The sequence below is a fragment of the Haliotis rufescens genome, unplaced genomic scaffold (genome assembly GCF_023055435.1).
Source record: "Haliotis rufescens isolate VD_foot unplaced genomic scaffold, xgHalRufe1.0.p SCAF_9, whole genome shotgun sequence".
Taxonomy (NCBI): Eukaryota; Metazoa; Mollusca; class Gastropoda; order Lepetellida; family Haliotidae; genus Haliotis; species Haliotis rufescens.
In genome coordinates this window covers 15872179-16016357 of record NW_025964383.1, presented here as the reverse complement: position 1 = coordinate 16016357, position 144179 = coordinate 15872179, and the positions used below count along the sequence as shown (strand labels likewise).

General features: G+C 39.9%; 5 protein-coding genes across 21 annotated transcripts in view; 2 read left to right on the top strand and 3 right to left on the bottom strand.

Annotated features, from left to right (window-relative positions):
• The first annotated feature begins 4039 nt into the window (after positions 1–4039).
• Positions 4040–19843, top strand: LOC124122017 (mucin-5AC-like). 4 transcript variants are annotated; one of them, XM_046485174.2, is made up of 22 exons: positions 4042–4444; positions 8061–8135; positions 8658–8758; positions 9682–9727; positions 10274–10380; positions 11016–11067; positions 11310–11416; positions 11755–11806; positions 12140–12246; positions 12834–12885; positions 13219–13325; positions 13913–13964; positions 14298–14404; positions 14992–15043; positions 15377–15483; positions 16071–16122; positions 16456–16562; positions 17150–17201; positions 17528–17634; positions 17942–17990; positions 18857–18957; positions 19742–19843. In XM_046485174.2, the coding sequence occupies exons 1-22, from the start codon at positions 4078–4080 to the stop codon at positions 19745–19747; spliced, it is 1965 nt and encodes a 654-aa protein (XP_046341130.2). In that variant the 5' UTR covers positions 4042–4077; the 3' UTR covers positions 19748–19843. The 4 variants fall into 4 exon arrangements, with proteins under 4 accessions (XP_048247447.1, XP_046341130.2, XP_046341131.2 ...); XM_048391490.1 differs by lacking the exons at positions 16456–16562; positions 17150–17201 and having other exon boundaries at positions 4040–4444; XM_046485175.2 differs by lacking the exons at positions 11016–11067; positions 11310–11416.
• A 33430-nt stretch (positions 19844–53273) lies between these two features.
• LOC124122012 (histidine-rich glycoprotein-like) lies at positions 53274–58136 on the top strand. The gene is made up of 2 exons (XM_046485160.2): positions 53274–53722; positions 58039–58136. Exons 1-2 carry the CDS (start codon positions 53274–53276, stop codon positions 58070–58072), a joined length of 483 nt encoding a protein of 160 aa, XP_046341116.2. The 3' UTR covers positions 58073–58136.
• A 6789-nt stretch (positions 58137–64925) lies between these two features.
• LOC124122009 lies at positions 64926–72723 on the bottom strand. 2 transcript variants are annotated; one of them, XM_046485156.2, is made up of 7 exons: positions 72456–72723; positions 69600–69637; positions 69010–69130; positions 68080–68842; positions 67689–67819; positions 66364–66477; positions 64926–65485 (listed from the first exon to the last, which is right to left on the bottom strand). In XM_046485156.2, exons 2-7 carry the CDS (start codon positions 69612–69614, stop codon positions 65424–65426), a joined length of 1206 nt encoding a protein of 401 aa, XP_046341112.2. In that variant the 5' UTR covers positions 69615–69637; positions 72456–72723; the 3' UTR covers positions 64926–65423. The 2 variants fall into 2 exon arrangements, with proteins under 2 accessions (XP_046341112.2, XP_046341113.2); XM_046485157.2 differs by lacking the exon at positions 69600–69637 and having other exon boundaries at positions 72456–72722.
• Positions 72724–77428: 4705 nt separating this feature from the next.
• Positions 77429–126269, bottom strand: LOC124122016. 13 transcript variants are annotated; one of them, XM_048390957.1, is made up of 27 exons: positions 126136–126269; positions 96824–96926; positions 94920–96216; positions 93498–93536; positions 92559–92679; positions 91301–92075; positions 90997–91127; positions 90728–90774; positions 90008–90050; positions 89813–89895; positions 89090–89156; positions 88360–88463; positions 88165–88228; positions 87911–87963; positions 87518–87566; positions 87152–87261; positions 86562–86643; positions 86206–86255; positions 86000–86042; positions 84770–84855; positions 84400–84454; positions 83635–83696; positions 82937–82982; positions 82502–82611; positions 80144–80207; positions 79780–79842; positions 77429–79236 (listed from the first exon to the last, which is right to left on the bottom strand). In XM_048390957.1, the coding sequence occupies exons 4-27, from the start codon at positions 93510–93512 to the stop codon at positions 78545–78547; spliced, it is 3015 nt and encodes a 1004-aa protein (XP_048246914.1). In that variant the 5' UTR covers positions 93513–93536; positions 94920–96216; positions 96824–96926; positions 126136–126269; the 3' UTR covers positions 77429–78544. The 13 variants fall into 13 exon arrangements, with proteins under 13 accessions (XP_048246914.1, XP_048246913.1, XP_048246916.1 ...); XM_048390956.1 differs by having other exon boundaries at positions 94920–96202; XM_048390959.1 differs by lacking the exon at positions 126136–126269 and adding an exon at positions 101246–101287 and having other exon boundaries at positions 94920–96202.
• A 12401-nt stretch (positions 126270–138670) lies between these two features.
• The window catches only part of LOC125377452 (angiopoietin-related protein 2-like), a 14564-nt gene continuing 9055 nt past the window's right edge, over positions 138671–144179 (bottom strand). The window contains exons 3-4 of the mRNA XM_048390962.1: positions 141997–142096; positions 138671–139798 (exon numbers count right to left, since the gene is read on the bottom strand). Of these exons, the coding sequence (XP_048246919.1) occupies positions 139131–139798; positions 141997–142096 (768 nt within the window). The 3' untranslated portion in view covers positions 138671–139130. The remainder of the gene's footprint in view (positions 139799–141996; positions 142097–144179) is intronic.

The window sequence follows — 144179 nt, the reverse complement described above, 5'->3', positions numbered from 1 at the left end:
TTAATCGCTTATATTTACCAATCATTATGGGATGACGTGGTTTGATTAACGTTGGGGCTCTTCTTGATATAATTCTTTTGTGCACTTTTGCACACATTTATTTGCCTGATGATTCTCTTGTGAAGCATGTCAAGACTCATGACGAAAACAAGGCATTCCACAGTTTTCTAAAACGAGCCAAGGATGTGGGACAAAATCTCAATGTCGGTGTTGATTTTGTTGATGGTTCTCTACTGCCGGACGGTACAGAAATGAGTGTCAACCAAGCGAAGTGCCATATCAAATCGGCCCAGACTCAGTTTTTCAAGGAGAGGCTTTCTGAACGACCACTGCATCGGGTTATGCGAAGTGTGTTGAGAAGATCCTTCGCTTGGATGAAGTCGTCTGGCCTGAAAAGCGAAACAGAAGGATTTCTGTCTGCTGCTCAGGACCAGTCACTCCCAACTCGAAACCGTTAATGTGTGATTTTGCATCAAAATGTGAATATGAAATGTAGATTATGCAATAATTTTAATGAGACTGTCCAACACATAGTGAGTGGATGCCCAGCTTTGGCACATACACAGTATCTTAAGCGACATGATGAGGTGGCTTGATCATTTTATTACCGTCTTCGCCATGCTTGTGGTTTTGACACAGAGGTCCATCCATGGTACGAAACTGAATATGTAGAGGGCGTCATAGAAAATGATAAATACAAAGCACTTTGGAATAGGCCCGTATACAGCCTCAGACATATCCAGGCCAGCAAACCTGATCTTGTCCTTTTTGATAAATACAGTGAATTCATTTGTATCATTGAATTTTCTGTCTGATTGAGGAAAAACTTGGCAAATATGCAGACCTCGCTTTCGAAATGTCACGCTTGCATCCCTAGTACCAAGTTGTCCGACTCCCCATTGTTCTCGGTGCCTTATGGTTTGGTACCTCCCAATCTGCTGACTGACATCGGAAGAGTACCCGGGTTTGCTACCAGGAATACAGCCCTTCTGACAATCTGGTTAATGCACAAGCTCCAGTGTTGGGGGGTCTTCACATTCTCCGAAAGGTTCTGGGTGGGTTTGACTAGGCAGCGCTTCCTTGGAGAAGTCTCATTCACTGTAGAGGGGGCAAGGGCCCTGAGCTGATGATGAGCATAACCAGCCTGATTCTGCCAGGATCACCCAAACCCTCTTTACTGCATTTTTTATTTTAATCTGTAAATAATAATAACAACAACAACAACAACAACAACAATAATAATAATCGTCCATATTCGAATCCTCAAATGGTTTGCTTGAACCAACGACGTTAAAAGTAAGGCACTGCTTGCGGCATATCGCATATGTCCTAGGGTGTTCTAAAACGCATTTCTAGCCGATCATGTTCGAATCATCAAAGGATCTGCTTATACCAACGCCGTCAAAAGTTTTGCTTTCCGACATCGACTATGTTCGAATCCTCAAATGGTTTGCTTTTAACAACGCCGTCGAAAGTAAGGTACCGAAACAATTGGCAATTGGGAAATGAAGAACCAAGTCAGTGAGTCTGACCACACAATCACGTTAACCGCCTCTTAGACAAGCATAGTTACCTCTTAAGACAAGCATGGGTTGCTGAAGATTAATTGTAACCCTGACCTTCAAGGGTAGTATACATAATACAGAAGATATTTGCAACAATACTGTGTATTGCGCTCGCGTCTATGCAAAGCAAGTGAATTGGGGTTAATCGTGGATTTCTAGGGCGCTTCCTTCAGTATTTGCACTCGCATTTGGTTTCTATATAACCAAATATAAACACCAAGCAGTGTTACTTTTAACATGCAACTAAGAACAAAAAATGAGGTATATATAGCAAAATAACTTGATGAAACTTTCAAAAGGTTCTGTGAAGAACCTAACAAGATATGATGTTGAAAATATAATTGATTAGAAAAAAATATATCCAAATCCAAATCCAATATGGCCACAACTAAAAAAAGATATTTAAGACCTTTTGTTATTTGACAGTGTAATATATTTTTAAACAATGACTGTAACAGTATTATTTTCTGACCCGTGAAGATCCGGGGTAGAATAGATCCTAAGCAACCCCTACTTGGCAAAATGGTTGTCGTGGGTACGATAATGAACAAAAAAAGAGCCTAGAAAAAACAACTAACCCATAACAGTTTATCCGTGAGACAAAATATCTCATCTTATTTTAATGACCTGATAGACAATTCGTATAAATTATAGCATCTAGCCTTGCAGTCGTTTTACTAAAAGTTGTCTAAAGGGCACAACATGCATGGAAGCGGACATAATGTTGGTTAACTGTCCATACTTGAACGATTAGACACATAGGTGCTTGAACTTTAACTATAGGACAAGAAAGATCATTTGATTCTGTGTTTATTGGGGGCACGGGTGGCCCAGTCGTCTAAGGCGCCTCGATTCTCTGTGCAGGGTTGCGTCCCTTAGGCACGCCAGAAACCTATGATTTTGGGTTCGAATCCCGGTTCGCCCCGATTATGTTTCTAGGTTTGTCAGCACCATACCCGTGCTCGTGGGTTTCACCGAAGTGGTAAACGTCTGAGGCCTGCATCACTTCGGGCTTTCCTCCCACATTAAGCTGACACGCCGTGATATAACTGGAATACTGTTAAAAGCGGCGTTAAACCAAACTCCCTCACTCACTCAGTGTGTTTATGACTCCACTCCCCCCCCCCCCCCCCTACCCAAAACACACATATCCCCCCCCCCCCACACACACACATACACACACACACACACACAGACACACACATACAATCGTTGTGAAAACAGTAAATGACCACACAAGATCAATGAATAATCAACCAGTAATATTGAAACATACATGTTTATGTCTACATTGAAGAGAGATATCACAATGGGTCAAACATGTTGCAGCATTATTGGCACACCTGCGATGTTCTTGAACTACCGGTTGTGAATAGACCCGTGAAGATCCGGGGTAGAATATGTCGTCAGCAACACATGCTTGCTGCAAAAGGCGACTTGTTTGTCGTAAGAAGCGACTAACGGGATCGGGTGGTCAGGCTCGCTGACTTGTTTGATGCATGTCATCGATCCTAATAGCGTGGATCGATGCTCATGATATAAATCGCTTGACTGTCTGGTCCAGACTCGATTATTTACACACCGCCGTCTTATAGCTGGAATATTGCTGAGTGCGGCGTTAAACAACAAACAAACAAAAATCAAGCGTGACTACGAACTGCAATTGCTTCAACTGGACCTTTTACTGGTGCTTCCATTATGGTGCCACTGTCAACAAAAAACCTTCCGCCACTACTATTACATACGCATGGCACAACACGACTGGCTATAGAAATATCTGCGGTTACTAAAATCTGAAAATAATACAGTTCGAGCAGAACGAACAAAAGAGCGTATTTCATGTTTTAGGGACGTCAGAGACCTTGCAATTTTGTGTTTTTCTATTGATGATTGCGGTGACGTCTTCTCGGTGTGACTAATATTAGACAAGCAAAAAAACAAAAACATTTGAGCTATATTATACAGCAGAATACCGACTGTCTTGGGAGCAACCGGTAGGGCACGACCCATGGGCGGATACAGAGGTGGGGCTGCGGGGGGTGCGCGACCCTTACTCTTTTGCCAACACCTAATGTCACCACTAATTTTCAGTGATCAATTCAGACAATTTTCGCCGCTATTTTGCCTTTTAAGTCCAAAGGATTTTGTTTAAGTCGAAAATTGGTTATTCTCTGCTGTTGACGTTTAATATTGAACGAAATAACTATTTGTGAATATATTTTACCAAAGTCGATCTAAAAACAACTTTATAATAAAACATATAATTGCCTCACATCCCCATCCCCAAACGTTACCGTCACACTGATATTATCCCCACTCCCTATCATCCTTAGGATATAGCTACTTATCTCTTTAGCATTTAATGCAATGATTATCTTTATGGCTTCAAGGGGAGTGTTCACGTGGAACAAAAAAGCTTACGATAAAGAGTGAATTCCCCTTGGGTACAATATAAATACGAGTCGAGCTAGTATGGTATGTAGCATTGCCAGTGACTTCAGACAAGACAAGGATGTTGAGCCTTGGCCTTTGGCTGACTATCCTAGCCTTCCCCATTGTGGGGGCACAAGTTCTTACCGCACCTGAACTCAGAGCTGCTATCATCAGCAACTGTGATGCGATTGAAACGGCTTCTTCGAGCATATGTCTAAATGATACTCTAATCACGACATGTTCCAACTTTTTCGTCATGGCCGAAATCTGCAGGTGGACACGTTGTAACTTTATTCCAGGCTACCCCGACTTTGCCTTGCTCGAAGTTGTAGAGGCTCGTGACTTGGCCGCTTATCAACTACTAGTCGACCAATGCGCCGGGGATACTACTCCATTGTGTGTGTATGCACGACAAATACTTGCCCTGGCACAAAGACAAAATACAGGTATGTTCTATTATCTATTATTCTATTACTTACAATATAAAGCGTCGACGTTAGAGAATAATCTTCTCTTGAATATACACCGAAAACTGATTCCATTGGGCGTAAAATTATACGAATGGATCACTGAAAGTCAATGATGACACCAGGTGTTCGCGAAAAGGGAAAGAAGGACATTGTCCTGCCCTCCCTATAGAATTCGCGACTCTGACAATCTGCATAAAAAGGTGCCTGTTGCTTGAAAATGGAAATGATATACGCTCTTCACTTTCGAAGAACAATCATTCTCAAAATTACATTTACTCCTAACACAAGGATCCGCTTGTGCAGTTAGGAATCCCCTCGTTGAGGTTTCGGGCTTGTTAGGCCTTGTTGTAAGCTGTTTGTTTGCTGTTTAACTCCGTACTCAGCACTTTTTAGCTTTTTTATCTGTAAATGATGCACCAGACAATCCAGTGATTGAGCACAGATCCACGCAATTGGGATACCATGACATGCATCGATTGAGGGATCCTGACCACCCGATCCCGTTAGTCGCTTCTTACTACAAGTTGTGGTTGCTGAAGACATATTGTAACCCGGATGGGTCAGGTGTCATGTTTGGTTACTTGGTTGCTTGTGTGTCATGGCACCCTGACGGCGACGGTCGAGGGTAATAATACCACACATAGGCAAGAGAATAAATAATCAGTCTAGGGTATCCACCGAAACAGATCCCATTTGGCGTAAATGGTAAAATAACTATGAACGGTATATGAATGGACCACTGAAAATCAGTGATGACACCAGGTGTTCGTGAAAAGGTTAACATGACCTGCCCCACCGGTAGCACTCGCCTCTCACACAATGCCGCACGGCAGTACTCCTGCCAAGTGACGGCCGCCTCTAAACAAACCGAACAATCAAGTGACTGATGAACAAGAAAATCCAGTGATCCAGTGAAAATTTAAACACGCAAACAGAGAACTATAATTAAAGTAAAAGATCTGTCCCTAGTTGAAACAGGCAGCGCTAGTTAAGATTTGAGAAAATAAGAGATGTGTAATGTGTCACACGACACGTTGCACCATATGGATTGGAACTTGGTTGATATGCCATCTTGAACCATATGGGAAATATAAAACGTCAACGCCAGAGAATAACTTGTCTCGATTATACACAGAACCAGATTCCCTTGCGCATAAAAGGCTAAATAGCGGTGAAAATGATGTGAATGGATAACTGAAAAGTGATGAAACCAGAATTTCGCGAAAGGTGTCCATCTGACCTACAGTCCTGAAAGTGTCTTCTCATTTAGAAAGTTATTTTCTCCACAATACTCACGGTGCAGAAAAGGAGACGTATAGATCCTTGCAGTCGTAGTACATGCTGAAACTTCGTTGTCGTTATTGTTTTTGGGTGTGCTAATTGTACTTCATATATTTTAGGAGCTTTATTTGACACGTCCATATAGTTTTTTTAAACTTCACCTTTGATATTTATCTTACTGTTTGACATGGCATGATTCATTTTATGAATGTGTAACTTGCTGTTGCCAAATGGATGATATATACTGAACAACAAAAGTTCCTGTGACATTGAATAAGATTTAATGCAAAGTTATGTTTTTTACCAAATCTAAAACAATTTCGGTTTGCAACAGATAAAAGACTCTTGTAAGTGTTCAAATGGTTTAATTTTTCATAAAAAAACATGAACATGCCAAAATGTCAATTTACAAATCAAAAGCGCGTGTGTCCACCTCTGGTTGCGATGCAAGCAACACATCTTCGTCTCATGGAATGGACCAGGCGTCGCACAAAGTCCTGGATTGTGTGTGTGGAACACGTGGTTGACGTCGAAGGCGCCAATCCATCTCATCCCACATGTGCTCGATTAGTGAGAGATCAGAGGAGCGAGCCGGCCAGGGGATGACATTCACGTTGTATTGTTGAAGAGAATCCTAAACAAGTCGAGCAATATGAGGCCGGGCGTTGTCATGTTGAAAGGTAATGCCTGGGCCATGACGACGCAAAAACGGTAGAACAACAGGGCTGAGGATCTCGTCGCGATGATTTCCCTCAACCACTATCAAACGGGTCCTCTGTCTTGCTGTAATCCCACCCAATACCATAACGCTGTCGCCCCCGAACCGACACAATGGTTGACGTAACGTTCACCTCGACGTCGGTACACTCGAATCCGTCCATCGCTGTGGCTGAGGTGATGGCCGTCCAGCGTAGACGCTGTATGCACCATGGTGACGTGCTTGACGGTGGTTTCCTGTCAAAATCGGGCGTCTGGCGGGTCTTCTGGCGATAATCCCTGCACATCTGAGGCGACGACGTACGGTTTGGGAAGTGTAACGCTGACGCCCCCGAACCGATCTTCTTCCATGACACAATGATTGACGTAACGTTCACCTCGACGTCGGTACACTCGAATCCGTCCATCGCTGTGGCTGAGGTGAAAACGAGACTCGTCAGTGAATAGAACTTGTCCCCACTGCATTGCCGTCCAGCGTAGACGCTGTCTGCACCACTGTAGACGTGCTTAATAGCTTCACGGTGGTTTCCTGTCAAAATTGGACGTGAGGCGGGTCTTCTGGTGACAATCCCTGCACATCTGAGGCGACGACGTACGGTTTGTGAGGATATAACGCTGCCGCCCTCGATCCGATCTTCTTCCATGACACAATGATTGACGTAACGTTCACCTCGACGTCGGTACACTCGAATCCGTCCATCGCTGTGGCTGAGGTGAAAACGAGACTCGTCAGTGAATAAAACTTGCCCCAAATGCATGGCCGCCCAGCATAGACGCTGTCTGCACCACTGTAGACGTGCTTGACGGTTGTTTCATGTCAAAATGGGACGTCTGGCTGGCCTTCTGGCGACAATCCCTCCACATCTGAGGCGACGACGTACGGTTTGTGAAGATATTCGTCAAAGGCCGGGGATGCTTCTTCCAGCCAGTGTTGGATTTCGTAGGTGTGTTGTTCGAATCCAGTTATCTTGTTGATGATTGGTTACGCGTGGCCTGCCACTCCGAGGATGGTCTCTGACTGCATTCGTCTGATGCCAACGTTGCCATAAACACCAAATGGTGTTTCTGTGGACGTTAAATTGTCTTGCAACATCACGTTGACTCGATCCTGCTTCAAGCATACCAATGGCTCGCAGACGCTCATTTTCGGACAGGCGTGGCATTTCGTAATGTTGAATAATTGCGTACTTTTGTTGTTTTTCTGAGTGGTTGTTGTCAGCATGATGCTCAACAATGCATGTGGAATCCCGTTAACGCACACGTTTTTATATCCATTCTTGGGTAGTGAAATGCATGGGGCTTGCATCAAAGTCAAGTTTTGCATGGAATGCATGCTTTTCTGTAGCAGTTGCGTTTTTGTGACTTGATTCTATACATGTACTACAATATTGAAAACCAAATTTTACTTGTTTGAAAAATACACTAAAATATTGGTGTTACAGGAACTTTTGTTGTTGAGTATAAGTAGTTGCTTTTCCCTCGCTCGAGGGTTTGCATTTCTCGGAGTCGTGTTTTAACGCTTACATAACGTTTGGAAATTGCTGTTCATACTTCTACTGTCAATTTCTTACCCCACTTACTCACCCTTTTTCAGGATCAACGGCTGCCCCGGTCACAACTACCATGGCCACCACAACGACTACGATCGCAGCGACCACAAGCCTAGGCAGTAAATATTCATTTTGTACATATTGCCTGAAAGTATAATGGTTCATCAACAAATGTATATGTCTGACTGAAAATGTATGGATGTAGACTTGCGCCCTAGCTGAGGCACGGTGAAAATAAAATGGCGCTTGAATGTCAAGGTCGTGATAAATATATGTTGGTCACATGGGTGGCTGTGCAGAGTTGTGACTCTGAGGCATGCCAGAAATCTATGGTCTTGGGTCGAATCCAAAATTCGCCCTGATCGCCTTGGTTTGTCAGCACAATTCCTTTGATCGTGGGTTTCGCCAAAGTGGAAAACGTATAAGACGTTCATCACTTGGTGCTTTCCTAACGCATCAAACTGACACGTGAAAGAACTGAAATAGTGTTCAAAGTGGCAGTGTCCATCAACATCAATGCACGCCTAAGAACAGGTTCGATTCAACACATGGGTGCAATGTGAGAGGGTCCCATCATGATATGGCTGAACTATTTATGAAAGTTTTGTAGGACCATGTTCAATCACTGCTCTTTCTTTCAGTGTGCCCGGTAGGACAGGGAACTATTGCCTGTGTTACTGCAGCTGCATGCACCTTTGTTCTGGATTCCTTTGCCTGTATGGGCAATACTGTGTGCTGCGCAGTAAGTTTCACATATCTATGATTTTCTAGTTCTAAGAATAAGGAGGAACCTATATACAGAGCCATCGGGTATAGTTTAACGCCAGTCGTCTTCCCATCGTTTGTAGCTTTGTACTTCTGGAACACACAATAACAACTCAACTGTGTTGTCCCGAGAAACATTTCACTACCCATTTTACAACTGTATTTTGAAAAGTGTGAAGTGCAGTAGGTCATGTCAGTAATATATGCTTTCAGACAGACTCCATCACAATGGAAGATATTGTAGCTGAGCCTTATTTATACTTTTTACCCATATAGGCTTTGAAATAACCGAGTTCATAATTTTTATCTTATCTGCATTTGTGCAAATATCATTTTACGCGCACCAGTGTAATGTTAACATCATCGGGACGACATTGTTGACGTCATTCGAATCGAGGTATGGTTGGAAGAACACCACACTAGCTGAAGATTGTTGCCGTTGTTCGACAATTGTGGCTTTCTAAGACGGCGCTCGTGATCAGTGCATTTTTTTCTAAAGGGAATCTCAAAAGGATTAAGAATGGAGGGTAATACATAAATTGTTACACTCGCATGTGTGTCATACTGATTTGACGAACTTCGTGTGAGAATACATGTTTTACACTCGCTCTCGTTCGGGAAATGCATGAATTCTGACATTGGTTTCGCAAAATGCGTTTGACGCTTGCTCGTATAATCCCGTCCACATTTCTGTCTAGAGAGTATTCACAAATCACAAATTCAGAACATTGTTGGTTACGTATTTAACACCGCACTGAGAAATATTCCAACCATATTACGGCGGACTATAATCGATTTTGGACCAGGCAATCCTGCGATTTAAATTTTTTAATCAAAAGGTTTTGTAGGTGGATTCGACAACCGTAAATGTCATAAAATGTGTTTTTCGTTTGTATTCAGTCACCAATTCCAACCCCAGCTCCGACTACGACTGCAGCACCGCAACGTAAGACTAGCTGTATTTTATATTTGTTTCATAGTTTGTTGTTTAACGCCGCACTCAACAATATTCCAGCTATATGACGGCAGTCTGTAAATAATCCACTGATTGACATCACGAGCATCGTAATTTGGATACGATTACATGCATCAACCAAGTCAGCAAGCCTGACAACCAGATCCCGTTAGTCGCTGAAGACGAATTCTAGCACGGATCTTCACCGTTCTTTACAGTTAAAATAAAAGGGACAATGTTTGACAAGCCTTCTGGATTAGCATGCGGTATTGCAGGTCTCTTGCTATCTCAAAATAACCTTATGAGAGGTTCTACTTTCAAGCGACACCTACTGAGAGGTGTTACATGTGGATTGTAGGACCTACGTTTTACAGTTAATTGTATAAACAACCTTTTTGGACTTTTAGAGTCCACATGTGCTGTTTTCGGTCTACCGTGACATTAAAGGCGTTCAGCTTTTACCATAAAAGTACACATTTCATGGTACACATTTGACTGCCATAAATTGTTATGATAATTTCCATTCTTCAATTTCAGCTTGCCCAGTCGGACAAGGAAGTATCGCCTGTGTTGCTCCTGCTCAGTGTCCTGGGGCTTCCATTCCTTCAGTGTCCTGCCCGATAGCCGGTACCGTGTGCTGTGTGGTAAGGAAGATTTCTCCCAGGCAATACACACTTTTCCATTCGTCAGTCATTTCATGTCATCTCTGAAGTTGACATAAAAATACAACAAAACTCATTCCAAAGCCACAAGATGTTTCTGCCAAAAGCTGAGTCGATTGCACGATTCGAACTGCGTCATAGGAATGTGTCTATGAACCACTATCAAATAGTGATGATACCAGGTGTTCGCGGAAAAGAGCGGCGTATCCTGGCTTATCGGTTGTACCCGTCACAAAACTACGAAAAGCCAAATCAATTGTTCACCTGAAAAACATGGGAACATGGTACAAGTCAAGATAAGGAATTTCATCAGAAATTATTTGGAAACGTTTACCACACGTCTACCATAATACTTTTTGAAAGACCTACTCAGACCTTGAATGTTGTAACTATTGAGCAAGCGTCGTATGATGCTCTTTGAAATCTTCGTAAAGAGCATGTTCGATTGTACCACACAAGTTGTGAATCACTCAATGTGATAATTCTGGTAACATTTCAGTGTCGATTTGTGTTATTTGTCATTGGGATATATACTTTCTGTGGGAAAGTAGGAATTGTATATTCAAAACATTTATGTATCAACTGTCGGATAAAAACGATTTTATTTTGCTATTTAGGCTCCATTGACAATGGCAACCACAACCATGGCACCAACCACACCTGCACCAAGTGAGAAAAGATTGTATTTTACATTTATTCATGATAACAACTGGTTAGTCCATTCCCGACATCCATGATAGATGTAAGGATGAAATATATCTGAATGCAACGTGAAAAAAACAACACCTAATGGACGGCGGCGACATGGCTTTTATTATTTTGAGAAACCGAATGACCGACACTTTAATCACAACCATCGTTACAAATGTACACATTTAGTAGAAACATACATGGCAACTTTTATTCTCTAGTGTGCCCTGTCGGACAAGGAAGTATCGCCTGTGTTGCTCCTGCTCAGTGTCCTGGGGTTAACATCCCTTCTGTGTCCTGCCCGGTGGCCGGTGCCGTGTGCTGTGTGGTAAGGAAGATTTATTCCACGCAATACACACTTCATGACCTCGTAGAAGTTGGCATAAAAGGCAACTAAACCCATTCCATAGCCAGAAGAATTTCTGCTAAAAGCTTAGTCAACTTTTGAGCAAGGGACGTATGACGCCCTTTGAAATCTTCGTAAAGAGCATGCTTAATGTACAACACAAGTTGTGAGTCGCTTAATTCGATAATTCTAGTAACGTTTCAGTGTCGTTTTATGTTATTTGTCATTGTGATATATATTTTCTGTGGGAATGTGTGAATTGTATGTTCAAAACATTATGTAACAAATGTCGGATAAAACGATTTCATTTTGCTATTTAGGCTCCATTGACAACGGCACCCACAACTATGGCTACAACGACACCTGCACAAAGTGAGAAAAATTGCAATTTTATATTTCTTCAAAAAATCAACGACTTCTTTGTCTGTGCCTGACTCGACCACATCACCGATAGCTGTGAAAACGAACTATTTCTGTATTCAACGTAAATATAAAATGTCAAAGCCAAAGAATCTCAAGTCTTGGTTATCCACCAAAACAGATTCCATTTAGCGTAAAGGCAAACAAAGAAGCACAGCTGTAGGATCTGCGGTGATATGGATTTTTTCATTTCGAAAGACTGAATGATTTTAAGTTTAATCCTAACCATCACTACACTCAAGGCGACCTTTAGTAGAAACATACATGTCAACTTATAATTTCTAGTGTGCCCTGTCGGACAAGGAAGTATCGCCTGTGTTGCTCCTGCTCAGTGTCCTGGGGTTAACATCCCTTCCGTGTCCTGCCCGATAGCCGGTAACGTGTGCTGCGTGGTAAGGAAGATTTATCCCACGCAATACACACTATCTCATTTCGTCAGTCACTTCATTACCTCGTAGAAGTTGGTATAAAAAGGCAACTAAACCCATTCCATAGCCAGAAGAATTTCTGCTTAAAGCTTAGTCGATTGCACGATTACGACTGTGTCACTGGCATGTGTTTTTTGAATCACTATCACATACTGATGATACCAGGTATTTGCGAAAAAGTGAGCGTAGCCTGCCAAACCGGTGGTACCCGTCACAAGCACATGTAAAGCCAAGTCAATTGTTTACATGCAAAAGCACGGGCACATACTGTACATGTCAAAATAAGATCTACTCAGGCCTTATATGTTGTAACTTTGATCAAACAACTTTTGAGCAAGGGACGTATGACGCCCTTTAAAATCTTCGTAAAGAGCATGCTTAATGTACAACACAAGTTGTGAGTCGCTTAATTCGATAATTCTAGTAACGTTTCAGTGTTGTTTTATGTTATTTGTCATTGTGATATATATTTTCTGTGGGAATGTGTGAATTGTATGTTTAAAACATTATGTAACAAATGTCGGATAAAACGATTTCATTTTGCTATTTAGGCTCCATTGACAACGGCACCCACAACTATGGCTACAACGACACCTGCACAAAGTGAGAAAAATTGCAATTTTATATTTCTTCAAAAAATCAACGACTTCTTTGTCTGTGCCTGACTCGACCACATCACCGATAGCTGTGAAAACGAACTATTTCTGTATTCAACGTAAATATAAAATGTCAAAGCCAAAGAATCTCAAGTCTTGGTTATCCACCAAAACAGATTCCATTTAGCGTAAAGGCAAACAAAGAAGCACAGCTGTAGGATCTGCGGTGATATGGATTTTTTCATTTCGAAAGACTGAATGATTTTAAGTTTAATCCTAACCATCACTACACTCAAGGCGACCTTTAGTAGAAACATACATGTCAACTTATAATTTCTAGTGTGCCCTGTCGGACAAGGAAGTATCGCCTGTGTTGCTCCTGCTCAGTGTCCTGGGGTTAACATCCCTTCCGTGTCCTGCCCGATAGCCGGTAACGTGTGCTGCGTGGTAAGGAAGATTTATCCCACGCAATACACACTATCTCATTTCGTCAGTCACTTCATTACCTCGTAGAAGTTGGTATAAAAAGGCAACTAAACCCATTCCATAGCCAGAAGAATTTCTGCTTAAAGCTTAGTCGATTGCACGATTACGACTGTGTCACTGGCATGTGTTTTTTGAATCACTATCACATACTGATGATACCAGGTATTTGCGAAAAAGTGAGCGTAGCCTGCCAAACCGGTGGTACCCGTCACAAGCACATGTAAAGCCAAGTCAATTGTTTACATGCAAAAGCACGGGCACATACTGTACATGTCAAAATAAGATCTACTCAGGCCTTATATGTTGTAACTTTGATCAAACAACTTTTGAGCAAGGGACGTATGACGCCCTTTAAAATCTTCGTAAAGAGCATGCTTAATGTACAACACAAGTTGTGAGTCGCTTAATTCGATAATTCTAGTAACGTTTCAGTGTTGTTTTATGTTATTTGTCATTGTGATATATATTTTCTGTGGGAATGTGTGAATTGTATGTTTAAAACATTATGTAACAAATGTCGGATAAAACGATTTCATTTTGCTATTTAGGCTCCATTGACAACGGCACCCACAACTATGGCTACAACGACACCTGCACAAAGTGAGAAAAATTGCAATTTTATATTTCTTCAAAAAATCAACGACTTCTTTGTCTGTGCCTGACTCGACCACATCACCGATAGCTGTGAAAACGAACTATTTCTGTATTCAACGTAAATATAAAATGTCAAAGCCAAAGAATCTCAAGTCTTGGTTATCCAACAAAACAGATTCCATTTAGCGTAAAGGCAAACAAAGAAGCACAGCTGTAGGATCTGCGGTGATATGGATTTTTTCATTTCGAAAGACTGAATGATTTTAAGTTTAATCCTAACCATCACTACACTCAAGGCGACCTTTAGTAGAAACATACATGTCAACTTATAATTTCTAGTGTGCCCTGTCGGACAAGGAAGTATCGCCTGTGTTGCTCCTGCTCAGTGTCCTGGGGTTAACATCCCTTCCGTGTCCTGCCCGATTGCCGGTAACGTGTGCTGTGTGGTAAGGAAGATTTATCCCACGCAATACACACTATCTCATTTCGTCAGTCATTTCATGACCTCGTAGAAGTTGGTATAAAAAGGCAACTAAACCCATTCCATAGCCAGAAGAATTTCTGCTTAAAGCTTAGTCGATTGCACGATTACGACTGTGTCACTGGCATGTGTTTTTTGAATCACTATCACATACTGATGATACCAGGTATTTGCGAAAAAGTGAGCGTAGCCTGCCAAACCGGTGGTACCCGTCACAAGCACATGTAAAGCCAAGTCAATTGTTTACATGCAAAAGCACGGGCACATACTGTACATGTCAAAATAAGATCTACTGAGGCCTTATATGTTGTAACTTTGATCTAACAACTTTTGAGCAAGGGACGTATGACGCCCTTTAAAATCTTCGTAAAGAGCATGCTTAATGTACAACACAAGTTGTGAGTCGCTTATTTCGATAATTCTAGTAACGTTTCAGTGTCGTTTTATGTTATTTGTCATTGTGATATATATTTTCTGTGGGAATGTGTGAATTGTATGTTCAAAACATTATGTAACAAATGTCGGATAAAACGATTTCATTTTGCTATTTAGGCTCCATTGACAACGGCACCCACAACTATGGCTACAACGACACCTGCACAAAGTGAGAAAAATTGCAATTTTATATTTCTTCAAAAAATCAACGACTTCTTTGTCTGTGCCTGACTCGACCACATCACCGATAGCTGTGAAAACGAACTATTTCTGTATTCAACGTAAATATAAAATGTCAAAGCCAAAGAATCTCAAGTCTTGGTTATCCACCAAAACAGATTCCATTTAGCGTAAAGGCAAACAAAGAAGCACAGCTGTAGGATCTGCGGTGATATGGATTTTTTCATTTCGAAAGACTGAATGATTTTAAGTTTAATCCTAACCATCACTACACTCAAGGCGACCTTTAGTAGAAACATACATGTCAACTTATAATTTCTAGTGTGCCCTGTCGGACAAGGAAGTATCGCCTGTGTTGCTCCTGCTCAGTGTCCTGGGGTTAACATCCCTTCCGTGTCCTGCCCGATAGCCGGTAACGTGTGCTGCGTGGTAAGGAAGATTTATCCCACGCAATACACACTATCTCATTTCGTCAGTCACTTCATTACCTCGTAGAAGTTGGTATAAAAAGGCAACTAAACCCATTCCATAGCCAGAAGAATTTCTGCTTAAAGCTTAGTCGATTGCACGATTACGACTGTGTCACTGGCATGTGTTTTTTGAATCACTATCACATACTGATGATACCAGGTATTTGCGAAAAAGTGAGCGTAGCCTGCCAAACCGGTGGTACCCGTCACAAGCACATGTAAAGCCAAGTCAATTGTTTACATGCAAAAGCACGGGCACATACTGTACATGTCAAAATAAGATCTACTGAGGCCTTATATGTTGTAACTTTGATCAAACAACTTTTGAGCAAGGGACGTATGACGCCCTTTAAAATCTTCGTAAAGAGCATGCTTAATGTACAACACAAGTTGTGAGTCGCTTAATTCGATAATTCTAGTAACGTTTCAGTGTTGTTTTATGTTATTTGTCATTGTGATATATATTTTCTGTGGGAATGTGTGAATTGTATGTTTAAAACATTATGTAACAAATGTCGGATAAAACGATTTCATTTTGCTATTTAGGCTCCATTGACAACGGCACCCACAACTATGGCTACAACGACACCTGCACAAAGTGAGAAAAATTGCAATTTTATATTTCTTAAAAAAATCAACGACTTCTTTGTCTGTGCCTGACTCGACCACATCACCGATAGCTGTGAAAACGAACTATTTCTGTATTCAACGTAAATATAAAATGTCAAAGCCAAAGAATCTCAAGTCTTGGTTATCCAACAAAACAGATTCCATTTAGCGTAAAGGCAAACAAAGAAGCACAGCTGTAGGATCTGCGGTGATATGGATTTTTTCATTTCGAAAGACTGAATGATTTTAAGTTTAATCCTAACCATCACTACACTCAAGGCGACCTTTAGTAGAAACATACATGTCAACTTATAATTTCTAGTGTGCCCTGTCGGACAAGGAAGTATCGCCTGTGTTGCTCCTGCTCAGTGTCCTGGGGTTAACATCCCTTCCGTGTCCTGCCCGATTGCCGGTAACGTGTGCTGTGTGGTAAGGAAGATTTATCCCACGCAATACACACTATCTCATTTCGTCAGTCATTTCATGACCTCGTAGAAGTTGGTATAAAAAGGCAACTAAACCCATTCCATAGCCAGAAGAATTTCTGCTTAAAGCTTAGTCGATTGCACGATTACGACTGTGTCACTGGCATGTGTTTTTTGAATCACTATCACATACTGATGATACCAGGTATTTGCGAAAAAGTGAGCGTAGCCTGCAAAACCGGTGGTACCCGTCACAAGCACATGTAAAGCCAAGTCAATTGTTTACATGCAAAAGCACGGGCACATACTGTACATGTCAAAATAAGATCTACTCAGGCCTTATATGTTGTAACTTTGATCAAACAACTTTTGAGCAAGGGACGTATGACGCCCTTTAAAATCTTCGTAAAGAGCATGCTTAATGTACAACACAAGTTGTGAGTCGCTTATTTCGATAATTCTAGTAACGTTTCAGTGTCGTTTTATGTTATTTGTCATTGTGATATATATTTTCTGTGGGAATGTGTGAATTGTATGTTCAAAACATTATGTAACAAATGTCGGATAAAACGATTTCATTTTGCTATTTAGGCTCCATTGACAACGGCACCCACAACTATGGCTACAACGACACCTGCACAAAGTGAGAAAAATTGCAATTTTATATGTCTTCAAAATATCAATGACTTCTTTGTTTGTGCCCGACTCGACCACATCCACGATAGCTATGAGGATGAAAAATGTCTGAATGCACCATAAATATGAAACGTCAAAGCCAAAGAATCTTGATTATCCACCAAAACAGATTCCATTTAGCGTAAAGGCAAACAAAGAAGCACAGTTGTAGGGTCGGCGGTGATATGGCTTTTATCATTTCGAAAGACTGAATGATTTTAAGTTTAATCCTAACCATCACTTCACTCAAGGCGACCTTTAGTAGAAACATACATGTCAACTTATAATTTCTAGTGTGCCCTGTCGGACAAGGAAGTATCGCCTGTGTTCCTCTTGCTCAGTGTCCTGGGGCTACCATCCCTACCGTGTCCTGTCCGATGGCCGGTACCGTGTGCTGTGTAGTAAGTATGATTTATCACATTCAATACACACTATCCAAACTCCTTGCTGCTACGCGAATAATTTTCACGAATAGCCATGAATGTTGTTTATGTATTTTTGTGTAAGTAATACGGCATTCAGCTCTAGTGTATGGACTTAACTGTGCACCTGATGGTGCATGTTACATGTGAATTGCATAAACGAGATAGATAGATAGATAGATAAACATATAAAAACCAAGTGCCTCCTTATTCTTTCTGGGTGCATAAAATAGATAGACATTCAAAATTACACTGTTATTGACACAACGTTTCTTTACCAATTTAGGATCCCGTGGTAACCGCTACAACTATGGCTCCTACAACTATAGCCGCATGTAAGTCTGAAAAGTTTGATCAATGTGACTGATATTGTCAATAACGTCGCCAATATCAGTTCCTGCGCTATTCCGTGATAGCAGAATATTTTGCAGAAATGCCAGTCGGTGCAGATAATTTAATTTGCAGAAAATTACTTTTATGACAGAACTCGTGCAGCATGTGTATGTATTTGCCGCAGATGCGTCCGCCATACACAGCAAAGCTGATTTTACACGTGTAAAAGTTGCATAGGTTTACTGAAACATATTTGAATTGACCGTTGTATTAATTAAGTCATTCAAAATAATTATTTGAGGTGTTTGCGTTATGTGGGAAAAAGCAAAAACAAATTATAAACGATTTTTTGAACATTTTACATTTCAAGATTTGGTTAAATGGAATCTAATTCCTGAGTTCGATTTGAAATGAAGCTGGCTTTTGTATTCTAGACGTGGATACGTTTATCATCAAAATTCCAGCCACAAGTCAAACAGGTGCAAAACCTAATACGCGAAAACTGAGCTAAAACCTTGGCAGAATTGTGTGCAGAATTATGAATTCATATTTTTTTGCCACGGAATACAGCGAGTACTGCAGTATCCCTTCATCCAGGTGGATTGCTGGATTCGCAAAGACAGATCAGTAATATGAACTATTCACTATTGGATAAATCATTCGACTCTGTTGATTCACCTCGCCCCTTCGGGACGATATCAATTCCGAAGCCTGCTGTAAAAGTGAGAACATTCACTCTGTTGTAAAAAAGCTGGGAACCATTGTCCTCGATCGTTAGGTACATGGACCTTTTACACCGGGTCGTTTACACCAGGCCCACAGGGAATAAATGTCTACGTCACTACGTATCATTCATTATTTTTTTCAGCTCCGTGCACTACTAGTGGCTTGAACTGTAGGACTGTCTGTGCTCCTGCTTTCGCGATTGCTGCAGCTTGTCCTGTTGGTTCTGGACTAACGTGTTGTGTTGTGAGTTGAGATTGATGCGGATACATTCCACATATTAGTATTTCGTTTTGTCCTCTCGTGTTAACGACTTATCGTATATATTTCTCGATATCTTCCATCATTGTTTATGGCCTTATTCAATCATCCTAGGCGCCACAAATCCAAATGTTCTATATGTGATGGAAGGTTGTTTGAATCCCAGATTCAGTCCAGGGATGACTTTGGACCCTCTATTTAAATATTCATTGGGCTTGTATTTAGAGACATGGTACCTTTGTGTCCTGTTTGAAAACACGAAATTTGGTTTTGAAAAAGGACGATAATAAAACTGAGCATCCAGTGTATCCAATATATATTTGGAACTTGATTTATCTTAATACTTTGACCTTTCCCCCAATGCCTCTGAAACTGCACATCCTATTTGACTGTAAACATCTTCTCAACTTTTTATGCTTAATCTCACAATTGATTGTCATCCTAATTTGTTCAGGGAAAATCAACAGAGCCCCCATACACATGCATGGCCATTCCTGTCATTTTCGTTCAGCATGTACAATGCAATTTGGAACATGTTTAGTAGTAGTGGGCATCAAAACATATACATCGGTAAAAACTTAAACGACGATAATTTAACGTACAACTTAAGTTCTGGTTAATTGCCTTTTGTGACATTTAAATGTTGATTCTTGCAGCGTTATCAAGCTGTAATTAACCAGAAGGTGTTATCCCAAAAGCTGTACCCTTTTGTACTCATCAACTTCTAGAATGCCAATAGTGAGTAACATATAATGTTTTATTTTTTCAGGTGTAAAGGAGCCATATGGTGTCTGTTTTATACTGAAGTTCCCGCTACTGTCAATATCTATGTACATATATGTTGTTGATGAAATAAATATGATGTCACATATGTTTGTTGTTATGCCATGGTTGAGTATCGATTCAGTTATTCACATATAACATAGGCCCGTAGTACAGAATACACAACAATGTGAAAGCAGTTAAAATGTTACAAGAATTCATTTCTTAATAACATGGCATGATATATATATCGACATAGATTTCGTTTCGTAGCTTTGCTCACATGTGACATATAAACTTTGCTTTTATTTGGATGTACATAGTATTTTGTCAAAATATTTTTTCCTTAAATTATCATATTTTTACAACTTACATGCAAACGTGAAATTCATCTTCGATGCTGCATCCCAATTGTACAAATGTTATTCTGCATGTTCTCATATTTACATCAGATGAAAGATTTATAAGCACAACTGCTAAGATGTTCAAACGTTTGTAAAATTCCCAATAATATCCTTTTAGCTTGGGTGGCGCCATTACACATATGTCGGTTCAATGCTAATGACTTGAAAATATTACACCACAATACTTATAAGTCACATCGGCAGTATTTCAGCCATATCGTGACTAACAAACGTTATACACAATACATACACTTAAACAATAAAAGCCTGTCAACGAAGGACAGTAGGATAACTAGAACATCACAGATCATTATCTAAAACTATAACCATAAAAATATTTCACCATTTGTAACGATACGATATAAAATAGGCTATAGATCGCCAGCAACTGATGGTAGATCCCCTCACTAGGGATCATGGGGAGTTAAAGTACTCTTGCTACCTGCATGGACACAAGCAGGATAGCTTCAGGTGTTGGCGATAAGTGATAAATTTAGCCGAATTAAAAGAACACATATTCTGCAATTAAAACTGTGGCAGTAATAAATATAATTTGAATGACGTTGTCTTAGGTACCATCTCTGGGAGACAATCGTTTTACATTTCTTCTGACAACCTTGGTTATCAAATGTATTCTACCAATATTAAAAAGTTTTTAGTTTAGTCTTTACAAATTAAATCAATGCTGACTTATGTAAAACGATCCTTGAGAGATGATGATCTACAATATTTATCCCTTGTGATGGCAAAATAATACAGTCAAGCAGGACATCTCATCACAAGGGGTACAAAATGGAGGTTCCTCACCTTTCAATAAATATTCATGTGTATATCTGCTCTGGCCAGTGCGACATCGTCGCATTATGACGTCTTCAAATCTGGACTGACAGTCCAAGTAGGTGTAACCAATATTTAGTTTAATTTCATGTAACGTTTTGATGCCTGCTTGGGTGTCCCACGTCTTTTGCAACAGACCTCGGATGAGAGGTTGGACATCGCTGTATGGGATAAGCAGTTGGGTCACAGATTTGTCGAGTGTTTATTTTGCAGCAGCATCGCCCATTGCGTTCCCAGTGATTCCAACATGGCTGGGTAACCAACAGAAAACGATGTCGCGTTGCCAGTAGCAAGATCATTTAACAATTCAACAATTTCAGGTCTTTGAGTGAATGAGTTAAGATTTAACGTCATAAGGCAATATCACAGCCATATCATGACGAGATGAAGTCAGACATTCGATAACAATGATATTCATACTAGTCAAATACCTGTCGACAAAGGACAGTACAATAACTAAAATATCACAGATTTTAGTTAAAACTAGTTTGAGAGCATATTAAAGAATAAACTACAATTCAATAACACAAAATAAAAACGGCTTATAGATCGCCAGCAACCAAAGTAAGGACACCACACTAGGGACCGTGGGGACTTTCAATACTTCTGCTGCTTGCACGGCTCCCCAGCAGGATTTACACCATCCCTTCAGTCGCTGTCGATTGTAGCCAATATCAACCACCAGTTAAAACTAACAAATATACTACGATTTAAAATGTGATGACTCTAAATTTACTTTAAAAGAAGTGGAACTTATGTAACCTCTCAGGGGAAGAATACTTTTACTGTTCTTTAACCGCCTTCAAGGATACAGCCACTAACAATCGCAGGTGTTAATTTAATCTTCCAAAAAATATTATTAATCAAAATTTTGCAAACCCTGATTCTTTCATAACAATACTGCAGAGGATCTTCACCTGTCAATAAATATTCATGAGTGTAGCGTGAATTGCCAATACAACATCGTCGAATTATGACCTCTTCAAATCTGGACTGACAACCCAAGTAAGTGTAATAATTGGTTCAATTTCATGTAATTTATTTATACCTACCTGGGTGTCCCACTTCTTTTGCATCAGATTTGGGTGTAACATCTGATCACAGGTTTATAATCGCTGTATGGGATTTAAAGTGGTGTCACAGATTTGTTGAGTGCCGTTTTAGCTGCAGCATCGGCCATTGTGTTACCAATGCTACCAACATGGCTGGGTAACCAACAAAAAACGATGACGCATTTGCCAGTAGCAAGAACATTTAATAATTCAATAATTTCAATTAAAAGTAGATGTTTACACGATTGATCTTAAATTGTCTGAAGACAAGAAAGTGAGTCTAACAATATATTTAATATATATCTAATATATTGCTTATGTTTGGATTGTTTATTTATGTACTCTAATGCTGTTCACATGGCCTTGGATTCGGCCGTTCTGTGGGGGCTATATTTACGAGATTTATTTTAGCAGCAGAAATATGAGGTTTTATTCTGATTCCAAGGGGTGGAGTAAGAAATGATTTTTTAATTGTAGAGTTCTTAATAGAGGGGATTGAAAACACAACCAAAGGCTGGATTGGAGTTATTGGAATGCAATTTAGAAATGTACTGTAAAGATAACTTAATGTGACGTTGTTTAAATGATGGTTCATCAGCCTCTAGATAAGGCTATAAACTGGATACGTTCTAAAGGCTCCAAGGCAAAGCCTGAGGCCCTGATGATGAATAGAATCATTTTTTTCATAAATTGCTTTTGCATGCTCCACCATAGATAATGGAGCCACAATCAATTTTAGGGCGGATAAGCGCTCTGTACAGTTGGAGGAGGGTTTTCTAATCCCCTCCCCATTGAGAATTTGAAACTACTTTCAATAAATCCAATGCTTTCAGGCATTTAGTCTTTAAATATTTTACGTGTGGCAGTAAGGTCATATGAAATTTGGCCTCTTTTACAACTTTGATAGGACAACGTCCAAAACTAAATCAGGGTTCATATGCGGCTTATACTTTCTACAAGCATGAATGCAGTTTGTCTTGGCTTTTGAAAACTTAAAAACATTTTCAAGAGACAATTTGTGAATTTTATTTAAACATAATTGAAGTTGAATTCAACAGTATGCAAATTTTTACCTTGACAGGAAATGTTAAAATCATCCACATAAAGTGATCCGTCAATCGAATCAGTTGAAACTTTTGATATACTATTTATCTTTATGCTGAATAATGTGAGAGACAAAATACTGCCTTGTGGGATATCCAGATCCTGATTATAATGATCAGACAGGGTGGAACCCACGCTTGAAATTGTCTGTCTGTTAAAAAGTTATGTAAATCTCTTGAAATACCATGTTTCCATGTGTAGTGTCATATGCTTTTTCGAGATCAAAAAAGATAGACACTGCATGTTGTTTGTTTATTATGGAATTTTTTACATATGATTCTATACATGCTAAATGATCGATAGTACTTCTGTTCTTGCGGAAACCACATTGTATATTAGTAATTGGATTATTGGATTCCAGGTACCAAACTGGACGATTATTTATCATACGTTCCGTGGTTTTGTAAACGCAGCTTGTCAGTGAGATTGGTCGAAGGGGGAAATCGTCCTAACGTCTCAATTTCATCAAAACTATTTAACAGTGATTGTAAACACTTCTGGTAAGTGCTCAGGAGTTGATAATGTATGTTATCAGCTGCAATAGCAGTATCTTTGTCCGAGTGCAGTATCTGGTTCATGAATAGAGACTATTTCATTATAATCTTCCCTATTATCTGAATGAAAATTAATAGGTATCTTTTCCTGCTGGTTTTGGTATTTACATCCCAAAAAGAATATATCCGTCCGTCCCGTTTCGTTTCCGGAGCATAACTCAGAAACCGTTCAATATTTTTTCATGAAACTTTGCAGGTCTGTCAAGTACATGCTGAACTGGTGCCTTTTGCTATTTAGAAATTTTAGAAATTTAATTTTTTTACGTTTCCATGGCAACAAGATGGACTTAGGTTCTGTGAGGGTAGGATTCGTTTCCGGAGCATAACTCATGAACCGTTCAATATTTTGTCATCAAACTTTGCAGGTCTGTCAGGTACATGCTGAACTGGTGCCATTTGCTATTTAGACATTTTAGAATTTTTTATTTTTTTACGTTTCCATAGCAACAAGATGGACCTAGGTTCCAAGCATTTTTTTTTTACAATTTCCATGACAAGTTCCACCTCGGTTAAAACAGTTTAGTGTTTGTGTAGATTTAATTATGTCATAAATTCTGCAAAAGGGGCGGGGGATAAAGCCACGTTAGTGGCAAACTCTTGTTGGAATTGAGGTACATAATTGGATGAGGAAGAATGTTCAGCCAAAGTTTCACCCAGTTTATAATCAATATCTGTTTAAACAGTTAATAATTCATTCCAATTTTGAAGATACCAGATTTAGATCCCTTACCTTTGATTTTTTTAATCATGTTCCATACCTTTGACATGGGCGTACGTGAATTTATTTTTGAAACGAAAGCTTGCCAAGACATGCGTTTATTTTGCTTAAATGTACGCCACGCTTTAGCATTTACGATTTTGAACTTATCTGAATTATGTGCCATAGCATGGTGACGGAAATACTTTTCAGCTTTCTTCCGTGCTTTCCTAGCTTGTTTGCAAGCGTCATTAAACCATGGTTTACGGATGTGTGGACTGGCAGAGGACTTGGGAATACATTGTAGCATCACTACCCCAAAGCGGATTATGCCCAATAAGATCTCCCATAATGATACAGGGCTTGGGGGAGCTGGTCATATAGTGCTAGAAGGTCAGGAATGTGAAGAGTGGAAGATGTTGGTACATATAGAGAACATAATGTGAAAACAAAGTTTAAAGTTAACTGAACAGCCACAGCTTGAAGTGGCGTATGAAGAAGAACAAGGCTGTGTATAATACCCTGCCTCACCACGACAGAAGAACCTCTAGTGGCTTTAGCGGCTGGAGGTGAATAGTGAGAGAGTGAGTTAAGATTTAACGTCGCATCAACATTATGTCGGCCATATAGCGACGAGACCAAGTTAATATATTTACAATTTAGTTTTTTTTATGCAAAGCTTTATTTAAAAACAAGTTGTGAAACATATTTGAGCATAACAATGTTATATATATAGTTTTAAAACACGGGCTATAGGCCACCACTAACCAAAGCTAGGCCAACTCGCTGGGGATCATGGCGACTTACAGTACCTCTGCTTCCTGCATGATACCCCAGTAGCATTTACGTCATCACTTTAGCCACTGGTGGTTGTGCACAATACTAGCCAATATTAAAAAATATTCAGCAATGAGTTGGCTTAAAAACACTGGTTGATGATAATTACATCGATTATGATAGGATATCGTGTCACACAGGGGAAAAATAATTTTACGATACTTTAACCCCCTGGACAGAGCCTTCAATGATGTCAGTTGCTAATAGCATCACACCAAATTTAAAAACAAGCATTTATTTATTCACATACATATATAACATTTATCATACAGACCAATTTCTTTCAAATACCTGATAATATTCAGATTTATTCTTTGATAATGTGAATCCCTTGCGATTGCAAAGTTCACACAGTCAAGCAATATATGCTTGACGGTGAACCTTTTATCACAAGGTATACACTTAGAAGGTTCGTCCTCTTCTGTTTTAAGCAGATATTCGTATTTTAACCGACTGTGGCCAATACGACATCGTCTTTAAACGACCTCGTCATGTCTTAACTGACAACCCAAGTTGGTATGACCGATTGTTTGTTTTAATTCGTGAAGTTTATGGGTCTCCCACAGCTTTTGAATGAGATCCCGAGTATAAATTTTAATAGTTGGTTTGAAATCGCTGTACGGGATAAGTAGTGGATAAAAATCGTTTGTCAAGAGCTGCTTTAGCTGCAGCATCGGCTTTTGAGTTACCTATAATGCCTACATGACTTTGTAACCAGCAAAAGACGATGTCGCATTGGCCAGTAGGAAGATCATTGAAAAGTTCTTAAATGTCTAACATTATAGGATGATATTAAGAGACAGTTTTAAGTGCCTGAAGGCATGACAATGTGTCGGAGAAGATGATGAAATTTTTAGATTGTTTTTGTATGTTTGATATAGGTCAAAGCCATAAAGATAGTTTTGGCCTCAGCAGTAAAAGAATAACGAGAATCGGGTATTCTTGAGGAGACAGTTCTGGATTCAATGAGGGTGGCACTAGCAACTTTGCCACCATCCTTGGACCCGACCCATCTGTAAAAATGGACCTGTGAGAATTTATTGAGTTCGCAATTGATTGTACGCTTGTTGATACACCAACATCTGCCAGGGAGGAGACTTCAGAAGACGGTAAGGTTATATTTAGGTCAATTTTAGCTGCGGTGATGTGTGTTTGAATTCCAATTCCAAGTGGTGGAACCAGGTTTGATGGATTTTGAAATAGGGATCATACTGAGGGTGGAAAACACAACTGTATGCTGGATTGGATTTATTCGAGTGCAATTTAGTGATGCATTGCAGTGAAAGTTTAATGCGGCGCAGTTCGAGTGAAGGTTCATCATGATCAGCCTCCACATGAAAAACTGTCCACGGGAGAGGTCCTAAAAGCTCCAAGACAGAGCCTTAGGCCCTGGTGGTGCATTGTGTCTAATTTTTCTAAATTGCTTTTGCAGGCTCCACCATAGACAATGGAACCAAAGTCTAGTTTGGAGCGTATTAACGATCTGTACAAGTGAAGGAGAGTGGTCTGATCCCCTCCCCACTCGGAATTTACAAGTCGAGAGCCTTCAGGCACTTTGCCTTGAAGTATTTGATGTGTGGTAAGAATGTGACATGACGGGCAAATATGAGGCCCCGGAATTTGGCCTCCTCTACTACCATGATAGGAGTACCATCTAAAAATTAATCTGGATCCTTGTGAGGCTTGTATTTACGACAAAAGTGAATACAGTTTGTTTTGGTTTTAGAAAATTTGAAGCCGTTTTCTTTCCCAATTTTTGAATTTTGTTGAGACAGAGCTGTACCTGTCTTTCTATTGTATTCATATTCTTACCTCGACAAGAAATGTTGAAATCGTCCACAAAAAGTGAACCATCAACACAATTGTTTCATAGTTGAGTGAGACTATTAATTTGTATGCGGAAAAGTGTGACTGATAGTATGCTGCCTTGGGGGATGCCCTAATCTTGATCGAAATGATCAGACAGGGTATAGTGCCCACTCGTACTTGAAATTGTCTGTTGTTTAAATTGAGATATGAACTGAGGTAATATGCCCCTCAATCCAAATTCATACAAATCTTTAAAAAGATCATGTTTCCACGCTGTGTCATATGCATTCTCTAGATCGAAAAGGATTGATACAGTAAGTTTGTTGAAAATGGACTTTTTAATAAATGATTCTAAATGCACCAAATGGTCAACGGTACTTTTGTTTTTGGGGAAACCACACTGGATGTCACACAAGTTATTGGTCTCCAGGTACAAGACTAATCGATTGTTGACCGAGTGCTCCATGGATTTATAAACACAGCTAGTTAATGATATTGGACGGTAGTTGGATGGATCTGTACATGTGTGATTCCGTCCAGGCTTTTGAATAGGAATAACAATAGCATTGTGCCACGAAGGAGGAAAATGTCCGTTGTCCATATTTCATCAAATATATTCAGTAACGTTTCCAAACATGAATCGGGCAAGTGCTTCAGTCGCTGATAGTGGATGTCATCGTCTCCTTGTTGAAGGTCGTTCGTCAGACGGATTTATAGTTGTAAGTATTGTTGAAAAATGGTCACTTCCACAAAGGTCCTTATGGACCGACCATTCGAATTCATTTAAAATACTGGATCTGTCAGTGAAAGATCGAGGGCAGAGTATGTGCCAGTGGCGGGATGAAGATAGGTATTAGAACCATCATTGAAGATGCATAAATCATTGTTTGAGATAAAATCGCCCATGATGATACTGGGCTTCGGGAGCTGATCACACAAACTCTGAAGATCTGATTGACGGATAGTTGAGGAAGGTGGAAGATACAGTGAACACAGTGTAAATACCATGTTCAAAGTAACACGGACAGCAACAGCTTGTAGAATAGTATTGAGTGGAACAGGGCTATGGATAATGCCCTGCCTCACCGGGATAGATGAACCTCCAGTAGCCTTATCACCAGGAGGGTAAAATGAGTTGTAAGAACTGTACTGAAGGATATCAAATAGATCTGTGTTTTTTAGATATGTTTCTTGGAGACGAAAAACTGACGGTTTAAAATGTTGGATTATAAATTGTATTTCATTAAAATTCTTCTTAAGACCTCTGCAATTCCATTATATTATGTTTTGTGGATTCATGGTGGTGCTTCCGCAGGAGAAATGTCATGCGAACGTGAGGAAGAAATTGTGATACACCTATCGGTTTCATGTGGAGATGGAGTTACCTCCATGTCCAGAGGACCAAAGGAGTTATGGAACTCTACTGGGACATCTAAAGGAGAGGTAGCCTTTTGTGTTTGCAGCTTTTCTTTTTGCTTCTCCTTTTTCAAGAATCTTTTTTTCCTTGTTAGAAAGTTTGACTGGCTCTGGTTCTGTTTCTTGCTCAGTAACTGGTGAGGGTGTCTGAGACAGTTTTTTTGTTCGGACGGAGTCACAGACGAGGTTATCACAGCTGGTTTAACGAGTGAAGCAGTCGGAAATGGCTGGACAGACCTGACCCGTGTCAGATCCGTCTGGCAGTCGGTAGAGGCAGTGGAAACAGGAGGAGCAGGGACAGCAGCAGAGTAAAATAGAGTAGAAGTGGTTGTGGTAAGACCTACAGCCCTCTTGCATGAAAAAGAATCAGAAAAAAATTATGAAGTGTTTACACACAGTTTGTTTCTGAATATATGTCAAGGCTGTTTAAATAGCTTTAGCTTCAGCAGTAAATATTGAGCTGTAATCTAGTTATCTAGAAGAAATAGTTTTTGAATCAATGATGGTGGCACTGCAGCTTTGCCTCCTTCCTTGGACCAATCTGTGACGATGGAGCGGTGAATATTGTATTTAGAGCGTAACTGGACATATTCTTGTTAAAAAATAATTGGTTTGTATCAGATTTTCTAAAATTAGTAAGTGTAAGTTCTACATCTGGTTTGACTAATTGCCAAGGAGTCCCGTGAAGATTCCGAGGTAGAATAGGTCTTCAGCAACCCATGCTTGCCGTAAAAGGTGACTATGCTTGTCGTAAAAGGCGACTAACGAGATCGGGTGGTCAGGCTCGCTGACTTGGTTGATGCATGTCATTCTATCCCAATTGTGTGGATCGATGCTCATGATATTAACCACTGGATTGTCTGGTCCAGACTCGATTATTTACAGACCACCGTCATATAGCTGGAATATTGTTGAGTGCGGAGTTAAACAACAAACAAACAAAACATGAATCTTATTAAACAACTATCATTGATATGGAAGGAAAGTCGCCTTAGTCCACTTTATATGTACGTCAAAGCTACAAAATGTTTTAACTTTATAATTATTGTTACTTAAATGTTTTTCTTCAATGCACACACTCAAAATACCAAATCAAAAATAAACTAAGAAATTATTTGTCCATTTCAAATCTAACACAATTTAGTGTTCCTTTGCTGGCACAAGGGGAAATAATCTAATATCTCGGTATAGAAGGTTATACAATTTATAATAAATCATAGTAACTTATTGATTTGATCATTTACAAGAAATTAGTGATTGGAGCATTAAATACATTTCATTTAAGATCACTTTGAATTATTTCAAGAGGGAAATCAAATATAATTTTATAACGCAGAGGAATCCAGAGACAAATACATCTGAAACTTTCTCGTTTAGAAAACATATATGAGTAAATAGGTCAATCACAGCTTACGCGCCCGCGAATTATTGTTTCCACTTATATCAAAATAGTTCGTTGTTTCAAAATAAATTTGAAACTGGATTGGCAAAAAAGCCGAAGACTTATTTGAATGCCTCTCCAGAAAACATAATTCAATTATCAACAATGACAGAGATTTTTGGTATGTATTACCCAAATGTGGTCTCTTGTTATCATTTAGGCGTTTCATTAAACCGAACAAAAACATATCAGAACAGTAAACAATGTCACACATCATTGTCAGTCAAATATTTAAACATTCAAATTAAATGATTTAGTGATTGTACAGTTCTTTTCGTATACAGTGTAGGTTATATGCTGATGCTTTCAAAATCATTAGACTTGCCCTGTAAAATAAGATATTGAGGAATAAGAGAGAGTTGAATAAATCTATTTCTTACACACCTGTGGGTGAGAAACCCATTTGCGATAACTGATATCAAACATGTGTGTGAGGTCAAATTCCAGGCCAGTGATTGGCTGCTCAATGGTGAAGGCCTGAGGTAAGATTATGACGGACTACTTTCCAGATCGTAGGTCATTGATAAGCTGCTCGTGCTTCTGTCGAGTGTCCACCTACGTCTGTGTTGAACGTAATGGTTTTAGAGTGGCAATAGATATATTCCCGTGGGTTTTCGGACGCTTAAGAAACATTCGCTAATCACAAGAACCGTAAAACATCTCATTCACTTATCAAAGACAGCTTTATCTAAAAATTAAGCCATCATCTGAGTATTTACAATGTCTGTTGACACCACAACGCTCGTAATAGCGACAATTATTCGCGATAAACATTGCCGTCTGAAAACGTTTGATGTCCGAAAACATATGATCCGACGATATATGTCACTCTTCTTCGACTTTTTTATCTTACCACTCGTTGTTTCCAAGTGTATGTAACTCGCTTTCGATCGTTAGATACGTTCGGAGAAAACTCTATGTAAGATAAATGGTATCTGACAGGTACTCGTGTAGTGATCTCTAAATATACAATGACCAAATATAACATATCATTGTAGAGTATAGTCAACAAGCAATATTCCTTTATACTTATAAGATTTCTGTACTGCGGCAGGAGAAGAACAGGCACTATGTTATATTAATTTATTCCTGAAAAATACCCATCTACAATAAGAATGAAATAAGTGACCTTCATCTTCCAGACATCCACAATCACAATATTTACATAACCTCTCCGATAGTGGTACAGAAGGCTTGGAAACAAGAAACAAAATATGGCGATGGTCTCTATACATAACATAATTAACATAGAATTCCTAGTAACATTAGTGTGTATAATTTCATTTCTCCGACTTAAACAGTTTTTGAGAAAATATGTGCCCTTTTAGAAGCGGACTGATGGACGGACGGACGAACTCCGTTCCTCTATCCCCCGCCCGACGTCATGGCGTGGTATGTAATATCCTTTCAACTTGCATGAACAGGTGCATGTATGATCACCAAGAAACATTCTGCAGCCTTATTCGGGGCACAAATTAATCTGCTTTACACCTATGTCAGTCCCATATGCATGCATCATAAAATAAAACTGGTATCGACATTATCAGTTGTTTAATGGTTTTTTTTAATTCTGGAGTAACTGAAAGACATTTGAGAGAGAACTCGGGAGAATGGGTAGCTAAGCTTCTTATTTCCCTTGTGAAATAGAATGCAAATAAAGAAATATAAAACAACGTTTTGCATTTACATAAGTCAAAAATATCAATAAAATCTTAATATGTCAATGAGTCAATTTCTTGTTCTAAAAATGTCTATTTTAAAGTAGAAGTCTATATATTTTTCCCCAGTTAATAATTTGTATTTGTAACATTTATTTATTTTCTGTTGACTGTTGTTCACTACATTTACAGTCGATGCTTGTTGACTTTGTGAATACTATTAAGCTGATCTCAACTTGATTTCAATACAGTAATGATAAGCGAAATTCCACGGTGATTGCATTTGAACATGAAGACTATTCATATATTCAACAACAAAAGTTCCTGTGACACCAATATTTTTGTTTATTTTTCAAACAAGTAAAGTTTGGTTTTCAATATTGTAGTACATTTATGGAATCAAGTCACAAAAACGCAACTGCTACAGAAAAGCATGCATTTCATGCAAAAGTTGACTTTTATGCAAGCCCAATATCACTACCCAAGAATTGGTATATTAACATGTGTGTTAACAGGATTCCATATGCATTGTTTAGCATCGTGCTGACATCAACCACTCAGAAAAACAACAATATTTCGCAAATTTTCAACATTTCGAAATGCTACGCCTGTCCGAAAATGAGCGTCTGCGAGCCATTGGTATGCCTGAAGCAGGATCGAGTCGACGACCACAGAAACACTATTTGGTGTATATGGCAACGTTAGCAACAAACGAATGCAGTCAGAGACTATCCTCGGAGTGGTAACCAATAATCGACAAGATAACTGGATTCGAACAACACACCTACGAAATCGATTCCAGCCAGCAACAGTGCCTGCAAGAAGCATCCCTGGCCTTTGACGAATATCTTCACAAACCGTACGTCGCCGCCTCAGATGTGCAGGGATTGTCACCAGAAGACCCGCCAGACGTTCCATTTTGACAGGAAACCACCGTCAAGCACGTCGGATTCGAGTGTACCGACGTCGAGGTGAACGTTACGTCAATCATTGTGTCATGGAAGAAGATCGGTTCGAGGGCGGCAGCGTTATATCCTAACAAACACGTCTACAGTGGTGCAAACAGCGTCTACGCTGGACGGCAATGCAGTGGGGACAAGTTCTATTCACTGACGAGTCTCGTTTTCACCTCAGCCACAGCGATGGACGGATTCGAGTGTACCGACGTCGAGGTGAACGTTACGTCAATCATTGTGTCATGGAAGAAGATCGGTTCGGGGGCGGCAGCGTTATATCCTCACAAACCGTACGTCGTCGCCTCAGATGTGCAGGGATTGTCACCAGAAGACCCGCCTCACGTCCAATTTTGACAGGAAACCACCGTGAAGCTATTAAGCACGTCTACAGTGGTGCAGACAGCGTCTACGCTGGACGGCAATGCAGTGGGGACAAGTTCTATTCACTGACGAGTCTCGTTTTCACCTCAGCCACAGCGATGGACGGATTCGAGTGTACCGACGTCGAGGTGAACGTTACGTCAATCATTGTGTCATGGAAGAAGATCGGATCGAGGGCGGCAGCGTTATATCCTCACAAACCGTACGTCGTCGCCTCAGATGTGCAGGGATTGTCACCAGAAGACCCGCCTCACGTCCAATTTTGACAGGAAACCACCGTGAAGCTATTAAGCACGTCTACAGTGGTGCAGACAGCGTCTACGCTGGACGGCAATGCAGTGGGGACAAGTTCTATTCACTGACGAGTCTCGTTTTCACCTCAGCCACAGCGATGGACGGATTCGAGTGTACCGACGTCGAGGTGAACGTTACGTCAATCATTGTGTCATGGAAGAAGATCGGATCGAGGGCGGCAGCGTTATATCCTCACAAACCGTACGTCGTCGCCTCAGATGTGCAGGGATTGTCACCAGAAGACCCGCCTCACGTCCAATTTTGACAGGAAACCACCGTGAAGCTATTAAGCACGTCTACAGTGGTGCAGACAGCGTCTACGCTGGACGGCAATGCAGTGGGGACAAGTTCTATTCACTGACGAGTCTCGTTTTCACCTCAGCCACAGCGATGGACGGATTCGAGTGTACCGACGTCGAGGTGAACGTTACGTCAATCATTGTGTCATGGAAGAAGATCGGTTCGGGGGCGGCAGCGTTATATCCTCACAAACCGTACGTCGTCGCCTCAGATGTGCAGGGATTGTCACCAGAAGACCCGCCAGACGTCCAATTTTGACAGGAAACCACCGTGAAGCTATTAAGCACGTCTACAGTGGTGCAGACAGCGTCTACGCTGGACGGCAATGCAGTGGGGACAAGTTCTATTCACTGACGAGTCTCGTTTTCACCTCAGCCACAGCGATGGACGGATTCGAGTGTACCGACGTCGAGGTGAACGTTACGTCTATCATTGTGTCATAGAAGAAGATCGGTTCGGCTGCGGCAGTGTTATGGTATTGGGTGGGATTACAGCAAGACAGAGGACCCGTTTGATAGTGGTAGAGTGAAATCTTAATGGAGAGCGCTACCGACGAGATCATCGGCCCTGTTGTTCTTACGTTTCTGCGTCGTCATGTTCCAGGCATTACCTTTCAACATGACAACGCCCGGCCTCATATTGCTCGACTTGTTCAGGATTCTCTTCAACAAAACAATGTGAATGTCATCCCCTGTCCGGCTCGCTCCCCTGAGCACATGTGGGATAAGATGGATCGACGCCTTCGACGTCAACCACGTGTTCCACAGACACTCCAGGAACTTCGAAACATGCTCCCGCAGATATGGACAGATATCCCACAGGACTTTGTGCGACGTCTGGTCCATTCCATGAGACGGAGATGTGATGGGTTGCTTGCATCGCAACCAGAGGTGGACACACACGCTATTGATTTGTAAATTGGCATGTTCATGTTTTTTTTATGAAATCACGCGTTTTCTGAAGTCAGTATGGCAAATTAAACCATTTGAACACTTACAGGACTCTTTTATCTGTTGCAAACCGAAATTGTTTCAGATTTGGTAAAAAACATAACTTTGCATTAAATGTTATTCAATGTCACAGGAACTTTTGTTCAACACTTTCAAGCCTTCACGACCGCCTCCGTGGTCTAGTGGTAGAGCGTCCGCCCGGAGAGCGGAAGGTCCAGGGTTCGATCCCGGGCCGCGTCATACAAAAAGACGTTAAAAGATGGTACTTGTTACCCTGTCTGGCGCTCGGCATTAAGGGGCTAAAACAAGGACTGGTCGGCTCGGAGTCAGTATACTGTGTCTGAGTGGGGTATTCATGTTAAACTGCGGCATGGTATCTCAGTGAGCTAGCACTATAAATCGGCATCAGTCCGGACTAGTACACGCAGCCACACAAACACACGTACATGCACGTCGCTATATAAGTGCAATAATCTTGGACGCGACGTTAAACCCAATTTCACCTCACCTCATCTTCTTCTATGTGCACTAGAGCATGTTACTAATCACATTGCGGCATGCGGTACAAACCACTTTCAACTCTTCAAGTGATTATTATCTAGACAGACAATAGATGTCACCGCCAATGCAATCAGCACCGTCTGCTAATCCGATATGTGCATTAGACCGTAATGTCTAGTCACATACCGTACACTTACTCACTTATATTACTCATCATCACTTACCTGGCAATATCATTGCAAGGAGAGTAGTCATCCCGCTAACACAGTCGCGTACAAATTAAACCTGAAGGGCACATTCCAGTAATGTTATTTTTAGTTTTATTTGAAACTTGCTAATAACAACTTTTATTGTTCCCAGAGTTGTAGATTAATACAGTATTCCGTCAAAACACATATTTCGGATTGTATAGAATGACACAATACACTCTTTAAAAATTTAAAGGTTTGGAGACAAACATTGTCATATTTCAAACCAAAACGGTTGCAGCACACAAAATCAGACTAGCATGTATCGAACAAAGGGCTAAGAATCAAATGCTGAGAATAAAAGTGACCATTTTTTGTTAAAGTTATTTTTGTCATTTTTTTTATTATAACAATAAATATCTCGATTGAATATATATTTTTAAGTAGTTTTAAAAGTATATCTATTTTCGGTTTGGTTCCTTTGATTCCACTTCCATGAATATGAGTTTTCCCCAAACAACTATATGATTGATTACAGTATTAGAGTAGTTAGAACCAAACCAAATACGATACACTGTCTCAATTCAATTCTTGTGAAAGATAATTGTTAAGCCAAAGTTTAAGATCATTCCAAAATTTCATTACATTCCCAAAAGACATGACCGTGGTCCTCATTGACAGCATTACACAAGCTGCAAACACTGTTGTTTACAGGATTCATCGTTTATAGTTCCTTCTTTGTGTAAATAATTCCACGTAGAAATCTGAACTGAAAATCTAAAGGTTTTACATCCTTCAGTTTACATCTATAAACAGTAAATATCTTTTTCCAGTTATAATCACATTGAAAAATTGATAGCCATTCATCACAAAATTTATCATCTTTATCTCTTTTTTTTTTTTGAAAATAATTGTCAAGTATCTTCGGGACAATTCAGTTCCAGCAGTACCCACCCCTCAGTACACAATTGAGTGGTAGTACAATATTCCATGGAAGTATATAATATGATGACAGTGGTCAGTATCAAATACAAAAATACAGTGGTGATAGCGACAGTCAGTGATACTAAATATATATAAATGCAACAGTTATGCCAGTCTATATGCGAAGTGAAGATGGTTCAACTTGATGGGAACAGAGGTAATATTTCTCTGAAGAGCTATTAATGACAGCTACCATGTTATATCTGATTTGAATGTGTTATGTATATTCAATTGGTACATACAGATATGTTCATGCATTTGAGTAATTTATCGCACATCTTAATTTCTTTCAAATTGAAAATAAAATTACTCGCTCACGATTCTATGTAGCTTTTATTCTAGGTCAAATCCTGTTGGGTCCCTTCTTGAAATTAATTCTTTTTGTGTGTCAAATGCCATATTTGTATCCCAAAGTGCACGATTCTGCCCTATATAGCTTTTTGTCTATCTGGGCAAACGGCTGATGAGGAAGATATTCTTAAGTTCGATGATCAGGTCACAGAACAGATGGCCTTCCTTGAGAATAACATCTTTCCATAATCCACAAGAAACCTCCAAGAAAAGCTAAAGTCACTGTGCGATTCCGACGAAATCAAAATCATGTGTTTATGTCTCAAATTCAAATAGTGATACCATGTTTACCGATCAGGAGAGTGTATCCCGCCCCATCGATTACCTGTCACAAACAAAATTTAATGCAAAGACAAGTCAAATATTCACATAAAAAAGCACGGGAATGAATGCTACAAGTTGAAATGGGAAATTGCACCAGAAACCATTTTGATTACTGATGCGTCAAATTTGAAAATGTCTTCCATATTTATGGTGGACTCTGTTTATAAACACGTTGACATTAACCAGGAAATGTTTAACTAAGTTAGTGAGTTGGGTTTGATGCCACTTTGAAAAGTATTCCAGTTTTATCAGGGTGTGTCAGCTTGATCTGGGAGGAAAGCCCGAAGCTCGTCTAAGACGTTTTACACTTTGGTGAATCCCACCAAAAGTTCGGGGCGAACCGGGACTCGAACCCACGATCCTAGGTTTAGGGCGCGCCGATTGGACGCAACTCTCCAAGGCGGTGCGGTGCCTTAGATGACTGGGCCACCCGTGCCCGCACGATGAACTGAACCCGGGACTATTGACAGCAGAGAGACGGACAAGACAGACCACAGTCACTGCTGTTGGCTTACGAAGACGATTATGCTAACATGCTAGGTAACCGGAATTCACTGATGGAACTGACTAAACTTATATCTGATCCCAACGTTAACATTGCCTCACTCATTGTCAGATCAGGTCAAACTCATTATTTTGGAAGAACCATTCTCTTCGCTTACAAGTGACAACACAAAACTAAAGCGACTGGTCAACTCTCCAAGTGTGATCGCATCCAAGATTTAGTATCAGCACTTGAGTTTTACCCATGGCGTAGTAACCTTCTTTTCTGTGGTATCCCTGGAGACTCCTGACACCATCACAATGCAAAGGGCATATGAGAACACTTATGAGTGAGTGAGTGAGTGAGTTGGGTCTAACGCCGCTTTTAACAGTATTCCAGTTATATCGCGGCGTGTCAGCTTAATGTGGGAGGAAAGCCCGGAGTGACGCAGGTCTCAGACGTTTACCAATTCGGTGAAATCCACGAGCACGGGTATGGTACTGACAAACCTAGAAATATAATCGGGGCGAACATGGATTCGAACCCACAATCATAGGTTTCTGGCGTGCCCAAGGGACGCAACTCTGCACAGCGAATCACGGCGCCTTAGACGACTTGGCCACCCGTGCCCCCGAAGGAGAAACAAAATATGACAAATGAAAACACTATCTTGTTGGATACGGCACTCAGAGTGAAATCATGACAGACTTCATATGTAGCGTCATGCTGAGGGATATAGATATAATACTTAGAGTTTCACATGACTATACAGTTCGACTCCTGACATTACGTAAGTTGTGCATATCATGTATACCAGAGACAAGGGCATATTTGTTGGAGGACAAACTTATCACAGACAACAATGTCTACACTTGGACATTGGCAAATAGGGATAAGGTTGCGTGTTTGTTTGTTTGTTGTTTAACGCCGCACTCAGCAATGTACAGCTATATGACGGCGGTCTGTAAATAATCGAGCCTGGGCCAGACATCCAGTGATTGACATCATGAGCATCGGTCCACTCAATTGGGATCGATGACATGTATCAACCAAGTCAGCGAGCCTTACCACCGGATCCCTTTAGTCGCCTTTTACGACATGCATAGTCGCCTTTTACGGCAAGTATGGGTTGCTGAAGACCTATTCTACCCCGCGAATCTTCACGGGATAAGGTATTGATCCTGATCCGCCACATGGTAGAAACAAGGAATAAGTCAAACGATAGTTCTGTTCTCTGTTGGAACGCTAATAGACAATTTTCTGACTTCATTTCAAGTCGTGATATATCTTGTCTTGTAGAAACATGGGCTATAGATAGTAGTGAATTGGTTACCATCTTTCCCAAAGATATGCATTTTTAATTTATTCGTTAAAAGAAACATATTGTATTCGACAAAACAGAAAGCTTTTATATCTTTAACGTGTATACATAGATCGAAAAGACTCTGTCTTTTTGATATTTCTTTGTTGATGTTTTTTTTTTTTCAATCTTAGTAGAAAGAGCATGCTCGATTGAACCCTTAAAGTTGTGATATGTAAACACCGAAATCTCCGGCTGCTGGAATTTTGCCTGACACGAAGGGGAAGTTGACTATTGGGATATGGGGATTTACAAAAAGCGAAAATAAGTGTCACTGAAGGTTCTGCACAATGTTAATAAATACTACTTTCCAGTTACCACATTTTGTCACCTACATGTATGGTGATTGTAAGAGAGTACCACTAACTATTTACCTGATATGAACTTTAATCAACATTGGCTTCGTCTGATGGCTCGACGGGCATCCATTTTATATGATAGGCTTGGACAAACCTGCAGTAGAATAACCCCAAAAGGGCTACACATATTAGAATTCTGTTTTCTCGTATGGTGTTGGCGATGTATGTATTGCTCAAGACATCGTTAACAAATGTCCATGTCTTGATGTCTTCAGCCAAAGATTGATTGATGGTTTTTAACGAGACTGGCATTCTAAAATCAATATATACTACGTTTAAAACTGAGGTATAAATAAATGTACTTTGAATGATGTGGTCTTACATATCATCTCAGGGGGACAATACTTTTACGCTACTTCAACCTCCTTTGAGGATACAGCCTCAATCTAAGTTACAAATTATACACTACCCATATAAAATATACAAGTAGCTATTTACATAATTCAAAATATATCATTGAGTTCAATTTATTTTACAAAACCTATAATTAAATGAGAATTGATACTATTACAAAGATCCTTTATTGATGATGATTTGAAATATTTATCCCTTGTGATGGCAAATTCAACACAGTCAAGCAGGACATGCTTGACGGTGATTCTCTCATCACAAGGGATACGAAATGGAGGATCCTCACCTTTCAATAAATAACCATTTGTATACCTGCTATTGCCAATACGACATCGTCGCATTATGACCTCTTCAAATCTGGACTGACAACCCAAGGAGGTGTAGACAATAGTTGGTTTAATTTCATGTAATGTATTTATACCTACTTGTGTGTCCCACTTCTGTTGCATTAGATCACGGATGTATGATGTAATCACGGGTTTATAATCAGCGTGTGGGATCAGAAGTGGCGTCACAGAATTGTTGAGTGCTGCTTTGGCTGCGGCATAAGCCATTGTGTTACCAGTTATTCCAACATGGCTGGGTAACCAACAAAAGATGTTGTACTGGCCAGTAGCAAGATCGGTATGTAGTGCTATGATGTCACGTACAGGAAGATGTTGACAGGAAATATTCTTGGCCTGAAGACAGGAAAGGGAATCTGAAAATATAATGAAGAGGAGACTGTGGAGGCTTAGATTGGTTATTTACATATCTGGTTCTGGACTGTGTCAATATTCTTGGATCCGTCTATAAAGATAGAGTTGTATTTATTATAGTTGTTTCTTAATTGATCATATTCTTGCAGATACATTATTTCATTAGTGTCTGATTTCTTTAGCATAGTTAACGAGGCATCTACCTGTGGCTTTATTAGTTGCCACGGAGGAATCGACAGAATTTGGGTGGGAGACATGCTATTGAGTATAATTTTGGCAGCAGAAAGGTCGGGTTTGATTCTTAATTTAAGGGACCGCATCCGTGTACTAGTGGTAGAGCGTCAGCCCGGAGAGCGGAAGGTCCGGGGATCGATTCCCGGTTGCGTCATACCAAAAGACGTTAAAAGATGGTACTTGTTGCTGCCCTGTCTGGCGCTCGAAATTAATGGGCTAAAACAAGGACTGGTCGGCTCGGAGTCTGAGTGGGGTATTCATGTCAAACTGCGGCATGGAATCTCAGTCAGCTAGCACTATAAATCGACATCAGTCCGGACTAGTACAAGCAATCACACACACACACGTGCATGCACGTCGCTATATAAGTGCAGCTGAACATCCTATCAAAATTTATAATAATGTTTCGGATGTACATCGATGATTTACCATTATTGGTCCAGGAATTCAAACCATCTGCATTCTGTCTGCAAGAAACGTATTTAAAGGAAACAGATTAATTTAACGTACGTGAGTACAGCTCTAACCCTTGTAATTGTCCTTCAGGTGATAGGACCACTGGAGGCTAGTCTATCTTGGTGAGGCAGGAACTGATCCACGAAACGTCGACCTTCAAGCTGTTGCTGTATGCCTTACATTACACGTGGCTTTTACACTGTGCTCTTTGTATATTCTTCCTTCTTTAAATCTGCAACGGTCTGATCTACAGTCGTTAAATGACCAACTACCTAAACCATGTATCATCATGGGCGATTTAAATGGTCACAACCCGCTCTGGGTGGTAGACAAACAAACTCCCAGGGGAAAATCCTTGCAGAGTTTATTTCAAATAATGATTTATGTATTTCTAACGATGATTCACACACTTATTTACACCCTGCAAATGGTCCATAGTCTTCGCTTTATTTGTCCCTCACAGATTCCAGCTTGTTCAATGAATTTGAATGGTCAGTCTATGATTACCTGTGTGGAAGTGATCACTTTCAAACCATACTTTCACCAGTTCATCCAGCTGATGTTCCGCCTTCATCACGATTTTATTTTACGAAGGCCAACTGGTCTTTGTTAGAAACGTTATGCAAAAGCACATTAATTGTCAATACTACTCACCCTATTCATTTTTTTCTAATGAATAAACGAAAATTGTTGATGAATTAATCCTCTACAAATCCACATTTTCGGAAACCATGGTACACCGATGAGTGTAAACAAGCTAGAAAGGCAAAAAAGAAGGCTGAAAAATATTTCCGCAAACACCCCACATTCTGTAATCTAACTCAGAATCTTTAGCTCACCATTCTTCCTCATTCAATTATGCATCGAAATTTCAGAAGCTTAAAGAACAAGTCGAAAAACAGAATATCAATTTTAATTCTGACAATGGTGAGGACTATAATGAACTTATCTCAATCTCTGTGGAGATGTATCAGAGAATTTCGGCATCCCAATGTACGAGATTCAGTTGCAGAAGGGGAAGATGGTAGCCGAAGCGAGATACCGCATCGACATTACGGACCAGGTGGGCCACGCCGATTATTATTCCCTTGGCGTTGTCAAGACTAATGACTCAAGACTTACAGCGAATGAAACAGTTAATCAATTCATGTAAAATACTGATAAAATAGTGAAACATACCATATTCCTTTTGGTATTTTTAACAAATAACTATCAACCACATAAGAAATGTCACGTTATAACGAACTTTTGATGTAGATCCGATCGATCGTTTGTGTAACCAAGCTCTAACATATTTCATAATTAAGACTTAAATTTCATATTTTAAGAAAATAAACACTCAAATAATTTGTATCAAAAGCAATATTCAATTTTAATGCAGGAAACGATCAAGATGTTTTGCAACCACAGCATTTATTTCTCCTTTCAACAGGGGGAGTTTATCCGGATCACTATAATTCATTTATTTTGGCCTAAAGTTATTTTGGTTTCTTTTATCTTGAAGACTTCAACTATTTAAACATTCTATTTCAGGACAATTAAGAATCTCATTTAAAAAAAACCCAAACAAACATTAACACGTTTAAACTTGAATAAAGTTATAAGAACCTCGATCTATGTAAACTCAAGAAAGTAACATATGTATTTATATTATTCAAATTTATAATTATGGATGATGAATAAATGACCAACAAGAGGTCGTCTTATAACATTTTACCTTAAACCTCATTTCTTAACATAAGCAAAATGTCAAATTTTAATTTTAATACTTTTTACAAAAACGTCATACAAGAACAGGTCACTAAAATATATATTAATTATAAGTCTTGTTTTCATGATGATAAATAGAAGAAAATGTTATTTTTTAATTACCTATTATCAGTAATTCTTAATTTCTAATCTAATAAAATAAGAAAAAAATAAAGTTTGTATGTAACTATAGCAGTAAAATATCAACGTAATATTACAAGGGTATTAAAATGTTGTAAATATTTGTTTCACACACAATAAAGTATTTTGCTTGTGCTTGTCAAATTCACATTGAATATTTTTTTGTCATTCACAAATATGGGAAAATGAGATAACTCATTTAATAACATTTTTGGTGTTATGATGTTAAATATAACGTTCAATGAAAAATTGTCCACGGAATAAGTATTTTTTCATTTTTTTAATAATAAAAACACATGTGCTCACCATGTTCAGGAACAAAACAAAACTAAAACAAAAAAATCATAATTTTACATATTAAATTACTCACTGTAAAATTAGTTTTAAAGAGGAAAATTCGTTTAAAAATATTACAATTCATTGATGTAGCTGAGAAGATTTACCTAGCAGTAGTCAGCTGATCGGTTGCCTGTGTTGGTATTAATAGAATTATGTCACATCAATCCTGCTGACAGCTCCTTGGGCCTTTGTATTTCGTCAACAATATTTTACCAAAAAGGCAATACTTAATTTTTTCTTATCTGAGTTTATAACATTATTTTTGGGGGGACAAATAAACGAATAACTTATAAAGATGATAGTCACGGCGAGACGAATGCAAATAAAGTTATGTGCCGAGTAATCCAAAACCATAAACATATATCAATTACATTACTAATTCTTAAAACGTTACTCCCATCAACTTTTAATAGTTAACAAAGAACATAACATGAATACCAACAACTGACTTGCCTGTCACGGGAAAACTCGTGTGGGCTGTCTTCGCTAGATCCGTTTCACCTGTTTATTGTGCAGTTGTCTTACTGAGCATATCCGAAAACGAGGTTGGGGGAAATCCCGAGTGGTTACTAAACACAGGAAATCTTCAGCTATGAGCGCGACTTTTTATGGCAAATCTTCGTTCTAATCGTGGCAGATTAATCACTCGTATGTAGATATTTCGGTAACAACCAAACACAGTGGTTAATCCTCTATGTCATTCCTTTACCTAAACCTGGCCGGAATCATACTGATCCTTCTAACTATAGGCCAATATCACTTACTAGCTGTGTTTGTAAGGCCATGGCCAATAACAGATTAATATGGTACTTAGAAACAGATAATCTTATAACAAATATTCAATGTGGTTTTAGGAAAAATAGAAGTATTGTTGACCATTTGGATGGATTGGAGACATTTGTGAAAATGCTGTAATTAATAGACAACACGCTGTGTCGAATCTTATATCACAGTTATTAACAAATAGGCATTTCCAGGTTCGTGTGGGTTCTACCTGTCAGATATTTATGATCAAGACCAAGGTGTCCCACAAGGAAGCATATTATCAGTGACGTTGTTCAGAATAACAATTAATAGTTTATCTAAGGTTTGACTGACTCTGCTGATGGGTCATTATTAGTTGATGATTTAAGTGTATCATGTCGAGGTAAAAATATGCAAACGATTGAGTGACAGTTCCAAGTTTATCTTAATAAAATTAATGATTGGTCAGAACGTAATGGCTATAATTTTTCTAAATCAATAACTAATCGCATTCATTTCTGTCGAAAATATAAACCACATAGTGATCCTGACTTACGTCTAGCAGGCACACTAATTAAGGTTGTAAATGAAGCTAAATTGTCAGGAATAATTTGCGACCACCATCTCACTTTCTTACCAAATATTAAATATCTTAAAACAAAATGCCTGAAGGCACTAGATCTATTAAAAGGGTTTCAAATTCCTAGTGGGGAGGGGACTAGTCAACCCTTCTTCACTTGTGCAGATCACTCATTAGTTCAAAACTCGATTTTGGCTCGATCATCTATGGTGGAAAAGCAATATTAATCTTTTAGATTGTATCCACTATCGAGGCCTTATGCTTTGTCTTGGATCTATCCGAACTTCTCCCATTCACAGTCTGTAACTTGAGGCCGATGAGCCATCTCTTAAACAACGCCGTATTAAACTATCTCTACAATATATCACAAAACTATATTCGAATGAGTGTAACCCTGCATACAACTGTGTATTTAATCCCCTTTATGAAGATCTGTACTTCCCCTCTTCATATAAGACTCAAACCTTTCATTTGTGCTGCCAATATTGATTTTGAAACTGCATCTCCTTTCCGGCTGCTTTTTTATCCTCCTTGGCAATTGGTAAAGCTACAAGAAGACCTCTCATTGACCAAAATAAAGAAATCAGAAATAAATCAGTTACAGTATCAAAAGGAATATAATTAGTTAAGAGTGAGTGAGTGAGTTGGGTTTAACGCCGCTTTTAACAGTGTTCCAGTTATATCGCGGCGTGTCAGCTTAATGTGGGAGGAAAGCCCGAAGTGATGCAGGTCTTAGACGTTTACCACTTCGGTGAAACCCACGAGCACGGGTGTGGTGCTGACAAACCTAGAAACATAATCGGGGAGAACCGGGATTCGAACCCACAATCATAGGTTTCTGGCGTCTCCAAGGGACGCAACTCTGCACAGCGAATCGCGGCGCCTTAGACGACTGGGCCACCCGTGCCCCCAATTAGTTAAGAAATACATACAATACTTACACATCAATGCTTACAGATGGGTCCAAGGATGGTGACGCTGTTGCCAAGCCCCACCATCTTTATCAACCAGATTACCCAATCACTCTTACGTGTTTACAGCCGAATCAAAGGCAATTTTAACAACTCTGGAATATATCATAAGTCTAAAATCAGAAGTCCGTTATTTTTCAAACTCTCTGTCCTATCTTCAGGCTATTCAAAATAATTCGTGTCAACATCCAGTTTTACTCGACATCATTGAACTACATACTAATCTTGCTACTGGCCAATACGACATTGTCTTCTGTTGGATACACAGCCATGTTTGAGGCATTGTCAACTCACTGGCTGCTGCAAAAGCAGCGCTCAACAAATCTTTGACACCACTCCTGGTCCCATACAGTGATTATAAGCCAGTTATTGAATGCTGCATCCGCCATCCACCAAACATCGGATACACCTACTAGGATTGTCAGTCATATTTGAGGAGGTCATTATGTTACGATGTCTTATTGGCCATGCCAGATATACTCACGAGTATTTGTTGAAACGTGAGGATCCTCCATTTTGTATCCCCTGTGATGAAAGAATAACCATCAAACATATCCTGCTTGACTGGGTTCATCTTTAGAGGGATAGGTATTTCATAATTTCTTCAACAAAGGATCTTTTTAATAGTATTAGTTCTCATTTAATTCTTGGCGTTTTGAAAGAAATAGAATTGTAAAACAAATTTTGTTGATATGTCTTGTACAAAAAATGACTTTTAAATTTAGGTGGAATATATTGGTACCTGAGATTGTTATTGTCTGTATCCTCGAAGGGGGTTAAAGTAGTGTAAAATTATAGTCCCCCTGAGAGGATATTGTTTTTTGTATTCAGTAAATATTTATATCTCCTTGTCTTTTAGACGGTGAATATTTGCCCAGCATGGCGATCTACATTCAGTGGTTGGCGATCAATATCCTGTTTGTAGCTTGTATTGTGTATCGTTTCACCTTTTTATAGTTCCATGCTAGTTCTATATTCATATCTGTGATAGTCTACTTTGTTTTACTGTCCTTTGTTGACAGGTTATAATTATATAGTCAAAATGACTTAATTAATTAATTAACTCAGAGGGGGGAAAGCATAGTCTGGAAGGGTGTCGTACGTCACGGCCCAGTTGCTTTGGGAAGGTTAGTCGACAACCTCCTGAGCATGAAGTTGGTAGATGGATTCAATACATATACCCTACCACACCTTTGATTATCTTAAAATGCAATTTGATAATGTGTAAGAGAAGATTCAAGGCATCGTCAAAGGCATTCAATTTCCCCAGATTATGTCAAGAGATTCTAGGAATCTAGTGAACCTTCTCTCGACAATAGGGCACATAGCGCACCACACCAGCTCCCATCCCTCACACAGGGGATTCCGGGTACGTGTATAGATTTTCTCAACTTCGGCTCGGTGACTTGCTGATTGCAGTTATACCATACTAGCAGGGCGTGGGTAATTGTTTGTAATGTCAATAACTGGATTAGGTGTTGTTGAGTGCGGCGTCAAAAATCAAAACTTCTTTAATACATCGTAAAGCTTTAGTTCATGCCTTTGAGCCATCCTGTAATTATTATGCTCATCAGCAGGTGGCTCATCTCTGATGAGACATCTGATAAACAAAGTGTTCCCTTTGGGAAGCTTATAAAATGGAAAATTTGGGGTCAGAATTACCAGACAAGACCAGGATGTTCACATTTTGGCTAACTCTTGTAGCGTTCCCCGTGGTAGGGGCAGTTATTCAAACAAATCAAATCAGATCTGCTATTGTAAGCCATTGTGATATTATTTTTGCAAGTACATCGACTACCCTCTGCACAAACCCTGTTTTAGTTACGGCATGTACCAACTTTTTCATCATGGCCGAAATATGCAGGTGGACCAGATGTAACTATGTTATACCATATCCTGACATCGACTTGTTAGAGGTAGTGGAGTCCACGGACATAGCCAGTTATAAGACACTGGTGAAACTGTGTGTCGCCAGGAACGATCCATTCTGTCACTTTGCAAGAACCATGCTTATTCTGGCCAAACAATGTCATTCAGGTAAAGTTTTTTAATTCTTATATCTTTAGGTTTAATGCAAGGTGAACAATGTGATTGTGATTATGTTCATAAGCATAAATTATCTTATCGAATCTGGTATCTCTCATTTTCTGACAGATTGCAGATCTTAAAATTCCAAAATATCAAGCAATACAGATGTCCATAAAATTTAATGATCTTGGATGATATTATTATATCAACAGAAAAGAAAGATCTCGATTTTCATCTCAGGTCTTGATATGTTTGTCCTATTGAGATTGTGCTTTTCTAAATCCTGAAATCAAAGATTTCCTGGGACGGTAAAGATATTCCACTACGTGACATTCCTGTCTGCAATATGCTCAATTTCAATGTGAAATGTCAGTTCCAGTGCCAGTTCCAGTTTGTCCTCAAGGAGGACCAATCGCCTGTGTTTTGCCAAGTATGTGTGAAATCGTCTTGCACAAGAAGGTCTGTCCAAAGGCCGGTACTGCATGTTGCATAGTAAGTCATGTCAGTTTACTGCATATGTATGTTGTAGTCAATGTGTAAAATCTGATTCACTTAGGCAATTTGAAGATTGTCTGACACATCTGTCCATTTATCTGACAGAGTGACTTAAACTGCAGGTGTTTATTGTATGAAAGGCTATTGTCCCAAATATGTGAATTACATAAAACACATCGAGGCTTAGTTTTAAGTTACATAACATATTTTAAATTTTGACAAATGTTGTTTATAACGTCAAAAGGCCCTGAAACATTATACTTATGCCAGGGTCAGAAGCATCAAAATGAGAAATAAATATACATTGACTTATGTGTTCCTGTCATTTGCAGTCACTTGGTGATAATGAATTTGTCTGTTTGTACTTTGACGCCGCACTCCAGCTATAACATTCCAGCTATATGACGGCAGTCTGTAAATTATCGAGTCCGGACCAGGTAATCCAGTGATTGATATCATGAACATCGATTCACGCAATTGCGATCGATGACATGCATCAACCAAGTCAGCAACCCTGACCACCCGCTCCCGTTAGTCGTCTCTTACGACAAGCATAGTCGCCCTTTAAGGCAATTAATTGTTGATGAAGACCTATTCTACCCTAGATCTTAGTGGTTAAAGCGATCGCTCGTCAGGCCGAACACCCGGTTTCGATTCCTCACATGAGCCCAATGTGTGAAGCCCATTTCTGGTGTCATCCGCCGCGATAATGCTGGAATATTGCTAAAAGCGCCGTAAAACCATACTCACTCACTCCCTTAATATCCAACCCAGTGACGAAGGAATGTCTGAAAGAAATGTATATAAAGCAAGACGAGTGATGAAATGAATAAAGACTTAGAATACCCCTGTATATGAAATCTTCATTTTGGAAACACTGATGTCATGCCCTTCTTTCGGGATTTTCTTAAGCTTCCTGGATGAAATAGCTTCCTTTTTCCTCGGATATCGTTCTTATTAGACACATCAAAACACAATTTAACATATTTATTTACAAAAATATATTCACGACCCACATGACAATTTTCAAAATGACCAACGTGATTTACTGAAATTCTTCTTCATTCTTTGATTTTTCGCCCCATTAGATTGCAATTTTTAAATAAATGTTTATGTCAATATGAAGTTGATTACTGGCAAGCAAGAGGCCCCTTAGGCAAATAAACAGTCATGCCAAATTATTAATACTTACGATCATAAAGATCTTGAGATGAAATTAGCATTAAGTATTTTTCATTTTCAATGTACTTTTAGAAATGTATTATACTGATTATTATACAGTCAACTGTCACATACTCTCTGGTTTATGAAAACTTTTGAAAAGGTGGAAACACTAATAAACGCATTCAAAGATGCATCGATAAATAGATCTCTTCGGGGGTAAAAATATTTAAACACTCTGTACAACATGCTGAATCACAGTACTTCACTCAATATTTTCTTCGTCTGATGAATCTTCAAATGATGACGCTCGAGCGCACTATCTTTCCACTCCGGAACAGGAACAACCTACACAGGAGAATACTGATGGTTTTGGACAAGAACACCCAACTTAGACATCTAGATTTCTTGTATGTGCAAAACACAGACTTGATAATGTCAGATAATGACGCATTTTCTATTAACCGCGTGTCTTCCGTCAACTATTGTCCGTCCAATTTCTGTTGGATGGGGAAGACCAGGCTTACGCAGGTATGCACGGGTATACAGAGGTAGTATATACGAAACTCTCAACGCATGGAACTTAAATGCATCATGTGTTGGTGGCATTAATCTGAGATCTGATTTGATTGATGCAAACACATGCTTTCTCTTTCATAACAGAAAGAAAATATGAAATCTCTAGCTTCATTTTTCACAGCTGCTGTGACATCAAGAGATTCAAATGTGCTAAATGATGCAAGATTTCGAAGGTGTCCCACCATGTAAATGGCAATAATTAATACCCTTCGTTTTCATCTTCTGAATGTGTAACTGGCTGTTACCTCTATGAACGTATGTACTCAGAAGTTTTGAGATCAAGTCAGGAGGATCCTTTTCATACTTCAGGCGACAATAATGATACATGCACAGGAGGATAATACAACGTGTCTGTGTCTGTTGCAAATTTATTGTATTGTCCACACAAGGTGGGTGTCTGCTGTGATCGGAAGTGGGTACATTCGAAATGCTAACAAGTATATCCCTTGTCGTTCGCCTTTACCCCCTCCCCACCCCAAAGAGTCACATCGTCACATCGTCACATTATCTGGAAGGACACTAGGATCTTGCACAAAAACACAAACTCCTGTCGATGTGCCTTGTTCTTGGGGTTCATCGTGAAACGATTCCAATAAGGTGAGGTGAGGTGAGGTGAAATTGGGTTTAACGTCGCGTCCAAGATTATTGCACTTATATAGCGACGTGCATGCACGTGTATGTGTGTGTGTGGCTGCTTGTACTAGTCCGGACTGATGCCGATTTATAGTGCTAGCTCACTGAGATACCATGCCGCAGTTTAACATGAATACCCCACTCAGACACAGTATACTGACTCCGAGCCGACCAGTCCTTGTTTTAGCCCCTTAATGCCGAGCGCCAGACAGGGTAACAACAAGTACAATCTTTTAACGTCTTTTTGTATGACGCGGCCCGGGATCGAACCCTGGACCTTCCGCTCTCCGGGCGGACGCTCTACCATTAGACCACGGAGGCGGTCTTCCAATAAGGTACCTCTAGACACTGGGATATAGAAAATTCTTCTTTTCAGATCGATTCCTTCTCTGTCGCTCATCCCCTTTCAAGGTGTTGCTATCTTTAAAGTCATACCGATCACCAACGATGTAGATTCAGTTGCAATAGCTGGGTCTCAAATGTGGTATTGTTTGAATGTATCGTTGATGGAGCACACCCAAAGTTCAAGCTCTTTGATTTTAAAACCTGTCGTATCCAGCAAGAATACTGTTGACAAAATCAAGACTGGTAAAGACAGAAGGTCCACTCTGCGATATCAGACCTACCAGAAAATTGTCTTTGCGCAGTGTATACCCGTGATCTAATCTTGATTCAACATCATATAAGACAACTGATATTGTGTCCATTCATGTGAAAATGCCATTTGGCTTGTATCAGAATCTGCGCCTTGAAAGTAGCACAGTGCTCGTGTGACACCACATACATCCTGATAAATGCTTATAAGATTGTATTTCATTGAAACATGTGATTTCATATGATGGGAAAACGTAACCACGTGTCTATTTTATCTGAACCTTGTTCTTCAGCTATTTACATTGTCCCCATAGCCTTTGGCCTACCGTTGATCAAGTCATTTGTTGCAACTGTTTCGCCTGATGCTAAATTTACCAGATCAGTCAAATCGTTTCCTGCGAATAGGTTGATAATTTCTTCTGTAACTACTTTCTTCATCTTGTCTACAATCATTAGTTCCTGACGTGACAGCTGTTGAGAATCTCAATGATGCCTTGACTCGTTCTCGTCCAACGCTGCTTTCGGCTTGATATTCTCATGTATTTTTGTCAAGAAAGGTACGATCTTCATGTATTCCTCACGTGCGGCTGGGGTCTGATATATATGTTTTTAGGGCATCGATACCCTTAGTATTGAAAGCATCATTTACAAGACCAGGGATTCCCAAAAGGACAACCTGGTGTTCTGATGATACCAGCAAATCTTCACTTCCTGTGCTACTTCATGTACAACATATTAACAGTAAATACAACACAACAAAGCTTTTACTTCTTTTAGTAGAGATTTCTTTTGAATATGGAAAGGGTTTTGTCACTTTTACAAATTATTGCCCCCCTGAGTGGGTATCATAAGACCATGTCATTCAAAGAATATTTATATCTACCACTGTCTTCAATCGTAGTGGGGGCACGGGTGGCCCAGTCGTCTAAGGCGCCGCGATTTGCTGTGCAGAGTTGCGTCCCTTGGGCGCGTCAGAAACCTATGATTGTGGGTTCGAATCCTGGTTCGCCCCGATTATGTTTTCAGGTTTGTCAGCACCATACCCGTGCTCGTGGGTTTCACCGAAATGGTAAACGTCTGGGACCTGCATCACTTCGGGCTTTCCTCTCTTAAGCTGACACGCCGTGATATGACTGGAATACTCTTAGAATCGGCGTTAAACCCAACTCACTCACTTACTTTAATCTTAGTATATTTGTTAATTTAAACTGATGGCGAAAATTGCTTACAATTGCCAGGGATAGTGTAAATCCTGCAGGGGAACTGTAGTATCATAAGTCCCCAGGGTCCCCACAATGGTAGCCCTGTCATAATGTTTTGTTATGTATAGTGCTTTATTGTTATGGTTACATGCTAGTTTTAATATCATCTGTGATCAGTCTAGTTAATTTACTTTCATTATGTAAAACCTTTGACAGTCTCGATATGGCTGAAATACTGCCGATGTAACTTTAAATTTCAACTCACTCAGTCATTGCACTTTACACAAAATTAAAAGGAACTGAAAAAACTATTATCAATAAAGGAAACGCATCATTTGGTATAGATATCTAATTAATATTCGAACTATTTTCTCTTCAAATAGCGGCAAATATACATAATTTTCAAATCTCTATTTTTAGTGTATTACAGAAATTATCTGATCTAATATTACAATATTATCTGAGGTTGATAGGTAAAACCTTAGTTTGTGTCTCACTTGTGCCTAAACCATTTGGTTTTCCGCAATAAAATATGTTTAAATCAAAACCTTAGTTTTGCATTCGACGAGAATGAATTCCGTACTATCTGAACTGACATATGTTTAAAACGTGTTTTAACTTGATATGAGAAGAAATGATTATTGTTATATGGCGTAGTATTTTATTGTTAAACTATGATTGTAACTGCATTAAATTCTTTTTGTTAGGATTCGGTAGAAGCTCATTGCCTTGTATTTGGACAGTGATTAGCTGTTTAATGTAAGCAGTTCTGAGGAAGTTACTACATTTAGATGCTAGTGTGATGTGTAAACTTTCGGAATACCGTAGACTGTAATAGAGTGTTAAAGAAACATCTAGCATATTATGTTGTGGTGGCATTGTGTTGGGACTTCCAGTAGCTCGTTAGACCGTAAATGGGGACAAGAGCATAACTTTCGTATCTTTCACACAAAATAACATCAGGACCAGCTTTATTATTATTGAATATTGTACTAACACTTAATTGTGTACTGCAGTTGTAATTGTTGTGCAGTAAATTTCATTGATTTGTGAACCTAGTGAATTTTGTATAACACTTGTTGATTGTATACCATTTGTTGGTTGTTTGTTGGTTTCATACTAGTTCCTTTACGTACATATTTCTGGGTTAACATACTGTTACAATTTTGAAATCGACATGTAACAGTATATCATGAAAAAAAGAATAACATTGGTTACTCTGTAGACACCTGTTACCGCTATCGCTTCTATACACACCACCGCTACTACTACAACCTTATTTTTGCATGCTACGAGACTTTGCTCCTGTACTGCACAGCAACTTGATACGAGAATAACTGTTCATGTCATCAGATCAACAGCACATTGTTTACTCCTTAGACACCTGTTCCCACGATTTCTACAACCATAGCTGCTTCCACAACAACCATGGCTCCATCCACTACTACTTTTGCTACATCCACTACTACCATCGCTGCATCTACTCCCCTGACGACTACAATTACTCCAATGACAACCACCACGACTACGACGATATCAACCACAACTACTACCATGACAACAACAACTATTACGACGATATCAACCACAACTACAATGGCAACCACAACTACTACGACGAAGGCTACCACAACTACTACGACGATGGCTACCACAACTACTACGACGATGGCTACCACAACTACTACGACGATGGCTACCACAACTACTACGACGATGGCTACCACAACTACTACGACGATGGCTACCACAACTACTACGACAAACACCCCTACCACTGCTACTCCTACGGGTGAGTTAACATTTAACATTAATATTAACAATTATCATATTGGAAAAGGGAGGTCACGCCAATTACAGTTGTTTTTGTATTTGCAAAGAATGTCATTAGTCACGCTGCACGTTTTCGTTAGTGAAACTATTAATTGGCAATCTAACCCCTGAGGTAAACAGTATTCTTTTTACAACTGATTGAATATATTATATTTTTATCGTAACTGCTGGTTCTTCCCAATGAAATTAATAACTTGTGAATATTAATTTCCCCCTAATGTGGGCCCACTTTATTTTCTAGAGATTCAGTTGTTGTAGTATGCTCAGTGTGATATGCACATCCTGTTAGGATGGTTTCGTGCTGATAACCATTCACTAAAATGTAAACCACTTTTCCCCCGTTATATATGTGGACCTAAAGTAGGACCCTATCTGGCAAAGCTTCATTACGTTGGCTATGTGTTGATAATTAATTCTTAATGAGGGCAGAATGTTTTCCGTCATAGTGGTTGCAATAGGAGTGACCACATTTATAAATCGTTATGCTCCGTAACTGATAACCATTTTCTTGTGTCCACGTTTGTTTCCGTCGCTAAAGGTGATCGAAACGGGTGGTCACACATTGGTATATATCGCAAGAACGGCGTCTGAACTGGTGTTTGGAGCATAGAATTGAAATTTCAATTAGGACAGTCTGTGTGGCTATTTCCAACATGCAAACTGGACTAAGAGGTACAGGAAAACCAATGTACCAGCGTACAAAGTACAGACCTAAATTTCATGTGTGGGGCGATTTGTGTAGGGTGCCACACCATTATGTATATTCAAGGTAACATCCCAAGTGCAGTGTACACTTATATTCTGCAGCCACATATACTTCCGACGACATAAATATTGTAAATAATCGAGTTTGGACCAGACAATCAAGTGATTGACATTATGAGCATCGATCCACGCAATTGGGATACTTTGACATGCATCAACCAAGCCAGCGAGCCTGACCCCCCGATCGCGTTGGTCGCCTCTTGCGACAAGCATAGTCGCCTTTTACGGCACGAATTGGTTGCTGAAGACCTATTCTACCCCGGATCTTCACGGGTCTCTTGGTATATGACTTAATCCATCTATAATTTACAATGTTCTCATTCTCAAACTTATCTCTTGGTCTATGATTTAATTAATCTATAATCTAAAATGTTCTCATTCTCATACCGGATCAAATTATATTGGGATCGAAACAGGTGGGCCATCGTTTGCAAATCGCCAGGCTTGATTAGGTTGACTTAGTGGGCTCACATGTATATTTATTTTGCATAGACAAACATATTATTCTCACCTTGCTATATTGATGGGAAATGTCGTGAAAAATCATTTCGTGACATGGGATGTAAGCGTGACATTTCGGAAGCGAGGTCCGCCTATTTGTCACGTTTTTCTTGTATCTTGTGAATCACATTAGTGTTAAAGGGACAGAACATTCAGTGAGTGAGTGAGTGAGTGAGTTTGGTTTGACGCCGCTTTTAGCAAAATATTCCAGCAATATCACGGCGGGGGACACCAGAAATGGGCTTCACACATTGTACCCATGTCGTGAATCGAACCCGGGTCTTCGGCGTGACGAGCGAACGCTTTAACCACTTGGCTACCCGACCGCCCCCAGAACATTCAGTGATGCAAATGATTTCATTTGATTTATCAAAAAGGAAAAGATCAGGTTTGTTGGCCTGGATACGTCTGAGGCTGTAAATGGGCCTACTCCAAAGAATTTGTATTTATCATTTTCCATGACGCCCTCTACATATTCCAGGCCGTCACAAGAGGATCATCAGACAAATAAATGTGTGCAAAAGTGTACAAAACAATTTTATCCTGAAGAGCCCAAACGTTAAACAATCCACGTCCTCCCATATTATTATTATTATTATTATTATTATTATTATTATTATTATATTTGATATATTTAGTATCCTGATTTGAATACAAATACTGATGGAAGCGCCTCATAATATACGCTTAACCCCAATACACTGGCTTTCCGGAGACTTGATAGCAATACCCATTCTGGTCGCAAATGTCTTTGGCATTATGTGTACTACCCTTGACGATCAGGGTTAGAACTGGTCTTCAGCAACCCATGCTCCGTCAAAGAGGCGACACACAGGATCACGCGGTCAGGCTCACTGACTTGGTAGAAGCAAATCGTTTGAGGAATCGAACATGTCGGAAATGGGTTTATAACACCCTGGGACACCCTGTCGCCCATTTCGCAGCAGTGATTTCCCGTAAGCGGTGCTTAACATGTGACGGTCTTGGTACAAGCAAACCATTTGAGGATACGAGCATGATCGAGGTTGGAAATGAGTTTGAACACACTGGCACACCCCGGTTCATGCCACTTTTGTAGCGGCGATATCCCTCAAGCGATGCCTAACATATACGGCGTTAGTACAAGCAAACCTTTTGAGGATTCGAACATGGTCAAGGTCGAAAATTGGTTTAGAACACACTGCGACACTCTGGGACAGGCCAATTTCGTAGCGGCGATGTCCTGCAAGGGGCGATTATCTTTTGACGGCGTTGGTACAAGCAAACCCGTTAAAGAATCGAACATGGTCGAGGTTTGAGTTTGGTTCCGAACACCCAGGGACCCCCCGGTACACGCCAATTTCGCAACGGGCATATCCCGCCACCGGTGCCTTATTTTTTATGGTGTTTGTACAAGCAAACCATTTGAGGACTCGAATGTGAACGAATATGTTTGCGTACGTTTGTGTGCGCGCGTTACTTGTTTCTGATCATTTACACACTTTTAATTTTGAACTCTGCGTTTGAGCATACATTAAGAAACGTCAAACCGCATATCGTTCACTAGTATCCTCGCTACGACCCACCCAAGTGAACAAAACGTAGAAATGCACAGCCACTATCGTAGTATCGACTCGTGTCTAGACCGACAGTGACAGTCTCCAGCAATATATGAATTTACCTTGGTATCTATTTGAAACATCTTTAAAAACACCTTTCAATGACATAGTAGTCAAGATTAAAGAGACTAAATGATCCGAAACAACGGTTCTGTATGTATTCGTGCCAGGGAATTCCCAGGGCTTCCCCCAGGTATAGGGAAGTGTGCCAGTGTTTACGTCATTTCAAGAATACAGTGAGTAAGTGAGTAAGTTGGGTTTAACGCCGCTTTTAATTTTATTCCAGTTATATCACGTCGTGTCAGCTTAATGTATGAGGAAAGCCCGAAGTGATGCAGGTCTCAGACGTTTACCACTTTGTCAAGAATACAGTCTCGTAAAAACGTATGAACATAAAATGTGTCGTTCATTCACTTATGAACTGCAGTGTTTCAGTCCGTCAGTGTTTACGTCATTTCAAGAACACGGTCTCGTGAAAACGTATGAACGTCAAATTTTGCCGTTCGTTGTGAACGTCAATTTCGCGGTCATGTGACCGACCTCTCGTCCATTGGAAAAACCGTATATCGTGTAAACGTCAAATTAAAAAAAAATGATTCACGAATGAACAGCATTTCATCAATCCAAGTGGAATATCAAATTGGGGGCACGGGTGGCCCAGTCGTCTGAGGCGCCACAATTCGCTGTGCGGAGTTGCGTCCCTTGGGCATGTCAGAAACCTGTGATTGTGGGTACCAATCCCCGTTCGCCCCGACTAGCCAATCTTAACTTCCTGTGCTGCTTCATGTACAACATATTAACAGTAATTACAACACAACAAAGCTTTTACTTCTTTTAGTAGAGATTTCTTTTGAATATGGAAAGGGTTTTGTCGCTTTTACAAATTATCGTACCCCTCAGTCGGCATCGTAAGACCATGTCATTCAAAGAATATTTATATCTACCACTGTCTTTAATCGTAGTGGGGGGCACGGGTGGCCCCTCGTCTGAGGCGCCGGGATTTGCTGTGCAGTGTTGCGTCCCATGGGCACGCCAGAAACCTATGATTGTGGGTTCGAAGCCTGGTTCGCCCCGGCTATGTTTTTAGCTTTCAAAGCACAATGCCCGTCTTCGTTGGTTTCGCCACAGTGGTAAACGTCTCAGACCTGCGTCACTTCGGACTTAGGGCTTTCCTCCCACATTAAATTGACACGCCATGATATAACCACAATACTGTTAAAAGTGACGTTAAGCCCAAACTCACTCACTTAATATCGAATAAGGATGAAATAGGGACGTTTTTTTCCCCCATTGGAGGTAAACAATTATCTCACTTTGAGGCAGTTTGTTCTTCAGAGAAACGCGCCTCTCGTTGCAGAGATATTTATGATTGCGCCAAGAAGCTTTTAGTGTAATGATTTCCTTGTTTAAGGTGCATGCACTGGACCTGGCAGAAGCTGTGTTGATGAATGTCCTCCGGGCAACGAACTTCCTTTGCTCACCTGCCCTGCCACTACTGTTGTTCAAGTTTGTTGTGTAAGTACACAAAGAGTATGAGTGAGTGAGTGAGTGAGTATTCTTTACGCCGCTTTTAGCAATATTCCAGCAACATCAGGGCGGGGGACACCATAAATGGGCTTCACACATTGTACCCATGTCGGGTATCAAACCCGGGTGTTCGGCGTGTCGAGCGAACGCTTTAACCACTTGGCTACCAGACCGCCCCAGTGCGTGAGTTAATGTATTGTGTTTACATCACATCCGCAATATTGAAGCCATACTGCGATGACAACATGTTTATCTTTTCCAAATTCCTGGCAACAAAGGACGGTATTTGTAAGTATCACAGTTTAGGATAAAACAATCTTAATACACCCTTATTTTAAATATTTAGTGGAATCAATTAAAATAGGCTATAAACCACCAGCAACCACCTTACCAGATACATCCTTACTGGGGATCATGGGGATTAACAGTTCCCATGATTCCTGCATGAATCCCCAGCAGGATGTATGCCATCACATTCGTCACAAGTGGCTGTGAGGTGAGGGTTTAACGTCGCGTCCAAGGTTATTGCACTTATATAACGACGAGCATGCACGTGTTTGTGTGTGGCTGCTTGTATTAGTCCGGACTGATGCCGATTTATAGTACTAGCCCACTAAGATCGTGAATACCCCACTCAGATACAGTTTCCTAACTCCTGGCCGACCAGTCCTTGTTTTAGTCCCTCAATGCCGAGCACCAGACAGGGTAACAACAAGTACCATCTTTTATCGTATTTTGGTATGGTAGGCCGCGGCCGGAGATCGAACCCTGGACTTTCCCCTCTCCGGGCGGACGCTCAACTACTAGACCACGGATGCGGTCTCCACAAGTGGCTGTACGTTATGCTTGTCAATATTAGAAAATAAAAACAATCAAAGTTCTGAAACACTAGTCAAAATTATATTCTTTGGTTGAGATTTACGTGCAAGTGCACAAAGAGTTAATACAATGCTATTTCATTCATTAGGTATCCCCTGTTGATATCAACCAGGTAAACTCATCTTTGTATTTTGTTGTTTCTCTGCAGTTTTACGTCGTACTAAGTAATATTCGCGCTTTATGAGGGCGGCCTGTGTATATTGGAATCTGAACCAGACAATCCAATGACAGAAAGTTAACGTGGCATCGGCAATATCATATGCAAAGAACAGGATTGTATTGGGGGTTGAGTGTGTGTGCAGAGATCAAAGGCGCTACCCAGCAGACAGTGTTGTCCGTTTCACTTTGAACCACCACCACCACCACCACCACCACATCCTGTCTGTAGGGGTTATGTAATCGGTGCGCAAATAACTGTGTCCAGCCTAGCACGGGGTTTGATTTGGTGCCAGTGTCGAATGATGTTGTGGTAGTTGTGCAAATATTCGTTGTATAACTTATATTTTTGTTACTTACTATCCTCATATTTGCTAAAGGAAAACGGATATTACCAACGGTAATTAAGTCAGCTAACTGGAAGATCCACTGACTGCTACATTCCTTACATAGGCTAAACGGTCCTGTTTGTGTGTACTAGACGTACAATTCGAAAGCTAATAAAGTCAGTTGTAAGGCCGTATACGTACGGCCTATTGAACCGACAGATGATATGTCCAGAACGCATCTGTTGTGTATAAGAGGATGCCTATGTCCTGAAATAATATAACCCTAGATCGCGAGGTCGAAACATTCAAGTAGATACACGAGAGTTGGGACACTGGCTGTGTGACACTAAGACATGAGGTTTGCAATCAGTCACTGACATGAGAGATTTGGTAAATTAGACACAATTTGCTTTCAATTAAAATAGTATGAGAACTGGGGAGCCAATATGCAAGTATTACACGCATTCACACACAGAAGAAAATTATAGTAGATATAGTAAATGTGTTAACTAATCTGAACACATGTATATCATCAATAAGCAAATTAACATGTCCATGGAAAATGCTTTGTTGCACATTAATGTTTTTGTTTTTTCACTTTGACATAAAATATTATTATAAGGAAGAAAGAGAAGGTTTGGGATTCCTCTTGTACTAAAATAGCAACTGTTAGTTACTGAACAGAGAGTTTTTTATGATTCTAATTTCTTCTGTCATTTTGTAACATGATCACAAGGTAAAGAGCCTGTTTGTTGAATGTTACCCTGTGAGATCTGTCACATTTGTCACAGACTTGATGCTATCTACAGGTTCAGCCATTTCCAATTTCCTCCACTAGTTATTGGGAACTTTAAGGGAAATATTTCCTTTCTCCCGTAATCCCACCTTTCATGCACGCAAAATGGAAACATATACATAGTGCGATTTTTATATAATCCATACAATAATCTAAGTTCATTCATTAAGATATTGATGGGTGTATACTGTCCCTATATTTATGATTTAAGACACAAAGTTATGTACAGTTTGACAGATAATGATAATATAAATATAAAACACTTGCCAAGTTCACTAAAATGTCACCAATTGGAAGTTGTCACAGATAAAGACGGATTTTACCCAAGTCTTATCTTCTTTTAACATGGAATGCATGAACTGGTTGCGTGACTACTTTACATCAGGAGTACACAAGGAGCAAGGGAGGGCTAAATATCCTGAAGATATCCTGTATTCACTACCAATTTCCTCTAATTATAAAATGTTACCCTTGGCATCACCAAGCACCAACATTCAATAGGATCATTTGGGCAATTGTATAAATCACAACCCCCTCATGTGAAACCGCCAGTGATTGTTCAGATAACAAATCCTATCTGTAGTCAGACAACATGACAGCCTATATTCATTTCCAGTATCCTCCAATAAATAGTAGGTAATGTCAGATTAACACTATCTGAAAAGGTACCTCAAGCCACCCACTAAACCTCCTCTTATTAACTTTTAGCAATTTTTTTTTTAAAAATGGGGTGTCGGGAAATGTCCAGTATTGACTATCAAGAGTGAGTGAGTGAGTGAGTATGTTTTTACGCCGCTTTTAGCAATATTCCAGCAATATCACGGCGGGGGACACCAGAAATGGGCTTCACACATTGTACCCATGTCGGGAATCGAACCCGGGTCTTCGGCGTGACGAGCGAACGGACTATCAAGAGAACTATTTTTTCGTAACGAGTTACGGTACTCATGGACTTTCTATTATAAGACATACACCTTTTTGTAGACCTTTCAATTTCAAGTGTTAATGACAAGTGTAAATTGACACGGATCCCATGGCCGAAAGCTATAACGCTCAATGCCATTTAGAAAGTGGTCAAAAGTAACAAATGTGATATTTGGGATAACACTTTCTTAGTTAAAGTACAGACGCTAGTACTTTTTGGGTAACCATTTTGGGATTCTGTACTTAACTAAGAAAGTGTTATCCCAAATATAACATTTGTCAAACCAGAAGTTGTTATCCATAAAGTTGTATGTTTTCTTACTTCCAGCTTCTAGAACGCCAATAAAACAGTTACTTGTATAGGGACGTGCATGCACGTGTATGTGACTGACTCCGAGACGACCAGTCACTGTTTTAATCCCTTAATATCAAACGTCAGGCATGGCACCAACAAGTGCCATCTTTTGGTTTGGCACATACCTTAATATGAAACACTCTGAGAACCATATCTAGGAACATGTCCAATAACAACTGTATGACATTTAACAGATAGCATCTTTTATTAACAGAACGACCGATCCCCATACAGTACAACTATGTCAGACCTGGTTCACGATCCCTGCTGCCGGAGGGGTGGTGTGGCAGCCAAGTGATATTTTCTCGCCACGTCGAAGACCATGTTTTTTTCTCAACATGGGTACAATGTGTGAAGTCCATTCCTGGTGTCCCCAGCCGTGATATTGCTTGCATATTGCTGAAAGCGTCGTAAAACCATACTCACTCACTCCCCTCCCTGCTGCCCAATGGGATGACGCGATAAGGTCACATCAACAGTTGAAGAAAATATTACATAAAAGGAATCTTCTCTGTCACATGTCCCATCTCTGTTACATGTCCCATCTCTGTAACATGTCCTATCTCTGTTACATGTCCCATCTCTGTAACATGTCCCATCTCTGTTACATGTCCCATCTCTGTAACATGTCCCATCTCTGTTACATGTCCCATCTCTGTTACATGTCCTATCTCTGTTGCATGTCCTATCTCTGTTACATGTCCCATCTCTGTTGAATGTCCTATCTCTGTTACATGTCCCATCTCTGTGACATGTCCCATCTCTGTGACATGTCCTATCTCTGTTACATGTCCCATCTCTGTTACATGTCCTATCTCTGTTACATGTCCCATCTCTGTTACATGTCCCATCTCTGTGACATGTCCCATCTCTGTTACATGTCCCATCTCTGTTACATGTCCAATCTCTGTGGCATCTCCCACCTCTGTTACATGTCCAATCTCTGTTACATGTCCCATCTCTGTTACATGTCCCATCTCTGTGACATGTCCCATCTCTGTTACATGTCCTATCTCTGTTACATGTCCCATCTCTGTTACATGTCCTATCTCTGTTACATGTCCCATCTCTGTAACATGTCCCATGTCTGTTACATGTCCCATCTCTGTAATATGTCCTATCTCTGTTACATGTCCCATCTCTGTTACATGTCCCATCTCTGTTACATGTCCCATCTCTGTTACATGTCCCACCTCTGTTACATGTCCCGTCCCTGTCACATGTCCTATCTCTGTTGCATGTCCTATCTCTGTTACATGTCCTATCTCTGTTACATGTCCCATCTCTGTTACATGTCCTTTCTCTGTTACATGTCCCGTCCCTGTCACATGTCCTATCTCTGTTACATGTCCTATCTCTGTTACATGTCCTATCTCTGTGACATGTCCCATCTCTGTTACATGTCCTATCTCTGTTACATGTCCCATCTCTGTGACATGTCCTATATCTGTTACATGTCCCATCTCTGTAACATGTCCTATCTCTGTTACATGTCCCATCTCTGTAATATGTCCTGTCTCTGTTACATGTCCCATCTCTGTTACATGTCCCATCTCTGTTACATGTCCCATCCCTGTGACATGTCCCATCTCTGTTACATGTCCCATCTCTGTAACATGTCCTATCTCTGTTACATGTCCCATCTCTGTAATATGTCCTGTCTCTGTTACATGTCCCATCTCTGTTACATGTCCCATCTCTGTTACATGTCCCATCTCTGTTACATGTCCCATCTCTGTAATATGTCCCGTCCCTGTCACATGTCCTATCTCTGTTACATGTCCCATCCCTGTGACATGTCCCATCTCTGTAACATGTCCCATCTCTGTTACATGTCCCACCTCTGTTACATGTCCCGTCCCTGTCACATGTCCTATCTCTGTTGCATGTCCTATCTCTGTTACATGTCCTATCTCTGTTACATGTCCCATCTCTGTTACATGTCCTTTCTCTGTTACATGTCCCGTCCCTGTCACATGTCCTATCTCTGTTACATGTCCTATCTCTGTTACATGTCCTATCTCTGTGACATGTCCCATCTCTGTTACATGTCCCATCTCTGTTACATGTCCCATCTCTGTGACATGTCCTATCTCTGTTACATGTCCCATCTCTGTAACATGTCCTATCTCTGTTACATGTCCCATCTCTGTTACATGTCCTATCTCTGTTACATGTCCCGTCCCTGTCACATGTCCTATCTCTGTTACATGTCCCATCTCTGTTACATGTCCTATCTCTGTTACATGTCCTATCTCTGTAACATGTTCCGTCCCTGTCACATGTCACATCTCTGTTACTTGTCCCATCTCTGTTACATGTCCCATCTCTGTTACATGTCCCATCTCTGTAACATGTCCCATCTCTGTAACATGTCCTATCTCTGTTACATGTCCCATCTCTGTTACAATGGCAAGGAACCGTGACAATCCGGGGTAGAAAATGTCTTCAGCAACCCATGATTGTCGTAAGAGGCATCTATGCTTGTCCAAAAGGCGATTGTGGGTCGGGTGGTCAGGCTCGCTGACTTGTTTGATGCATGACATCGTATCCCAATTGCACAGATCGATGCTCATGGTGTCCATCACTGGATTCTCTGGTCCAAACTCGATCATTTGCAGACCGCCCTTATATAGCTGGAATATTGCAAACTAACAAACAAACATTGTGTCGTTCAGATATAAGATAGTAGTAACTGTTTGTTTGGTCACAATTTACCTGAATCTACCAAATATACTTCGTCGCATAGTACTTTGCTAGTCTATTAGGCATAAAAAAAATCTCCGACAACACTTAGCACTGTCTGTTCTTACGAACCAGTCTTATACGTGCACATAAGAGTACATTCTCAGGAAATTTGATATTCCATATTCCAAAAGAGCGTTAAAAATAACACGTCATCGGTAATAAGGGCGTTACGCATGCGCACTCATAACGGTACAGATTTCTGCCATTTTTTGGTCGTCCATTATGTTTGGATCAGACTTGAAGCCACTGTAAACGGCTATTTTTCGGATATTTTACTGTCGCTTCAGTCAATTAGCCTGCATGTACCGGAGTAATGATCAAGTCATTATTGTTTTCAATGTAGAGCTAGCTTACCTGTTGAATTAACCGCGCTGAAAAGAATTTGGATCCGACCGCGCAGCGCTCTACATTAAAAAACACAGTATGTCTGTCTCCATTCTACCGTGGCTAAATAAAACACGAACTCTTTGGTGTCATTCTTATTGAATGAAGCTGTATGGGCTGAGTTCAGTGTTCTGAGTGTGTTGTCAATCAGAATTTACGGAATCACCGACAACAGCCATAAAACAAGATAAGGCGCTCTATATGCTCAAGCAGTTTGTTTTCACCGTAATACTTCTCATAAACTTATAACAGGCACTGAAAGAACGGCAACTTCGTCAGCTAATTGAGGTGGGCCTCCCAATGAGTGAGTGAGTGAATGAGTATGGTTTTACGCCGCCTTTAGCAATATGCCAGCACTATCAAGGCGGGGGACACCAGAAATGGGCTTCACACATTGTACCCATGTCGGGTACCCTTCGGCGTGACGAGCGAACGCTTTAACCACTAGGCTACCCGACCACCCCTGCACCCCCAATGCAAACTGAGCAAGCCTTGCAAAGGTTTCGTTCTACACAGTGCGTCACTTTTATGACGTCATATAGCACATTGTGACGCAACAAATATGACGTCTTAGTCGTAATATGAAATTGTCAAATAGCAAGCTCTCTGTTGTCCACAAAACTTGAAATACATTCTCTTTGCAGATGACGAATACAATAACGAGGTAAATAACGTGGTGTCGACACAGAACGTCCTGTCTACAACTGTTGTGATAAACAGTGAGAAGCCAACATCGGTTGTAAAGCTGTATTTCCTTGCCCTGAAACAGTTACACAAATGTTATTAAATACTAACATTTATTTAGTGCATGAGTTGTGCTTTGCTTCGATTAAATGGTAACGTGTCAAACTGTGATACGATGAATTAAAACCTGTCTTAGGTGTTTGTTGTTTGGGTGAAATGATGAGCACAGGTATATATAGTGCACACAGGACCGCCTCCGTGGTCTCGTGGTAGAGCGTCCGCCCGGAGAGCGGAAGGTTCGGGGTTCAATCCCCGGTTGCGTCATACCAAAAGACGTTAAAAGATGGTACTTGTTGTTACCCTGTCTGGCGCTCGGCATTAAGGGGCTAAAACAAGGACTGGTCGGCTCGGTGTCAGTATACTGTGTCTGAGTGGGGTATTCATGTTAAACTGCATCATGGTACCTCAGTGAGCTAGCACTATAAATCGGCATCAGTCCAAGCAGCCACACAAACACACACACGTACATGCACGTCGCTATATAAGTGCAATAATCTTGGACGCGACGTTAAACCCCATTTCACCTCACCTAGTGCACACAGGTCAAGACTGAAATCGAGGAAAGGATCACGACAAAGGGACGCAACTCTGCAGAGAATCAGAATTTCTTTATTGATTTTTATCGGTTTTGGTAATATTCCAGCAATGGCACGGCGGTGGACACAAGAAATGGGCTTCGTATATTGTACCAATGTCGGGAATCGAATTGGTGCCTTTGGCGTGACGAGCGAACGCTTTAACCAATCGGCTGCCCTCCTGACCCATTTTCGTTATTAAAGTTAGATAATTTCTACAAAGGTAGAATTAAAGTACAGTTGCCATAAATAGTTACAGACAATACAACAAAATCTTATATCAGATTTTGTTTCTCACATAAAGAAAATCTGTACTTACAATTTGTTAGCTCCGAAATATCGCCATTGGACGTTTGGAAGCAGGGGCGTCCCAGTCTGCCGTTGCAAGGCACGACATGTTCTTCGAACCCCGATGGTGACTGGCCGTGCTGAGCTGGTAAACGCGATTGATTCATGTGTTTCAATTTATGCAGTTCTTTTCAATTAATGTGGAAATCGACATTGCAATTACAATACAACATATATGCACAGATTCGACTCATGTGTTATGCAGTCAATATCATCATAAAGACATGTCCGTGCGATTGTTCATATCAACCCAGACCACATATCTTTACAGCTGCTCTTTGTATTTAGCATTTACGTATACACTGGTAACTAAACACAGCACCTTTGGGGCATACTTCAACGTGCTCGTCAGATATGACGGGTGCCCAGTGTCAGTTCGTTCACGTGATAGACATACTCAGTTAGATGCTTCTTCATCTTCGACCAGAAAAAAAGGACTCAGGCTAGAAGATCGTCTAAGATCGTTTAAACGTTAAGCATCTATCACAAGAGAGTAACAATACTAATTCATGACAATTAAAACATTTTTGTAATATCTTGTATTCGGCGTTACTGTGAGTGAGTGAGTTTGGTTTAACGCCACTTTTAACAGTATTCCAGTTATATCGCGGCGTGTCAGCTTAAATTGGGAGGAAAGCCCGAAGTGATGCAGGTCTCAGACGTTTACCACTTCGGTGAAACCCACGAGCACGAATATGGTGCTGACAAACCTAGAAACATAATTTGAGCGAACCGGGATTCGAACCCACAATCATAGGTTTCTGGCGTGCCCAAGGGACGCAACTCTGCACAGTGAATCGCGGCGCCTTAAGCGACTGGGCCACCCGTGCCCCCTTGGCGTTACAAAGATAATAAACTATCAATTAAAATACCACTGTAAATAACATGGGTAATAAATCTCAATTGAACACAACTGCCTGGCAAAATCTGACAATGAGGTATACTAGGATTGTATGTAATGATTCTAATATCATTAAAGAAAGACTCTTAACAAAACATTTAGTTAAATGCTCAGGTGACATAACTTAAAAATTATCCCGTGAGGATCAGAGTTAGAACTGGTCATCGGCAACCCATGCTTGTTATGTGGGATCAGGTGTTCAGGCCCGTTGACTTGGTTTATGCATGTCATCGTATCCCAAATTTCGTAGACCGTCATGATATCAATCACGTTATTGTCTGGTCCAGACTCGATTGTTTATAGACCGCCGTCATACAGCTGGGATATTGGTGGGTGCGGCGCTAATAACAAACGAACAGACGTAATAATTATCAGATGAAAAGACTCAAACTCACCTGTTAGAAACTGCCAGTGACGACCTCGTGGTTCACACTGTATTTCGTGAGTGTCGTTGACAACATTCTCAAACTTGGACAGATCCCAGTTTCCAACATCGTACATCGATATTGTTGATGGGTAAACGGACCTGAAAATACCAGCCAATGCCAACAGTAATCATTATACTGTGATGACATCATGTCAAAAGTATGTGTCGAATCCATTTCTCAGACTACAGTTTTGTAACTACCAGATATTTATATTCACCTTAGCCGATCGCTCTCCTCCCGTGACCTACACACAGGAGAATGTCCCCGAGCCTGTTCATTATACTATGATGACATCGTGTCAAAAGTATGTGTCGAATCACAAACTACAGTTTTGTAACTACCAGAAATTTATATTCACCTTAGCCGATCTCTCTCCTCCCGTGACCTGCACACCAGGAGTGTGTCCCCAAGTCTGCTCAGCCTCCTGGCCACCTCCAGCATCAGTATCGTGGCCCCACTGCTGGGCTCACATCTCACCTGAACATGCTTACTGTTCATGTTCTCCACCAGCACGATACACTGGTCCTTGGTGAGAAACCTGATAGTTTCACCTGTCTCTGTTGGTACTGACTTGGTCTGTGCCATTGCTGCCCAGAAGGCAGTCACAACGTGGTTGTATTTTGTTCTACTCATCGAGAAAGAAGACTTTGGAAGGAATAGCGACGATAACGCTGCATGGATAAGTAACTTTGTGTGGAACATGCGACTGTCTTTCAAATCGTGTCTGCAGATAACCCCATGCACAATATTAACGCTCTCGTTGGTGAACACTCGCAGATTTGATGTTATTTCTCTGGCCACAGAAGCATTATATTCTCTAGCTTGTTCTGTCTCAAGCGAATCATCTGTCAATGTAAGCACAATAAGGGGTTGCTGCGGCATTGCTAGGAATATGTCACATTTGTGTTTAAATGTTTGTGGCAACACACATGGAGTGAATGTTGATGCAAATGATTCTGCCAACATTACAAGGCACGAAGTGTCTGTGCATGTTTCAGAAAATGCTCCTTTCACAATATTGTCACATGATAAAATACAATCTTCCTCCAAGAGCGACAACAACTCAGCGTTAATGTCCACCAGGTCCTTGGTCAGTCTGTCTGGCATCATGTTGATGACCCCTGCAATAAAGAGATTGACAGTCAAATGACAGAAACAACACATGGCGCAATAAACCATTGGTCATGACTTCTGTTTACTTCTAGCAACGATATTGAAACCGATTTTAGTGTTTGTATACATCGTTTGGCGTCTGGAAAACTTCCGTTGAAGGAAGCCGTACATGTACCTTTCTTTTCAAAATAACTTCTGATATCCGCAATGCTGTTTCCTATTTGTTTCAAATGCGGACGAAGGAAATCCTTGGTGTTCAAATGAAACCTTCTCTCCTCCTGCTTATGTACCTTTCCCTGAAAACAAAGTTGTCAAAGTTATTATAGCCCTGACCTTTTAGGTTATACCAAGGTTCCGTCCGTCCGTCCGTCCGTCCGTCCGAAAACTTTGTCCGCGCGATTTCTCTTAAACTATTCAGTGCATTCATCTCAAACTTAGTTCATATACTCTGTGTCATATGGAAGGGTGCAGTCAAAAGAAAGAAAATGTTTTTATAAATTTTCCATATTTTTATGAATTTTTCAAACCCTAACCCTATCCATTATTTAATTTGAAACTACTGACACACTAGGCGGGTCGGGGGTATTAGTGAGCCACGCTCACTCTTGCCCTTGTTACATATGTTTTACTCACACGGGATAAATTGTAACACATTAATTCAAAGGCATGATTTAAAGTGAAACCCCGTAAATCAACGATTCTGGTACATTATATTCTTATGCATAGATATAGTTATATAAATACAAACATGAGTAAAGTACATACCCGCAGCAATACCATATCTGTTTAGTTACTTCGCAGTTCTGAAAATAAGATCATCCTGATAAGTTTTAAATTATTTATGCAGGTGACGAGGTATCTGATCGGTAAACATCCCTTTCGCTCCTGTTTTGTATGCAGTGTCGGGGATGTCACCCACTTATTAGTCATTTTTGTTTGTGTATGTTTGTGTGATACGAATATACCACCGCATCCGTGATCTTGTGGTAAAGTGTTAACCCGGAGAGCGAAAGGTCCGGGGTTCGATCTCCGACCACGTCATACTAAATACGTTAAAAGACTTGTTGTTTTGTTTTATGAAAGGGCTAAAATAAGGACTGGTCAACTCGGAGTCGGTATACCGTGTCTGAGTGAGGTATTCATGTTAAACTGCGGCATGGTATTTCAGTGGGCTAGCGCTATAAATCGGCATTAGTCCGTACTATTACAAGCGGCCACACACATGTGCATGCACGTCGCTATATAAGTGCAACAATCTTGGACGCGACGTTAAACCCCATTCCACTTCACCTCACTTAAATGTACATACTTTATGGGTTTATTTAAGATAGAGAACAACGTTGAGGCCGATTTCTAATATTATTGCGTACATATGAAGTGCAAAGGCTGTCTTTAAGAAACCCAAATGTTCTTTGCTTAATATATAAACGAGTGAACGTTAAGCGTAAAATGTGGTTATAAATGTAGTTTTAATCGAGTATTGGTACCTGACTACATATAAGGTCTAAGGTCTACTCACCGAGGATATATGCGGGGAAAGGTAAAATACTAGCAGATAAACAACACTTCCTGGTATGTCGGAGGCTTCTGTAATAAGGGTCCTTGCCTTGTTACAGGGAACACTTCCTGATTGGGAAGGTAGGGTGATGCTTGACCCATATCTGCTATAACGTCAGGGGCAGGGGGGTGGCCTGGTGGTTAAAGCGTTCGTTCGTCTCAACGACATCGGTTTCTCACCTGGGTACAATGTGTGCAGCCCATATTTGGACGTGCAACAATGCTCACTCACTCACTGTCAAACTTCCTATGGCGAATTCTTATGATTTCTTATATCCCTATTTTTATAAGGACTTTTACCTAGATCAATACACAGTTATTTTTAGCAGTGTGACTTCGTGTTTACACTGACAGCCATACAACAACCAGCTGTATCGTGGAATGAAATAGTTCTTCAAAACGAGAGCTGATATGAGCTTATGTACGCTCAACTTGCTCTCCAGGAACAACCTTCTGCAGTTTCTTTACAACAAATGTATTCAAATAATATCCTCATTAGAAAGGTCGGTTAAGGAGTACCCCAGTAGGTCAGCCACAACGACAGCGTGTCGTAATCTGGTACAAGACAAGAAGTTGTCAATGAACCTGTAGCTACTACAATTGTTACTCATCACTGATCAATTGGCCGACCATTGAAAGGTGATTGTAAAGATGTGTCAAATACATCCTAAGGTAAATTCATAGAATGCTGTAGACTGTCACTATGGTCTAGACACGGATCGAGTCGATACTACGACAGTCTGGATGTGCATTTCTTCGTTTTGTTCTCTATGATGGGTTATAGCGAGGACCTCCTTGAACTGGCAATCCAGTCAAACTCTCTGACACATCCCATCCCAATAACTTCACGATTAAAGTGTCTAAATGATGAGAAACAACGAATCTGTTTGTATTTGTGCTAGGGAATTACCAGAGTTTCCCCAGGAATGTGGAAGTAGTCCGTCAGTGTTTACGTCATTTCAAGAATACAGTCAAAATATACACTTATGAACTTCAGTTTCGCGGTCATGTGATCGACATCACGTCCAAGGGGAAAGCCATATATCGTGTAAACTTCACATTAATATATAAAAATAATTATATACATACACACATACGTCCGGGACAATAAACACAGTGAATACATATGCAGACAACTCAAGTAAATATTCACTTAGCCTGAAACATTTTTAAAAAGTTGCTGAACACCGCTACAAACAGAAAAACATATTAACATATATATGCATCCATGCATGTATATATTTTAAGAACCAACACATAAATGTACTTTCATTTTGTAAAAGGAAAAACACGGTATACATCAGCCCCGCTTACTAAGAGCAAAAAGAAATTATGGAAATAGTTCACACGCTGTCTTTATTTCCCATTTAAACGTTCCGCAACATAAATAGGCATTGATTTACGCCCTCATAAGCCACGAAACAGTATTGACAAACGCGGATTAAGAATCAGACACTTCACTTCATAACCTGTGTGTAGTGAGTGGTCGTTGTTCCGTCATATTCATAATAGAGGGAGCATTGATGAGGTCACACCGGAGGCAAATATGCTGTCTCTGATACAGAATATTATAAATGTATAACTGGCTACAGTAGATGTTTGAGTAAACCCTTGTTGTGAAGGATATGTAACGTGACAATAGTCTAGATGTGTCACGGCGACCTCCTAAATAAATAACAAGAAGCCAGTCAAGCCAGCTGGAGGGGTCACGGTGACATATAGCAACCGGTTCACACTCTGCCAGCCTGGCCTACGATACAATTAACCGACTCTCAATACAAGCACGGGGTACTTGGCCTATTCTCACTCGGTTATAACGATTATAAGTTATATAACACTGAATGGACATGAGCTGTCCACGAGGAACTTTGGACCGGGAACATATTATATTCACACGCACATTTAAGAGGAAGACGTTTAACAGCCTGAAGTATAGCAACAACACAAAGCGTGCCTTCCCGAACTCAGGTAAATAATATACATAAGGCAACAGTTATCTACGCCTACATAGTTTACACATTTACACAGCTCTGGGAGTTATAGGAACAACTATAATCTACTCACTCAGAGGCCTGCGAGTATATTGTCCGCCAGGTAGTGTTACCTGGTTGTGGGAGATTAGGGTTATGACCTGTTGTCTGCGACTCACGAGCTAGGTGGTATTTAAAAGAAGTTGATATAATGCTTCCAGTGGACATATTTCTCGCTATATATGCACTCAGGGCTACATTGTTCAATCCGCTATGATAAATTGACAGTTCCTGTGCAACCCACACATCTTCCTCCGTGAAACCTAATGTTAGGTGCGATACAGGAAGTTGTTTATCACGGCGCAGAGAACCTTATTTATAGAAACTGGGAACATATCCTCCTGTGTTGTATACATGGCGGTTCAACTCGTATTTGCGTCACCGTCTAATAAGTTCCATTGAGGAAGTACGTGTTCTCATCAGGAACTTCCTCTCCATTCAGTTATCACATGGGTAGAATGACAGGATGGGTAGTGTGACTTTTAGGACTGGTCGAAATAATGTATTCAGTTACACATTTTATCATTTTTAATCTCATAAATGTACAACTGTAAACCCAGATGTTTCCGGATATTTTCGTGGTTTGGTCTGTAAGGTGTCACGACGTGTCGGGATTCAGGTTACTCTCTCTTGATCCAAGGTGCAGGTCATACGTGTGTCGAGGGTCGGGGTGTGTCCGATTTCGAGTGGCCTTGCCTTTTTAAGGCAAACCATTTTACTGTGCCGAGCTGCCTTCCTAGGGCGTGACGGTAACCTGTGGCTCTGGGTTTCAGTGAGTGACTGAGTTGGGTTTAATGTATTCCAGTTATATCACGGCTTAATGTGGGAGGAAACCCCGAAGTGATGCAGGCCTCAGACGTTTACCACTTCGGTGAAACCCACGAGCACGGGTATGGTGCTGACAAACCTAGAAACATAATCGGGGCGAACCGGGATTCGAACCCACAATCATAGGCCTACCGGTGCCCTCCTTGTGGGTTTCAAACCCAGATTATGTTTCTAGGTTTCTCAGCACCATACCCGTGCTCGTGGGTTTCAATCAATGCTTGTGGATTTTACGTAAGTCATAAACATCTAAAAGATTCCGCATATCAGGCTCTCCAACCGCATCAAACTGACATACCATGATACACATTTGTTACAAAAATATTGTTCAAAACACTGCAGATATCAGCATCGTTGTATTTTATGATAGTTGGTGGTGAGAAGGAAATAAAACATATGATTAATTAAGTAAAACCATACATGTTTTACACGATCTGTCAGAAAAATGCATAAATCAGTGATCAACATCCGAAAAAAGAAGACCCAGACTCTTCTAAATAACGTAATTGTGCATCCGGACATCGGAACTGTTGAACCCCCTTGTGTGTTATACTTTAAACTAGCAGATGTAGTTACCTCAATACACAAGACACAGTCTCCCATTCACACAGTAAACGTAACGCAGACCACACAGACGTGTGATGTAATCATTATAGATACAACGGTTGCTCCGCTTTGTGAGTCTGGTTACCCAGGCGTTGTAGACAATACCATACATATTCATCCGTCGTATCCTTTAGAGATCTCGTGATAACAACAGCACAGACAGTAATACTCTTTTGAGGGGGTGTTGGTTTCTGGGTTGTCTTGAGAGGATTTGGTGTCAGTGGTACGGGGTGTTGGGGTATTTCGCAATTGTACACATTCACAAGTTTCGAACACCATTTGTATTTTTCAATCGATAGTAAAACAAGATAACACATGTCTTCTTTAGTACGTGTTTTTCTGTTCTTAGTCAAATATATATATATCAGGACGGCCTGTAAGTATTCGAGTCTGGACAGATCATTCAAACTGCCTTTGACAATGATGTATTCCCCAAACCAATACACTTCCACCCCAAAACATTATCCTGGAAGCTTTTAGACCATCAGAGTGAGTGAGTATGGTTTTACGCCGCTTTTAGCAACATTCCAGCAATATCACGGCAGGGGACACCAGAAATGGGCTTCACACATTGTAACCATGGCGGGAATCGAACCCGGGTCTTCGGCGTGACGAGCGAACGCTTTAACCACTAGGCTACCCGACCGCCCCTAGACCATCGGAGCTAACTAGACAAAACCTAGACTCATATGTGCACTGTATACTGTCCCAGTCTTGTCTTCCGAACCTCTGAGACCCGTGAAGATCAGGGGTAGAATAGCAACCCATTCTTGCTGTAAAAGGCGACTATGCTTGTCGTAAGAGGCGAATAACGGGATCGGTTGGTCAGACTGGCTGACTTGGTTGATGCATGTCATCGTATCCCAATTGCGTGGGTCGATGCTCATGATGTCAATTACTGTATTGTCTGGTCCAGACTCGATTATTTACAGACCGCAGTCATACAGCTGGTACATTGTTGAGTGCGGCAAACCAAACCAAACCAAACCAAAACCAAAATCTAACGGTGATGTAAAGTCAACATTGGGCATCGATGGGTGCCGTGGGCGAATGTTGTGCTCCCTCAACCGGTTGCGTGTGTTTCTGCCATTAATTTGTCTCAACCTTGAATTGTCCGAGCTGTGAAGGTGGCAGTTTGGTATCTATTCCGAAGATGAACCAACTATATAAGGTTGTCTTGTTGACGTGACCTCTCACGTTGACAACCGCCCCGAGGCAAGTCAAGAATTTCGTCCTGCTGTACATAAGGTCTCTAAGGAGACGATGTTGTGTTTGATGAACATTAACATGATTGGCAACTTTGTTTTTGCGCCATTCCTGTTTGCTGCATATCAACGTCCTGCAGACGCTGATTTTCAGAATGTTTTAAGATTTTCAGGTATTGCGTAAGTGTTAATTACGCTTAAACAAAAGTGACAGCATGAGCACCTGAGGCTAGTCAAACAGTCGACTTTTCGGTGCAACTGTTTCATTATGTTTAGGGTTATGATATCTATTTTGTGTAATCTGTTTTAGCTCGAGAATCACGAACGTTCATCTGAACATATCCCACTGTGAACCATGTATACAAATAGTGATGGGTCTTGTCTTCATATGTACATGATACTTATACCATTTCGTTGCCCTCTTCTGTTGTTGCCCTCTTCTGTTGGTGACAATTTAGACTATTCAACACACCTGCTCATGTGTTAGAACGTACACATTAGCTGATACCATACAACATGACCAAGTACATCACACAAATAAATTTAAATGAATACTGATATTCCATACACAAGTGTAGAACTTGGTATCCCGGAAGTTATAAAATGATCAACTTTGTCAGTCCATTCAATGTGGCAAAATGACGAGAGTGAGTGAGTGAGTGAGTATGGTTTTACGCCGCTTTTAGCAATATTCCAGCAATATCACGGCGGGGGACACCAGAAATGGGCTTCACACATTGTACCCATGTCGGGAATCGAACCCGGGTCTTCGGCGTGACGAGCGAACGCTTTAACCACTAGGCTACCCGACCGCCCCCAAAATGACGAGACAATACACATATCCTCCATGTCTATATAGTATTAATAAAATTAAATGAAATTGCTCAAATAGTTTACTGGTAAAATTGTATTATTTGATTAGAATTACGTATTTCTCGATAATAAATACTTAACATATAAAATAAACACGTTGACCTCAGTTAAGGTTGAAATCTCAGAACTTACGATCACCTCTGCCCTGAGGTTGTTTCGTGGAACGGGACAGTGATAGAAACATGTCACGTGTATTCATATTCATTTCATCTGTTTGACAGACGGCGTCTGTTATATGGATGGTCATTTTCCAAATCTGTCATCAACTACATCAACTACAACTACATCAACAACAACAACATCAACTATAACCTAACTGCGGTAACAAAGTCAGCTTTTTCAACGTCATATCATGCTAATCATGGCATGCTCGTGGTGCAGAGCGTCATCACGGGGATATTGTTACATACAGATAGCAGGATACAGCCCGTATTTGAGGACTGTTCGATATATTGCTCGAGCACATATCAACTATCACATCTTAACTTAGTTACTTCCCTTTCATAAACCAGACAAACAATCTGGACCAACCCCGCCTTTGTACTTTACACACAACCGCTGTCACTGGACCACACACACCTTTACATGTAAACATTACATGGATGTGTGTAACCGTCATAACAAGGTCAGTACAGACATAAGGTATTAGGGAGTGGGTGAGTTTAAATTTAACTCCGCTATCAGCAGCTACGTTCAATTAAGATATAATGGCGTGTTGGAACAAAATCAGTGTGATACAAACGTTTGGGAAATGTACGTGCTTTCTAATCTATCTGTTGTCACAAATGTACAATTTTTCCCAAGTAAGAACGATGAATGAAATCGAAAGTTACAAAAACTGGATTTTAGAATTCCTCGAATCCGCCCTTCCCACACATATTTGTAATTCTTCATCTATTGTTTGTTTGTTGTTTAACAGCGCACTCAGCAATATCCCAGCTATATGACGGCGAGATTGATGACATGAATCAACCAAGTCAGCGAGCCGTCAGTCGCCTCTTACGACAACCATAGTCGCCTGCTTCATCGATTGATTATAACGACTGGTGACAGTTGTGTACACACAAAAAGATTATATGTTCAGTTATGGCCTGATGAGACTCGTACGTGGTACGAGTTGAATGCGCTAGCCAATTAAAACTGTGTTCAATCTTACTCCACTTATTTAATTATATATATATATATATATATATATATATATATATATATATATATATATATATATATATATATATATATACTTATTTTAAAGTTTAAAGTTTGTGGCTCCAAGGTTGGTGTGGGTTAACGTTAAGTGAAAGTAGAGTCTGACCATGAACAGGTAGATAATGAGAATCGTCTAATAGAAAGTTATATTAGCCCAAGAATGGGCGTCACAGATTATAGATGTGTGACGAGCAAAAGCTTTTGTCACTAGGTTTTGAACTGAAATCACTTCAGAATAATGGTATTCTCGAATCAATACACTCTCCAAGTAAACTGAAAAGAACGATTCGAGGCAATTACAGACTCTTTTAATGGAATATCTTGAACGAAGCAATACACAACAATTCATTTTCAAGAGACAATGTTACCAAGACATTATTAGACCTTTGGTTAAAGCTGCTGAAGATGCGATGGACCTTAACAGAAGAAATTTGAACGTAAATGAATCTTCAAATGAATCCCTACACACATACTCATTCACACATAACACTATCATTTCGCAAACTTTAGTACAATGAAATAAATTTTAACTTAAATGAAGCATCATTTTAACAAATGTATTCATGTGACAATAACACATTGGTATGAACTCATCTAAGTGATTAAACACAATGGCTTAAAATTAAGATTTTTCGTCAACATGTTTCATCTATCATAAATGCCAACGAAATAAAAGTACAACACTCAAACTTTTACAGCAAGGGCTGTACGACAGATACCAAAATTGATGAATATAATGAATAAGTGATATTTAAATGAAAATACATCATTGTGCGTATTAACATTAAATATCACATACTTTGGAAGAATATTTCTACTTGAACCGGAAAGTAGATTTCCTCACAAAAACAATAATTGAACGTATACAATGGTAAAGATAAGTAACGCTCAGTCAAAGCAGACATTTGTTGCATTATGATTTTTCTCGGACACCTATATGTTGTAGCTTCTTTCGGGTTATGATGTCCCTGGGAACATCAACTGTCTGTCTGTCTGTGACAGACTGTCTGTCTGTCCTTCAGATTCATATTTGCCTACATTACAGTAAACACAATCTGACAACTTGGACGTAAAATTACACTCACAAGACAGGATTGCATATATGTAATCGTTCTACTGTTATACTGAACAATTGCAAGACTGTTCCTGGACAATGTTTTTGGAGTGAGTGACGGGTGCTGCCAGTAGGACATGCTCACCCTTTTCGTTAACACCTTGTGTCATCACTGATTTTCAGTGATCCATTGCTATAAGTTATCACCGCAATATTCCCTTTCACGCACAATGGAGTGTGTTTCGGTGGATAATCAAGACTGGTCATTCTCTGGCGTTGCCGTTTAAAATATTTTGATAAGATTGCATAGAGTAAACAATCAGTTGTTTGAGTGATTTAAGCAAGGTTTCTCTGCTACTGGAGACTTTGGCAAATAAGAGTCCTCTTTGTGTCGGACATTGTGACGTCAACCCCGCTGATCAGTTTCAGCGCTACTGAAAAATCTTCAGACCTTCGCCAGACACCAAACATGGGGTAAAGGGTGTCCCGAAATTGAACATCATACTTTGCCAAAACAACCTTCCTGTTCAAATCAATGAATGCGAGTCTCCCTCTCCCCACATCAAGCACAAGGCCATAGTGGAGGGTGGCCTGTGTGCCGGGAATGTCAGACATTGTGTCACTCATACAGCCTCCAAAATCCCCTTCCTCATACGTTCGGGTACATATCTTTCCGCCATGTTTCTTACATCTCCATACAGCGACGCACCAGGAGCGAGGCTGATTACAAACCCAGGTCCTGCTGTCAACCAGTCCTGCCTCGGAGAGACCCATCTCCAGGATCGGCGGCCACCCCTGTCCCCCGACAATTCCCACATGAGAATGTGTCTCCCAGTATTGGGCTGTATGAGGGATGCCGACAGATGTTGTTGTGAGGAGATCTGGAGGAAGCAGAATAGGAATATGGCTGCAAGTGCCACTATATTCCTCTAATCCAGTGTTATCCTTGCGTTGTGTTGATGGTGGTGCATTCACTAACTTTCCATCTGAAGTGACATGCCATCTTCTTTGGTTGACCCGCTGGGCGTCAAGAAAAAGTACAGGACCTAAAACAAAACATGTATTGTAATTTTACTCGTACTGAATATACTTATTAGCTTCCAATGCTTCATTTAATTTATGACTCTGTGGTAGTACAGTTCAGACATAATTACGAATGAGTTTTCCTTTGCATGTGTTCGTGACGGGTGCCACTGGTGGGGAAGGATATGCTGGCCTTTCGCAAAATTTGATAGTGATTCATGATTCACCCTGCTTTTAGTAAAGATTTCTTATCGTATTGGAATTTAGTTTTTTTAACAATTACATTATATCAGGTATTATCACAATTTTCATTATAGTCGATAAACGGATAATTAACTTTGTTGACAATCTGTCTTTTGGGCTTATTGGTGGCAAGAAGGCCGGAATAACATCAATGACATCATGCGGAAATATCAATAGAAGTTCCGAATACAATTTAGTTCAAAATTAGTCTCAATGAACAGATAATTTCTATTTTCAAAGTGGATATGTTAAATCAGGTTATATAAACATAATTAATTATCTGAAATATTCAATGTGGGGTGGAAATGTAGTAACACTCTTACATGAAACAGGATAACACTGGGTCGAATCCAGTTCTCCCACAAGGTGAAGAGGACAGCCAAAAGCTGAAATGGCATGAAGGGGATGTGGTGAGATTTGGTATGATTGTGTGCTTAGGTTACATTTCTGTGAAGAGTTCCAATTACCTAGATCTTCCACTGACAATGCATCTGGTTCCTTAACAGATTTTTGTGAATGCCGAATTCGTTGTCCAAACACATTTTATCCCCATATTTCCATAAAAAGAACCGCATGTTCACATTTGTCTAGATTAGTTGACAATTAATACAATTAGCTTACAATATACTTTTGCAGTAAAGTGACATTCTTAGCAACGACTGTTGTGCTATTTATTTAAACACAAACCTTTCTCCATATGTCCACTTTTGTCTTGTAGATAAGCTATGCTAGTATTAACCGCGGTTGTCATCTGATAAATATAAATGTAAAATACATCATTATTGTTGGGATATCAAATGTTTTCAATGTTTGGTAACAGTTTGTCACAACGCGATGCATATTTCGTACAGGAATTTCTTATGACGATACTTGATGCGTTCCCTCGTGAATATGTCACTATGGACGATGTGTTCCTTGTGTATACGGTACAAATAGGTGCCCTCCTCATTAAGGTCGAGCTGTGAACTGAGACTGCCCCGTGTACATATAGTCGGAAGTAAACTGTTCTTCGAGCAAAAATACATTGAGTACAATGTTCGTCGTTGAATCAACGCTGTGAGTAAACTGTTCCCCATGTACATTGATCTGTGAGTGAACTAGTTTACACGAGCGAATTAAGTGAAGGTTCGTTATGTACGTTATGTAAAATGATCCTCGTTTACATGAAGTTGTGAGTTTAATGGCCTTTACATGCAAGGAGTTGTGAGTGAAATGTAAAGTGTTCCCCCTGTACATGGAACTGCGAGTAAACTGTTCGTCTTGCACGTGGATTTGTGAGTAAAATGTAAAGAAGTTTATCATGTACATCGAGTTGCGAGTACAGTGTTCATAGAGCTGTAAGTAACGTGTACCTCAAGTACATGTACATTGAAGCTGTTCGTAAAGTGTTACGCGTGACATGGAGCTGTTTGTAGAGGGTTCCTCGTGTGCATGGAGCTGTTTGTCAAGTGTACCTCGTGACATGGAGCTGTTTGTAAAGTGTTCCTCGTGATATGGGGCCGTTTGTAAAGTGTTCCTCGTGTGCATGGAGCTGTCTGTATAGTGTTCCTCGTGACATGGAGCTGTTTGTAAAGGTTCCTCGTGACATGGAGCTGTTGTAAAGTGTTCATCGTGACATGTAGCTGTTTGTAACGTGTTCCTCGTGTGCATGGAGCTGTTTGTAAAGTGTTCCTCGTGTGCATGGAGCTGATTATAAAATGTTCCTCGTGTGCATGGAGCTGTTTGTAAAGTGTTCCTCGTGATATAGAGCTGTTCGTGAAGTTTTCCTCGTATGCATGGAGCTGTTTGTAAAGTGTTCCCCAGGAAATGGGGCTGTTGTTCCTCGTTTCATGGTGTTGTTTGTAAAGTGTTCCTCGTGACATGGAGCTGTGAGTTCAGTGTTATGCGTAACATGGAGCAGCCAGTAAAGTGTTCCTCGTGATATGGAGCTGTTGTAAAGTGTTCCTCGTTACATGGAGTAATAAAGTGTTCCTCGTGTTCTTAATACTGTGAGTAAAGTGTTATGCATGACATGGAGCTGCCAGTAAAGTGTTCATTGTGATATGGAGCTGTTTGTAGAGTGTTCATCATTACATGGAGCTGTTTGTAAAGTGTTCCTCGTTTGCATGGAGCTGTTTGTAAAGTGTTCATCGTGACATGGAGCTGTTTGTAAAGTGTTCATCGTGACATGGAGTTGTTTGTAAAGTGTTCCTCGTTATACAGAGCTGTTCGTAAAGTGTTCCTCGTGTGCATGGAGCTGTTTGTAAAGTGTTCATCGTGACATGGAGCTGTTTGTAAAGTGTTCATCGTGACATGGAGCTGTTTGTAAAGTGTTCCTCGTTATATAGAGCTGTTTGTAAAGTGATCATCGTGACATGGAGCTGTTTGTAAATTGTTCCTCGTGTGCATGGAGCTGCCAGTAAAGTGTTCATCGTGACATGGAGCTGTTTGTAAAGTGTTCATCGTGACATGGAGCTGTTTGTAAAGTGTTCCTCGTTATATAGAGCTGTTCGTAAAGTGTTCCTCGTGTGCATGGAGCTGTTTGTAAAGTGTTCCTCGTGATATGGAGCTGTGTTCCTCGTGATATAGAGCTGTTCATGAAGTGTTCCTCGTGTGCATGGAGCTGTTTGTAAAGTGTTCCTCGTGTGCATGGAACTGTTTGTAAAGTGTTCCTCGTGATATAGAGCTGTTCGTGAAGTGTTCCTCGTGTGCATGGAGCTGTTGTAAAGTGTTCCTCGTTACATGGAGCTGTTTGTAAAGTGTTCCTCGTGTGCATGGAGCTGTTTGTAAAGTGTTCCTCGTGATAAAGAGCTGTTCGTGAAGTGTTCCCCGTGTACATGGAGCTGTTGTAAAGTGTTCCTCGTTACATGGAGCTGTTTGTAAAGTGTTCCTCTTGATATGGAGCTGTGTTCCTCGTGTGCATACAGATGCGAGTAAAACGCCCCACGTTTAGTGGCAGCTGCGAGTAAAGTGTTACGCGTGACATGGAGCTACCAGTAAAGTACATGTGTTTTTTGTAAATTTAACACGTTCAAATTTACCACATTTGATGATGAGTGAACATACCCGTCCCAGCATTTTATAAATGCACATAACATCCAGTCTTCCCAACTGAAAATTCCTGAGCTGATGAACTGGACTGTCATGCTTGCAACGTTGTTGCCCAATGACTCGTGCTAGAAAAGGAAATGAATGGACGGTTAGAAAAGAAGAAACATAGATTAGGAATATAATCACATTATTGACAGATAGTAACAGTATGTCATAAACGATAACCTCACATGACACTTTGACACCCTGGGAAATGTGACAATATTTGCAACAAATACACATATGTGGGAATTAGACATATTACCCTGACCATTGTGATGAAAAATCAACATTCTGTTTCTTTGAGGCTTTTCTGACGCCTAATGTATAGCAACAACTACGTATTATTAGGAGTAGATAACTCTTATGAGGATGTTACGAATGCAAGCAAATGATCCTTCATTCACTCACAACTGAATGGTGATCTTGTGCTGTCATGGCCCTTTGGCACTGCAACCTAAAAAGGAGAAACCATGAACTAGAATGGCATTTATTACATACCTTCAAAGAATATCCTAAAGGTTGAAACCAAACAAATATGACTACAACACAGCAGGCGATACATCTACGTTAAAGATGAAACCAAGGAGACTAGTGACAACACAAAGCTTTATACATAAGTGAGTGGGGGATGTTGTTTAACTTTACCGCACTATTCCAGTTACATCACGGCTGTCTGATGTTCATCTATTCTTGACCATACAAACTGTTGACAAAGCGGTTGATATAATAAAGAGTATACCCCTTGCCGTGAGGACACACAATCAAGCAGGTCAGCTAGCCTGACCACCCGACCAATGTCAGTCGCCACTTATGACAAGTCTGGCTTGCTGGGTTCGAACCCAGAATCTGCATGGGGATCATGTAAAGAAAGAAAGCAACAAACAAAAAAGCAGATCAGCATTATTTTTTGTATTTTTGAATTGCCATTAAAATTACTTGCGTGTTAGGATAACGTCTTTAGAATACGATAATGTCAAACTATGGGAACGATTCCCACTCGCTGCTGCTATACTTGTACCAGTTATATGCAATCGTTACACATACACAATATTGTATTAGCGTACGTCTGAATGCGTGTGTAGTTTCCCAAATATCATAAATCTTACCTCTTTTGTATCTGAATGGAATCCTTTCTTGCTTTTAGTGTCAATTTGTGGACCTTCCTGATCTGCAATGGAGCCACAGACAAGCTGAATGTTTGCTTTTTGTGTTTGTACAAACTCGAGCATATATATTCTTTTACTTCAGAACAGTTTCGTCTTTTTTTTCAAAGGCATTAAAAAACTTTCTATATTTGGACATTTAGAGATTTCCCCTTTTCCAGTTTGAGGGACCCATTTTAAGGGAATGTAGGAATAGAAATTTTTATGGCCAATATGACTTGGGGATTCTTTTAGACAAATCCAAATCTTACAATCATTCTGATAGCTGTACATGATCGAATCTAGAGAAGGCAACCGAATAACTAAAAACATGAATGATTGAGGGATTTAACGCCGCTTGTAACATAATTCTAGTTGTTTCACAGCATGTCAGTTTGATGTGGGAGGAAAGACCGAAGAGATGCAGGTCTCAGATGTTTACCACTTCGGTGAAAGCCACGAGTACGGGTATCGGGATGAACCCACAATCATAGGTTTCTGGTGTGCCCCATGGACGCAACTCTGCATGTAACCGAATTGCGGCGCCTCAGACGACTGTGCAACCCGTTTCCCCCACCTAATCCACCCCCTTTCAAACATGACACAAGAGAAATGAATTGTCAAGCAGAGGTGAATTGAACGCCCTTCTTGTTCAGCAAATTAAGGAAAAGCCTTGGGTAGATATTTGCCCCCACTGTAACTGCATTTTAGAATTTCCTTGACAAATACCTTCCTGGTCAGAATGTGTTTCGTGCACCAGAGGGCCATGTCGGTCTAGCTGATCCTAAAACAGTGAACCAAATCCATAAATACAGTTTTTTTTAATGCACGAGTGTAATTTGAAGTAATATGTTTCCATCTTTGGATCCAAAGCAAATAAAGGATTAATCTAAGAACAGTGATCTAACAACATATTTCATTTTCACTGGTGCTGGTTATTGCACATAATATATTTATATCATCTATTTCCAATGAATACCGTAATTTATATAATTATTGAGATTGAGGGTAAAATAAGTTCTACATTAATGCTAGTTTAACTCACATGTCATTGCAAAGTCAAGCTTTGTGCATCGGTCATAAAGATGTGTATACTTACATAATCGAATCTTTTCGTGTCTTCGCCAAACCAGGATAGCGTGACCGTATTTCTTTTCAGGAAGCCCAGTGTGTTCTGCCACTCAACTAGGCAACAATAAATATCAGCATACAATTCGAGTCAACTTAATTACGAATGTAAATATTGAGGGTCCTAATAGGAATAAATCGACTTTAAATGTTCAACAATGGAAAAGGTCACTGTTGTATGCAGTGGAGGGTACCCTCCTTTATACTGAAATGTATGCAAAAAGAATCGTAATTACCAGCGGCAGTATGTAACCTGTTTAACATCAGGTGGTATACTTACCAGCGGCAAGATGTAACCTGTTTAACATCAGGTGGTATACGTACCAGCGGAATATGTATCCTTTTTAACACCAGGTGGTATACTTACCAATGGCAGTATGTAACCTTTTTAACATCAGGTGGTGTACTTACCAGCGGCAACATGTAACCTGTTTAACATCAGGTGGTATACTTACCAGCGGCAAGATGTAACCTGTTTAACATCAGGTGGTATACGTACCAGCGGAATATGTATCCTTTTTAACACCAGGTGGTATACTTACCAGTGGCAATATGTAACCTGTTTAACATGAAGTGGTATACTAACCAGCGGCAATATGTAACCTGTTTAACACCAGGTGGTATACTTACCAGTGGCAGTGTGTTACCTGTTTAACATCAAGTGGTATACGTACCAGCGGAATATTAATTTTGTTTAACACCAGGTAGTATACTTACCAGTGGCAGTGTGTTACCTATTTAACACCAGGTGGTATACAAACTAGCGGTAATATGTAACCTGTTTAACACCAGGTGGTATACTTACCAGTGGCGGTGTGTTACCTATTTAACACCAGGTGGTATTCTTACCAGTGAAAATATGTAACCTGTTTAGCACCAGGTGGTATACTTACCAGCGGCAATATGGAACCTGTTTGACATTAGGTGGTATACTTACCAGTGGCAATATGTAACCTGTTTAACACCAGGTGGTACACTTACCAGTGGCAGTGTGTTACCTGTTTAACACCAGGTGGTATACTTACCAGTGGCAGTGTGTTACCTGTTTACCATCAGGTGGTATACTTACCAGCGGCAATATGTAACCTGTTTAACATCAGGTGTTTTACTTACCAGCGGCAGTACGTTACCTATTTAACATCAGGTGGTATAATTACCAGCGGCAGTACGTTACCTATTTACCATTAGGTAGTATAATTACCACTGAGAAGAGGAACCAGTTGCCTTATGTTTTCATCCCTTGCCTGAAACAAAACAAACCGTTCATAATAATTTTCTCTACGGCATTAACCGATTTTTTTGAAAATGTATTCATATAAATAGAAGTTATTTTGACAGCAGAATATGTTTGTGTCTTGAATATAATATAAATAAAAAGCAGTGTACGATTAAAATTGGTTGTGTTACCCTCTCAAGACTCTCCAATCTTTCTTTGAGTTTGTCAGTTCCATCAAATGCTGCAGAGGAAAAAGAGTTCTTATCTGAACAGAAATTCAGATGAAATAAGACTTTGTAAATCAACTGAATATTTCAATGAAATACTGAATGATCAGTATTGATAGATTTGACAAAGTGCAACACTAGAACGTGAAAGCGTTTAATTTAGACACTACTGGGGTCACCCAGGGAGGAATTAATTCTCTTGGGAAAGTAGAGAAAATACCAGCATATTCAAAGTTAGGTGAAACGGGTGCATGAGGAATGACATTGAAATATGTGACGCACGTAAAGGCGTCAATGACGAAGGACGCTGTTATGCTTACACCATTGTCTTTCGTCCGCTCCTGTGTTCTGAAGTTGACCCTGCGTTTCTGAAATAGCTGGGGGATGTTGTTTAGATACGTCCTAGGAAGAAGACACAAGAACAGATTTTACACACCCAATATCTTTGAAGACATACAATACAGTTTGTAAACATATTCAAGATTCACTGTGAACTGTGTGTTTTCCTATACACACTGATGATACAATTATATTGAATTAACGCTGAAGCGATTATCTGGTGTCGATTATGTTATTGAAATATGCATAATAGCTTGTGCTCTAAGAACGGTTGTAAGTGACAACATTCTTTACAAAATGGAATGAAAAAATATTATATTAGAACCATCTGAAAGTACGCATGTATTGACGTAATTGCTTAAGTTATATTACTTGGTTGATATAAATCATTTTTTAGGGCGCTATAACTCATTGTAATATAATTAGGCAGGCTTCTCAGAAAAAAACCACCCCATTGCATTCATGAAATAATTTGTACAAAAGAGTAAAGTGTCATCTTTTGATATAAGACAGATTTACAGTCCTCTTGAACAAAGGGAATAACGAAGGAAAAAAACAAACTTCAACTAACAGGCGAAGCACAGTTTTCATCCTCTTCTTTGGAGCTGCGTCTGTGCCTCGGCTTCTGAGGGTGTTTCTTCTTGTGCTTCTGTTTCTTCCTCTGTTTTTCCCTCTCCTCTGCTATGGAATATAGGTTGACATTTGATTGATTTCCCTGACCGTCATTCATTTGACCTCAGAGCATTGCTGGGGCAGATGTCTTTGTGAAATTAAGTTTCGAAACAGTATGGCATCCCATGCACAGTATATGAATGTTGATATTATAGTTAAACAATATTATTACTAAAATGCATTCAGTATCAAAAGACCGAAATCACATTTTGAAGTGAATAACGTTACATAATCAATTTATATGTCCGCATTGACAACAACAAACCTTTCCTGGTGTTTAGACACTGTTGTACGTTTTTGCTCTGGTTTTTCTCCTGAAATGGAATAATAAATAATTATGACTGATAAAAAATGCTCTCACTAACATCATATGAATAAAAGCGACACAAGGCTTTCATACTCATACGAAATCTCTCAAATCAATTCACAATTCCTGCTACATTATAAGCATGAAGATCCTGGTTAGAGTAGTCTTCAGCAGTCCATGCTTGCCGTAAAATGCCACTATGCTTGTCGTAAAAGGCGACTAACCGGATCGGTAGGCCAGGCTGGCCAACGTGGCTGATGCTTGTCATCGTATCCCAACTGCATAGATCGATTCTCATAATGTCAGTTGAGATGGGTATTAGTTAAATAAAAATAGTCACTGTGTACATACTTGTAGTGACTCCTCCTCCTTTGTATGATGTGTATCCCCAGAAGCTTCGGTAGCTGAATAAAATAGTTGTGACATCAATATATAGACATAAGTGTTATTATTGAGTGAAGCTGATATAAAAGTTTTATCTTTCTATGTAATACAAGTGAAATATTCATCATTTCATATATAGACACCATACTGAACAATTTCGTGATTTTATTTTACCGATCTCATGACGACGAACTAAATTAATAACATCGATCAGTACATACCCTTTTCCAAGAAAGTCGTTTTGGCTGTGAGGTACATCAGCTTAGTCTTCCCTTCAATGACGGCCTGGACAATAGTAATAATATTGGATGAAAACAATCATTTAAAATTAAGGATAATTGAAAGAGGGTATTCAAAATGAATTAAGAAGCACAAATACAACTTATTTTTTAAACTCGTATAAAGTCTTGTCATACCAGTCTCAGAATAGGGAAAGGGTCCTTTTGATGTTGTATTCCTTCCATAAACTTCACCAGATGAGGTTCCTGTACATCCGGCTCCAGAGCAAGGTCCAGTGATGCTACAAAACAGATTTATTACCAATGATAAGTAAACTCTATGTGAAATATTGTGTTAAATTAACACAACCATTGAAGTTAATCTTTGAACTTATATGGATCATAAAGTACATTGACGCAGATACAGAATAACTTCAGATGAGAACTGAACCGTGAAGATCCGGGGTACAATAGGTCTTCAGCAACCCATGCTTGCCGTAAAAGGCGACTATGCTTGTCGTAAGAAGCGACTAACGGGATAGGGTGGTCAGGCTCACTGACTTGGTTGATGTATGTCATCGTATCCCAATCGCGCGTATCGATGCTCATGATATCAATCACTGGATTGTCTGGTCCAGACTCGATCATTTACAGACCGATGTCATTTAGGTGGAATATTGCTGAGTGCGGCGTTAGACAACAAACAAACAAATCAGATTCGAATTAATTTTGGTGACAACACCATTATAGACATGGTCAAATTGCAATATTATGAGCACAGGGTACAGATAGTAGAGTAATATACCATATCATTTATTCTAACGTTAAAACAGTGATGGTTACTACGAATAGAAACCAGGTTAGAGAGTTACACTAAATTCCATTGAGCACCATCAGGTTTAAATTCGACACAAAACGTCCCACTTACGGAGTGAAATGTTGTCTTTTGAAGACTTTTCAGGTAGCATATTCATTTTGTGGCTGATAGTGTTGAGCTGGAAAATGAATAATAAAATGTACAATGTTTAAAATTACCCGTATTCAAATAATGATGACTCCCTGAATACAATCGTACCTCGGCAGTTTCGGACACGTACATTTTATGAATAGGAGGATCTGTTTTAGTATTTCCCGGATGTTCTGACAATTTGCAAGTCGATTATCAAGACCCTTTCTCCCAATATCGGTTCCCATATCCCCACACTTTGCGATGCGACCCTTTGGCCGTTGCGTTTATCTACGTTGTCCAGCTACATGTATGTAAACAACTCACTAGACACTTCCCGCTAAGCAATTACGTCGTCCAATTTACGACGTCATCAAGTTGCGAGCGCATGTTCGAATCTCTAAAAGTGACGACATGATAGAACAATGTTTGACCGTGAAATAAAACACGCTACGTTCTTTATTGTTCTTGCGATTTATCGCGAAGCTATGTTATACTTGTAAATATACATAAAAGCGACTAAACCCTATCCATAAACATAAAAAAATTCTGCTAAGAGCAGAGTCCATTGTATTCAGACTATGTCATACGAAGTTAGATAACAGCTAGACAGATGTGTACTTCATGGGGCGTTTGGAGGATAAAGGCTTCAAGAACCAGAATAGATTGATTTTGCCATCTTTTCCCCAACACAACACAACTTACGACATGAGAGCCTGTTAGTTGATGGAATAATCTGAGAACATCCATTTCAGACTGCATGTAATTCATCTTTTGTTTCCACTCCTCTGAAAAGGGAATAATAATCATGGAATTAGGTGTTCTCCCTTAAAACATTTATTGATAAAGGGTCGTTATTATTCATTTCTCATTTTATAACGCATTCCCTAAATAACATACCACTTTTCATTGCCTCCAGTTGACTGTCCATCGCATTTACAACCTGAAACATATATTGAATGTTTTTCACTGTAACCACTGCAACCACAATGTTGAGAAGAACAATTCCTTTGAGGGGTTTTCATTATATGGATATATTGACCGTGTTGCCTTGTTTGATTCGAAAGAAGTCTAAAACAAGAATCCCTTTGAATGAAAAGGTTGAGCACACCACGTTTTACCATCTTATTGGATAAATGAAGATGACTACATACCTATGTATCAGTACCAGGGGCATCAACTTTGTGTTGATTGCTTGCTTGATTAATTAAATGGTTGATTGATTGATTGATTGATTGTAGTGTAACGCCGAACTCAGCAATATTCCAGCTTTATGACGGCGGTCTGTAAATAATCAAGTCTGGACCAGACAATCCAGTGATTGATATCATGAACATCGATCCACGCAATTGGGATCGATTACATGCTTCAACCAAGTCAGCGAGTCTGACCACCCGATCCCGTTAGTCGCCTCTTACGACAAGCATAGTCGCCTTTTACGGCAAGCATGGGTTGATGAAGACCTATTCTACTGGTCTTCTGTTAATGAACCAGATCATATTTCCAAACATTTGCCACAGATACATTATGCCCAGCTAACTGTATTTACGTATTAATGCACGCACAAGTAGCTGTGTTGTTGAGGAAAGCGATTGTTACATGGTGAATATTTGAATTTACCGTCTCTACAGAAGCCAAACTCTTCTTCAGGTCTGCAGTACTTGGATCTGTAAAAAGAAATGATGTACAATTTCCATTTCCCTAACTAGGAAGAGCACCCCTTTTTTAACTAGGACATTTCATCAGCTGTAAACCCTGTAGTATAACAATATATACTTACTCACAGAGCTACCATTTACCATTTAAAGTATAGCGTCCTACACCTTTAGGGCCTTTGTGGTTTGAATGAAAGATGGATGATATGAATTGATCCCTAATCTAACACTCACCTCTTAAAAACTGCCAGTGACGACCACTTGTTTCATGCAATATAGCATGAGTGTCGTGGACAACGTTCTCAAACTTAGACAGATCACAATTCCCAACATCGTACAGTGATATTGTTGATGGGTGCACTGACCTGAAAAATGGATCCGTACATAACATAACCAAGAATCGGATGAATTTTACAGATGCGTAAATGCCATATGTATCCAGACATAAAATGTTTTATCTGAGAATGACTTGTCACATATATAAGCTGCTGGAGGCAACCCCTCCTCCATGATTTCGATTACAAAAATTTATATTTACCTCAGTCGGTCCCTTTCCTCCTTGGACCTACACACCAGGAGAGTTTCCCCCAGCCTGCTCAGTCTCCTGGCCACCTCAAGCATCAGTGTCGTAGCGCCACTGCCTGTTTCACATCTCACCTGGACATGGTTATTGTTCATGTTCTCCACCAAGACGAGACACTGTTCTTTAGTGAGAAACCTTATGACCATGTCATTAGGATCCCCATTTTCTGTGAATACTGACTTTGTTTCAGCAATAACTGCCCAAAACGCAGTCACAACTTGATCATACTTCTTTCGGTTCATTGAGAATGAAGACTGTGGAAGGAAGAACGAAGATAACATTGCGTGTATTCGCAACCTCGTCTGGAACAATCCACTATCTTTCAGATCGTTTCTACAGATTATCCCATGTACAATGTTAAAACTCTCACTCGTAAACAACCGCAACTTAGCAGTCACTTCTCTGGTTAAATGCGCATTGTAATCCCTCACATCCTTTGTCTCCGGAAAAGCCCCAACAACTGTAAGCAACAAAGGGGGTTGTTGGGGCACTGCCACGAAAATATCACATTGTTGTGGCAATGTTCGTGGCAACGTAGGTAAGTTGAATGTTGGCACAGCGGATTTTGTCAACAGTACAAGGCCAGATGTGTCCTTGCATGTTTCAGAACTTGCACCTTTCACTATGTTTTCCTTGAATAGAAATCCATCCCCTCTAATTCGTGACACCAAATCATCATTAATGTTTACCAGATCTTCGTTCGGTCTGGATGGCACAATGTTGATGATACCTGTAATATGGAGTTGGAATAAAATATGTGAAATGAAACGAAGGTAATTCCTCAAGAAATAGGAACATATGAATTTGAACTCAATTAGTCATGTATTTTGTTCAAATGAAAATTTGCCACAGGAAGAAAACAGTAAATCAAAGATTTTTTAGTTCAGACTCATATTAAAATACAAGACAACCTGTTTTCATGTACACTAATTGATCACTGAAAATCAATAACAATATGTACTGCAGGACCTTTGACGTTGAACAAGCTTCTGTGTACACATCAAACCAAGTATCAAGACACAACAGCTTAGAAGTGAAGCAGTCATTTTGACAGAGCTTTTGTTGAAAACAAAATTGTTTTTAATTTATTTTTATACATTTGTTGTACGTTGATTCAGTGATGGGAAGCTGATCATAGTTTAATTTCACTATGGGTATATATGGACGTGTTAACAAGTATATATTAGTGATGTGCATGAATGATGCAGGGTACCTTGCTTCCCAAAGTAACTTTTGATTTCAGCAATGCTTCTTCCTATTTGTTTCAAAGGAGGGCGAAGAAAATCTTTACTGGTCAAATGAAATTCGTTTTCCTCCTCTGTCTTCACTTTTCCCTGAAAAATATTCCAATCTATTGCAGTTATCCAATCTAACACATTAACATGAATACATATGGGGTGAGTGAGTGAGTATGGTTTTACGCCGCTTTTAGCAATATTCCAGCAATATCACGGCGGGGGACACCAGAAATGGGCTTCACACATTGTACCCATGTCGGGAATCGAACCCGGGTCTTCGGCGTGACGAGCGAACGCTTTAACCACTAGGCTGCCCGACCACCCCGAATAGATATGGAGTGTTTGAATCAATGACACGATTATCCTTGATGACCCAGTGTGTCATATATCCATTCTCTTAGGATACATACCAAGGAACTATTAGCTTCGTCTTCAGATATGTTCGGATGACACAACCAAACAGATAGACGTCCAATCAAATTTCACTGTCATAATTTAAACTGGCATTCGTATCAATCTTTGCTTGCTTTTACAAAAACAATAGGAACGTCTCATCGTACAAGGACTTTTGTGATGTAGATCTTTGTCTGAAAAAGCGTTCTGAAGAGGCTTCTTGATTTTTGTTGCTGATTTCAAGCGCATAAGCGTGAGAAATTCTTTGCAAAGTTAGTGATAAAAGAGAATGCGTTTGTGACATTAATTCCAAACCGAGGCTATGATGAATATATCATAATAAAATGGAGATATCAGACACTGAGCAGTCGAGAATGTAAAACTTATGTTCTTTTGCAATCAAATTATGCCAGACACAGTTGTATCATCTGTACATACTCACAGAATACACTGTACATGGGATTAGATTCAGAGGACTTGATATCAGTAAATGATGAAGAGTTGATGATGAAAATGTTTACCTCAAGTTTCGCCATTATCTGACCAGTTGACTTGCTGATCTGAAATAACAAGATCATTTTGCTAACTAAATTTCTTCAGTTCAGAATATAAATGTATGATCATATTGTACGACAGTGATATCACGAATCAAGGAGCGCTCACTTGATCTTTATTTAACTGGTGCTCATGTGTTATCAGAATATAAAAAGGAATATGGGTTCAAAATATTGTCTATGGCCTATTGTATTTGTGTCTTCCCTTTTGTTGCTCGTAGGTGGCGACTAAATTGGATCTTGTTTTCAGATTATGTGTGAGTGAGTGAGTTTGATTTTACGCCGCTTTTAGCAATATTTCAGCCATATGTGAACAGTATTGCAGTTATATCACGGCGTGTCAGCTTAATGTGGGAGGAAAGCCCGAAGTGATGCAGATCTCAGATGTTTACCACTTTGGAGAAGCCCACGAACACTGGCATGGTGCTGAGAAACCTAGAAACATAATCGGGGCGAACCGGGATTCGAACCCACAACCGCAGCTTTCTTGCGTGCCCATGTGACGCAACTCTGCAGAGCTAATTGCGGCTTCTTAGACGACTGGGCTACACTTGTCCCCTTATGTAAATGACAGCGGGAGATTGACCAATCATAGAGCAGAACTACTAACCCCGTATACCGTCAGTAAAAATCCAAGATGGTTGTTACTGACCTAATATGAGACCGTATACCGTTAGTAACAGCAATTTTGGATTTTCCAACACCCACCTCACATCTTTCACATGACAATTCTGGTTCAGAAATTCGTTATTCGACACTGTTTGTGTTTTAGTATCATTGATTGTGATTTGCAAATACATTATTTGTTAAAGAAACCACGTTCGTGACTTTATTAATAAATACTATAGAGAGAAAAAGCTGGGGGGTCAATGAATTATAAATTGCAACGTCATAGAACTTAATATAGAATGACGTCACAAATAAGAAACGTGACACCAATGACGTCACCTAGCAAAAGAAAAGATAGCAACCCGTCGTTAGGGAAAAGCGGACTGCTATCAAGTGACATTGGCCTCCAGATTTCTGATAACATGCGGGCATATTTGTGATAATTCTATCCATGTTTATATAATATTTGTTTAAATGTTCGCGTTTAGTGCATTGCATATACCATTGTTAACGTTTTATGTTTACATTAATCGGAAAAACATATGTACTGGTCCTTTAATACTGGTCTTTAATACCAGTTGTAAGTATCAAGTTTTTATTTTGACATGATATGTGCGATAAAGATACCAAAGAGTGTCAGCTTTTCGGCATATAAATTCGCTCACACCTCGCCCAATATTTTTCTCCTAACCTAATATGGTACCGTATACGGCAACTAAAGACACCATATATAATAATATATGAAGGATATAAGCAAGGTCATGGGTATGATCATATTACCTATGCAGTATTGTTAAGGAGAGAAAACCTGGGATGACGCAGCAATTGCCCGGAACCACTCCTCGAGCGTGTATGTTGTGACAGTGTTGTTGACTATTCTGTAGGCTAATGGTCCTTGTCTGTCATAGAACACGATCCCACTGACTGGTTTGATGTTTACATGTATTACAAAGTTTCCTCCTGTCGTATTTAATGTACTGTCTGCCCCGGTGCGTGTCAGTGAGTGAAGGAATTCAACCTTCACTAAATCCACATCATGTCTTTTATTCCCATAATAGTCGCACACCAATACTGTTTCTTCGAATGTTCTCTTTATGTTAGCTGCAAGCTTTTCACACCTGCTGATTGGCACCTGTTGAATTGCAAATGCCTTTGACTTGTAGCAACTGCTTCCAAAGCACACATCACTCTCTGCTACGCCAACGAAATAGGATCCACCTATATCGTTCTTTGTGAATGCGCTTGCGTATTCCAGAAGCTTGTGTTCTTTAAACATGAAATCTAGAATGTCTTCATCATTGCTGTTTGATTTTGGGTAGTACCCTTTGAATTGAATTGACCTGCTCTCCTGTAGATCGTGTATGTCCCAATATAGCTCTGGTCTATGAAACACTTCGCTAAAGTGCTTCTTCTTTCTCAGACAAGTAAGTACAGTCTGATCCGAAGGGTTGATAATTCGATCATCCAAGGCTATCTTGGTCTTAAAGTCAGTTGTTGTCAGATAGTCTCCCCCTTCTACAGAAAGGACTATAATATCCGTGAAGCTCTGAAACTCTGCCACTTCCTCTTGTTGTAGCTTCTGTCGTATCACTTCTAGCTCTAACGTCGTTTGTTCTATCAGTTGATCACAGTCTTTCTTGTGGCCCTCTGTCAGTGTTTTCAACTCGTCTTCCTTCTTGTCTTTCAGCTGCTGCAGAACTTTACCATATGCACACATAGGTTGTTTCGTATACACGTCAGTGAAAAGACTTCCATCGTGGATTAAGCCCAATAGTTTTTCATCAATGAACTCGTCAAAGGCCCCGCTGAATGTATCCTGCTGTTCACGACCCACAAGGTGTATTAAGATCTGACCAGAGGTTGAATTGCGCAGGGCGGTCACTTCTTTCAATAACACTTTTACTTTGCTGTCTCTCTTAACCCTTTTCTGTTTCTTTTGTTCCGCGTTTTCACCTTTCAGTCCGTTTAAATAGTTGACATGTATTGCTGTCAGAAAAACATTAGATTGTGAAGAATCTTTTCTGAAGAGATCAAGAGCACGTTTTCCTCTCGGGATATGGTGACTGAAATATAATGTCTACGTCATAGAGAGTGTTATCATTTGCCGCATTCTAAGAAAGCTTTGAATAGAAGCTAAAGGCTACGATAGTAATACGCAAAATAATATTTATTGATAAACTGTTACTTGTTCTGCGATGAGTTCCCTTGGTACAAGGGACCCTCCGTGGTCTTATGGTAGAGCGTCCGCCCGGAGAGCGGAAGGTCCGGGGTTCGATCCCCGGCCGCGTCATACCAAAATACGTTAAAAGATGGTACTTGTTGTTACCCTGTCTGGCGCTCGGCATTAAGGGGGCTAAAACAAGGACTGGTCGGCTCGCAGTCAGTATACTGTGTCTGAGTGGGGTATTCATGTTAAACTGCGGCATGGTATCTCAGTGTTTTAGCACTATAAATCGGCATCAGTCCGAACTAGTACAAGCAGCCACACACACACGTGCACGCACGTCGCTATATAAGTGCAATAATCTCGGACGCGACGTTAAACCCAATTTCACCTCACCTCACCTTGGTACAATGTGAACCTTATTTTAAAAAGACGAATACAAACTTTGTATTTGGATTCTATGGTATAAACGTTTAAAAGAAAACAATGATTACTGAATATGTTCAACTTTAATACTTACTTGAAACATTCTTGATGGTATATCTTATCTGCTGTTTTATGCCCGTTAGTCGCTGGTGAGATGTCATCACCGCAGTAGTCACATAGTATCATCTCATCTGAAACTGTTATCATTGGCGCGTGATAGTTTGACATTTGAACATGAAGAGGAATTGTAATCATGTCATGAGAACATTCAAATATTTTATTTCCCTGTTTGGCTGCCATTTTGGAACTGAAAACACTTCTATGTCATCGTGACAGGCGACATCGAACAAAAGTAGATGTACTTTGGCGGAAAAGGAGTGAGTGAGTGAGTGAATGGTTTTACATACAAACATACATACATACATACATACATACATACATACATACATACATACATACATACATACATACATACATACATACATACATACGTACATACATACATACATACAATGTACATATATGCAAAGTTATATACATACATACATACACACACACACACATACATACATACATACATACATACATACATACATACATACATACATACATACATACATACATACATACGTACATACATACATACATACAATGTACATATATGCAAAGTTATATACATACATACATACACACACACACACATACATACATACATACATACATACATACATACATACATACATACATACACACACACACATACATACAATGTACATATATGCAAAGTTATATACATACATACAAACACACATATATACACACACACACACACACACACACACACATACATACATACATACATACATACATACATACATACATACATACATACATACATACATACATACATACACGCTGTTTACGCTGTTGAATCATTGTTGGATAAAGCATATTACCTACACTTGTGTCGATCCCGTGACTATCAGCACCTAACCAGCGACAAACTGTCGCGGGGCGTAGTCGGTCTTTTAAATTCGTAAGAGCCTCGCGTTGTCACACGTATAACAGGAAATGTTGGACTTGGGAATCATGCATTACAATACCCGTGACCCATACAATTTCCTTCCGTGTGTGCAAATTTAACCTTAAGCATGTCTGTGAGAAGTGGCATATTAGAGAATTACTTTGTGACTTGAGGACAGTTAAATGTGACAAGGAAATGATACAAAGCATGACAGTGTCAAGAACTTCCTTACGTGTTCCTTCCTCACTGCTATACTGATTAAATTACAGTATAAGGACGTACTGAGACAATCAACCCAAGCAAGACCATTAGTTGTACATTTAAAGGTAATCAATAACATCATCGATCATAGGTAGGCATTTTCGGAATAATGTACTTTGTGGACGGAATCTGTTTCGACGGATAGTCGACAATGGTTATACTCTGGCGTTGACGTTATTTACGAGGTGATATCAAAAGGTTTTGAGCCTCACACAGAAAAAGTAAAAGAATTGGATTGTTATTACTTTATTTTTCCCCTCCCAACTCCACACACTTGTTCCACCTAGTTTGCCAGTCACTGATGCCCGATCGGTAGAAGTCAACATTCTGGTCCCCTAACCAACCCTCCACAGCAGCAGTTAGATCATCGTCATCTTCAAAATCTCCGAATAGGGTGGGTGAGGGAGGAGTTCGTAGCCACATTCTTGCACAGCTGCCATTGCAACGCGGCTCGTGTGGACTGGTGCGTTGTCCTGGTGAAGCAGAATCCCACGACGGATTTTTCCACGGCGTTTCACCTTGATGGATTGGCGCACCTGCTTCAATCACCGCTCTGTACTCAGATTTGTCCATTTTGCCAATTCACTAGTAGTAGGTCTCTTCCACGAAGTGTTGTGACAAAATTATTGAAGCCAGCAATATGTTTCTACATAGCATCAGTAGCTAAGACATTCATGTACATCGGGTGTAGCGCATTGTACCATTCGACCATGAATACTGTGTGAGGCTCAAAACCTTTTGATATCCCCTCGTATATAATTATTTGTGAATAGTATACATGTATGTGTGCATAGCTTGGAAGCTTATGATAAGGTTATTTATTTATCACAGTCGTAAGTAAAGCATTGAAGGGGAAATACTTTCTCTCAGGTCAAATATGTCCTCTACTTATACACAACATGATCCAATATTCGAGTATTTTTGTGTATAGAAAAGAGAACTGAAAATAGGACACATCTAAGCACTAATGTGACCATGGCATGAAGGACATATGAGTTTCACAGCTTTATGGTGTTCCATATGTTAGGCATCTGTCATCAAGATGCCATCGAACCCAACTTGAGGGAATGGTTAAATAGGAAGTATTATATTGTAGTCAATACTGCCTGTCTACAGTGCATAAAGATTGAGAGTGACAAATATCGGTGCATAAGGATTAAGAGTGACAAATATGTGTGCATAAGGATTAAGAGTGACAAATATGTGTGCATAAGGATTAAGAGTGACAAATATCTGTGCATAAGGATTAAGAGTGACAAATATCTGTGCATAAGGATTAAGAGTGACAAATATGTGTGCATAAGGATTAAGAGTGACAAATATCTGTGCATAAGGATTAAGAGTGACAAATATCCGTGCATAAGGATTAAGAGTGACAAATATCCGTGCATAAGGATTAAGAGTGACAAATCAACTCTTCGCAAGACCGTATGACAAGAGAGATGTCAACATTCCCATCATGTCGAACATTATTCAAGCAGTTCCAGCCTTTGGTGTCTATATTTCATAAATCTTGAAGTACAACCGAGCATGCCTTTTGTACAAGGAATTCAAAGAACGTCATACGACTCTTGCTCCAAAGTTGTTTGATCAACGTAACAGCATTCATGGCTTCAGTAAAGTATTTTGGTACAAAAATGATGTCCGATGCTGTGACCTATTTTGACTTGTATCATATATATCCCATATATATACAGGTGAACAATTGATTTGCCTTTGCATGTGTTTGTAGCGGGTGCTACTGTCACCGGGGCGTTAACTGGCTCATATCACGGTCTACTGCCGCTTTATTTCCGACATCGCTCGGCAAAGTCACAATTGTACAGTGGGAGAGAATTATTGGCCCGACTTTTTCGTTCTCTTGTGATCTTATCTGTTCGCTACCATATTCTTGTATTGAAACTGTTTTTGTGTTTATGGTCCGCAAACATTAGGGAAAATTATATCTACATTCAGCTATTTCTTATGAATTTATGATCATTTTTACCTCATCAATAATTGTCGTGAATATTTAATGATGTTCAGCGCTTTATTTTGATAGTTAAATCTTCAGTGGAGACATACTAGTTAGTTTGCTATAAGTGTTTGCCCCATGTTTAGAAACACCCGTTGGCTAGGTGCCCCAGTCAATTGTATTCCCTTGCGGTCCAGGAGAGGTTGTCGCCTCCGTCACCCGCACGCGCCATTTATCTAAAGTCTCTAAAGTGCCCCCTAAGTGATTCATAAGCACGTGCTCATGATATAGTCGGAATCGTACAGTCGACTCTACCTTCGCGACAGAGATGTCTTATGAATATTTAAAGATTATTGTCGCTTTTATTCTAACACTTCTTCATCTTGTAGCCACGCTGCTTAGCAATATTTAGAGCGACATGTACCTGTTCGAATCCAAACGAGTGACTGAAAACATGATGCTCGCATTTGATTGACGATAAAAGTTTACTTAAGCTTACTGTTCATGCGTTATTCCCATTACAGAATGTACATATCATTACAGGCTTTTGATTGGTAAAAAATAACATTGAAATCTAATTCCATTGAAGATGGCTTATCACTTTACACCCAACCCATCCCAACAAGATAAATGTGTCGCCTTGACATCGACGTTACAACGTAACAAGCCTTGTCACACCCAAAACTTGTATATGAATACATCAATCTATCGTTAGCCTACATATCGATGCAAATAAGTCATAAGAGGCGACTAACGGGATCGGGTGGTCAGGCTCGCTGACTTGGTTGATGCATGTCATCGTATTCAAATTGCGTCGATTAATGCTCATGATGTCTTGTCCAGACTCGATTATTTACAGACCGCAGTCATATAGCTTGAATATTGCTAAGTGCAACGTTAAACAACAAACAAACAAACAAACAAACAAACAAACAAACAAACAAAAGACAAATAACTGTATACGTTCGTTATGGGAACAATATGGTATGTCTCAGCCATTCACTTGTACACTGCACACGCACACAGTCACTACAATCATTGAATTATAATGACATTTATTTCACAACTATCGTGTCACAAAAATGACTAAATAGTTAGATTAAACGTCACTTTGATTCCACTTTAGTATTTTCATCATATCAGGGTGTGTATACCCATATGAAATATATATAATTTATTTTACCTGGTCCTACTTTTTTAGAATATATTATTTTGATTTGGATTTCATATTACTAGGAAACAGAGGATATTATAACTGAACACTGTATGCTCCTTACCAGGAGGGGGGCACGGGTGACGTCTGAGACCTGCATCACTTCGGGCTTTCCTCCCACATTAAGCTGACACGCCGCGATATAACTGGAATAATGTTAAAAGTGCCGTTAAACCCAACTCACACACTCAATCACCCTTACCAGGAACTGCCTGTAGTTTCACACTTGTGCTGATTCCCGTGTCGCTTATTTTAAACACTGTCTTACAGTTACATATGTCGTCTGTAAAAACTATTCATGTTTTAAAGAAAATAATCCATATACAAACAGTTTCCTTTGAAGTGATAAGTATGTCTTGTGTTTGTTGACTGATTTTCGATATGGGTATTTCAGGTAAAATATGATATGAAATATAACACTTCTGATGAAGCTAAAGGTATGTGCACATTTAAAAAGTATATTGTGTGTGTTATACCTCATTGTTGGTGTAGGTTTAAGCATTGTGTGGATACTTCATGTATGGAGTAGGTTTAGGCAGTATGGGTTACACTTCATGGATGGTGTAGGTTTAAGCAGTATGTGTTATACCTCATGTATGGTGCAGGTTTAAGCAGTGTGTTATACTTTATGTATGGTGTAGGTTTAAGCAGTATGTGTTATACCGCATGTATGGTGCCGGTTTAAGCAGTGAGTGTTACACTTCATGTATGGCGTAGGTTTAAGCAGTATGTGTTATGCTTTATGTATGGTGTAGGTTTAAGCAGTATGTGTTATACCTCATGTATTGTGCCGGTTTAAGCAGTGAGTGTTATACTTCATGTATGGCGTAGGTTTAAGCAGTATGTGTTATACTTTATTGGTTAAAGCAGTATGTGTTATACTTTATGGATGGTGTAGGTTTAAGCAGTGTGTGTTATACTTTATGTATGGTGTAGGTTTATGCAGTGTGTGGTACACTTCATGGATGGTGTAGGTTTAAGTAGTATGTGTTATACTTTATGAATGGTGTAGGTTTAATACGTCATGGATGGTGTAGGTTTAAGCTGTGTGTGTTATACTTCATGAATGGTGTAGGTTCAAGCACTGTGTGTTTTACTTCATGTATGGTGTAGGTTTTAGCGGTGTGTGTTATACTTCATTCATGGTGTAGGTTTAGGCAGGGCATGTTATAATTTATGTATGGTGTAGATTTAAGTAGTATGTGTTATGCTTCATTCATGGTGTAGGTTTAAGCAGTGCATGTTATAATTTATGTATGGTGTAGGTTTAAGTAGTATGTGTTATACTTTATGTATGGTGTAGGTTTAAGCAGTATGTGTTATACTTTATGGATGGTGTAGGTTTAAGCAGTGTGTGTTATACTTTATGAATGGTGTAGGTTTAATACGTCATGGGTGGTGTAGGTTTAAGCACTGTGTGTTATAATTCATTGATGGTGTAGCTTCAAGCAGTGTGTGTTATACTTTATGTATGGTGTAGTTTTAAGCAGTATGTGTTATATTTTATGTATGGTGTAGGTTTAAGCAGTATGTGTTATACTTCATGTATGGTGTAGGTTTAAGTAGTATGGGTTATACTTTATGTATGGTATAGGTTTAATACTTCTTGGATTGTGTAGGTTTAAGCACTGTGTGTTATAATTCATTGATGGTGTAGGTTCAAGCAGTGTGTGTTATACTTCATGTATGGTGTAGGTTTAAGCACTGTGTGTTATACTTTATGTATGGTGTAGGTTTAAGCAGTATGTGCTATACTTCATGTATGGTGTAGGTTTAAGCAGTATGTGTGACACTTCATAGATGGTGTAGGTTTAAACATTATGTGTTCTACTTTTTGTATGGTGTAGGTTTAAACAGTATGTGTTATACCTCATGTATTGTGCCGGTTTAAGCAGTGAGTGTTATACTTCATGTATGGCGTAGGTTTAAGCAGTATGTGTTATACTTCGTTTAAGGTGTAGCTTTAAGCAGTATGTGTTATACTTCGTTTAAGGTGTAGGTTTAAGCAGTATGTGTTATACCTCATGTATGGTGCCGGTTGAAGCAGTGAATGTTATACTTCATGTATGGCGTAGGTTTAAGCAGTATGTGTTATGCTTTATATATAGTGGGGGGTTTAAGCAGTATGTGTTATACTTCATGGATGGTGTAGGTTTAAGCAGTATGTGTTATACTTCATGGATGGTGTAGGTTTAAGCAGTGTGTGTTTTACTTTATGTATGGTGTAGGTTTAAGCAGTATGTGTTATATTTTATGTATGGTGTAGGTTTAAGCAGTATGTGTTATACTTCATGTATGGTGTAGGTTTAAGCAGTGTGTGTTATACTTCATGTAAGGTGTAGCTTTAAGCAGTATGTGTTATACTTCATGTATGGTGTAGGTTTAAGTAGTATGTGTTATGCTTCATTTATGGTGTAGGTTTAAGCAGTGCATGTTATAATTTATGTATGGTGCCGGTTTAAGCTGTGTGTGTTACACTTCAAGGATGTTGTAGGTTTAAGCAGTGTGTGTTATACTACATGTATGGTGTAGGTTTAAGCATTGTGTTATACTTCATGTATGGTGTAGGTGTAAACAGTATGTGTTATGCTTTATGTATGGTGTAGGTTTAAGCATTGTGTGTATACTTCATGTGTCATGTAGGTTTAAGCAGTATGTGTTATACTTCATGGATGGTGTAGGTGTATGCAGTGTGTGTTATACTTCATGTATGTTGTAGGTTTAAGCAGTGTGTTATACTTCATGTATGGTGTAGGTTTAAGCATTGCGCATTTTACCTCATGGATGGTGAAGGTTTTAGCAGTGTGTGTATACTTCATGTATGGTGTAGGTTAAAGCAATATGTGTTATAACTCATGTATGGTGTAGGTTTAAGCAGTGTATGTATACTTCATGTATGGTGTAGGTTTCAGCAGGGCATGTTATAATTTATGTATGGTGTAGGTTTAAGTAGTATGTGTTATGCTTCATTCATGGTGTAGGTTTAAGCAGTGCATGTGATAATTTATGTATGGTGTAGGTTTAAGTAGTATGTGTTATACTTTATGTATGGTGTAGGTTTTATACTTTATGTATGGTATAGGTTTAAGCGGTGTGTTATACTACATGTATGGTGTAGGTTTAAGCATTGTGTGTATACTTCATGTGTCATGTAGGTTTAAGCAGTATGTGTTATACTTCATGTATGGTGTAGGTTTAAGTAGTATGTGTTATGCTTCATTCATGGTGTAGGTTTAAGCAGTGGATGTTATAATTTATGTATGGTGCCGGTGTCACGAAATATATTCGCCCCCAGAATAAAATCTCCCCCCGGCGAATTTATACCGGTACAGTTCCGCCCCTCTCGAAATAAACTCTCCCCCACCCTACGAAATAAAATCTCCCCCCAGAATATTTCCTCCCCCGGTCGTTTTATAAATACTTGCCATGCAGTTGCCAATAGTTTTAATATTAATTTGTTTATGTGTTTTTTTATTCATTTTTTTTTTATCTCCTTTATTTTTTCTGAATTATACATTTAGTTACTTGTGTGGGGTGTGGGGTGTGTGGTGGGGGGTGGGCTGTGTCCCACCTTTCCTTACGTTTTTCATAATATTATATTTTTAAGTTGTATATAACGTATGAATTCCTTCTCAGATTACTTTATCTCAGTTCTATATGACGTACTATTTTACTTTTCTGTGTCGTTCTTGTTTTCTCTTCAGTGTGAGGTTAAACTGTATCATTTTTACTATTTTGATATTTTGCAATATGTTGTGGTCATCAGTTATGCAAATCAGTTTCGGTGTGTCTTTTTAACAAGATGTTCTTCATTAATATTCACCGCCAGCCCCATTGTAACAATTACATGTACACTTTGCTTTGACGATGCCGGTTGATGTTGTTCAATACAGGTGTTTTTGAATCTATTCTACATGCTAATCATTTCGGGAAGATGATACACATTATCTATATTTTGGGTTACTTTGCTTATAAAGATTATACATGTAAACGTACGCAGTCTTAGTAGATTTTAAAGTAGATTTAATCAGTGCTGAATTAGATAGTTATGATGTTGTATGTTTAACAGAAACCTGGTTGCACCATGATATTCTAGCCCCTGGTATTACACTGATACCATTTTCAAATGGTAGCCTGTATTAAGGAATATATTTTAGATCTTTAATCAGAGTATAACGGCGTGGATATGTTGACAGTTTTTACGTAATTAGTGTTAAAACCGAATGTTTGCGAGGATTAATAAGATCTCTGAAATCAGTTACATCAGTAGTTCCGGTGTCACGAAATATATTCGCCCCCAGAATACTCAAGATAACTAATACTCTCTGTCAAATGCGTTCAACGTGTAAATGCATTTCATACCTGATATATTGACATGGTCCCAGCTGGCAAACAAGACTTCTAAGGGCTTACTGTTGCGGCATAACTTCATCTATTCATCGGAGGCAGCAGATTTTCAGTGATCCATTAATATATTTGTACTGCTATTGTCAACGTTCACGGCAAAAGGAATTTTTTCGTTGGAAAATCGAACTTGGTTATTCTCTAGCATTGATGTTTCACATTTCTATGGTTGTTTACGACATGAGTATTGGTTCATAACAACATCTGGTGTCACATGACACAAAACAATATGTGTATGCCTTTGTATGTTTTAACGGAGATATGATATTTTCTTATGAAATATCGCGTATTAGAGCAATTTGCATGCTTTACCATTCATTGTACCATTCTAAACCATGTAAATGTTGTATGTCAGTCAATCGGGTGAGAAAACAGCCCAATCCTCGCTCTATAAAGGACTATGTCAATCATTTTGCAAGTTGAAATGACCCCTGATACTTTATGAATAATTTATAACAGTTTATTCATAAACTTAATGCTTCGTACTATAGGCCTGTGGCCTCTTCAGTGCTGAATAAAGATTGAAAATACATCAGTCAATCAAAGATGAAGGTAACTTTATACATCAGAGTTCTTTAGAATTAGTTCATGTTTTGTTCTTAGACTAACATTTCAACCATCGATTGTGTTCACATGTAGACTCAAACTGGTATATTAAAAAAATGTATACAGACAACAACAACTGCATTAGAAACAACAAGTTCTGTAGAGACTCATGTCTCCCATCCTTTGTTTGGTATGATTATGTCTTATAATTATTTTAGGATGGAAGGTACAGTTACCAAATAAAATATTCTGAAATATCAATTCATTATGACCATATTTCATAATCTATTTTTTAAAGTAACCCTCCTTACATTAAAGATAACTATTTAAAGAATATAGTACTTAAATACATTGCAACAAACCGAATAATCAGGGGGGAGACTTTATACTGAGGGGGGCGCGAAATATATCCGCCCGGGGGAGATTTTATTTCAGAACAGATTCGCCGGGGGAGAATCTGTACCGGTATAAAATCTCCGGGGGGAGAATTTGTACGGGGTAGAGTTTATACCGGGACACCGGTTTAAGCAGTGTGTGTTATACTTCATGGATGTTGTAGGTTTAAGCAGTGTGTTATACTTTATGTATGGTGTAGGTTTAAGCAGTATGTGTTATACTTCATGTATGATGTAGGTTTAAGCAGTGAGTGTTATACTTCATGTTTGGTGTAGGTTTAAGCAGTGTGTTATACTTTATGTATGGTGTAGGTTTAAGCATTGTGTGTATACTGCATGTGTCATGTAGGTTTAAGCAGTATGTGTTATACTTCATTGATGGTGTAGGTGTAAGCAGTATGTGTTATACTTCATGTATGGTGTAGGTTTAAGGATTGTGTGTTGTACCTCGTGGATGGTGATGGTTTAAGCAGTGTATGTATACTGCATGTATGGTGTAGGTTTAATCAGTGTGTGTATTTACTTCATGTATAATGTAGGTTTAAGGAGTGTGTTATACTTTATGTATGGTGTAGGTTTAGGCAGTATGTGTTTTACTTTATTTATGGTGTATGTTTAAGCAGTATGTGTTATACCTCATGTATGGTGTAGGTTTAAGCAGTGTATGTTATAATTTATGTATGGTGTAGTTTTAAGCAGTGTGTGTTATACTTCATGGATGGTGTAGGTTTAAGCAGTGTGTGTTATACTACATGTATGGTGTAGGTTTAAGCACTGTGTGTTTTACTTCATGTATGGTGTAGGTTAAAGCGGAATATGGTATGCTTTATGTATGGTGTAGGTTTAAGCATTCTGTGTATACATACTTCATGTGTAGTGTAGGTTTAAGCAGTGTGTGTTATACTTCATGTCTGATGTAGGTTTAAGCAGTGAGTGTTATACTTCATATATGATGTAGGATTAAGCAGTATGTGCTATACTTTATGTATGGTGTAGGTTTAAGCAGTGTGTTATACTTCATGTATGATGTAGGTTTAAGCAGTATGTGTTATACTTCATGTATGATGTAGGTTTAAGCAGTATGTGTTATACTTCATGTATTGTAAAGGTTTTAGCAGTGTGTTCTACTTCATGTATGCTGTAGGTTTAAGCAGTATGTGTTATACTTCATGGATGGTGTAGGTTTAAGCAGTGTGTGTTATACTTTATGTATCGTGTAGGTTTAAGCAGTATCTGTTATATTTTATGTATGGTGTAGGTTTAAGCAGTATGTGTTATACTTCATGTATGGTGTAGGTTTAAGCACTGTGTGTTATAATTCATGTATGGTGTAGGTTTAAGCAGTATGTGTTATACTTCATGGTTGGTGTAGGTTTAAGCAGTGTGTGTTATTCTTCATGTATGGTGTAGGTTTAAGCAGTGCATGTAATAATTTATGTATGGTGCCGGTTTAAGCAATGTGTGCTATACTTCATGGATGTTGTAGGTTTAAGCAGTGTGTGTTATACTTTATGTATGGTGTAGGTTTAAGCAGTATGTGTTATACTTTATCTATGGTGAAGGTTTAAGCAGTATGTGTTACAATTCATGAATGGTGTAGGTTTAAACAGTATGGGTTATACTTTATGTATGGTGTAGTTTTAAGCAGTATGTGTTGTACTTCATGTAAGGTGTAGCTTTAAGCAGTATGTGTTATACTTTGTTTAAGGTGTAGGTTTAAGCAGTATGTGTTATACCTCATGTATGGTGCCGGTTGAAGCAGTGAGTATTATACTTCATGTATGGCGTAGGTTTAAGCAGTATGTGTTATGCTTTATGTATAGTGGGGGGTTTAAGCAGTATGTGTTATACTTCATGGATGGTGTAGGTTTAAGCAGTGTGTGTTATACTTTATGTATCGTGTAGGTTTAAGCAGTATGTGTTATATTTTATGTATGGTGTAGGTTTAAGCAGTATGTGTTATACTTCATGTATGGTGTAGGTTTAAGCACTGTGTGTTATAATTCATGTATGGTGTAGGTTTAAGCAGTATGTGTTATACTTCATGGTTGGTGTAGGTTTAAGCAGTGTGTGTTATTCTTCATGTATGGTGTAGGTTTAAGCAGTATGTGTTATACTTCATGTATGGTGTAGGTTTAAGTAGTATGGGTTATACTTTATGTATGGTGTAGGTTTAATACTTCATGGATTGTGTAGGTTTAAGCACTGTGTGTTATAATTCATTGATGGTGTAGGTTCAAGCAGTGTGTGTTATACTTTATGTATGGTGTAGTTTTAAGCAGTATGTGTTATATTTTATGTATGGTGGAGGTTTAAGCAGTATGTGTTTATACTTCATGTATGGTGTAGGTTTAAGTTTTATGGGTTATACTTTATGTATGGTATAGGTTTAATACTTCATGGATTGTGTAGGTTTAAGCACTGTGTGTTATAATTCATTGATGGTGTAGGTTCAAGCAGTGTGTGTTATACTTCATGTATGGTGTAGGTTTAAGCACTGTGTGTTATACTTTATGTATGGTGTAGGTTTAAGCAGTATGTGTTATACCTCATGTATGGTGTATGTTTAAGCAGTATATGTTATACTTCATGTATGGTGTAGGTTTAAGCAGTATGTGTGACACTTCATAGATGGTGTAGGTTTAAACATTATGTGTTCTACTTTTTGTATGGTGTAGGTTTAAACAGTATGTGTTATACCTCATGTATTGTGACCGTTTAAGCAGTGAGTGTTATGCTTCATGTATGGCGTAGGTTTAAACAGTATGTGTTATACCTCATGTATTGTGACCGTTTAAGCAGTGAGTGTTATGCTTCATGTATGGCGTAGGTTTAAGCAGTATGTGTTATACTTCATGTAAGGTGTAGGTTTAAGCAGTATGTGTTATACCTCATGTATGGTGCCGGTTGAAGCAGTGAATGTTATACTTCATGTATGGCGTAGGTTTAAGCAGTATGTGTTGTGCTTTATGTATAGTGGGGGGTTTAAGCAGTATGTGTTATACTTCATGGATGGTGTAGGTTTAAGCAGTATGTGTTATACTTCATGGATGGTGTAGGTTTAAGCAGTGTGTGTTTTACTTTGTGTATCGTGTAGGTTTAAGCAGTATGTGTTATATTTTATGTATGGTGTAGGTTTAAGCAGTATGTGTTATACTTCATGTATGGTGTAGGTTTAAGCACTGTGTGTTATAATTCATGTATGATGTAGGTTTAAGCAGTATGTGTTATACTTAATGGATGGTGTAGGTTTAAGCAGTGTGTGTTATACTTCATGTATGGTGTAGGTTTAAGCAGTATGTGTTATACTTCAAGTATGGTGTAGGTTTAAGTAGTATGTGTTATGCTTCATTCATGGTGTAGGTTTAAGGAGTGCATGTTATAATTTATGTATGGTGCCGGTTTAAGCAGTGTGTGTTATACTTCATGGATGTTGTAGGTTTAAGCAGTGTGTGTTATACTATATGTATGGTGTAGGTTTAAGCACTGTGTGTTTTACTTCATGTATGGTGTAGGTTTAAGCATTGTGTTATACTTCATGTATGGTGTAGGTGTAAACAGTATGTGTTATGCTTTATGTATGGTGTAGGTTTAAGCATTGTGTGTATACTTCATGTGTCATGTAGGTTTAAGCAGTATGTGTTATACTTCATGGATGGTGTAGGTGTATGCAGTATCTGTTATACTTCAAGTATGGTGTAGGTTTAAGCAGTATGTGTTATACTTTATGTATGTTGTAGGTTTAAGCAGTGTGTTATACTTCATGTATGGTGTAGGTTTAAGCATTGCGCATTTTACCTCATGGATGGTGAAAGTTTTAGCAGTATATGTATACTTCATGTATGGTGTAGGTTAAAGCAATGTGTGTTATAACTCATGTTTGGTGTAGGTTTAAGCAGTGTATGTATACTTCATGTATGGTGTAGGTTTAAGCAGGGCATGTTATAATTTATGTATGGTGTAGGTTTAAGTAGTATGTGTTATGCTTCATTCATGGTGTAGGTTTAAGCAGTGCATGTTATAATTTATGTATGGTGTAGGTTTAAGTAGTATGTGTTATACTTTATGTATGGTGTAGGTTTTATACTTTATGTATGGTATAGATTTAAGCAGTGTGTTATTTTACATGTATGGTGTAGGTTAAAGCAGTGTGTGTTATACTTCATGTATGGTGTAGGTTTAAGCAGTATGTGTTATACTTCATGTATGGTGTAGGTTTAAGTAGTATGTGTTATGCTTCATTCATGGTGTAGGTTTAAGCAGTGCATGTTATAATTTATATATGGTGCCGGTTTAAGCAGTATGTGTTATACTTCATGGATGTTGTAGGTTTAAGCAGTTTGTTATACTTTATGTATGGTGTAGGTTTAAGCAGTGTGTGTTATACTTCATGCATGATGTAGGTTTAAGCAGTGAGTGTTATACTTCATGTATGGTGTAGGTTTAAGCACTGTGTGTTATACTTTATGTATGGTGTAGGTTTAAGCATTGTGTGTATACTGCATGTGTCATGTAGCTTTAAGCAGTATGTGTTAAACTTCATTGATGGTGTAGGTGTAAGCAGTATGTGTTATACTTTATGTATGGTGTAGGTTTAAGGATTGTGTGTTGTACCTCGTGGATGGTGAAGGTTTAAGCAGTGTATTATACTTTATGTATGGTGTAGGTTTAGGCAGTATGTGTTTTACTTTATTTATGGTGTATGTTTAAGCAGTATGTGTTATACCTCATGTATGGTGTAGGTCTAAGCAGTGTATGTTATAATTTATGTATGGTGTAGTTTTAAGCAGTGTGTGTTATACTTCATGGATGGTGTAGGTTTAAGGAGTATGGGTTATACTTTTTGTATGGTGTAGGTTTAATTCTTCATGGATTGTGTAGGTTTAAGCACTGTGTGTTATAATTCATTGATGGTGTAGGTTCAAGCAGTATGTGTTATACTTCATGTATGGTGTAGGTTTAAGCACTATGTGTTATACTTTATGTATGGTGTAGGTTTAAGCAGTATGTGTTATACCTCATGTATGGTGTAGGTTTAAGCAGTATATGTTATACTTCTTGTATGGTGTAGGTTTAAGCAGTATGTGTTTTACTTTATGTATGGTGTAGGTTTAAACAGTACGACTTATACATCATGTATGGTGTAGGTTTAAGCATTATGTGTTATACTTCATGTATTGTGACGGTTTAAGCAGTCAGTGTTATACTTCATGTATGGCGTAGGTTTAAGCAGTATGTGTTATACTTCATGTAAGGTGTAGCTTTAAGCAGTATGTGTTATACTTCGTTTAAGGTGTAGGTTTAAGCAGTATGTGTTATACCTCATGCATGGTGCCGGTTGAAGCAGTGAGTGTTATACTACATGGATGGTGTAGGTTTAAGCAGTATTTGTTATACTTCATGTATGGTGTAGGTTTAAGCACTGTCTGTTATAATTCATGTATGGTGTAGGTTTAAGCAGTATGTGTTATAGTTCATGGATGGTGTAGGTTTAAGCAGTGTGTGTTATACTTCATGTATAATGTAGGTTTAAGCAGTATGTGTTATACTTCATGTATGGTGTAGGTTTAAGTAGTATGTGTTATGCTTCATTCATGGTGTAGGTTTAAGCAGTGCATGTTGTAATTTATGTATGGTGCCGGTTTAAGCAATGTGTGTTATACTTCATGGATGTTGTAGGTTTAAGCAGTGTGTGTTATACTACATATATGGTGTAGGTTTAAGCACTGTGTGTTTTACTTCATGTATGGTGTAGGTTTAAGCATTGTGTTATACTTCATGTATGGTGCAGGTGTAAACAGTATGTGTTATGCTTTATGTATGGTGTAGGTTTAAGCATTGTGTGTATACTTCATGTGTCATGTAGGTTTAAGCAGTATGTGTTATACTTCATGGATGGTGTAGGTGTAACAGTATGTGTTATACTTCATGTATGGTGTAGATTTAAGTGGTATGTGTTATACTTTATGTATGTTGTAGGTTTAAGCAGTGTGTTATACTTCATGTATGGTTTAGATTTAAGCATTGCGTATTTTACCTCATGGATGGTGAAGGTTTTAGCAGTGTATGTATACTTCATGTATGGTGTAGGTTAAAGCAATATGTGTTATAACTCATGTATGGTGTAGGTTTAAACAGTGTATGTATACTTCATGTATGGTGTAGGCTTAAGCAGTGCATGTGATAATTTATGTATGGTGTAGGTTTAAGTAGTATGTGTTATACTTTATGTATGGTGTAGGTTTTATACTTTATGTATGGTATAGGTTTAAGCAGTGTGTTATACTACATGTATGGTGAAGGTTTAAGCATTGTGTGTATACTTCATGTGTCATGTAGGTTTAAGCAGTATGTGTTATACTACATGTATGGTGTAGGTTTAAGTAGTATGTGTTATGCTTCATTCATGGTGTAGGTTTAAGCAGTGCATGTTATAATTTATGTATGGTGCCGGTTTAAGCAGTGTGTGTTATACTTCATGGATGTTGTAGGTTGAGCAGTGTGTTATACTTTATGTATGGTGTAGGTTTAAGCAGTGAGTGTTATACTTCATGTATGGTGTAGGTTTAAGGAGTGTGTTACACTTTATGTATGGTGTAGGTTTAAGCATTGTGTGTATACTGCATGTGTCATGTAGGTTTAAGCAGTATGTGTTATACTTCATTGATGGTGTAGGTTTAAGGATTGTGTGTTGTACCTCGTGGATGGTGAAGGTTTAAGCAGTGTATGTATACTGCATGTATGGTGTAGGTTTAATCAGTATGTGTTTTACTTCATGTATAATGTAGGTTTAAGCAGTGTGTTATACTTTATGTATGGTGTAGGTTTAGGCAGTATGTGTTTTACTTTATTTATGGTGTATGTTTAAGCAGTATGTGTTATACTTCATGAATGGTGTAGGTTTAAGCAGTGTGTGTTATACTACATGTATGGTGTAGGTTTAAGCACTGTGTGTTTTACTTCATGTATGGTGTAGGTTAAAGCGGTATGTGTTATGCTTTAAGTATGGTGTAGGTTTAAGTATTCTGTGTATACTTCATGTGTAGTGTAGGTTTAAGCAGTGTGTGTTATACTTGATGTCTGATGTAGGTTTAAGCAGTGAGTGTTATACTTCATGTATGGTGTAACTTTAAGCATTGTGTGTATACTGCATGTGTCATGTAGGTTTAAGCAGTATGTGTTATACTTCATTGATGGTGTAGGTGTAAGTAGTATGTGTTATACTTCATGTATGGTGGAGGTTTAAGCAGTATGTGTTATACTTTATGTATGGTGTAGGTTTTATACTTTATGTATGGTGTAGGTTTAAGCAGTGTGTGTTATACTTCATGGATGGTGTAGGTTTAAGCAGTGTGTGTTATACTACATGTAAGGTGTAGGTTTAAGCACTGTGTGTTATACTTCATGGATGGTGTAGGTTTAAGCGGTATGTGTTATGCTTTATGTATGGTGTAGGTTTAAGTATTCTGTGTATACTTCATGTGTAGTGTAGGTTTAAGCAGTGTGTGTTATACTTGATGTCTGATGTAGGTTTAACCAATGAGTGTAATACTTCATGTATGGTGTAACTTTAAGCATTGTGTGTATACTGCATGTGTCATGTAGGTTTAAGCAGTATGTGTTATACTTCATTGATGGTGTAGGTGTAAGTAGTATGTGTTATACTTTATGTATGGTGTAGGTTTTATACTTTATGTATGGTGTAGGTTTAAGCAGTGTGTGTTATACTTCATGGATGGTGTAGGTTTAAGCAGTGTGTGTTATACTACATGTATGGTGTAGGTTTAAGCACTGTGTGTTTTATTTCATCTATGGTGTAGGTTTAAGTAGTATGTGTTATACTTCATGAATGGTGTAGGTTTAAGCACTATGTGTTATACTTCATGTCTGATGTAGATTTAAGCAGTGAGTGTTATACTTCATGTATGGTGTAGGTTAAAGCGGTATGTGTTATGCTTTATGTATGGTGTAGGTTTAAGTATTCTGTGTATACATACTTCATGTGTAGTGTAGGTTTAAGCAGTGTGTGTTATACTTCATGTCTGATGTAGGTTTAAGCATTGTGTGTATACTTCATGTGTCATGTAGGTTTAAGCAGTATGTGTTGTACTTCATGGATGGTGTAGGTGTAAGCAGTATGTGTTATACTTCATGTCTGATGTAGGTTTAAGCAGTGAGTGTTATACTTCATACATGATGTAGGATTAAGCAGTATGTGTTATACTTTATGTATGGTGTATGTTTAAGCAGTGAGTGTTATACTTCATGTATGATGTAGGTTTAAGCAGTATGTGTTATACTTCATGTATGATGTAGGTTTAAGCAGTATGTGTTATACTTCATGTATGGTGTAGGTTTTAGCAGTGTGTTATACTTCATGTATGGTGTAGGTTTAAGCAGTATGTGCTATACTTTATGTATGGTGTAGGTTTAAGCAGTATGTGTTATACTTTATGTATGGTGTAGGTTTAAGCAGTATGTGTTACAATTCATGAATGGTGTAGGTTTAAACTGTATGGGTTATACTTTATGTATAGTGTAGTTTTAAGTAGTATGGGTTATACTTTATGTATGGTGTAGGTTAAATACTTCATGGATTGTGTAGGTTGAAGCACTGTGTGTTATAATTCATTGATGGTGTAGGTGCAAGCAGTGTGTGTTATACTTTATGTATGGTGTAGTTTTAAGCAGTATGTGTTATATTTTATGTATTGTGGAGGTTTAAGCAGTATGTGTTATACTTCATGTATGTTGTAGGTTTAAGTAGTATGGGTTATACTTTATGTATGGTGTTGGTTTAATTCTTCATGGATTGTGTAGGTTTAAGCACTGTGTGTTATTATTCATTCATGGTGTAGGTTCAAGCAGTATGTGTAATACTTCATGTATGGTGTAGGTTTAAGCACTGTGTGTTATACTTTTTGTATGGTGTAGGTTTAAGCAGTATGTGTTATACCTCATGTATGGTGTAGGTTTAGGCAGTATATGTTATACTTCTTGTATGGTGTAGGTTTAAGCAGTATGTGTTTTACCTCATGTATTGTGACGGTTTAAGCAGTGAGTGTTATACTTCATGTATGGCGTAGGTTTAAGCAGTATGTGTTATACTTCATGGATGGTGTAGGTTTAAGCAGTGTGTGTTATACTTTATGTATGGTGTAGGTTTAAGCAGTATGTGTTATATTTTATGTATGGTGTAGGTTTAAGCAGTATGTGTTCTACTTCATGTATGGTGTAGGTTTAAGCACTGTGTGTTATAATTCATGTATGGTGTAGGTTTAAGCAGTATGTGTTATAGTTCATGGATGGTGTAGGTTTAAGCAGTGTGTGTTATACTTCATGTATGGTGTAGGTTTAAGCAGTATGTGTTATACTTCATGTATGGTGTAGGTTTAAGTAGTATGTGTTATGCTTCATTCATGGTGTAGGTTTAAGCAGTGCATGTTATAATTTATGTATGGTGCCGGTTTAAACAATGTGTGTTATACTTCATGGATGTTGTAGGTTTAAGCAGTGTGTGTTATACTACATGTATGGTGTAGGTTTAAGCACTGTGTGTTTTACTTCATGTATGGTGTAGGTTTAAGCATTGTGTTATACTTCATGTATGGTGTAGTTGTAAACAGTATGTGTTATGCTTTATGTATGGTGTAGGTTTAAGCATTGTGTGTATACTTCATGTGTCATGTAGGTTTAAGCAGTATGTGTTGTACTTCATGGATGGTGTAGGTGCAAGCAGTATGTGTTATACTTCATGTATGGTGTAGGTTTAAGTAGTATGTGTTATACTTTATGTATGTTGTAGGTTAAAGCAGTGTGTTATACTTCATGTATGGTTTAGATTAAAGCATTGCGTATTTTACCTCATGGATGGTGAAGGTTTTAGCAGTGTATGTATACTTCATGTATGGTGTAGGCTTAAGCAGGGCATGTTATAATTAATGTATGGTGTAGGTTTAAGTAGTATGTGTTATGCTTCATTCATGGTGTAGGTTTAAGCAGTGCATGTTATAATTTATGTATGGTGTAGGTTTAAGTAGTATGTGTTATACTTTATGTATGGTGTAGGTTTTATACTTTATGTATGGTATAGGTTTAAGCAGTGTGTTATACTTCTTGTGTCATGTAGGTTTAAGCATTGTGTGTATACTTCATGTGTCATGTAGGTTTAAGCAGTGTGTGTTATACTTCATGTATGGTGTAGGTTTAAGCAGTATGTGTTATAGTTCATGGATGGTGTAGGTTTAAGCAGTGTGTGTTATACTTCATGTATGGTGTAGGTTTAAGCAGTATGTGTTATAGTTCATGGATGGTGTAGGTTTAAGCAGTGTGTGTTATACTTCATGTATGGTGTAGGTTTAAGCAGTATGTGTTATACTTCATGTATGGTGTAGGTTTAAGTAGTATGTGTTATAGTTCATGGATGGTGTAGGTTTAAGCAGTGTGTGTTATACTTCATGTATGGTGTAGGTTTAAGCAGTATGTGTTATACTTCATGTATGGTGTAGGTTTAAGTAGTATGTGTTATAGTTCATGGATGGTGTAGGTTTAAGCAGTGTGTGTTATACTTCATGTATGGTGTAGGTTTAAGTAGTATGTGTTATAGTTCATGTATGGTGTAGGTTTAAGCAGTATGTGTTATACTTCATGTATGGTGTAGGTTTAAGCAGTGTGTGTTATACTTCATGTATGGTGTAGGTTTAAGCAGTATGTGTTATAGTTCATGGATGGTGTAGGTTTAAGCAGTGTGTGTTATACTTTATGTATGGTGTAGGTTTAAGCAGTGAGTGTTATACTTCATGTATGGTGTAGGTTTAAGCAGTGTGTTATACTTTATGTATGGTGTAGGTTTAAGCATTGTGTGTATACTGCATGTGTCATGTAGGTTTAAGCAGTATGTGTTATACTTCATTGATGGTGTAGGTTTAAGGATTGTGTGTTGTACCTCGTGGATGGTGAAGGTTTAAGCAGTGTATGTATACTGCATGTATGGTGTAGGTTTAATCAGTATGTGTTTTACTTCATGTATAATGTAGGTTTAAGCAGTGTGTTATACTTTATGTATGGTGTAGGTTTAGGCAGTATGTGTTTTACTTTATTTATGGTGTATGTTTAAGCAGTATGTGTTATACCTCATGTATGGTGTAGGTTTAAGCAGTGTATGTTATAGTTTATATACGGTGTAGGTTTAAGCAGTGTGTGTTATACTTCATGGATGGTGTAGGTTTAAGCAGTTTGTGTTATACTACATGTATGGTGTAGGTTTAAGCACTGTGTGTTATACTTCATGTATGGTGTAGGTTAAAGCGGTATGTGTTATGCTTTATGTATGGTGTAGGTTTAAGTATTCTGTGTATACTTCATGTGTAGTGTAGGTTTAAGCAGTGAGTGTTATACTTGATGTCTGATGTAGGTTTAAGCAGTGAGTGTAATACTTCATGTATGGTGTAACTATAAGCATTGTGTGTATACTGCATGTGTCATGTAGGTTTAAGCAGTATGTGTTATACTTCATTGATGGTGTATGTGTAAGTAGTATGTGTTATACTTCATGTATGGTGGAGGTTTAAGCAGTATGTGTTATACTTTATGTATGGTGTAGCTTTATACTTTATGTATGGTGTAGGTTTAAGCAGTTTGTGTTATACTTCATGGATGGTGTAGGTTTAAGCAGTGTGTGTTATACTACATGTATGGTGTAGGTTTAAGCACTGTGTGTTTTACTTCATGTATGGTGTAGGTTTAAGCAGTATGTGTTATACTTCCTGTCTGATGTAGATTTAAGCAGTGAGTGTTATACTTCATTCATGGTGTAGGTTTAAGCATTGTGTGTATACGCATGTGTCATTTAGGTTTATGCAGTATGTGTTATACTTCATTGATGGTGTAGGTGTAAGCAGTATGTGTTATACTTCCTGTCTGATGTAGATTTAAGCAATGAGTGTTATACTTCATTCATGGTGTAGGTTTAAGCATTGTGTGTATACGCATGTGTCATTTAGGTTTATGCAGTATGTGTTATACTTCATTGATGGTGTAGGTGTAAGCAGTATGTGTTATACTTCATGTATGGTGTAGGTTTAAGCATTGTGTGTATACTGCATGTGTCATGTAGGTTTAAGCAGTATGTGTTATACTTCATTGATGGTGTAGGTGTAAGCAGTATGTGTTATACTTCATGTATGGTGTAGGTTTAAGGATTGTGTGTTGTACCTCATGGATGGTGAAGGTTTTAGCAGTGTATGTATACTTCATGTATGGTGTAGGTTAAAGCAGTATGTGTTATAACTCATGTATGGTGTAGGTTTAAGCAGTGTATGTATACTTCATGTATGGTGTAGGTTTAAGCAGGGCATGTTATAATGTGTGTATGGTGTAGGTTTAAGTAGTATGTGTTATGCTTCATTGATGGTGTAGGTTTAAGCAGTGCATGTTATAATTTATGTATGGTGTAGGTTTAAGCAGTGTGTGTTATACTCCATGGATGTTGTAGGTTTAAGCAGTGTGTGTTATACTACATGTATGGTGTAGGTTTAAGCATTGTGTTATACTTCATGTATGGTGTAGGTGTAAACAGTATGTGTTATGCTTTATGTATGGTGTATGTTTAAGCATTGTGTGTATACTTCATGTGTCATGTAGGTTTAAGCAGTATGTGTTATACTTCATGGATGGTGTAGGTGTAAGCAGTATGTGTTATACTTCATGTATGGTCTAGGTTTAAGCAGTATGTGTTATACTTTATGTATGGTTTAGGTTTAAGCAGTGTGTTATACTTCATGTATGGTCTAGGTTTAAGCATGTGTGTTGTACCTCATGGATGGTGAAAGTTTTAGCAGTGTATGTATACTTCATGTATAATGTAGGTTTAAGCAGTGTGTGTTTTACTTCATGTATAATGTAGGTTTAAGCAGTGTGTTATACTTCATGTATGGTGTAGGTCCTCGTTAATAATACAGCTATATGACGACGGACTGTAACTAATCGAGTCCGGACAGGACAACCCAGTGATTGACACCATGAGCATCGATCTACGCAGTTGGAATACGATGACATGCATAAACCAAGTCAGTGAGCCTGACCAGCCGATCAGCAGGTGCACAGTGATACTTATAGTACAATAGCAAATAGTAAATAGTAATAGTAAACGTGCACGTTATCTTTGCTGACTTGTTTCAAGTTTCTCGCTTGTTGCAATTCCTGAGTTATAGTATTTCACAAGGCTGAAGCAATGAAAACACAACGATTAGGAAAGGTGAAACACAAGACGAAAACCTATATCCACGTGTCCTCTTGTCACGTTGCATACAAAATGCGATTTTTTAATATTCTCTTAACTGACACCCAAGGTGCGCAGACGGTCCAACCTTAAACTGATTGCGCAAGTAGTATGCCAGAACATTTAAAATCAGGTGTTTTATTCTGCACGTTATTTATTCTTCAATTGTTAGTAAAGGCACGGGAGTATCATACTTATAGATTCGCGGTACAACGGATGTCGGTGTGCTACAGATTGAGGCTTATCTCGTTATTACACCTAATGCCTTGTAGCATTAAATTGTTTGTTAGATTTTAATGTTGCAATAGTTAAGTAGATAATAACACAAAGTGTGGTGAATGAAGTAAGTTTGAGCTGATCTCGATCTCGGGTACAGCGACATATGACAGAACGTTGTGAAATTAAGTATTATTTCCCTACCTTGTTGAATACTTACAAACTTACCTAATAATATGTGTGACAATGTGCTACATTATGTTACCTATACCTATACCTATACCTATACATTCAGATAAATTAAATTTAGGGTATATTATGTATTACATTACATATCATTGAATAACTGAGCATCAATAGTGTAAGATTATGTATAAATGTATTGTACCATCCAATGCGTTAATAAATAGTCTCAATCTGAAACGATCACAATATTAAAGTACTTAGATAATACAAGATACAAGTAAAAACCCGGAGAAGCATACGTCCTTGGTCATGGTCTATATTTCTGTTTACCTCCCTCGATATGTTCTCAAACCTTAAAGGGGCGGTGGAGTAACCTATAGCTAGTGGTTAAAGCGTTCGCTCGTCACCCCGAAGACCCGGGTTCGATTACCCACATGGGTACAATGTGTGAAGTCCATTTCTGGTATCCCACGTCGTGATATTGCTGGATTATTGCTAAAAGTTGCGTAAAACAAAACTCACTCACTCATTCACTCGCAAAACGATTAATAAAATACTCGGTCAGGCTGAGTGAGTGACACCAGAAATGTGCTTCAAACATTATACCCTTGTTGAGTAATCGAACCCGTTTCTTCGGCATGACAAGCGAGCGTTTTCATCACGGGGAGTATAGTAATATTCCTCATAATTACCTTTACACAAATGTTTTGTGTGAACTAATCAGGTCTAAGTCTAATAAACGGGGAGTATAGTAATATTCCTCATAATTACCTTTACACATATGTCTTGTGTGAACTAATCAGGTCTAAGTCTAATAAACGGGGAGTCTAGTAATATTCCTCATAATTACCTTTACACAAATGTCTTGTGTGAACTAATCAGGTCTAAGTCTAATAAACGGGGTGTATAAATAACTTTTGTTTTTTTCAGAGTTGACTTTCCGCGAAGTAGTTGTTTCACATGTACAGTTCCAAAGTTTAAACGCATCAGAAACATTTGTTCGTCAGTGTTCATGAAGGGAAACCGTCAATGAAGGAAACAACAACTCACCCAATTTCCTGACTTTCAATGACAGGAAATGCACATCGAAAGATATATCGCATTTCTATTTAGATCAAAGTATGGAAGCGTATTGGTGCTACATGTACATGTTGGTAATACTTACATTTATTACCCACGTGGTGAAGATACAAGTGGTAAAATACTAAATCCGAACAAGGTTGACCTCGTTTTATTCGTTTTGATTCGTTAACCGTGACCTCTGTGACACCGGGACTATTTTTTTCATTCATAAAAAATCACGAGACGTCATTCATATTGCAACTACAAGGCAGAACTGAAGCAATCTCATTAAAGCGAGAGATATTTACAAACACTTTATTAAACCAAACAAGATAGTCACACGCATCAAATGCGGTTTGCAATTAATAGTAGTTATGCATAGAGCTTCTACAGACATTATATAATCGAGCTTTATCCATTTACAATGTACGATCTTCTATCGAGGGTTCCCATGAGCGTGACGCACCCGATCCGCGACCACTTTCGAAACTCTCAATTTGATTTAACGTAAAAAGATAAGCGTGGTGACATGAAGTCAATTTATACTTGCCTGGACAGATATCTAGACTTAATTGGGATGCTCCGGTTGTGCCATCAGTGTCCCCTTCGAAGCGTATTTTGTGGCACTGTTTTGGGATTTGTTTGTTCGCGATTGCACGACCAGATCACTAAAAGTGAACATTTCCGATATAAATCATTCGAAAACTCTGTAGAAGTGTGTCTGACATCTGATTATGTGGCCCAAAACATGCCAAATGTGAACAATAACATTCCTTATCTCTAGCGTAAAACGCCGTGAGTAGATCACGGTTGTCTTTTCTTATTTCGGTGGTTACCTTGCCCTTCGTTCGAAGCTGTCACTGACATGCAAGCAGACTTGAGTTTGATGATTTTCACGTCTGCAGTATAGGGTGGTACAGTTAGCATGAATGTCTTTGGCGAACACTCTGATTTCCCTCTTCCAAAATGGTACGAACAGGATATAAATTCAGCTGATTGATCAAGGAAAACGAACCATTTTGATTGCACATACGGGACATTAGCAGTCAAGTGACCGACTGCATACTAACAACAATGCGCTTGAATTACCATAAGTTGTAGAAATTCTTCAAAAAGGATCTTAAGCGTAGGAGCTGTCGTGTTTGCAAACACAACAGCAAGAGCATTTTGTTAATGCGAATGCATAGAAATATCAACAATGCCCATATTTGGGCATATATCAATATTCATGCGCAACCAGATTTTGCAACCGGTTTAAGTTTGGTCTGTCAACGAACGAAAGTTGTTATGTATTTACACTTAAATATATATTTAACGTGGGTAATAAATGAAATACCACACACATTCTCGTTGGATACCATTTTTACGAAACTCGTGAACTTTCTATGGTATTTGACCTCGCTTTCGCACTCGTTTCGTAAAAATGGTATCTAACGAGAATGAGTGTAGTATTCTCTATGCACGTAGGCCATACTTACAGGTACGTTGTTGATAATCATATCTACGTAGATGATACTACTCACATCTACGTAGATGATACTACTCACATCTACGTAGTTATGATATACGTACAGTAAACTACGGTTATAACGAACTCAAAGGGACCACTAATTTTAGTTGGTTATAACCGTAGTTCGTTATAAGCATATATACAGAATAATACATCAGTTAGTCCGGACAAAAAAGTAAGTTCGTTATAAGCGTGTTCGTTATAAGCGTAGTTTACTGTATATGATATTGAAATCGTGCGCATCGTTACTCAGACAGTGATATTGTCTTGTGAAGTTAGGACCCTAGTTTCATATAGTTTATACAAACGTTTTTATTTTAAATAAAGGTTCTTAATTTCTGTTAATTTACTTAAATGTTTGAGAGCTTGTAGCTCGTATATTTCCATTTCGTCTTTTACACATTTTATGACATACTGAGATAATTTCAAATTGTCAAAATAAAAAAACACACAAAGAAATTCATTATAAAAATTGCAGAATTGTGCCTCAGTGCTTCATGTGTATCAGTTTGATTATCACTCCTTCATTTGTTACGAAAGTCGATAGTTCGATGTTAGATGATACTTTTGTCTACGTAGATTATAATATCATATACGTAGATGAAAGTATCGTAGGTTCGTAGATGTTACTTATATATTTTGGGAATGTGGCCCTAATACGCTTCCATATAAAAGTGTAAGTATAAAAAATGCCTTTGTTTTGAACAAAGGCATATGAGTGCAATGGAAGTGGGTGTTATCGAGTCACATTTCCGTAATGGTATAGAAACACACAATTTTGTTTAACCGACCACCTGACATTTACACAACTCAAAACAAGATAAGGATCACCCTATTGTTTCATATTATAATAGTTAATCTGATTAACTATAGTAATATCACAGAACCGGGTGGTCCTTTGCGGGTTTTTGTCGGTAGTATATTTATTTTAGATTGTCCTTAAACTATCTGGAGCAACCCAGAATAATAAATAGGTCGTAAATTTAACCGACAGTGAGCAAGTGAATTGTCTAAAGTGTTGTGGTTGTTCTCAGCCCATGCTATCTTGAAGCTCTTAATGTGCCTGTGCATGTGCATGTATCTGTGATGGGTGTCACCGATGGGGTATGCAGGATACGCTCACCTTATCTCGAACACCTGGCATCATCACTATTTAATTGTCATGCATAAATACGTGCTCATGATACGAGGGCTGGTCACATAGTTCTAAGCCTTACTAACTTTCAGCTATGGGCCATAAGAAAGTGAACAAGTCAATGTAGTACATTGTTTGAGTAGTTAATTACAAGCGAATTTTGGTCTTTTGGGGCCATTTGTATATTAGTGACAGGCAGTTGAATATGATAGGGGTCCAAATGGACACAGAAATGGAAAAGAACGAGTACCGAGCAGTCATCAAGTTTTTGATACTGAGAAAAATACTGCACACGGAAATCATGACCGCATGTCACAAGTGTATGGGGATACGTGCCCTAGCTATTCCACTGTTAAACGTAGTGCAGCTATGTTTAAGGCTGGGAGAACAAGCCTTGATGATGTCCCTAGGTCTAGACGTCCCTCAGCTTCCATCAATGAAGAATCAAACAAGGAGACTGAATTACCATTGCTGAACTTGAGGAAGGCACAGGTCTAAGTCTTGATCCATCGAAACTATTACTCATGAACAGTTCCTGATAAATAAGATATCTGCTCGTTGGGTGACAAAGTTTCTAAATTCTGATCTTAAGGAAAATAGAACTGACATTGCCAGAGAAAATTTGGAGCTAACTGCGGAGGATTTCGTCAAATTCAAAACGAGATTAGTAACGGGTGTTGAAACATGGGTCTACCACTATGATCCCGTGTCTTCAAGATCAGTGAAGAATGTTATGGCCACTGTATTCTGGGATGCAAAGGGTGTGATTCTTGTTGATTACTTAGAAAGTCAAAAGACGACTACCAGTGCCTACTATACTGATTTACTTCATCGTCTGAGAGATTATATCAAAGGAAATCGGCGAGAAATGCTGACTGCTGGAGTTCTACTACTTCATGCCTCTTCTCACACCTCTCGACTTTCAAAGGCTGCTGTTGCAACAATGTTGGTTTAAAGAGCTTCCTCACCCCCGTACTCGCCAGACCTGGCACCAAGTGATTTCCAAAGCTGCCGTGAATGGGTATTTCAGGTTGACTTCAGAAACCTTCTTCCTGACTGGAATTGAAAATCTTCACTGTCGATATGAGAAGTGTACTGAAAAGCAGTATGTTGGAATAATAAAAACACTTTCACAATTGTTGGTTTTGTTTGTTAGGCTGAGAACTTTTTGACCAGCCCCTGTACAGTCGCTCTTATGGGTTTTGTCGCTTTTATTTCAGAAAATATAAAACGTCAATGTCAGAGATTAACCTTGATTATTCGTTAATTCCATTTGGTCTAAAGGGCACAATTTATTTTGAAAATTATTTGTATGGACCACTTGAAATCAGTGATGACACCATGTGTTCGCGAAGAGGGTGAGGTTATCCTGCACTACCGTAAGCACCCGCAATTCACATAATTTGTATAAAAGGTAAGTACACAGGAGTACCCCTGCCATACGACTGCGGCCTGTAAACAACACAGAAAATCCAGTGATCGATAAACCAGAAAATCCTGTGGCACGATAGTGCTGATTTTGTTGATACTAATAAAAACGATATGTTAATAAGAGGCGAATTACCTCTGAAATATGTCATGTTTACTCATATATTTCTAGTTTATGGTTAAGGTGTTTTTTCACATTTAAATAAAGTTCTCAAATTACATGTAATTGATCCTATTCAGTTGATATGAAGGGGGTATTTCTATATCACCATGGGAATTCCGGTTCTGAATAGGTCGCGGAACAATACTAGGTCACGGCAACCCATGCTGGTAGGAGGTGAGGTGAAATGGGGTTTAAAGTCGCGTCCAAGATTACTGCACTTATATAGCGACGTGCATGTACGTGTGTGTGTTTGTGTGGCTGCTTGTACTAGTCCGGATTGATGCCGATTTATAGTGCTAGCTCACTGAGATACCATGCCGCAGTTTTAACATGAATACCCCACTCAGACACAGTATACTCCGAGCCGACCAGTCCTTGTTTTAGCCCCTTAATGCCGAGCGCCAGACAAGGTAACAACAAGTACAATCTTTTAACGTCTTTTGGTATGACGCGGTCGGGGATCGAACCCCGGACCTTCCGCTCTCCGGGCGGACGCTCTACCACTAGACCACGGAGGCGGTCATGCTGGTAGGAAGATCCAACAGATATGGATGTCATAACAGACAATACGTGTGTAATTGGAATTTAAGCAGGCACTCGTTCGTTCATACACTAATAAACAGTACTTACTGGCGTCCAAGGAATGTGTTGGAGAAAGCACAATGCGTTATAAACGAATACTACACTACCACTGTTTACAGGGAAGTGATCCTTTCGTTTTCATGTGGGGAGCCCATCCCAAGCTGGTATGACGAAGCTGTATATTATTAATGAACAAGCTTAACTGTGTTAACTATAGTCAGTTTCGCGTTATCCATGAGTCACGACACAGCTGGGACAGACATTTGATATTCAGGGAAGGATGTGTGGGTGTGTGTGTGTGTGTGGGGGGGGGGGGGGAGGTTTACAAAACACCTTACAACTATGGTCTAAAGCATAATTATTTGTTAGGAGAAGTTACTAATGTACTTAATCATTTATTCCCATGATGAACGCACTAAGGATTGTCTCTGAAACGTTGACCAACGAGCACAACCACCATAAGCGAGAACATAGGATTCGAAACCCACCATTGTATGTTTCTGTCACTCCTCATGGACGCAAATCATCAACTTGCGCAACTGGGATTACGGGGCCACCCTGCCAAACATATCTAGTAAAGGCACTTTGTGTTTATCGGAATGTCTTCAACAAAGAAACAATATTTCAGACGCACAAGCTGTCAGTCTCACCATACTATATATTTACCATCTGAAACAAACTATACCTTGTTCAGTCAAAAGCGACGATCGCGACAAACTCCAACAGACCGTATATTCTGCAGTGCAGTGTTTGAATCGTCAACACGCAAGTCGTCAATGGGAACAAAAGAACTTCTTGAGTAATGACGAGAAACTTGATGTCGCTGCAAGGGTTTACAGCCATGCTCTGACTCACAACGACAGGCGATACCCTTATTTCAACCTGTACAATAAGAATAGGTTACAAGCGATCCTCGGCAATGTATTACTATGGTAATTTGATCATAGCCGTGATTAAAAATGAAACATGCAACGAGTGTTGCACGTCTTGGAAACTCGCTGTTTTACAGTCTTGATCATGGAGAGGGAGATAATCCTGCACCATGACCGTGGAATGTATTTAGATAAAAATTAGAAACGCATACAAAAGCAAGTCTAGCCATCTCAAGCTTACTCTATTCCACTATGAAATCAGCATTTTTATTTTATTTTTAGAGTCAAGAAAGATATTGTGTCATATAAGATTTCAGAGACTAAATGTATTTTTTTAATTTTTAGAGTCAAGAATGATATTGTGTCATATAAAGTTTCAGAGACTAAATGTTTGTTTTTTATTTATAGAGTCAAGAATTATATTGTGTAATATAAGATTTCAGAGACTAAATGTTAGTCTAAGAGGGAGAGTGAAACATACATGTATGTTACGGTGTACATGGATATCTGTTTGACAGTACTGGTTCAAACATTTTAGGGAAAAACGTTAAAGGGAATGTTTTCATTATTATCTAAAGCTAGACATTTGTAATCTCGCACCTGAGTGTGTTATAAAGCTTTTGATCATATGGTAATTCCTTTTATGAGCTACGAATGCAAAGTTTATTTTTTTAACTTTTTTTACATGTTTTGAAAACGTTCATCAAATATAATTTGAAATTTGTATTACATATGAAGAAGCATACTCCCTCATATATTTGCTATATGGTGAAACCGGGAGAGTGCCAATTTCCTTTGTCTTTAAAAGACGGATGATTCCATTTTGGTATAAAGTTATGAAGGGTAGTAATACCATAGATAATAAACTAACAAAAAAATATGTATAATAATCTTTATCATATGTATCTCAAACATAAATACAATTCAATGTGGACAGATTTTATTCGTGATATATTTAATAATTGTGAGTGAGTGAGTGAGTGAGTGAGTGCGTGCGTGAGTGCGTGAGTGAGTGAGTGCGTGAGTGCGTGAGTGAGTCAGTCAGTCAGTCAGTCAGTCACTCACTCACTCACTCACTGACTCACTGACTCACTCACTCACTCACTCACTGACTCACTCACTGACTCACTGTCATAAACAGCAGATTAACTTGAACAACAACAGATAACGGATAACAAGCAGCACACAGTTAATTGGATAATGCCAGAAGTGCAGTAAGAATAACTCACAGCACAAAGAAATTAAGCCTCATGTACAGTAGGGGTTGGAGCGAAGAAAAAAACAAGCATACAAGCATACGTATTGTTGAGCAAATATTTTATCCAGGGCTGCTAGTGTTTGAATGAACATAATGTGAATACTCTGATACAGTGATAGATTCCGTTTCTTGCAATAATTCCATTCCCACAATCGCACTTTTCATGTCGGAAATTGTAGATGATGGATGACTTTTACAAATTTGACCTGGTGTCTCAGTTAACACTTTATGGACATCATTGTTGTTCAGCCAAACTGACAAGGCGTATGATGATAGCGTGTTTACATTCACGTCTTAGGGTGGTTGAGGTGTACTACAGCTATACAATCGTGACATGCTCTAAAACCCATGTTTCCGGTTCGTCAGCTGATCATGAGAAGCGCCCGACCGGATTCAGCTCAACTTGCACTTACGAATAAAAGCGACAAAACCCTTTCCATATCCACAAGAAATCTCTGCCAGAAGCAGAGTCGATTGTACGATTGCGACTATAATTATGATGATCATGTGTACATCATTCTCTCTCTCTATCTCTCATCTCTCTCTTCCTTTTTCATTCTTTCCCTCTCTCATAACTCTCCTTCTTTCTCTCATTACCCTCACTCTCTCTCCCTTCTCATTTTCTCTCTTGATTTCTCTTATTCTCTCACCCCTTTCTCTCTTTTCCTTGTCACTGCCTCTCATTCTCTCACCTCCCTCTTATCCTTTCTCATCTCTTTTTCCCTCTCCCTGTCTCTCATTCTCTCTCCGGGGCGGTGGTGTAGCCTAGTGGTTAAAGCGTCCGCTCGTCACGCCGAAGACCCGGGTTAGATTCCCGACATGGGTACAATGTGTGAAGCCCATTTCTGGTGTCCCCCGCCGTGATATTGCTGGAATATTGCTAAAAGCGGCGTAAAACCATACTCACTCACTCACTCTCTCATTCTCTCTCCGGGGCGGTGGTGTAGCCTAGTGGTTAAAGCGTTCGCTCGTCACGCCGAAGACCCGGGTTAGATTCCCGACATGGGAGGGAAGACATTTTCTGGTGTCCCCCGCCGTGATATTGCTGGAATATTGCTAAAAGTCGCGTAAAACCGTACCCTGTCTCCCTCTCTCTCTCTCTTTCCATCTCTCTCTCACGTATCTTTAACCATTTGACCTTCAGGCCGTAATACCAGGTGTCACTGTTTCACATCCGCGATGGATTGACCTACATCGTGCCGTTAGAACATTCTCATTAACGAAAATTCGAGTTGTGCAGTGATTCCAAAGTCATGTCTCAACTAAAGGATTAATCGGTTGGTAAATAATGCAGCATTACGTTGCTGTGTTTACTCTGGTTGATATGACTTGTCGTCCCACATGACGCTGACACGCGATGCTATAGCAAGATAGCTGTTAGAAGTAGCGTAACACCCAGCTCACTCACTCACTCACTCACAACTGCGATTAGCTGGCTTTTTACTTCCACCGACATGCTACCACGAGTGTTCCTATGTGTACAGGGGGTACGGGTGGCCCAGTCGTCTTAGGCGCCGCTGTGGAGAGTTGCGTCCCTTGGGCACGCCAGAAACGTATGATTGTGGGTTCGAATCCCGGTTCGCCCCGATTATGTTTCTAGGTTTGTCAGCACCATACCCGTGCTCGTGGGTTTCACCGAAGTGGTAAACGTCCGAGACCTGCATCACTTGGGGCTTTATTCCCACATTAAGCTGACACGCCACGATATAACTGGAATACTGTTAAAAGTGGCGATACCTGCGATACTGACACCTGCCTTGTTCTTGCACACATACCTGCGATACTGACACCTGCCTTGTTCGTGCACACATACCTGCGATACTGACACCTCCCTTGTTCCCGCACACATACTTGCGATACTGACACCTCCCTTGTTCGTGCACACATACCTGCGATACTGACACCTACCTTGTTCGTGCACACATACCTGCGATACTGACACCTGCCTTGTTCCCGCACACATACCTGCGATACTGACACCTCCCTTGTTCCCGCACACATACTTGCGATACTGACACATGCCTTGTTCGTGCACACATACTTGCGATACTGACACATGCCTTGTTCGTGCACACATACTTGCGATACTGACACCTGCCTTGTTCTTGCACACATACCTGCGATACTGACACCTGCCTTGTTCTTGCACACATACTTGCGATACTGACACCTGCCTTGTTCCCGCACACATACCTGCGATACTGACACCTCCCTTGTTCCCGCACACATACTTGCGATACTGACACATGCCTTGTTCGTGCACACATACTTGCGATACTGACACCTGCCTTGTTCCCGCACACATACCTGCGATACTGACACCTGCCTTGTTCCCGCACACATACCTGCGATACTGACACATGCCTTGTTCGTGCACACATACCTGCGATACTGACACCTGCCTTGTTCCCGCACACATACCTGCGATACTGACACCTCCCTTGTTCCCGCACACATACTTGCGATACTGACACATGCCTTGTTCGTGCACACATACTTGCGATACTGACACATGCCTTGTTCGTGCACACATACTTGCGATACTGACACCTGCCTTGTTCTTGCACACATACCTGCGATACTGACACCTGCCTTGTTCTTGCACACATACTTGCGATACTGACACCTGCCTTGTTCCCGCACACATACCTGCGATACTGACACCTCCCTTGTTCCCGCACACATACTTGCGATACTGACACATGCCTTGTTCGTGCACACATACTTGCGATACTGACACCTGCCTTGTTCCCGCACACATACCTGCGATACTGACACCTGCCTTGTTCCCGCACACATACCTGCGATACTGACACCTGCCTTGTTCTTGCACACATACTTGCGATACTGACACCTGCCTTGTTCCCGCACACATACCTGCGATACTGACACCTCCCTTGTTCCCGCACACATACTTGCGATACTGACACATGCCTTGTTCGTGCACACATACTTGCGATACTGACACCTCCCTTGTTCCCGCACACATACTTGCGATACTGACACATGCCTTGTTCGTGCACACATACTTGCGATACTGACACCTGCCTTGTTCCCGCACACATACCTGCGATACTGACACATGCCTTGTTCCCGCACACATACCTGCGATACTGACACATGCCTTGTTCGTGCACACATACTTGCGATACTGACACCTGCCTTGTTCCCGCACACATACCTGCGATACTGACACCTGCCTTGTTCGTGCACACATACCTGCGATACTGACACCTGCCTTGTTCCCGCACACATACTTGCGATACTGACACATGCCTTGTTCGTGCACACATACCTGCGATACTGACACCTGCCTTGTTCCCGCACACATACCTGCGATACTGACACATGCCTTGTTCGTGCACACATACCTGCGATACTGACACCTCCCTTGTTCGTGCACACATACCTGCGATACTGACACCTCCCTTGTTCGTGCACACATACCTGCGATACTGACACCTGCCTTGTTCGTGCACACATACCTGCGATACTGACACCTCCCTTGTTCGTGCACACATACCTGCGATACTGACACCTGCCTTGTTCGTGCACACATACCTGCGATACTGACACCTGCCTTGTTCCCGCACACATACCTGCGATACTGACACCTCCCTTGTTCCCGCACACATACTTGCGATACTGACACATGCCTTGTTCGTGCACACATACCTGCGATACTGACACCTGCCTTGTTCGTGCACACATACCTGCGATACTGACACATGCCTTGTTCCCGCACACATACCTGCGATACTGACACCTCCCTTGTTCCCGCACACATACTTGCGATACTGACACATGCCTTGTTCGTGCACACATACCTGCGATACTGACACCTCCCTTGTTCCCGCACACATACTTGCGATACTGACACATGCCTTGTTCCCGCACACATACCTGCGATACTGACACATGCCTTGTTCGTGCACACATACTTGCGATACTGACACCTGCCTTGTTCCCGCACACATACCTGCGATACTGACACCTGCCTTGTTCGTGCACACATACCTGCGATACTGACACCTCCCTTGTTCCCGCACACATACTTGCGATACTGACACATGCCTTGTTCCCGCACACATACCTGCGATACTGACACATGCCTTGTTCGTGCACACATACTTGCGATACTGACACCTGCCTTGTTCCCGCACACATACCTGCGATACTGACACCTGCCTTGTTCCCGCACACATACTTGCGATACTGACACATGCCTTGTTCCCGCACACATACCTGCGATACTGACACCTCCCTTGTTCGTGCACACATACCTGCGATACTGACACCTGCCTTGTTCCCGCACACATACCTGCGATACTGACACATGCCTTGTTCGTGCACACATACTTGCGATACTGACACCTGCCTTGTTCCCGCACACATACCTGCGATACTGACACATGCCTTGTTCCCGCACACATACTTGCGATACTGACACATGCCTTGTTCGTGCACACATACTTGCGATACTGACACCTGCCTTGTTCCCGCACACATACTTGCGATACTGACACATGCCTTGTTCGTGCACACATACTTGCGATACTGACACCTGCCTTGTTCCCGCACACATACCTGCGATACTGACACCTCCCTTGTTCCCGCACACATACTTGCGATACTGACACCTGCCTTGTTCCCGCACACATACTTGCGATACTGACACCTGCCTTGTTCGTGCACACATACCTGCGATACTGACACCTGCCTTGTTCTTGCACACATACCTGCGATACTGACACCTGCCTTGTTCTTGCACACATACCTGCGATACTGACACATGCCTTGTTCGTGCACACATACTTGCGATACTGACACCTGCCTTGTTCGTGCACACATACTTGCGATACTGACACATGCCTTGTTCTTGCACACATACCTGTGATACTGACACCCGCCTTGTTCGTGCACACATACCTGCGATACTGACACATGCCTTGTTCCCGCACACATACCTGCGATACTGACACCTGCCTTGTTCGTGCACACATACCTGCGATACTGACACCTCCCTTGTTCGTGCACACATACCTGCGATACTGACACCTGCCTTGTTCGTGCACACATACCTGCGATACTGACACCTCCCTTGTTCCCGCACACATACCTGCGATACTGACACCTGCCTTGTTCGTGCACACATACCTGCGATACTGACACCTGCCTTGTTCTTGCACACATACCTGCGATACTGACACCTGCCTTGTTCTTGCACACATACCTGCGATACTGACACCTGCCTTGTTCGTGCACACATACCTGCGATACTGACACCTGCCTTGTTCTTGCACACATACCTGCGATACTGACACCTGCCTTGTTCGTGCACACATACCTGCGATACTGACACCTGCCTTGTTCCCGCACACATACTTGCGATACTGACACCTCCCTTGTTCGTGCACACATACCTGCGATACTGACACCTGCCTTGTTCCCGCACACATACTTGCGATACTGACACCTCCCTTGTTCGTGCACACATACCTGCGATACTGACACCTGCCTTGTTCGTGCACACATACTGTATCTGCGATAACATCTGCCAAACACTGAGGAGATTGAAGATTTCAAAACACCCTTTTTCATCATGGAAGACAACACTGAATCTTTTAAGGTGCGTAATCGAGACTGGTTAATCTCTGGCCTTGACGTTTTATGTTTGCAGATGGTTTACCTGTTTCTTCAGATTACCTTTCACTTGTTGTCAGTGGCAATCGCATGGTGCAAAACCAGGTTCACGGTGATAGCTGTTGGATCATATACAAACGTAAATACATGCAAGTTGCATTCGTTAAGCCCGACAAATATACTTTTATGATAATATATTTCAGATAAATTTGAAAATGGATACAAACCGTTTCGCTGTTGGATGGCGCTTAATTCGCGATTAAGACATTTGTTTGTTTGTTTATTGCTTAACGCCGCACTCAGCAAAATTGCCTTGATTGGAAGCTTAATGATAAACTAGTATTTCAAACAGCGGTGTTGACACCGTGTCTAAATCTCCTTGGATTTGAAGCTTAATGATAAACTATTTTCTCAAACAGAGGTGTTGACGTCGTGCGTGAGCCTACCTGTATTTGAAATTTAATGATTAATGATTTAAACTGGTACTTCAAACAGAAAGAGATACATCGCAGAGTTAACACGTGGAGTCAGTTCACTAACATACTACCTTGTCACAACCGTGCTTACTGGTTTCCATAACAACAAACTCTGATCGACTGAAATCGAATCATGTCGACTGTCACCGTGCCTCTTATTTTACCTTGTCACGTGACCGCTCTGCTCCCAGGCTTTATTTCCGGCACCGCTCGGCAAAGTCCGGCGGTCGTCATTGTACAGTGTGAGAACATTCTGTGTGAGAGATTCAGTGGACTGACTATTTTATTCTTATGATCAAATGTGTCTCAACCCTTGTATTGACTTGATGTTTGGTATCGCTTAAATGTTCGCCACCTTACTCTTGCACTGAAAATGTTTTTTTGTAATAATGATTTGCAAACATTAGGGGAATGTATATGTACAGGCAGATATTTCTCATGTTTTTATTGCCTCATAAATAATCTTTCATAGCTTGTTATAAATCTTTAATGATACTATTGTTCAGCGCTTTATTTTGATACTTACATCGTCAGTTTGGATGTAGTAGTTAGTTTGCTATTCGTGTTTTCCCCATTCTTTCGAGGTGAGATGAGGTGAGGTGAGGTGAAATTGGGTTTTACGTCGCGTCCAAGATTATTGCACTTATATAGCGACGTGCATGTACGTGTGTGTGTTTCTATGGCTGCTTGTACTAGTCCGGACTGATGCCGATTTATAGTGCTAGCACACTGAGATACCATGCCGCGGTTTAACATGAATACCCCACCTAGACACAGTCTACTGACTCGAGCCGACCAGTCCTTGTTTTAGACCCTTAATGCCGAGCGCCAGACATGGTAACAACACGTACCATCTTTTAACGTCTATTGGTATGACGCGGCCGGGGACCCCCCATTCCTTCGAAACTCAGGTTTCGTTAGCAAGTGGTTTTCGGGACACGGCTCGATCTAAGTTCTGACTTAGTCTGGTAGTACTGAACAAAACTTAGCAACTAGGGTTTGTAATACTCCGTTCTGTTAGCAATCCGTGGAAAACCAACCTTCCCGTGATTGCCTAGCTACTTACTAAGTAGTGTATCCAATGCTCCGTCTTTTTAGCAATCCGTTAATTACCAACCTTCTCCTGATTGTCTAGCTATTTGGGAATTATAAGTATTTCATTGTTCAGTCAAAGTGACAGTATCTTCAGACGATCAGACTTGTTTCATTTTCAGACCTACTCGTCTATTCTTACAGTCTAAGTGACTTATTTTAGGGATAGTCTCTCCGTGTTTATTTCCCGTTATTTAACCAAGTCGAGGTTATTCCCTCATTGGAGTGTTGAGTTAATTGACTCAGGTGTTAATTGGTCGCAGCCGACTTAACTGGCTGTCTACGCACCTGGTCGGTATATTGAGCTTTTTAGGTACTCATTTTATTACTGTAATACAACAAATGGTATATTTGGGATAACACTTTCTGAGTAAAATACAGATTCTCGTACTTTTTTTTGTGAGGCGGCTAATCGTCAGCGATCTAACCCGCTCAGCCACCGACCCAGTAAACAGTGACTGTTTTCCTTGTACATCCGTTTGATGTGTTGTTTAATCAGGTTAATGGCGGTAGAACGTCAGATTTGGCTTTGGCGACTGTTGTATTTCTACGCAATCAAACCCTGCACTGGTTTGTTATATGTTATCTTCCTTCTCATGAAGACTTCCCTCAAGAAGCTTTGGTAAAATAAAATAAAACGTATTTCCAGTTTCTCATTCTGATCGCTTGTTTCTTTGTTAGCAATAATTCAGCTGTGATGGTGCCTATGAAAAATCGAATCTGATAAACCAGTGATTGATATTATGAGCAACGACCTACGCCGACATGGTACGGTGAGTGAGTGAGTTGGGTTTAACGCCGCTTTTAACAGTATTCCAGTTATATCACGGCGTGTCAGCTTAATGCTAAATGAAAGCCCGAATTGATGCAGGTCTCAGACATTTACCACTTCGATGAAACCCACGAGCACGGGTATGGTGCTGACAAACCTAGAAACATAATCGGGGCGAACCGGGATTCGAACCCACAATCATAGGTTTCTGGCGTGCCCAAGGGACGAAACTCTGCACAGCGAATCGCGGCGCCTTAGACGACTGGGCCACCCGTGTCCACGACATGGTACGGAGACACACAGTCAACCAACACACTGAGCCTGGCGACCCTGTCCACAAAGTCGCCCTGTACTAAGATGTGCCTCAGACCACAGTTACCACCCCCACCCCAAGTTTTACGATGAAATAGGAGAACATAGTGCCCTGTTCAAATGGGCTTTTTTGAGTGATTTGTGATAGCTTACATGAAAGATTAGACATTGTAGTATGTTACCAATTTTTTGTTGGCCACAATCTGTGAAGGTATTGATTCCAGCTTCCCATGACTTGACCCCAAGTTGAAGGCCGCTGTGTGTGTTTCGGCTCGAAACTTCCGGTGAGCACTGTTGACAGTGGTTACTGCGAAGGGTAGCTGGTGAATGCAGGCCGAAACTTTGCTTTTTAAGTGACAGGTGGCAGGTTGGTCAGCATGCAACAGGAGAACGACCTACGACTGATAATAATTATGGTGGGCTGTCATGTCACTGTTGATAGCAAAGAAGGAGGTTAATTGTGGTCTGAGGCCAGCTCCTATTCCAAGGGAGGAAACTCTTGTAAGAATTACACGTTGGGAAGTCCAAATGTTAAATAATAGATGTATTGTAAACTACTTGTTATTTAAATGTTTTGTTCTTTGAGACTAATCCGGTCTTTTGTTGAATGTGATTCATAAATCGTTTGTGTGGTTGTCTTCCGGATATTCTATTGACTCGTTGAGTGAATGTTATATCACAGATATTCCTTTCCATTTACAAAGTCAAGAAAGCTATATTTTCTTTATAGATTATTTTGTCATTTTGCGGATGTCTCTTCTGGAAGCTGATAACATCTGATGAAGATAACACCTGACGAGACCTCCCTGTGGCTCAAAGTTTACCCTTAAACTACTACTGCTAGCTATTACAACTACTACAGCTACAGACCGCCTCCGATGTCTAATGGTAGAGCGTCCGCCCGGAGAGCGGAAAGTCCGGGGTTCGATTCCTAGCCACGTCATACCAAAATACGTTAAAAGAAGGTACTTGTTGTTACCATGTCTGGCGCTCGGCATTAAGGGGCTACAACAAGGACTGATCGGCTCGGAGTCAGTATACTGTGTCTGAGAGGGGTATTCATGTTAAACTGCGGCATGGTATCTCAGTGAGCTAGCACTATAAATCGGCATCAATCCGGACTAGTACAAGCAGCCACACAAACACACACACGTACATGCACGTCGCTATATAAGTGCAGTAATCTTGGACGCGACTTTAAACCCCATTTCACCTCACCTCCTACCAGCATGGGTTGCTGTGACCTAGCATTGTTCCGCGACCTATAAATCGGCATCAGTCCGGACTAGTAGAAGCAGCCACACACATACACGTGGTGTGAGGTGAGGTGAGGTGAGGTGAGGTGAGGTGAGGTGAGGTGAGGTGAGGTGAGGTGAGGTGAGGTGAGGTGAGGTGAGGTGAGGTGAGGTGAGGTGAGGTGAGGTGAGGTGAGGTGAGGTGAGGTGAGGTGAGGTGAGGTGATTTGGAGTTTAACGTTGCGCCCAAGATAATTGTACTTCTATAGCGACGAGCAGGCAATAAGTACCACATTAAAACATCTTTCGGTATGACGCAGCCGGGGATCGAACCCCGACTTCAGCTCTCCGGTAAGACGCTCAGACGATAAGGAACTTTAGGAAAAGCGTATTATGAATGGAGGTTAATGGCTTCAGTTATCAATTCAGTATCCATAATGTTCTGATATTATGTAGTGGTCACAAGAGATGCTATCACATTCTGTACATGAGTGAGTCGTCTCTTCCTGGCAACAAAAAGATGCCTTCACATTCTGTACATGAGTGAGTCGTCTCTTCCTGGAGACAAGAGAGCGGTTTTACGCCGCTTTACGCCGCTTTAGCAATATGCAAGCACTATCACTGCGGGGGACACATATTGTATCCATGTGGCTAACCGAACCCGGGTCTTCGGCGTGACTAGCGAACGCTTTAACCACTTGGCTACCGAACCGCCCGATTTCATGTAATTAGCATACACAGATGTATGGCGACTGACTGTAAATGATCGAATATCGACGAGAGATTGATCCCATAATTCTTGCAAACAGTCGACCAGGTTACAAGATGTAACCCTCTGGTCGTCGAAGAGGATCTTACGGCAATCATGGGGTACCGTTTTATTATATTACTAACATAGACTAACATACATTGTAGTGTTCGTGACCTTCGAGGAATAACATTTCGTAAAAACATCAAGATATAAAGAGACACAGAGAGAGTCGACCAACAAAATATTTTGGACAATAACGTCGCTTTGAGTCATCCAAACATTTCTAATCGTCATAATAGACCGTTGTAGACATCGTCCATTCTGCCAGGGAACAGGTCCCCACATTCGAATACACACACAACAATGACGTCACCACCAGCTTAAGCACGCAGGTCGCTGCATTCTAGAATATGCTTAATGTCGGCAATGCGGGCTGGTGTTCCCCCAAGCTTGTCGCCCATCAACCACAAGGTCATCCTGGTCAGACAGGACCAATACGTCAGTTGGTCCCGGAACAAGATCAAATCTGGAAAACCTATTGTTTCCTTCCAACATTTATTTAGGTGAGCTACCTAAACGAAAGTGAACGTGTGACTAGATGGCAATGACGTGAGTCCCCCGAGTCTTGAATATCAGAGAACAAGGTCGTCTTCCTTGTACCAGTGAACTGGTTTCATCACCATCATGGTAATATTGATGTAATCAAGCTGAACTACCCCGGTTAAGTTGGTAGGCCAATACAAACCATTCGGATCGAAAGTAATCATGTTGCACCCAACAGGGTTATACCACCACCCGGCGTTCTTGGCACGAGCACATCCGGCGATGTCGTTGTCGAACGTACCGAAACGTGCCCCATTCAAGTTCTTTGCTGCGTCCCCCACGCCCCCAAAACCATCCAGGAAGTCATCGCTACCAGTAAAGTAGCCATTGAATTCCTTGTCGAGATGATCCCAGCGCAGAGCATACCCTTCCGATTCAGAATCCACCTTGAAGTTTCTGTACGACAGAGAGCCGTAGGGCCTACCCGTCTTAAACAAATACACAAACAAATCGTACACTCCCTGTTTCGTCAGCTGGTGCAGGTTCTCCAGGCCCATGAAGTAGAAGCCGGCAAAGCGTGCAATACCTTGTTTGAACTGCTGCCAAGACAGCGTGAAGTTGAGGTTGTATGTCTGGATGAAGGGGGCCACCAGAGTGTAGTTGACGGCCGCAGGTTCACAGTGCCACTCGAACACGTGGTCGGAGCCCAGCGGCTGCAGGTAATAGTGGGTGTTGGCCTGGGGCGACTCGAGGCAATCTGAATGTAAACAAAGAACACATTTACCACATTAGTATTAGATTAATGTTGTAGTGGTTTGGGTCTGGGGTGCAACTAGGTAACAACCTGAATGTATACAAGCGACATGTAGATCAAAGTATTTTTAAACTGGATGAAGTAGTGTTGTTGCCCTTGTCGACTTTAGGCAATCTGAAGCAGACAACACGTATATAAATGTAGTCTGTAGGCAATTCGAATGGCAATTCTAGGTAATTCGAATGTACGTTGATAACACAAAGATAAAGTGGTATTAGACTGGGTCAAGTAATGGATGTGACTGTAGTCGTTGCCGTATTGGCAGGGTGTAGTACTAGCACTGGTGAAATAACAAAATGTCTGCGGCGACTCCAGACAATCTGAATATGTACAGACAATTCACGGTTCATAGTTCTATTAAACTGGATAAAGTAAGTGGTGGTGGCCTGGGACGACTCGAGGCAATGTGAAGATATACTGGCAACTCATATCACGGTTCATACTACTATTAAACTGGGCAAAGTAATGGGTTGTGGCCTGGAACGACTCGAGGCAATGTGAAGATATATTGGCAACTCACAGTTCATCGTAGTGTGAAACTGGATAAAGTAATAGGTTGTGGCCTGGGACGACTCGAGACAATGCGAATATGTACAGACAACTCACAGTTCATCGTAGTGGGAAACTGGATAAAGTAATGGGTTGTGGCCTGGGGAGACTCGAGGCAATGTGAAGATATCTTGGCAACTCACAGTTCATCGTAGTGTGAAACTGGATAAAGTAATAGGTTGTGGCCTGGGACGACTCGAGACAATGTGAAGATATACTGGCAACTCATATCACGGTTCATACTACAGTAACTATTAAACTGGACAAAGTAATGGGTTGTGGCCTGGGACGACTCGAGGCAATGTGAAGATATATTGGCAACTCACAGTTCATCGTAGTGTGAAACTAGATAAAGTAATTGGTTGTGGCCTGGGGCGACTCGAGGCAATGTGAAGATATATTGGCAACTCGCGGTTCATGGTGGTATAAAACTGGATAAAGTAATAGGTTGTGGCCTGGGACGACTCGAGACAATGCGAATATGTACAGGCAACTCACAGTTCATCGTAGTGTGAAACTGGATAAAGTAATGGGTTGTGGCCTGGGGCGACTCGAGGCAATGTGAAGATATCTTGGCAACTCACAGTTCATCGTAGTGTGACACTGGATAAAGTAATAGGTTGTGGCCTGGGACGACTCGAGACAATGCGAATATGTACAGGCAACTCACAGTTCATCGTAGTGTGAAACTGGATAAAGTAATGGGTTGTGGCCTGGGGAGACTCGAGGCAATGTGAAGATATCTTGGCAACTCACAGTTCATCGTAGTGTGAAACTGGATAAAGTAATAGGTTGTGGCCTGGGACGACTCGAGACAATGTGAAGATATACTGGCAACTCATATCACGGTTCATACTACAGTAACTATTAAACTGGACAAAGTAATGGGTTGTGGCCTGGGACGACTCGAGGCAATGTGAAGATATATTGGCAACTCACAGTTCATCGTAGTGTGAAACTAGATAAAGTAATTGGTTGTGGCCTGGGGCGACTCGAGGCAATGTGAAGATATATTGGCAACTCGCGGTTCATGGTGGTATAAAACTGGATAAAGTAATAGGTTGTGGCCTGGGACGACTCGAGACAATGCGAATATGTACAGGCAACTCACAGTTCATCGTAGTGTGAAACTGGATAAAGTAATGGGTTGTGGCCTGGGGCGACTCGAGGCAATGTGAAGATATCTTGGCAACTCACAGTTCATCGTAGTGTGACACTGGATAAAGTAATAGGTTGTGGCCTGGGACGACTCGAGACAATGCGAATATGTACAGGCAACTCACAGTTCATCGTAGTGTGAAACTGGATAAAGTAATGGGTGTGACCTGGGACGACTAGGGTCAATGTGAAGATATACAGAGGACACACAGATCATGGCTGTAGTAAACAGACGGGAGATGTACGATGTTTCACTGTTTATTCTGAAGGGTTAGTTTGAAGGATTACACGCAAGCAATTCAACATAGTTTTCGTTTATAACGATAAGATGAAACGGATCCAAGAATTATGAAAGAGGACGGTGGGGATGTGGATTGTAGCTTATTGTAGGCGTACTTGTCTTTTATATGAGTCATGGAGCGTGGTACACCTACCTCGGTAACGTCTTTGACAGTAATCCCCAACAAAGCCATGTGCACAGTGGCAGGTCCTGTTCCCAGAGAAGAATGTTCCGCCGTTCTCACAAGGGTCCATCTGTGGACGAAGGCAGTAGGACCAGTCATTAGTTGGGTACGAGAGCAAATCCTCAAAACGGAACAATACAGAACGTTTGTTTGTGTGTCTTTCATTATGACATCTTATTGGAAATTCTTTGTTGATGGCAATGGTAAGAACAGTGCCACAAGGATCAGTGACTCACCTGTTATGTCCTTTTTTATTTCCTGCTTGTCACGCATCAGTGACAAAAATCCGATGCAATTGCCTTCACCATTTGACTATATGTTACCGATGTATTTTCAGGTAAACAGTTGACTTGCCATTGCTTGTGTTTGTGACGAGTGCCATCGGTGGGACTGGATACGCTCACCTTTTTGCGAACACCTGGTATCATGACTATTCGATAGTGGTCCATAAACACATGCCCATGATACAGTCGGAATCGTACAATTGATTCTGCTTTTGGCCGATTGTTCTTATGGATATGGAAAGGGTTTTGTCGCTTGTTTTACCATTATGATATTTCACGTGCAGATAGTATCTGGTGTATGGAGGAGCATGTGGTAAGGTTTCGGAATGCTCTTAACTGCTGGTCCCGCCATGGATGCGTTTCAGTTTAAAAAATACCAATATAAACTACATTTATTTGTGAAATGTGAATGCGAATTCCATATGTTCAGATGACTTGATTTTCACTCCTTGCACAAGGAACTGTCGAGTGTTTTTATCTGTTTTCAATAAGATCCCAGCAAAGGTATCTGTAAAATGTCCATGATTTTGGGAACTTGTCCCATTTAATCCATAAAACGAACCTCTCTCATATACCAGGGTTGTATATGACTGACTTAGAGAGTGAGTGGGTATGGTTTCACACCGCTTTTAGCACTTGACCAACAATACCGGAATGGGACATCAAAAGTTGCACTTTTGTGGGAGTCGAACCCGTGCATTCGGCGTTACGGGCGAACGTGGTTACTGCTAGGCTACACTTCTTGTCTGTGTATTTGTATTAGATCGGACCCATACGTGTACATGTTTGCAAAAGACGCAACAGCAATTTTTACACACAACGTACATTAAATTAACATAGTATGTAGAATATTAAGTTACATGTATGTCAAGTACTCATCAATGGGTAACAAGAGTAGCTTTTTTTCTGAATTTCAGATAATTACTGGATTTGATTTCCAAATTGATGCATACGCAAATGTCTGAGTAATGGACAAAAATGATGTTTTCAATATTCGTGCCGTGGCGTCCATGTTAAGAAACCCCATTTCACCTCACCTCACCTCACCTACGATGCCATCGCATATATTTCCTAGCAGTGCAATAATCATGTTAAAAGCGACGTGTAGGAAATATTGCCATGACAAATATTCCCTTAAGTGTTATAATCATGTTAAAAGTAACGTGAAGCATATGATGTCGTCACAAATATTCTTTAGGCGTGTAAAAGTAATGTCAAACGTGACGGGTAGGACATATTGTCATCATATATATTCCCTAGCAGTTTAATAATCGTGTTAAATGCGACGTGTAGGAAATATTGTCATCACATATATTCCTCAGCAGTGTAATAATCCTGTTAAAAGCGACATGTAGGATATATTGACATCATATATATTCCCAGTAGTGTAATAAACAGGTTAAAAGTGACATGTAGGATATATTGCCATCATATATATCCCCCAGCAGTGTAATAATCCTGTTAAAAGCGACGTGTAGGAAATATTGTCATCACATTTATTCCTCATCCTAGTGTTATAATCAGGTTAAAAGTGACATGTGGGATATATTGCCATCATATATATCTCCCATTAGTGTAATAATCAGGTTAAAAGTGACATGTAGGATATATTGCCATCATATATATTCCCCAGTAGTGCAATAATCAGGTTAAAAGTGACAAGTAGGATATATTGCCATCAAATATATTCCCCAGCATAAATGTAAATGTGTTCTTTGTTTACATTCAGATTGCCTCGAGTCGCCCCAGGCCAACACCCACTATTACCTGCAGCCGCTGGGCTCCGACCACGTGTTCGAGTGGCACTGTGAACCTGCGGCCGTCAACTACACTCTGGTGGCCCCCTTCATCCAGACATACAACCTCAAC

Bases quoted from the DNA above. Each gene is read 5' to 3' on its own strand.
- LOC124122012 (XM_046485160.2), top strand. From the start codon at position 53,274: ATGTCATCAGATCAACAGCACATTGTTTACTCCTTAGACACCTGTTCC. The intron at 53,723-58,038 runs GTGAGTTAACAT...TCCTTGTTTAAG, and splicing joins TACCACTGCTACTCCTACGG to GTGCATGCACTGGACCTGGC.
- LOC124122017 (XM_046485174.2), top strand. From the start codon at position 4,078: ATGTTGAGCCTTGGCCTTTGGCTGACTATCCTAGCCTTCCCCATTGTG. The intron at 10,381-11,015 runs GTAAGGAAGATT...TTTGCTATTTAG, and splicing joins CCGGTACCGTGTGCTGTGTG to GCTCCATTGACAATGGCAAC. The intron at 15,484-16,070 runs GTAAGGAAGATT...TTTGCTATTTAG, and splicing joins CCGGTAACGTGTGCTGCGTG to GCTCCATTGACAACGGCACC.
- LOC124122009 (XM_046485156.2), bottom strand. The intron at 68,843-69,009 runs GTACATGTACGG...TCTTTATTGCAG, and splicing joins AAGTTATTTTGAAAAGAAAG to GGGTCATCAACATGATGCCA. The intron at 66,478-67,688 runs GTGAGTTTGAGT...CGCGTTTACCAG, and splicing joins TCACTGGCAGTTTCTAACAG to CTCAGCACGGCCAGTCACCA.
- LOC124122016 (XM_048390951.1), bottom strand. The intron at 84,856-85,999 runs GTAATTATACTA...ATTGTTGCCTAG, and splicing joins ACTGGTTCCTCTTCTCAGTG to TTGAGTGGCAGAACACACTG. The intron at 82,983-83,634 runs GTAAGATTTATG...TCTCCTTTTTAG, and splicing joins TCCATTCAGATACAAAAGAG to GTTGCAGTGCCAAAGGGCCA.